The sequence below is a fragment of the Rissa tridactyla genome, chromosome 4 (genome assembly GCF_028500815.1).
Source record: "Rissa tridactyla isolate bRisTri1 chromosome 4, bRisTri1.patW.cur.20221130, whole genome shotgun sequence".
NCBI lineage: Eukaryota > Metazoa > Chordata > Aves > Charadriiformes > Laridae > Rissa > Rissa tridactyla.
Genome location: NC_071469.1, coordinates 52,531,585 through 52,645,340, shown reverse-complemented (window position 1 = coordinate 52,645,340; position 113,756 = coordinate 52,531,585). Strand labels below are relative to the sequence as shown.

The 113,756-nt window shown below is 41.0% G+C and overlaps 3 protein-coding genes across 5 annotated transcripts; 1 reads left to right on the top strand and 2 right to left on the bottom strand.

The window, feature by feature from the left end:
• Positions 1 to 6,603: 6,603 nt before the first annotated feature.
• SOCS4 (suppressor of cytokine signaling 4) lies at positions 6,604 to 21,174 on the bottom strand. 2 transcript variants are annotated; one of them, XM_054199913.1, is made up of 3 exons: positions 20,957 to 21,174; positions 13,569 to 14,763; positions 6,604 to 10,206 (listed from the first exon to the last, which is right to left on the bottom strand). In XM_054199913.1, the coding sequence occupies exons 2-3, from the start codon at positions 14,662 to 14,664 to the stop codon at positions 10,199 to 10,201; spliced, it is 1,104 nt and encodes a 367-aa protein (XP_054055888.1). In that variant the 5' UTR covers positions 14,665 to 14,763; positions 20,957 to 21,174; the 3' UTR covers positions 6,604 to 10,198. The 2 variants fall into 2 exon arrangements, with proteins under 2 accessions (XP_054055888.1, XP_054055887.1); XM_054199912.1 differs by having other exon boundaries at positions 6,611 to 14,763.
• A 25-nt stretch (positions 21,175 to 21,199) lies between these two features.
• Positions 21,200 to 55,523, top strand: WDHD1 (WD repeat and HMG-box DNA binding protein 1). Of its 2 annotated transcripts, XM_054199910.1 has the most exons (29): positions 21,200 to 21,316; positions 21,791 to 21,879; positions 23,907 to 24,018; positions 26,774 to 26,925; positions 29,102 to 29,213; positions 29,745 to 29,795; positions 30,739 to 30,834; positions 32,377 to 32,469; positions 32,821 to 32,927; positions 34,408 to 34,543; positions 34,719 to 34,914; positions 35,097 to 35,287; positions 35,901 to 36,085; positions 37,237 to 37,478; positions 37,956 to 38,093; positions 38,769 to 38,925; positions 40,863 to 40,977; positions 42,246 to 42,377; positions 42,739 to 42,956; positions 44,695 to 44,825; positions 45,788 to 45,844; positions 46,720 to 46,763; positions 46,922 to 47,077; positions 47,478 to 47,611; positions 48,791 to 48,926; positions 49,536 to 50,648; positions 51,354 to 51,525; positions 52,883 to 53,046; positions 53,139 to 55,523. In XM_054199910.1, exons 2-26 carry the CDS (start codon positions 21,803 to 21,805, stop codon positions 49,734 to 49,736), a joined length of 3,369 nt encoding a protein of 1,122 aa, XP_054055885.1. In that variant the 5' UTR covers positions 21,200 to 21,316; positions 21,791 to 21,802; the 3' UTR covers positions 49,737 to 50,648; positions 51,354 to 51,525; positions 52,883 to 53,046; positions 53,139 to 55,523. The 2 variants fall into 2 exon arrangements, with proteins under 2 accessions (XP_054055885.1, XP_054055886.1); XM_054199911.1 differs by lacking the exons at positions 46,720 to 46,763; positions 46,922 to 47,077; positions 47,478 to 47,611; ... (3 more) ...; positions 52,883 to 53,046; positions 53,139 to 55,523 and adding an exon at positions 46,174 to 46,713.
• A 3,235-nt stretch (positions 55,524 to 58,758) lies between these two features.
• ELF5 (E74 like ETS transcription factor 5) lies at positions 58,759 to 70,994 on the bottom strand. Its single transcript, XM_054198070.1, is given in 7 exon segments — positions 58,759 to 58,900; positions 59,531 to 59,726; positions 60,795 to 60,941; positions 62,732 to 62,782; positions 65,097 to 65,160; positions 65,162 to 65,331; positions 70,871 to 70,994. Coding segments are annotated over 7 exon segments (894 nt in total).
• Positions 70,995 to 113,756: the final 42,762 nt, after the last annotated feature.

The following is a 113,756-nucleotide window of genomic DNA, read 5'->3' as shown; positions in this document are numbered from 1 at the left end:
ATTAAAGACGCTTCGACAGTCACTTAGGTACTAACACATGGGATTGCTGTGATAAGGAATGAATTTTTTGGGTACGTTTTCTTTCCACGACGGTGGATATGTAGAGCCCTGCTCTTGTGTCAAGCTACTGTGCGAGTTTGTTTTCAGATTTTGGAGCTAGTGATTATGTCTGGCAGCAGAAGACAGAGCTCTGGCAGCAGAAGATGGAGCTCTCTTCACTTGTTCTTTAGTGAATAAGAAGTAGAAAATTCCTCTTTGTGTGACACCAGTGAAACCCACCTCATCATCTGTCCTTCTCCCCATCCCCAAAGGGAGAACCACGGTTCCCCTGAGGGATCTAAACCTTTATCATCTCCTTTCTGTCCTCTCCTTCCCCCTTCCTCTGCATGCCCAGTCCCAGACTGGTTCCCAGTGCAGTGTTGCAATCCTCACAGCCTCTCAATGAGTTTTGTGACATTTGCTGTTTGGCTTACAGCCACGGCTCCGACAGGCAGATGATAATATGAAATTATGGCCCTTCATTCTCTGAAGGATCATGTTTTCAAGTGCTCACTGCTGTGGAGACAAGCTGGAAAATTTCTTTATTTCAAAAGCTTGAAGAGCAAAAGGCAAATAAAAGGACCCCTTATTTATTTCACTCTTATTTTGCAATTGTAAATGAAGCTCTTTTTCTGGAGAGGGAGAAGGAGGTGAGGAGTAGCTGGCTTGTGGAGGCTTTGGCCTGGCAATGAGGGCAGAGTTGATTTTCATGTAGCCCAGATTCTCTAATGGATATAAACGTGCATAGGCACACACAGAGTCCTGGTGGAGAAACTTAAGAATAGTCACAGTGGGACAGACCAAAGGTCTGGCTGGCCTCCAGTCCCGTGTGACTGTGGGCAACACCAGATCCTTAGGAAAAGGAGAAAGACAAGAAATGTGGAATGATTCTCCCCTTGCAAAGCCTGCAAGCCCCTGACAATCCTCTGTGGTTACATCTGCATCCCCCGTAGCTGGAGACCCACTGCAGGCAAGGCCAGTGCTGTGTGAAGGTGCTGTCTGTGCCATGGGGTACTTGCTGGGTTATATTTGTGATCCCCTGAGCGGCTTCTAGCAGGAGGAATGTGCCTGGGTTGCTAAATCTCAGTCACTCAGTTCTTCATCACTTCCCTACAATGCCATTTGTGGCTGTGTCTTTCTGCCTCATTTTATCTTTTTGTGCAAAGCAGTTGGGATGCGTTTGTTCCTTGAGAGACACTTCTGTGCTCGGGCACTTCTCTCTGCAAACCCTCTGAGGGCCTTTGAGATCTCCAGTTTTGTACAGCCACTGACATATGCCTTTCTGTATGTGAAATTAATTGTTCACTACCAAGTTGCTCATGTCTCTGCTCCAGATGTATATTGATGGTGTAGCCATACTGCTAAGGTCAATGATCCACTGATTGGTGCCAAAGAACACATTTACAGTCAAATGGCTTGTAGTAATTCAGGGAATGGTGCGCGTAAGGCTCATTTGAGCTTGTGAAGGATCTGTAAGTCACTGATATGACAAAGGTGCTACTGGAGGGCATGTGATGAATTACTGACATCAGTGTTCAGTATAAAATACTGTGTGGAAAGTGTTACATCCAGCACTGATCCATCTGCACTGGCCATCTGACCCAAAATCCTCCAGATGAAGACCCAGGTCGATGCTCACCTGTTCATTTCAGTAGTTTTAGGAATCTTCCAGCATGGGGGTATTTTCCCTCAACATTTCTATTGGGGAGAACTGGGACAGACAATTACCAGGCACCTGGTGCAGCTGAGGGAGTTTAGTCCATTCCAGGACTAAAATTTTGTGTCTTACCTTTACCCTTCCCACTCCATGGCTGCAATTGCCTTGTCAGTTTTGGGCTACCCCATCAAAAGAGCCCGAATTTCATCCACTGCAACTTTAATACACTAAAATCTTGTCTTATCAGCCAGTAGTCATTTAATGCTCTGAGAAAATCTGCGGGAATAACACCCATGTCATTCCTCCTCCTTCTCTACAGCTTTCAGGCCCTGATTCAGCAAATAGCTGAAGTGCCCTGCTGAAGTGGTGCCTTTTAGTTGCTAATTCCATGCAAAAATGCCCTGAGAATAAAGCAGTTTTCATGACCACTGTTAAGAATCTGCTTCCTTCTTTGGGTCTTATTTTTCCATCAGCCTGCTGGAAGAGTACAATCGGAAAACAGATTAGCCCAGGAAAGACTTCTGAACTAATAAACATACCGCAAATACATTTCTTAGTCATGTTTTAGGTCAATTGGATTTGTCAAGTCGACCGCCAGCCAAGTATGAAGGATTCCTATAAATAAATGAGACTTAAATATTTTTAATATCTGTCTGACAGAGCTTTAAAGTGCAAACGTGTCTGGAATTAATTGAAGTTGGGATCATTTCAAGCAAGAGTCATTAAAAAAAAAGAAAAGAAAACAAACATTTGAACTTTTTAACCTTGGGGTTGTTTCCAGCCACATCCCTAGCAATGATAATAGATTCAGAAAATTCCATGAAAATCTCTATTCTTTGGACTCTTGAGGCATTTAGCATAATGTTCTCAGTTCCTCTTCTCTTTTATGAAAACAGGAAGAAATTATGCAGGGTAGTAGCTGTTTAAATACTAGAAAGTCTCCCTGGGGAGAATTACAGACATTTCAATGATAAATTGGAAGTGAGATAACGGAAGGTTTGGAATGAGCCTGATCCAAAGTTCATTTCGGAGCTTCCTCATTGATTTCGGGGCTTTTTGTATGAGGTTTGAGATGAAAAAGTCTCAGCCTGACTGAGTTTGGGTGAGAGGTTTGTCTTTGTGCAGGTTTACCCTGGGGAGTTCCCACTGAAGCAGGGCAAAAAAAATGTTAATCCAACACTGGACTTTTTTTTTTTTCATGGAAGTCCTACGTCCAAACTTTATCTTCCCAGCAGCCAGGGTGCTCTTCTCCCCACCAGACCAGAGTTTTGTAGCTCTGGGCTGTATGAGCAGGCATGGTACCTTATCGCAGTTGTCCCTGCCTGGGGGCAAGCGCTACTCCTGCCTGTAAATGTAATATTGTCTGAAGAAACAGATTTCAAATCCCCACTGTAAGCTCTCCCAACCCCCCAGGGGTGAATGCATCCTAATTAATTTGCAGAAATACGTCTCTATATAGCCATTTAGAAAGGAAAGGAACTGACTATTGTGATAAAGTACATTGTGAAACATGCTGGGCTCCACTTTAACAGTATCACGGGGATCTGAGGACATAATTGCCTTGTTAGTTCGTGCTCCCCAGGGCTGTGCTGGGGCAGTTTAGCAGAATGGGCACTTAAAAACTGCCTCCAGCAAACTCCGCTCCCTGCTGCCTGCTTTCCCAGGTTCCCTGTTGCCTTTGCTTGGCAGGAACTCGTTCTCCTCCTCCTCCTCCGGAAATTCCTGTCCTTTTGATTCCCCATCCCATGACTGCTGCCCCGGACTTGGTTAGTACCACCACCACCACAGAGCCTCCTCCCCTCCACCACCTCCCCTGGATTCATATATTGTTTCCCATTTTATGCTTGGACTTGAAATTCTTCGGGACATAGAGCATCTCCTTGTTTTAGTTTTGAGGTTAGCAGTGTCAAGCTACTATTGCAATACAAATAACGAACAGGAATAACACTTCCTCGCTAATATTTCAGCCCAACAGTATTTCACCAACCAGGCCGGTTGGTGACCTGAGAGAACCAGTCTCGTTCTGGGCTGTGTCACACTCCTTCCTCGGCACTACTTTAGCTAAACACGTTCTGGGAAAACAACAAGATGTGCTGCCAAAATAGCAGAAAGAACCAACTCCCCAAACAGGAGACCTTCCCCCAGCTCCACTATTTGAACTGCAGGTTTAATGAAGTAACAGGAGGTAAAAAAAACAAGCGCAATGTTATTTAAACTTATGAATAGCTCCTAATCGCACAAATTGTTTCTAAGGAACAAGTCGGTAGCAAGGATTGTGGGATCAGGCTCCAAAACGATTATGCTGAAGTGCAGTAAAAGATGAGTGGACTCTCCCTCTCAGAAAAGATTTAACAGCCAGCACTGTAGTGGGGTCTGATACTGCTAGAAATTACTTTTATTTTAGACAAAGTATGCATAACGTGCCTGCTAAAATGTATTTTCATAATTAAAAATGAACTGTGATTGGCAAGTGAATTAAGTATACTTTTGTAGAGATCTACTCTCATTCATTCACTGATTTGCAATCAGTTGTTTGCAATGAATCTCCCCACTGTTAGAAATTAAGACGTAGTCATATTTAGATGGTAAAAACACCAGCACACAGCCATTTAGCGCCTCATTAAAAATAACTTTATAATATTTTCACTACTAGTAATGCTTGTTTTTATTTTGAGACAAGTAAAGCACCTATTGCTGGGTTGGGCTGGCCACTGCCTGAGCTGCCCTTCCTTGAGCCATCATTGTGGCCACTGCTGGGGAAGGGGCAATTGCCAGGATGGGCTTTTGGGCCAGCCTGGCATGGCCATTCACATGTTCTGTATAAAACTAGAGAAATCAGTGTAGAAGTCTGGTGTTAGAGTACAAACGAAGCCGAAGCTGTTGGAGGCAGTCAAAAAAAGAATTGTGGATGCTGGTGACAGCGTGCGATGGAGGGAGGGGCACATCTCTCTGCTTTACTTGTGCATCTCAGGTTCAGGTGGTGGATAAGCTACACTTGTGATTTCAGCTGCTGCAATATTAAATTTCACTTGCTAATGCCATATGTTATTTGTGTGATAACAAATGTGCCATTTTTAGCTCATGAAGCATTGAACGAATTTATCTGGAATAATTTCTACCCTTATGTGGCCAAACATTTGACAAACAGGGTTCCAAAATGTGCGTTGGGGAGGGCTATTTGATTACAGTGTGTGGGTGTCAAAGCAGTTAAGAGGGGGAGGAAGGCCAGTAGATTAAAGAGCAGCGGCACAACGCCTGGCTTTGTAAGTCCTTGGAAAGCGGCAACTCCAGTTCCCCAGTTTCTCTGCCTCCCCCTTCCTTCCCTTTAGGTCTTCTCCAGTCGCCCTCTTCCTTTCCCCCTCAATAATCCTGTCTGCCTGGAATCACAATAAAGGAGCACATCAGATAAAGCAAGGGATTATTTACTTGCGCTTTTGCTATTAAATGGAGTACAATATCAAAGTATTCAGTGCATCCCCCTGGCTCATGTGAAAGAAAGGATCCTTTTATTCCTTGGCTGGTCTTTTGTGTACCAAGAATCTGCCGCCCACTCAGGTAATTTGTACCAACAGATCCTACCTGTGGTGGCAGATGATCCTGTCAGGAGGGAAATATCCAGCACAAACCAAGCGTTGCTCATGCGTGAGAAAGGCTGGCTGGCAAAGGGGTGAGAGCTGATTTTTCTTTGACTCACTTGGAGGAGAAAGAGGACTTGGGAAGAAGCATTTGCTTTTTTTTTTTGGCTTATCTTAATAAATACGTGTGTTCTTAGTGAATCAACATAAAAGAGTCAAAGGGCAAGTGCCTCAACTGGCTGGCATACTCAAACTCACACACTCCCACTCACTGCCACCTTAGAATATATCTTCCCCAAGAAAACGTGCCCCTATTTCCCCTTCGCGTTTGCCTTCTCTTTGGGCATGGGACCAAGATTCCTTGTGTACAAGGGCAGCAGAGCCAGCAGCATCACACCAAGATGTAATTTGGCTCGGAGAGTCTGAAAATGACAGGAGTATAGAAATGACAGGATGTCCCCCTCGCCAACCCTGCGTTACCTTGGCGGCAGCAAGAGCTCAGGCACCTTCTAGTCTAATGCCAGCATTTTTGCTCTAAAGAGGTTGGTAAGAAAAGCCTTCAGCTTGTCCTCAGCCTCCTGCTTGCCAGGTCAAAGGTGTCCTGAAAAATGAGGAATTTCTAGGGAGGCGGAAGATCACACAGGGATATACCTCGCCCAAAACACCAGGGTGGAGATTTCCCATTCCTCCTGATGAGAAGTCATAGCCAGATACACAGAGAAAAGTCTCTGTTGCACCCTGGCACTAGGTTCCTTCCCTGGTTTATCTGTTGCCCCATATTCCCCTTTCTTGCCTCAGTTTCCCACTCAGGTTATGCTTCATGCGCTTCTCCCGGGCAGATGGCACCCTTTGCCTGTTGGAAGCACTGGATGCCTCTGGAATAACACCAAGGTGCTGATAAAGAAATTAAGTTTGGGTGGCTGTTCATTTCTAATGTGCTAAAACCATCAGAAGAAAACATCCACAAACCTGAAATGATCTGATTTTGCAACTGTGGTGGTAGAGAAAACCACGATGGCAGATTTAGTAGAGCTATTCCCTGTCCCTGCCTTCTCTCCCCCAGTATTTTACAGAGATCTTTCCTCCTCCCCTAAGCCAGGGGACATGATGTTTCAGATGGCTCCGAACAAGTTGTACAGCAACACTGCCAGTGCTCAGATTGGTTTTTCTTGACTAAATTTGCTTGATCTTTTTTTTTCAGGCTTTGGGTATCAATTAAAAGAACACACTCTTTTGTCTTGTGTGTTGCTCCCCTACAAAATAATGAACTGTTTAATACACTAGAGGCAATTTCAAATTATCTACTTTAATGAGGAAGGTTGTGACAGAAGATTTATTACCCTTTCTGATCTGCTAATGTATTTTCCCGACCATCCCAGCAGAACCAATCACCGTATTTTCATTATACACTCTATTTTCAGGGGTTCATTAGTTGTAGACTAAAAATAACAGCGAAGGTCTCAGTCTGAGAGCTAATCCAATTTTTTTAATTAGAAACAAAATTTGATTAGACAACTTTCTAATCATAACAGCATCAAGCATCAAGACCCTTAACTGTGTGTTTTGTCCAAACTGAAATTTCATGTGACTATGCATAAAGACCTGACCTAGAAATGCAATCACGTAACTGCTACGAAGGACAGACCCAGCCTTTTCCTTAAACAAAAAAATCCCACTTTAACACAAGCCAGTGGGCTGTAGCCTATTCCAATTGCTATAGCCTATTCCAATTGACTCGTGTTAAAAAAATAAAGGTCTGGCAACGAACCTGTTCAACTGAGACCAACTCAGAGATGCTTAGCTGATGTCTGAACACGAAACTTAAGAAATAACTAATATTATTTTTTTTCCTCCCAAAGAATTAAAAAGAAAAATAAGGAAAATAAGATGGAAGAACTCCCAGACAGCCAACAGGGCCTCCTACCTCAGAGCTGGATTTAAATCTTCATTAAGCTGGCACTTTCCAGTGATGGCTTTCTGCTGGTGGGTTACACTAACACAAGCCTGGCATTTTTCCTGCTGCACCATTTTGATATGCAAGAGCCATGAGCATAACGAAGATGACAGGGACACAAAGATTTTTGGACTTTACCAGGCATGCTCTTCGCAAAAAGATTTCACCACCATGGTGGGAAGGTGGAGATGTGCTGTGTGCGTGGCAGCAGCCCCACAGGGCTTGTTGTCCTCATCTGTCCTCAGACAGTTGTCCTCATGTCTCTGCACTGGTGCCCAGACATCCTTAATGGGCTAATGAGCCTGCTAGGACTTTTAATTACATTGTGGCTATGTTGTGGCAACCACGGGAGCAACACTTCCTGACCCAGACATCCCTCTGACCGGTCCCAAACACACGCCATTCAAGGGATTCTCCCCCAGCAATAAAAAACCCGGAATCCCCCCGCAAGAACATTGTTGGGCACGTGGCAGTCTAACCCTGCAAGGATACCGCAGGAAGGTGTTCCAAGTGATCCGCCTGCGGGGAGCCTGGGCTGAGGACACGTTTCAGCCAGATAACGGATCACTCCGGCACCCAGGGGATTTTAAAAGTGGATGTAGGGAAGAGAGAAGTTATTGCAACTCACATCAGCCCCATGCTATAGATTTTAGATGCATAAATTATATATTTACGTCCAAAACTCTATTATTCATAGAGTTGAGTAAACAAGTATTGATTTTTACACTGTAGCACAGCTGGGTATTTCTAATGATGCAGACAGAGGCTCTTCCTCCATCCTGGGTAACTCTGACCTCATCGGTGCTTCCTGAGAGTAGTATTTAACAAGGACGATCAAGTTTAAACCCCGTTAGCTGTTGCTGTTTGGAATGGAAATCAATGTGCATTTCTTTCTGAATGGACAGCTTCTCCACCCACACTACGTCATGTGTGGCTCATCCCACCACTGGTTTAGATGCTGTAGCAGAGAGATGCAGAGGGAAAAAAGGATGCGCAAAACCATCTCAGCTCAGAGTAACCGCAGCTCTCCCACCTTACGGGAAGAGGCAAAGACATGCTGGCTGTGTGAATACAGCAGAAAAAGTAAGCTTCAACATATAAAAAGAAGTGATGCTGCTGCAGAGCTCATGTTAAACCTTTTGAGAACGGTCCTGCCATCAGTCAGTAAGCTCAAGTCCAGATTTCTCTCCATTAAACATGTGATACTACCACGCACATTTAGGGGTGGCAGAAAAAATCCTTTAACTGCATTTTCCAGTACTACGTTATTTCAGAGGTTAACCAAAATCACTTACTTCATAGCTACCTTGGCTATATTGAATCAATGTACAAGTTCCTCATTGGATTTTTATTGCAGGTAAAATTGACAGAGAAAATCACTAGGATATACTTAAAAATGGGAAGGAAATGTACGTTTACAATAAAAAGGTCTCTGAAGGTCTCTTGTTTCATAGGAAGGAAGCTGTCTTTATATTGCATGAACTATAAAAAATGATTAAAACTGAAGAGAGACAGGAAGCTGATAATTTGATTTATCATCTTAATGGCTATGATTCATGAATAAATAATATAATGGTTTATGTCTCTCTTGTAAAAGAAGTAGAGAAGAGCAATTTGTCTAATAAATGACTTCAAAAATTACAGCTGAGTCTTGTTTGCCACATTTGTTCTATTTAAAAAGAATGAGCGAGTATCTTATTTCTTATTACTTACTAGGACATTTGTTGTATTATTTATAAGAGTCAAAAACCTTAACTAAAAGCCACTCATCTCTGACCACAGTCTCCCATTAGCTTTAAATTCAGGAAAGAGAAAGGGATTGATCACTAGATCAATAAATCTAACCTTAGAGATGACTAAAAGCTTCCTTTAACCTCCTTCCTCTAGCATCCTTTTTCAAAATTAAAGTATCCCCCTTTTTAATTATTTAAGAGCATGTCAATTTTACAGTAAGGCCATGTATGACTGCATCATGCAAGGATTTCTTCTTTATATTGGAAACACACCAGCATCTTTAAAAGGAAAGCATTTAAATCGTGATCACTCATTTATTTTTTTTCAGGTTGGATATGCTACTATAGATACACGTACCCTGTTCCAAATGCACCCTGGATTTCATCAAGACAAGTGCTGAAAATAGGAAAATAGAGAAGAAACGTGGACTCCCAATTATTGGATACACCAACTGCCCCAAATTCATCAACGATTCTGACGGAGCTGAAGTTGCTCCGTATTGACTGTGCAGGGCCAGCAACTGGCATTACTATAGAGCTGCAAAAAGTCACTTCAGGCAAAAGCAAACTCCAGAGAACATCATTAATGGAAAGAGCGTTTAATTTTTTTTAAAACCATTCTGTAAAAATAGCTTGTATATGTAGTTTGCCCAGCGTGCATCAAGACCTTGACCTTCCCCCCCCTTTATATTAAAATAGTTTATCAAAATCAGATCTTTTTTCTTACCAGAAGCTGTTCACACCGATTCAATACGCTGTGTTTCTACTTTCCTCCTACAGAACCGCCTTCAAAACAATACAAACGGCGTCATGCAGACACAATTCCGGACGCAAAGCTGGCTGGGGACCCCAAAACTGGGGGGCTGTAGCCAGGGTCACCTCTGGATTATGTCCTCGCTCAGCCACCGACATGCTGTGTGGTCTTGAGCCCGTGTTTTTTCCACGCATCTCCACACCTTTCCTTGCTCCACGTTTAATCTTCACCCTGAAGAACCTGGGGTCTCTGTCTTGCAAGAGCTTGGGCTTAGACAATGGAAGTTCTTACCCTGTTTCGGACGTTAATTTTTTAGAGGGCTTCAACACTGAACTTCAAGACTTGGTTATCTTTGGCTCATACTTGAGATGCGAGGTGTTATAAAGTATTATTGGAGCGAGCAGCACCAGTAAGACTGTTAATGACAGCACTGGGAGGAAAACTTCAGGATGATCATTCTTGGCATATTGTAAAACCAGTTAATTTCTACAAGGCTTATTAAAAAAAAAAAACAGAGAAAAAAAGGGGACATGGATTTAAGCAAAATAGACCTTTTGAGTTCTCATATTTCATAAAAAAATGTCTACTTCATGAAATGGATCTCTCACAGACTGCACACGTACACACAACTCATGTCATTAACTACATATGTCACACAGGCATGATCCGGACAAATAAACCGAGAAAAAATAGGGTGAACTTTGACAAAACGCCATTCATCAATATTTTCTACGTATGATTTCTCTAAATAAATGCAACTAACTAGCCCACAGTCCAAAAGCACTATTTTTATGTGCCGCGCCTCCTTCCCTCAACTGCTGTATTATATAGGTGTCCTAAAACTGGAGCGCTCAAGACGTTTTTGGGGTGAGTGATGCACCAACAAATGTCAAAGCAATGTAGGTTGCACCCAGAACAGCGCAGAAAACACAGTGAGTTGGGGTACCATACCCCAAAAAAGGTTCTTTCATGGCCTTTCATTTTGAAGGGACAAAATCTTTGATGATTTTGAGAGGCGGTGGCCTTCGCTAACTTCCAAAGCAAGTAGGGCTTGTGGTCAAAATAATTTTTTGTGGTCTTGCGATAAAAATAATGAAAATGCTGATCTCTATATAAAATTGTGAGCTTTTGCCCTAATTAGGAGTTTCTGGAAGAGAATGTTAATCAAGCAGACTGCAAATATCTCTGATGTCACTCTGTGAAGTCGGATTTTGAACCAGATAGATACTATCACTTCCTACTGCAGCCAGGCAAATCACAGGCCACCATTCCACCATAGAATTGTCTAGGTCGGAAGGGACCTTTGACGGGCCCAGCGTAAAAGAGCAGAGCAAAGATGATCCCCGCTGCTCCCTCACTTTGTATTTGGGAAATGGAAGTGACAAATAGAGGGAAAAATAGATTTATTAGTCTGAAGCTGTCCTTGACAAAATACAGTTTATGCAAAAGGCAATGTCAGTTGAATGGAAGCAGCACAAGGAGAAGATTACCAAAATAAAAGGGTAATTCTTCTGGCATCAGTCATACAATTATCATTTGCATATGGAGGAGGCAGAATCTCAGCTGGTATAAGCTGTTATAAGCGTATCAATAAAGCCACACTGACTTATAGCAGCTGAGAGTTTGTCCTGGAGCGTATTCATCCCTGTGTGACGCGATAGATTGATGCGTTAGCATTTTCTCCCTGGAGACTTTAGTTCAAAACCTATTTCAAACACAGCGAAAAATAAACGGGCTGGTCTCTAAGCAGATGTCCCTGGAAATCTGTTTACATCATCACAGCGACAGCAGTTTAGTGGAAAGGGTGTTCTCTGCTCAGGGCGGGGGGGACACAAGGGCAGGGCGGCGGGTCCCTGGTGGAGTTGCATAGCAAAGCTTCCTTGCTAACTCCCCGGTACCCAGCTTGCAGGACAGATCTGATGTCCAGAAATCCGTAGGATTCCGTACAAGGTGAAATTAAAAGATTAAAATAGAAATATTGCTTAGTCTTAGGCTACAATCTGGGAGTGAGACTCTACGGCACTGCTGCTCCCAGCCTGCCCGCACACATAACCTCATCACAAACATGGGAAACTGCTGATTTTTTGATAAGATCTTTTGCACGCATGAAATTAAGCACATTTGTAACGTTCAGGCTTGGGGGTCTCAGTTTCAAAAGCATCTCAAGATACAAATGCTCCCTGTGATCATAGGAGAAGGAAACAGTGGGGTTGTTGTAATTACAATTACATCATCTCACGTACTTTTCATGTATTTTTGGCAGAGTGGTTCTGGGCCCAGTTTTGCAGGAGGAGATAAAGCACCCACAAGCGAAGACAAGAGGACTGCGGGTCACCCCTGCACCTCCCGCAGCTGTGCCCCGAGGCCAGCCTGGAAAGCAACAGCAACCCAGAGTCTCGCTGGGATTTCACCAATAATTCAGCAGCAGATCTGCCTATCCATGTAATGTAAGTAATGCTTTTAGGAGCATTATCCATGCATGGTTTTCCTGTACGTGGAATTTGGCAGGCGGCCATTCGACCAAATGCTTCACATTGCAAGAAAAATCTGCAGACTTGTTTTTTTTTTTTTTTTTCCAAACTAAACTTATTTAAAAAAGCAACCCTCCTGCTAACAAAGTAAGAAAGTTATTCATCATCACCTCAGGATCAACCATGCAAGATCAGGTAGTTTAATATGCAGATTTTTAAGGAAATATCTTCCTTCTCGCCCTCGCACTCCATGCATTGTCATTTCAGAAGCAGCAGCTCCTACAGTGAAAACTGGGTATTTCATATAATGAAATACTAACACAGAAATAGAGTTACCAAGTCCAAGTCCCATCTATCACAAGTAACTGCATCATTATCCCTTGACACTGATCAAATCCCAGTTTATGAGTAGTTTGCTTTTTACTGCTATTATACAAAATGAAAAGCTGTTCCAGAACCCCGTTGCTCTGACGATGATGAGCCTTCCTCCTTTCCAACCAAAAATCTTTTCTCAACCAGTTCATACACGTTTGTTCCCGTACCGAGTGTCGTCCTTAACTTGAATTGTTTTTTCCCCTCCCTGGTGTTTAGTCCCCTGATGTATTTATAGAAAGATCATCTCCTCTTTCAAACTTCATTTTGCTAGGAATAGTAATGTTAGAAATAGACTGATGAATTTACTCTATTATATACAGACGGACATACATACACACGCACAGAGGCTAGGGCACTCATTTTAAAAGAAATGCAGAAAATACAGATGAGTCAATCTTTAGTTAACAGTGCATTATTTCAAACATGTCAGCAACGTATGTAAATTCAATATAAAAGACAGATCAAGTTCAAAACTGATTTTTAGGCGTTTTAGATCTAAAGACTACCCATCTACAGAAATATCAGAAAGTCTACCTGAAATTTTGTAAAACTCTAGTTTGGGAACAGTACCAAAAGCCCACAATGAATATAATTTCTTAAAAAAGAGAGGTGGGAAGACTCAAAGTACATTTGGATAAAAAAGCCTTAGAGAGAGGCTAGTTTGGGTGTTAAATAATCTGCAGAAAAAGAAAAAAAAATCAAATTGCTATGAAAAAAGAACAACCAGAAGGAAGAAAGACTGAACATACTATTTGTCTGCTTAGAGACAATTTCATTCTTTCATAAAAATATTTTCTAGCTTTGCTGCTCTGGGACATCAATCCGGAGTACTCTAACTTTCGACTTATAATGATATTCCTTCAGATACAGCTTCACCGATGGAGGGATGGGAAGTGCATCAATACCATCGTAAGTTGTACAGTTGCAAATAACTGTTCTACATATATGTTGAAGAGAGAAAGGAAAAGTCCTGTTTAGTGGAGTGGATAAAAGCGGTTCAAAGAACATACAGGAACTTGGATCTTTGTAGTGCTCTAGGAGTCCCGTGATGTCAGGAGAATGGAAGACACAAGGATCGTGGGCATCAAAGCTGAAGTTGTGATTCCACTGCTCTATCCGCGCGTGGAGGGAACGACTGTAGCGCCTGAAGCTCACAGAGAACAAGTAGTCTTCTTGGGCAGAATCTCGTAACAAAAATGTTCCCTCTGGCTTTCCTTCTAGCAGGGCCTCAGCTGCATATTTATCCATGACTCCCCAGTAGCAGGGATTGTTATTGATCTGGAGGAGGTCTGGGACTAGGCAGTGGACATAATCAATCTGCGTATGGTATTTCGGAGGCGTTTCCATCCGGAGAAGCTCGTCATCCGTTTCCCATTTGGGCTTGTTTCTTTTTCTAGAACTTGTGCACAGTGTTATAACTTCGTCATCGGAGTCCATATCGCTCTCATCTTTACTGCTCCTTACCACCCTACCTGTCACCAACTCAGACCTCGAATCACCCCTAGAGGAACCGCTGTCAGTAAAGTCACAGGATGGGGAGGGAGAGTCCATTCCCCCGTTGGCAATCTCATCGTCTCGCAGCTGATCCTCCTTTTCCTCCTGCTGGGATAAATCAGCAATTATCCAGTCTTCTGTTTTTGGACTTACAGGAGCTGTATGTCTTTTGATCAAGTGCCACCGAAAAGCTAGCTCCGAGCGCGGAGGGAAAGGACACTTATCTAGCATTAACTCACTGATATGAATTTTTCTTTTCGATGGCAGTCCTGAGGCATGCCGACTGCTGCAATTCTTTATGGGAAAGCACTGCCCCACAGCATCTTGCAGCTTCTGTTTGAGAGATCGGCCTAAAAACCTGTGACCACACGAACGGTCCAGATCCAGCTCGATAGATGAGCAGCTGTATTTCCTCTCTTGGCTCCTTAAACTACTACCTGATCTTCCTGCGGCGCTTGCTGTTTCTGCATCAGAAGAGTGCTCACTCTTTTTAGACCAGGAGAGCTTCTTTCCACTCCAGACGTAACCATCCTTTCTATCTGCGCTTCTGCTCCGGCTGCTTTTGGGTCTCACATCTGCGTTTTTAATATTAGCGTCCTTATTTTCAGCCATTTTGACAGCTTTGCTTCACGAGTTGCCAGAAAGCGCACAGTGTTTCTTGTAAGGTTTTTCTACATAAGGAAGCTTCCTCAAGGCACTTTCTGGAAATACCTAAGCAAAAAGAAAAGACAGCTAAGTTAACAGTTATGCATGCACACAACGCAAGAGCAATGCAGGTGTAGACAGGACAACAGCGACAATTAATTGCTAACCATGTAAAAATAATATGATCCAGCTGCATTCACTAGTACACCCCACAAATACCGGCGTGATCCCAGACAAGGCTCTCTTAACCTTTCCTTGGGAAAAGCATCCTCCAGAATAAACCATTTTAGGTGGTTTCAGAGTATCTGTTCTGACTACGCAGCAGAGCAGACAGTTTGAGGTGTCGGCAATCCTATTGTGCTAGGGTCCATTTTAAAGGGAAGCACTTCCCGTGGCAGGTGATGCTGCTTTAGCTGTTTATTGAGCAAATTCTGCATCTCTTCCAAATAACTTTTCAAGAAGGAACAAGCCAGAACAGAAACAACTAGGTCAGAGTACAAAGAGCTACTGTACCTACATGATATGCCTGTTTGCTACTAATCCACAGGGTGGGATGCCAGAGATCTGTTTCTTAACTGACACTTTTGGGTCACTTTCTGGATAAAAAAAAATAATATTAAATTATATCAGTCACAGATTCTGTCAATTTCTGAAAGCTGTTTTCCTCTGCCTTTTCAAATGGAGCTAGAAAATACTGAGCCTCTAAGGGATTGAAATATCTAGGGCTTTACATACTGAAAAGGATTAAACCAAATCCAGTCCCTTACTAAAAGCAATTTTAAAAGGCCGTGAAAGATGGAACTGCTTATTCCTCATTAGAGAAGAAAGTTTACATTATTAAAATCAGTGTTGCTCTGAGACCTACGGTTGCTGATTTCATTCTCTTTTGTTTCCAAAAGCATACTGAATTCTCAAATAGATAAGAGGTTTCCTTTTGAATGTTGTGCTTTGAAAAAGAAAAAAAAAATCCTCCTTTGATTACTCAGTTGAAAGTAGAGCAGAATTTTTTCAAGGTACATGGATAGCAACACGTTACGTATGCTGTACTCTCCCAAGGCATGGCAGAATGTAGAAATACTTCCCATCACGTACCATGATGCCTTTGCACCAAAATGATGTACAGCTCCTCTATTCCACTGATTTTTTTGGCTGTCAATTTTTTGTTGCATGTTGTTTTTTTTTTTTTTTTTTAAAGTAATTGACGTGGTAAATACTAAACAGGAAAAGAAAAGGGCATCCACTTCCTCTCTCCATTCAATCCATTCTCATCATCAGGATTAGCCGGCATGACACAACCTCTCTGCTGTCCCCCGAGGCTGCGCAGGCTGAGTTCTAGCCTCTGCTTTCAGTACAAGAATGAGGCTGCCGTGCCAAAAGGCTTACATGCAATCTGTGGGCCAAACGCAGCCCAGATGGAACTTTCACCCAGGAATTTTTGACACTGCTTTCCTTATTTACAAGCCACAAACCTGAGAGCTGTGGGGAAAAGAAAAACACAGGGAAAGGGAGGAGACGCAGAAACGTGGAAGGAGGGCAAGATAGGTAAAATATTGCAAATATGTGGAGAAAAAATGGCATTAGAGTAACCTAGATGAATGGTACCTCACTGGTACCAAGTGGAATCAGAGAATGGGGTCCATATTCCAGCAATTACAAACCAAAGACAGAATTCTTTTTCTTCTCTCAGGATTTTGCAAACCACTTTTCAGTGAACACACTGCAGGATGCAATGCAGGTAGGAGAAAGGCAATATTTGTATATGAGACCCGAAACACCTTTGTTTAGACCAAGATTCATTGATTGCTTTTGCAACATTTATATTTTTCATCCAGAAACAAATTAGATTGGAGCATTGAATTTTCTCCACGACTGAAAAAAGAGAAAAAAAAATAAATTCATTTACCCTGGTGATAACCTGAAGCAACTGCTGAAGACAAAAATGTTATTCTAGATTCATCCTGTGGTAAAATACATTAACTCTCTATGGATGGGATTTTGAATTGGACAGAGAGATATCACTGAGGTTGCAAAGTCAAGTACATAAAAGTTAGGATACGAGTTTTGAAAACCTTTAATTATCTCATTCTGCATATCCAGCCAATATACGGACTAAGAATACACAGAATATGGGCTTCTAATTAAAAACTGCAAAACATACAAACTCCAGAAGTGCTGAAAAGGCCCGTTATATCCTAAATTCAGCCTTGCAACTGAAATAATTTCAGTGTTTTATGTCTATTTCTGGGTTGTTGTTGTATTTAACTGTAAAATCACCTTCTACTTTGTACCCTTCTTCTATCGCGAATCGCTAGCGGTACCTGAACCCTGAAACTTAAAGTGGAGAAATAGCACGTGATGCTGTAAGACACGCACCATTAGCCAGCAACACGGAAAGCTGTTTCCCTGGGGTTTGAAGGCTGCTGGAACTGAGGCGCCAGCTCTGCCACGTCAGAGCACTAATTGTTAATCAGACATAACGCTAGACCCGTGAAAAGAGCACAGAATAGATGAAGAAAAAGGGATGTCATCTTACTAAAGCCAGTTTTGAACTTGACCTTGTGAAGGAAGAGTAAAGGACGGTTTTTGGTGGTTCAGTTTGCGACTCAGGAGACAAAACCTTTGTTTCCAAATGCATTATAAATGTCCGTGTGCTCGCAGACAAGCTGCCTTCTGAAACATGGACTGGCCACTGTGTATTTAGGTGCTCAAATCCCACTGTTTGTCATTACCAACAAGGGGTCATGCCTTCATACCTTTCCGAATCCCCGATTCACAGCCCCGCGAATAAAACAGGGACCAAAAATAATTCGTGTGTCGGAAAGAAAAAGGCATAAAGGGCAGTGAGGCATTCAGTGCTGTATTACCACTGCAGGCTATCCACATAAACCAGCTATTCCTTTCACTGCAAACATCCAAGGGAAATGCCATGTACCATACATCCATTAACGGCTGGAGTGCAACTGAAAGAGCAGGAGAGAAGGGCAAGGATAAAAGAGAGGGAACACAGAGTGTACTTTTCCCTACAGGGCAAGGTTAAATGGAGGAGTCCAGCACCGTGCAGGTTACATGCATTGGTCCTGAGATCTTTTTGGTAGATATAATTAGTCTCCTGCCTACAAAAGCCACCTTCTACACGGGGGTACCTTGGGCATCTCAGAAACTGGCAGATTTGACAAAACCCTTACGCTTGAAAAGTCTTACTCCTAAACAAATGGCAAAAGTAAAGCAACATGCAGGGATAAGTGGAGTTCACTTTGGGCCACGGGATCCAGCTTGTAGTTCAAGGTTATCCAACACTGTCACAGCTTACAGTCCCCGAGGACAAGCAGAGTGCTGGGTGGCTTTTGTTGTTGTTTTTATAATGTGCACGTCTCCCTCCTTCAGAGGCATGTTGCTCACCAGGCTGCGGAAAGGGGGGGGCGCAGACAGCTGCACAAGATGCTTTTTCTTTCAAGCGCTGATGCCTCAACACTAGAACTTCAAGCCCAAACTAAAAGCTATGTCTAGTAGCTGTTTGGAGGCAATAACAATGTTACCTCCTAGCCAGAGGTAGGCTGCAATCAGCAACTGTGATAAGACAGTTACAGCCTCACCATATGTCTAATTAAATCAGCAGCAAGTACCCAATAACTTCAATAGGAGAATCAAAACTATAAGCGTAGACAGACCTTTTTTTAATTTATTCAATAAACACTGAATTGCTTTAACTAGATATCTATGTCCTGAGGCGCTGGACCCTTGCCTCTAGCCCAGTACTTCCAAGTCCTCTTCATCAAGCTGCTTCTGTTTCGGTATAACGAAGAAGCAGAATCCTGTATGTAAGACCAGCAAAGCACCATCTGAAGCAGACATGGGGGTGTCCAGCCCCTCCTCCCACTCGGAGCAGGACCGCTGCCAGCGCCAGCTCAGGGGAGGCACAGCACAGTCCGGCCACATCCCAAAAACCTCTGAGGATGGAGGTCCCACCACCTCTCCAGGGCTCCCAGGCTGCACGGCCCTTCCAGGAAATACTTTGAAAGTTTTTCTGTCCAAGTACACAAAAGCCAAAGCATCGCTGTGTTACACCTCTAAACAAGAAAAGGAGACTCCCACAAAGAACAATAAATCAATTTTGGAACTGTTACAGAAGTTGATATTCAGGATTTTATCAGCTCTAGAAGAGAGAGAAGAGGAAGCCATAATAAATTGGAGTACTTTTTCTTTTTTTCTTTCAACTTACATAAAAGTTATTTAAAAAAATTCTCACCGGTCACATGCTGTTTTCATTAATTTCGCCCAATTAGATTTTGGCCACAAGACTACATTTTAAAACCTGACCTTCCACTGAAGTTGAGCTGTTACTGATTTATTTTGGAAAAAAGCCCAACCTATTACAGATAACATTAAGTCTCAATTCCTCCGTCTTAACTCGTTTTTCTTCAGTTTTGACTATGTTTAGTTTGATTTATGATACCATCCAAAAATACCTACACTTGGCTCCAGAGGCCTTTCCAGCAAATTAAAGCAATAATCACAGGCACACAAAAGAAAGTGACTGTCTAAGGATATCAACGATATCCACACAGTGCTTCTTACTTGGAAATATCCTTGGTTTGTCCTAGGTCTGTATAATCCCAGAACTGTAGAAGGATAAATCCCCCCCAATGCTGGGGCTTATTTTATTCTCATCCAGGAGGTGGAAGCGATCTGGAAGCAGGTGCCAAAAGGTGAGGGCTGCTCATATCTACTGCTTTAATGAAACTCAGCTCATGTGCTCGAAGAAGAGAGGCAGGCAGCGCTTGGCAGACCGCAGCAGCACTAAATCAGTAAAAGCTTGATGGTCCATGACCAACACTTGGTGCTCCACCCAGAAACCGAAGAGGAGAGCAGCGCGATTCCCGGCTCCCGCCCTGCCGCTCTGCTCGCAGCTGCTTACACCTATTAATCAAGTCAGCAGCAGGTCGAGTTCCTGACCGGATTTAAAGAATAACCTTGCATTCGATGCCATGCCACTTTCGGAAGTGACAAAGCCACTAGGCCTGCAGTCCCTTGTCCAAGGGACCATTGGATCCCTCCATCCCCCAAAAATCCTACCCCCAGTTTTCCCATGCCGTTCAAACAGTTATCCCACCTCCAGGCAATGAATTTCGTTGTTACATAGAAATGAATTTAAAATGGTTTTTATATTGTAAAATATTTTAGATGCAGTTTATACAAGAGTTTCCGCAAATTAAACTAATAAAAATAAATACAGTTGACATGCATTGGTCTCCATCCCGGGCAGCGGCTTGCAATAAGGCTACTGTAAGAATAGCTCGCTCTTCCCACTCATCTGATAAGCAGTTCAGCTCGAAACATTTTGCTAGAACACGTTATCCTCACCAGAAATCACGATTTACTGAAATATGTCAGGATACACCCATGGAAAACATGTCCCTATACAGCTTCCACCAGGTTTAATAATGAAATCTAGGCTTTTGTTTGTTTGTTTGTTTTTAAAGAAGCATGCCTGCTCTGTTTTCTTGTCACTTACTCATTCATGAAAGTACCAACGTGACTGTTATAGAGAGCCCAACCACATTTCCAATATAAATAAATCACTCTGCTCACCCCAACCACCGAGAACTCCGCTGCAGAGCAAAACCGAAGATAAAAGGGGTTTGCCTGGAAGCAATTTTTCTTAGAAGCAGGAATAAATTGGACCAGATCATTAAAGCTATATAAAGGGAAGACAGAGAACTCCAAATTCTTCTCCATATTTCAAGCATGTCAAGATTTAACGTTTTTTTGTCCTTCAAGAAATAAGCCGTGATGCTTTCTTCCAATTTTTCCGGCACATGAGAGCTTAATGATTTTTGCAGCGCAATCACTACCTGCCCAACTACAACTGCATCTAGCACAGGCATCGGGATGCCTATAATTACAGAGTAATTCCATAATTACCATAACGATCTCCAAATGGGCTTGATCCTGCTTTACCCGGGCGCCTGCGAGGGCTCCCCAGCCCCCCCACACCCCTCTGCTGTAGGGGATTTCGGATAAACCCCTCGTCTGGGCTTTCCTCGCCATTCTTGCGGTACTGCCATTAAATACATGTACATAAGTATATACAATAAACATATATGCACTCTATAGATGGAGATATGTATACGGAGAATGCACCCACACGCGGTTTTCCACGGGAAGAGCGAGCCGTCACCCCCGGGGGACGGAGCCCACCCCGCTGACCGGGCCGCTGACACCGCCTCAGCCCTCCCGGCTCCCCCCGACCCCGACTTACGATCGGCCGATAGCGCTGCCCTCCCCCGGGGGACACCGCTCCCTCAGCGGCTGGGCAGGGCGGCCTGACCCTCCGTGCGGGAGGGGGAGGAGGAAGGCCGCCGGAGCGAGGCGGCGCGGAGCCCGGCTCTCCTCAGCCGCCGGAGCAGAGTCGCTGTGAGGCGGCCCCAGCCGCGCCTGCCGCCGCCGCCATCCTGGCTCTCCCGGCCGGCCAGGGCCGGCCCCGGCCCCGCCTGCGCGCAGCCCCGCCCCGGGCTCTGAGGGGGCCGGCCCCGGCCCTCGGGGCGGGCCAGGCCAGGCGGCGGCGGCGGCGGCGGGGCCGAGCGCGGGAAGGCTCGAAGCGGTCGGCGGGGCTGGCGCGGTGAGCGGGCAGGAGGGTGGTGTGGCCCCGGCCCTTCCCCTCACCTCGGCCCCTTTCCCGGCGCGGCGGGGAGCGGGGGTCGGTCCTTTCCAGGGGCGGGCAGCCTGGCTTGGCCTGCCCCGGACATCGAGCTGCCTGAGGGACAGGCCCCTCACCCCCTCCGCCCCCCTCCTTAACCCGTTTTTTTCCCATTTTAACCCTTTTTTTCCCCCCTTTTAACCCTTTTCCCCTCCTTTTAACACTTCTTTTCTTTCACGGTTCACCTCCACAGCCGGGCCCTGCAAGGCAGTGCAGGCACCGTGTCCCACATCGCTTAGGCCAGGCTGGCCTAAGCTGAGCCCCGGGTCCTCAGCCCCGTGGGTGGGTGGGTGTCCCAGCAGCTTCATCCCTGCCATCTGAGGCTCTTTCTGAAGCTTTTTTTCTTTTAAAAAAAATATTTTATTTCTCTCCCTTTTGTCCTCTGTAACTAAACAGGTGAGAGCAAAGATGCCTTCTGAGCAAAAGCCGATGCGGTACGGCCACACCGAGGGACACACGGATGTCTGCTTTGATGACACTGGAAGGTAACTGCCTCAGATTCCTAGAGACCGGGGTGGTCTGGGGGAGCGATGGTCTTGTTCCTCTTCATGGCTTCCTCAGGAGCTTCTGTACCAGCCACTGCATCCAGCTCTGGGGCCCCCAACATAGGAAGGACATGGACCTGTTGGAGCATGGCCAGAGGAGGCCACAAAATTGATCTGGAGCCCCTCTGCTGTGAGGACAGGCTGAAAGAGTTGGGGGTGTTCAGCCTGGAGATAAGAAGGCTCCAGGGAGACCTTAGAGCCCCTTCTAGTACTTAAAGGGGGCATACAGGAAAGATGGGGACAAATTTTTTAGCAGGGCCTGTTGGGATAGGACAAGGGATAATGGTTTTACACTAAAACAGGGGAGATTTAGACTAGATAGAAGGAAGAAATTTTTTACACTGAGGGTGGTGAGACACTGGCCCAGGTTGCCGAGAGAAGTTGTGGATGTCCCATCCCTGAAAGCTTTCCAGGCCAGGTTGGACGGGGCTCTGAGCAGCCTGGTCTAGTGGAAGATGCCCCTGCCCATGGCAGAGGAGTTGGACTAGATGGCCTTTAAAGGTCCCTTCTAACCCAAACTGTTCAGTGATTCTATGATTTATGGCCAGGGTTGATCTGACAAATCCTTTGTTTTTTTTCCTGTGTTGAGAACTGGCTATATGACGTATAGTTTGATGCCCTGAATTTTGAGATTATTGACATATAACTTCAATGTAAGCCAATATATATGCATATGTATATATAGTATATGTGTGTTTATATATATAAAATCTCTACATGTACTTTTTATAAGAGTGATTTCACAGCATCTAGCAGAAATTGGTGTAGCGTGGGAGAAAATATGTTCATATATACACTAAGAAATTAAAAATATAGTTGAAGAAATCCAGTATTGGGCTTGCTATCTTTTCTTGTTATTTTTGCAGTAGTTCTTGAATGTATAAATAAAAACATAACGGCAAATATTTACTTTATATTGATTAAAATTAAATGATAAACCAGAAAACAAGTCCTCTGAAAACGAACTCAAGGGGTAAGCCTGACTTAGCATACTGACTCTGGTTCTTATTCCTTTCTTTATTTCGTTAGCCTTGGTACAAAGGGGACTGTTAAGAATTAGTCTAATAACAATCCCCTGTGACTACAAAAAGGCTTGTTTTCCATTACAATGCAAATCCTTAAAAAAAGATGCAGATATTTCTGCTGAACACCACTGGTCCACTACTGCTGGACAGCATCAATATAGTCAATATCAACACAGTGTTGTGTTGCTGGCGAAGTACCGCCCTTACAGAACTAAGAAGAGCAACATCATAGCTTTGCAACTGGTTTTGTAACATTTTGCTGTTTCATTAGAATTGTTTTGGGACTGCAAACAACTTCAGAAAAAAAGAATGTAAGGCTTGATTATAGATTCACAATGTCTTTAATTAAAAATCGCATGCGAGCTTTTGTATGTTTGCTGTGTGACTTTAGGTTATCGTTTACTACATTCAAATTGTGAAAGTTAACTCCAGCAAACTTGAATTCCATATTAACTATTTTTAAGGGTTCTGTAGGCCTGGAACGCGTTAAGCTTGTTAAAATTCAGTCAAGTACGCATTAGCACTCTTAGTTTTGCCCTCAACTTTGCAATAAGCTGTAAGGTAAGTTTTTGAAGTCTTAAGAAGCAATTAAATGCCCAGTTCTTAGAGAAATCAGTACTAATTAAGTCCTTTGAAAAATTTGCTCTAGGTCGTGGAAAAAAAAATGGATTGGCCAGTAATATCTAAGGGTCAGTTCAGATGGGTGCAAGGCGTAGGCAGTTATCAGAGACTCAAGGTACTGTGTTATGCTACCAGAGGGATTTCCTCCCCTCCCCACGTTTAGTAAGTTACTTAGACATAATAAATTTAGGTATTCACTGTATCACATAGTATGTATTGTGTTTCCTAACACGTAAGTAACATTTTCATGTTGGGATTGAAAGTCACAGGTGGGCATCCTTTCCGTTCCTGCATGTTAACAAATCCTGTGTCTTTCCACAGCTGTATTGTAACTTGTGGCAGTGATGGAGATGTTAGGATTTGGGAAAACCTGGATGATGATGATCCAAAGTCCATTAATGTGGGAGAAAAGGCCTATTCCTGCGCTCTAAAGGTATTGCCGTTAACAGAACTTCTCTAAGTTGTGTCATGCTGGTGTTGATAAAGATGCTGGATTTTCAGGCTCAGGGTTACTGCTTGTGTGGGTAACATTAAACACATACTGGGATAATATACAGAAAAAGGCAAGAAAAATACTGTATGTAGTGCATTTCAGTCTGATATATGTTAATTATGTAGATTCTTTGTCTTCAGATTAATGTATGGAAAAAATAAATTGAATACTGTTTAATGAGTGGCAGGTATTTAAATTCGAGCATATGAACATATTCTACCTTTATGTCAAAGTGAAAATACTAAAGCAGTATTGCAAACATAATTTTCTGAAATACACAGAAATTTCATTGATTAACTGTGCCTATAGACTTTTTGAATATTTTAACAAAATTAAGTATTTTATGTATACCAAGAATACTTCTGACAATTAATTTTACCCCATACAGGATTGTAGAGGAATTATTTCTTATGCTAAACTTCTGTAATATTTTTTTCCTTCCTCTTCCTTCACATTCAGTTACACTCATTTCTGACTTTGATCTCCTTTCTGAGAAACAAACCCAGCAGATTGAGCTAATTATGCAGTGAACTTTTTGTGCCGTTTTAGTGTTTTCTCACAATGTGAGAGAAGTTGTAAAAAGTTTCCCAGCGTAAGATGTGATCATCGAGTATTAGGAAAAAAACCCCAAGATGTTGTTTTATGTGGGCTTGTTTTAAGGTCCAAGGAATTATAATCTATATTAATCAAAAAATTACTTTCACGAACTCAGTGTCTGGTAATGCTTTAGTAATACTTTTTAATAATTAGTTGATATTTTGCTCTCAAAATTGTCGTTTAGCTCAAAGATGCCTCTGAGCTGCCATCCCCAAAGTCAGAAGAGAACAGGATTCTTGTTTGCATAAATTGTACCAATTTGTGAGAATGGTGATTACAGGCAGTACTATAGTCTGACTGACTGGCATTTTAAACATAACTGGCTCTATTTGTTTTAATGATAAGGCAGTTCCATTTTCTATATCTTGCAGGAGCCATTATTTGTAAAAAATAAAGCAAGTAAGTTACCTATCTGAATTTGTATAATAGAAATTAATTCTTTTTACAATGCACGTTTATGTATTTAGCTTGAGAATTCACACAGTATTTCCTTTATGTGCAATTATTGTTATATTACATTAGGAATAGGTGGTCTAAAATGTTGTCTTTGTGGCAACTGCAGAAGAAAGGAATCCTAGAAGTCTACATCAGTTCTACAGATATTGTGTAGTTAACATTGCAGTGATAAAGGAAAATTTTAAAATTGTTTTTCAACTATTTGTGATTTTTGGAGAGGAGTATGAAAGAGGAAATAAATGAAAATTGACATATATGTATTGTATTTTTAAAATAATAATTTGAAACCTTATTCAGAACTACTGCCTTAAGTGAAACCCCTTTCTTATACCACTTTTAACATACCTCATGTATCCATTCCTCAATACCTGTGTAATCTGTTTTCATCGTTGATTTTTAGGGTATTTTGTTTTTTATTTTCTTCACGTTACTTTCCACAAACCAAGTGAGGTGACTTGAATGAGTTCTCTTAGCAAATCAGAGGCAGAGCCAGAAATTGCTAAAACTATTATTGGAGGAGGAAAAATCCTGGTTTTAATTTTTGACACCAGTAGGAATAATTCTCTGCTCTTAAGTTTATTGTAAAGTGCTTTTATTTTTGAGGGATTTTTTATTGTTAAACAATGAGATTAAGAATGCTTTGTGACACTTCAGGAAATCTTATTAAAAAAAATTATTCTTCATTAATGAAAATGTTATGAGGAATTGATCTGAGATTTTGATGTAATCTAGGTAATAAATCTCGTCTCTTACTAAGTAAGGTTATTCAGTACTGGCTGCTGCTTTGTTTATCTTCAGGATTTTTACTATAACTTTAGGCAACTTAAAAAAAAGGCGAGATGCCCCCAAAACCAAACAAAAATCTCCTAAAGGAAATAAGGCATTTCTTTATTTATGTATTTCAAAAACTTACTGCTATGTACAACTGAGGAATAGTATTGTCACTTGGAGAAGAGAGATTACTTTTCCTAGTACAGGATAATTATTCCTTTGTTTTGCACTTCTTTTTAATCTGGATTCATTTTTAGTCAACATCTGCCTTCTGTTTTCTGCAAAGAACTAAGTGATAGTTCATGAACTTCTCATCTTTCCTGGTGGCATTTAACTGAGACGTTTGGTCCAAGGGTGCCCTCTCCTGATACTGCAGCGTATTAATCTAAATAGGAGGCAAGATTCTTCTGGGTCTAAAAGCTTTCTCGCCTCTGTAAGAGGAGTCAATTTTCCATCCACTGGAAGAAGATCAGACAGTTCTCTTTGAAATTATTCATTATTTTAGTAAAGATACAGGTTGGGAAGGTCTTGATGCAGTAAATTACCATGTAGTTAGCGTAAGGAATTCTGTATATTTCAGTATTAAATGTGGCAGTGTGTTTCTACAGGACAGAGTAAGAGAATAATTTTTCTACTTTTTATTAGTTTGATTAAAGGGATAAAGTATTAAAGTTACTGTGCTTGTCTGTATTTTTTTTGGGAAGAAATAAAAGTTAAAGAATATTTTCCCTATTACTCTTATTGTCAGGCCTCTTTTGGAACTAGTAAAGTTAATCCACCCAAATATTGGGAACACCAGAGCAATTTTTTTGGCTTCATGGGCATAAATGTGTTTTAACTAACAAATTCTCATGATGGATTTTGTTTTTAGAATGGAAGACTGATCACAGCAGTATCAAACAATACTGTTCAGATACATACATTTCCTGAAGGAGCCCCAGATGGCATCCTTACTCGTTTCACCACGAATGCAAACCACGTCATCTTTAATTGTGATGGTACCAAAATTGCTGCTGGATCTAGGTAAACTACGTGTGATAAGGAGAAGCTTTGCTGTTGTTCAAAATCTGGCAATTTCCTCACAGGCTCATTTTTCCAAAGAGATCATTAACCCACATACCTCTGAGGGTTTTAAAGTATTGCAAAACGTCTTCTGCAGGGTGGAGGGGAAGAAAGGAATGGAAAGGACTTTAGAAAACAATGCTCTGAGAGACATTTGATCCACCAAATAATTTCAAATGGAATTGGGGTGTTGTGAAATAATTCCTTTTCTTTAGACTTGAGTGTTTTCAGCTTTCAGTCCCATAATGCATAAGCATACGTCTTTGCCCATATGGATCTCATTGCAGCACCAAGCGTTTTGTTACCGTGTGCTAAAGATGATGTCCTAACTGTTCAGGATCACGGGGATGCAGATGTATATACACATGCAAAAGTTAGAGGGGTTCTGATTTGTGTGAGAGCTTTGAGTCATTCTCTGGCATCAGTATCATCACCGTTCTGCCAAATGATAACAGATGACAGTTGCAAGACTTGCCTGAGGGAAATTAAATGCGTAGTTTAGTTAATTTCTTAGGGCAGCATGTTTGCTTTTACATAGTGTATGCCAGTCCTGTAACAGAAATGGCAAAATAGCAAGCAGGCAATATTTTTTTTTTTTAAATTTATTTAAGGTTTAGGTGATTCTTAATTGGATTTGGCGAACTCTTTGGGCAGCTCTAGCTAACCCAGGCTGTCTTCTTGCCTTTCTTCTGGAATTTGTCCTCCACAATAGAGATGGGAGAGCGTTGCATCTGCTCCCTGGCTCCTCTAAGTGTGAATTGAACTAGAAAGCAATTTGGATGAATATGCTGGACTGTGAACTCTGGCAGCTGCGGAGCAGACACACCAGTTCCACCAAAACCAGGAGGTTGGACAACTGGGGGCAGTAACCACTCTAATCTCTAAATCTGACAGGGATCATGAGTTTGGGCTCTTTGTCAGTGCTTGTTTCTGAGGGAATAGCTCTGCCCCAGGATGTGACTTTGATTAGAAAGATTAGGCAGGCCCCAAACTCTTTTCTGTTTCTAAAACTTTTACAAAAACCTGGTACTTCTGCAGCCTGGCCAGGGCTCTCGCATTAGGAAAAAGAGCTCCTAAGACTGTGAGGCCACCTCTCGATGAGATCTTCTGTAACATACTGAAGGAGAAGGTGACAGCCATGGAGTGAAGGAATGCAGCTAAGAATTGCGTTTAGTTGTCCATTTTGTCATGAAGTCTACAAACTTCAGTTTTATATAAGTTTCACATCCAACTGTCTGCCAAAGTTCCCATGAACTATTTGAAAAATAGTTGTGTGGCTTCTTAAATAAATAAAAAGTATCCTATTGCCTGATTGTTTTTTCTTTGAAATTGTCTTGTGTTGTTTAAGAGTGCTAGTGTAATTTTAGTTGTCTCACAATAGAGCTTATATTTTGTCTTCCTTTTATGACTGTTTGGTTAGCATTAGATGGTTGGCAGAACTGAGGTTTTGTTTCTGAATATGGTTAAAGTAATGGTTAACCCAATAGAATTAGGTCCTAAAATTAAATTTCTCTCTGAGGGTGTTGCAGTGAAGTAGGAGAGTGTGGTACTGAAAGATTGTCACAGGAGCTGTTGGGCTTAGAAATTGGCATTGATATTTTGAGTTAAACTGCAGTAATGTCTGTAATTTTGGAGGAGGGAATAAAGTTGTAAAAAAATCTGTTAATGTATCCGATACACTAGATGGTCTTAAAAATCTTGTTTAAAAACGTCACAAAATAAACTTTTTGCTCTGTCTTTTTTTAAAAAAAACACATAACTAAATAGTTTTAGTAACTAATATCGGTTCCATTGAACATATAGTTCTTGTTAAGTCAGCTCTCTGGTACCTAAGCAGAGGTTAGATAAACAGGTATATGGTCTGTATGTACATAATATCTTCGTCGAAGAGCAACCATATTTTATCAACTTTGACATGAACAAAAATTATTTTCTGATTAAAAAAAAAAAAAGTAGTCTGTCCTTGCTCCTGTTGTAGTAAGCCTCAAGATTCTCATTTTCCCTTAGATCGTACCCTTGAGAGCCTTAACTTCCCCCAAAGATAGTTAGTGCCCAGTTTTTATTGCCGTAAATGCATAGTTTGTCATTGTTAATACCAATGTTAATACTTTTATGTCTGTGCTGTTGTGATCTACAGTGACTTTATGGTCAAAGTGGTGGAGGTGACTGATAGCAGCAAGCAGAAAACATTCCGAGGACACGACGCTCCTGTTTTAAGCCTGTCTTTTGACCCCAGGGATGTTTATCTGGTAAAAACACTTTCTTCTTTACTTTATGCTTTTAATCTTCTTTTGTCTGGGAAAGAAAATAGATACTTTTTTAAAAAAAAAAAAAGGTGAATGGGCACATGAGACTACTTCATTTCATCTGACCTTACTGGTGATGGAATGTGTGACAACTTGTTGCCTCCCAGGAGAACTTTGCTTTACTATTCAATTACTGTCTGTGTTCTTCTGGAATCTGATGCTGATCTGATTTTAGAGAGAAAAAGATGGCTCACTAAAGAAATTTAATATTAATATTGAGCTTCTTTTGTGAATAAGCAGCTTACTTGAAGTGCAAGAGTTTGTAATTGCAGTAGTTTAGAGTCAAGTACAATTATCAAGATGACAGTATTAGAAAGTATTAAGTCTTAAAATGGTTTAAACAGGGAAGCTTTCTTTTTAAAACTGTATATATTATATGCCTGTAGCATTGGTAATAGGGATATTTGCAATTTTATATCATTAATTTCTCAATGTCTTTAATTATTAATTTGTTTACAAAAATCTCTTACATAGGCATCGGCGAGCTGTGATGGTTCTGTCAGAGTATGGAAAATAGCAGATCAGGTAAAAGGTCTATCTTTCAAGGTTAAGTGTTTCATAAGGAACCCAGGATTTCACAGACAGCGAGAAGAGCTGGACTGAAATAACCCTACTGGAATAGGGTTTTCTTTTTGCAGAGGAAATCTAACTACACTTTACAGAATACTTTTATCTACTTCTGGGAGAAATTCCAAAGCCTGATTATGAAATGTTGCCTGGGTAGCTGTGGATTCTTCTTCCTGTCTGTGGAATCCCTGATTTCCTCCGTTCATCTTTCTTCACTGGCCAACATTGTGTGTTTTGTCCTCAGCACATTCTGAAATAACACTTCTGTGTACAGATAGCAATTGACATCAGATGCCTTGTTTCAGAATTTCAGCTCATTGCTGAATGGGTAAGGATTAAGGAAGGATTTTTATTCTAATAAACAACTAGGTAGGTATATTTTTGTTTATTTATTTTTATCAAGCTTCCTATGAAATAATGAATAATTTTCAGGATTGTAGACTGACTGGTGAAGGTGGAGTAGTGTTTTAAGATGCTACACAGTATCTTATTTTATAAGTGATCTGGTTGGTTAGACTCATTAGGAACATGATTACTTTGACCCAAGATTGGGAAGAGGTACGGATTTCATATGGCAGGATCACTGAGATGATGGCCACGATGATAACATTTTTCTTCCATCTTGTTTCTGTTACAAGTAGTTGTATTGTGATTAAAATAGTTTCAGGTCTATATTGGCAAGGTATTTTTTCAGGGTTTTGTTCTTGGTTTTGTTTTGTTTGTTTTTTTTTTTTTAAGGCAGAATGTATCATTGTGTTTGGATGAGAGATTATTTCAGTTCCAAAAATAGTATTTTTTTTTCCTTTTAGTTTTTCTACATAGTTTTCCTTTAAGAATTTGTACTATACAGTAGATTTTCACACAGATAGAAAACTCACTTTTTTTAATATTTTGTTTTCAGACATGCACAACAAGCTGGCCACTGCTGCAGAAATGTAATGATGTGATAAATGCTAAATCAATTTGCAGGCTTGGCTGGCAACCTGGCAGTGGGAAGGTAAGTGACATCGTTTTAGCCACATTTTAATCCTCTTTTTTTCTTTGTGAGTCCAACAGTAGAATTCAATCTGGGCAAGCCCAAATTGCAGCTCTTGGGACTAAGGAAAATATTTGTGGTAAAGTTCACTTTTGGGAAAAATAGAAACCTGGAAATGATTACTTGTTTAAGCTCCAGACTGTGTTTGGCAGTAGGCCAGCTGTCAGCCCAAAACAGTGTTAAACACTCATGTTGCGCTGAATAGGAAGGAACATTGTACGTGAGGGAAATAATCAAATTGCTCACAACAGAGCATCAAAGGAGTTAAGTCTTTCTCTACCTTAAATTTTGCCCTATTGGTAATCTTGCTCTGTAAATATTTGCTTAGTAAGTTGTTCCCTTTCTTTTCACTGGAAAAAGGAAGTTGGATTCTGTTGTGAGTAAGGGTGGTGCTGCAATAGCACTATGTATGGCTCCCTAACCAAAATGGGCTGGGGGGTTCGTATAGCTGTGTAGGTGTCTCTGTAGCGTGTAACCTGGAACATCTCTGCAGCTGCTGATAATGCAGAGGGGAGAGGAGGAAGGAGCAGATAAATGCGAACCTGTATGAAATGAGGTGTGCCCTGCCATACTTAAAGTAAAGTACAGGGAATTGAGCGAAAGTTGGCCATTCAGAAGCCATAAAACAATTTTTCTATTCTTGCCTGTAGTAATAGTGTGGCAGAACCTAATAATCCTTTATTGGCATTCCAGTATACTGGATCTAAAAAGTATTTTCTGGTGTTTTCTCACAGTTCCTACCTGAATAATCTTGTTTCCCTGACTTAGCCTTTGTGTCTGTCTACCCATGTCCACTCTTGTAATTCCTGGCTGCTATGATAGCATTATGTATAACTTCCCTGTGGCAGAGAGGACGTCACCTGCAGTACAAATTGTTTCAATATCCATATTGCATAAAAACAAATACTTTTAAGTTTTAGGCTAATTCTTCACACGCACCCCCCCCCCCATATTTGAAATGTAAGTAGTTTTCTTGCTTCTCTTACAAAACAAATTGTTAGAAGTCTTTCAAAAACCCAATTCCTAAAAAAATAAACAGGCAGTAACATTTATGTAGTTTTGTGAGAGGTGAAAGGAGCTATTTCAGGTATCCGCTGTTCAAATAAGGTTTATTGAGAAATTCTGACCTGATCAGAAGAGGTTTGGGGGGGGAGGGAAAAGAACATAAGCCTTGTGCTCACAGCATTGAAAACTATTTATACGTGTATGTTAGCTGTTTCATAAATAAGAACTTCTAACCTTACGGTGCAGCTGTCATTATCATCAGTTTTCTGCCAGAAAGAAATGAAGATTAAAATAAAAATGGGCATACTTCGCTATGTTGCATGTGGAAAGCATTAAAGAACCTTGTAATTCAAGTTACTTCAGCTTTATTTACTTTCTCAGTTGGCATTGCTAGGATGCTAGAGAACCATTAAATATTGGGAATGAAGGAGCTCTTTGAATGTTCTGTTTGAAAGATAACTTGTTCTAAATTGCCTGATTCTTGTTTCCTTTGAACAGTTCCTGGCAATTCCTGTAGATAAAGTTGTTAAACTATACAAAAGAGAAACCTGGGATAGTCAGTTCAATCTATCGGATACATTCATCACACAGGTGGGTACATAAACCAGGTGCTTGTAAATCTTCCATAAATTAAATGTTATTCTGCTAGAAATTATCTTCTGGACCCCACCCTCTGGTTACAGTTGCTCATGTTTTCTAGTTTATTTCTGATCCTGTTATTTTATGTTGGAAAACAAGGCAAGAGATACTTGATGAATGTCAAACGTCTTTATGTGGCTCTGGTTCCCCTCTTTCATTTATGGTAACCCACTAGATCTCTAAGGTCTACCGGTGAATTACCAACTGTGTCTGAAGAACATCTGTTTGTTTTAAGCTTCAGAATATTAATGCTGTGTGCGCATCGGTAATATTTTTTTTTCCTATTTTTTATTTTTTCCTTAGCCCTTGAATGTTGTGGCCTGGTCTCCTTGTGGGCAGTATCTGGCAGCTGGAAGTGTGGATGGGAGTATAGTGGTGTGGAATGTGGAAACCCAGGAGTGCATAGAGAGGTATCCAGTGTTGTTCCATAAATCCCTAAGTACATGGTTTTTCTTGAAATAGAATTTTGTTATCTTTTCTGTAAAACTTATTTGTGCAAATGTAGAATTCTGCTTCTTGAGAAACCTTAATAAGATTTACAGGGCAAATCTGTAAGTTTTCTGCTCATGTCCCACTGAAAACAAGCAGCCCAGGAGACAGCGGATGAAGGCTCAGATTGAGGAATCCCATTTACCTCGGCTCGTGTATGGTCTCCTAGCTGGTGGTGGGGCAGGGAGTACATCCACAGAGAGGGACCCAAAGCATGCGGGTCAAAAGGTCTGTGTCAGATCTGGGTGATGCTGGGAGGCAGGGCCAGCACTTGGCCTAGACTTGAGCAAGAGGAGGGCTCTTCTCTTGTGCAACCCCAGTGAGGTGCACTAATACCGCAGTTCATGTGCTGAAGGGAATTCAAGGGCTGCCATATCATTTCCATGTTCTACAAGGAAGCAGCTTCCACAAGAGTGGAACTCTTGGTGGTAGGTAGAAATGTGGTGTTGTTTTGCCTTCCCCCACCATATCCAGTGTGCGTTCTCATTCATGGGATACACTGTTTTCCTTTCTGCGTAAGGAAACATTACATTCTTAGAAATAGAATAGGGAACGGATGTGAACATGGATTTTGTGCTAATTCCATAGTCTAGTTTTCTGTGTGCAAATATCTTTTATTACTTTTTAATCTAATAGTCAATTAAGGGATAGTTTTGATGGAAACAAATTTTCCTCACAGTCCAAACCCCAAGATCATTGGCACTAAGGTGTGTTTTCTAAAAGGAGAGGGAAACACAGATAGACCAGCCAGCTATCCTCATCTGTGCGAAAAAAAAGGTCAAATTGCACTTTATCTTGGTTAGTTAAAGCATCTCTCTCTCACAAAAAAAAAAAAAAAAAAAGGGAAGACAAAAAAGTATGATTAAGCGAAGCAGAGAAGAGGAGAAGGGATGATTTATCTGTCTGAATATTTTGGGTAAGAAACATGATTGTTACTGTAACACCTATGAGAAGAATTAAAGCCAGATTATGTAAATAATTAATGGGAGGATTTTTTGTGAGAATAAAGGGTGGAAAAGATAGAAGATTAACTCATCAGTTTGATGAGTTAAAGAGAAACAACTGAATATTCTTTTTATAACTGGATGGTTCTGGAATGTATGACTGCTGGGGAATTACTTCGTCTTTTCCACGTGTATCAGGAAGCTGTTGTTTTAAGAATATGATTGATTGATTTTTAAAGCTTAAGTCATTTCCTCTATAGAAACGGAAGACCTGCTCTATTTTTTTATACTAGCTGTTTATGCTAAAGGTAACCCATAAATTATTTTATTATGTGTAACATCACTGTAACATCACATTCTCATACTAGTAAATATTACCACTTTTTACAATAACTCTTGGGGAGGTTTCTGCCCTGAAAAGCTTACTAAGAATCCGTTATTTTTATATTCTTTTTAGGATGAAGCATGAGAAAAGTTACACAATCTGTGGACTGGCATGGCACCCCAAATATAGGCAAATCGCTTATACAGATACTGAGGGAAATCTGGGGCTGTTGGAAAATGTCGGTGATGGAAAGAAACCAAATGACAAGGTTTGGTTATTTCTTAAATTAACATGTTATTTCTTAAATCAACATGATAATTTAGGTTACCAAATTATATTGAATGTTCTGTATTGTGCGTTTGAAGTTCTGTCTTGTGTCTGAATTCATTCTTTGAATTCCATGTCCAAAAGAAGTTTTAAGATAATTGTTAACCTGGTTTTAGGTTGCCAGTACAGTGACAAAAGACTACAATGATCTCTTTGATGGAGAAGACGGTGACTATTTAAATGGAGATATGATTGAGCCACAGTCTTCCCCAAAGGCTGGAGCTAATGAAGATGACGGTGATGATGATGACCTTATGCGAACTTCAGGCCATCCGAGACGGGCAATAATTGATGATGATGATAACTCACTAGGTACAGAATGAACTCATTTTCCAGAGCTCTTTAGTGCTGTTACTGAGACAATCTCTTAGCATCCTACTCAGATATATTCTGACTTATTTTTCTGGAGAAATCTCGACTGTTTTAAATTTTTTACATATATTCTGTCATAATAATACGTGTAAGATGTATTTTTTTTTTTTTTTAATATCTAGATATTGGGATGATAAAAGCTAATGCCAATCTTCTTGAAAAGGAAGATGACGATGATGATCAGACTGATGGCTTTCCAGCTTTACCACCATCATCTACACAGCAGCCTTTCTATGATGGGCCAATGCCAACCCCCAAGCAAAAGCCGTTCCAGTCTGGCTCCACTCCTGCACATCTCATGCATCGTTTCATGGTAAATCTCGCTGCTGTGTGGTTATGTAGATCTAGTTGCTTTGTTAATGTTGTCCAGTTCTTGCTGTGTTGTAATCTAATCTTTTCCAAGATTTTTGATTTTTTTAATAATTCATGGTGTGAAGCTAAATGGTGGAAAGTAGTTTTGTGTTAATGCAAAGACTGCATAATGTTATGCTATGTATTTTGGTTGCTTTTGATGTAAAAATAAAACTTGGCTTTGAGACAAAAGCAAGCTATAAAGTTTGTACCTGTGCTATTGAATTCTAACAAGTCTTTTTTTTTAAATTATTTTTTAGACAGAACTTGTGGGTGGTTTTTGTGCTGTTAAGGCTCGTACATTAATCTCCCACTGTTTCTTTCTAACTGCGAGTTCTTCACACTTGATTTTGTAAGGAGAAAGATGGCTTAGCAATGAGAATGGAACTAGTTTCTGCCTAATTCAGCTGTTTTAGAAACTAGTAGTCCTGACTAAGGGACAAGTTTTGAAGACAAGTTTTCAGTCTTCCTCCAGCCTCCCACCTGCTGTTTTAGATGAGAAAGTCATAGCAGGCTGCTTTAGGGCAGTATGCTTGATTTATTGGGCTTTTTTTTGGGGGGGTTCTTTTTAATAGGTATGGAATTCTGTTGGTATTATTCGCTGTTACAATGATGAGCAAGACAATGCTATAGATATAGAATTTCATGATACTTCCATACATCATGCAACACACCTGCCGAACTCTCTGAATCACACGATGGCTGACCTCTCCACTGAAGCGATTTTACTGGCCTGTGAGAGTACAGAGGAACTTGCAAGGTAAGCCATGGCCTTGCTCTGCAAAACCCGTGGTGTGGGATTACACATACCTTGTTCCAAATATTTCGTCTTTGAATTTCAACTTTTCTCCCTTTTTGAGATTTTTTTGGCTTTTGATCGTGCTTTTTATTTATGGGGCCACTTTCGATGAGGATTGTCACACCCACCCGCTTGAAGACTTCAAGGATCTTGATAGATGTGTCTTGTTTACTGAGGATTTTTTTTTTAATCCCTTTTTCAAATATATATATATATATATACTGGAAACTTCATGTATTGCTAGCTCAAAGGAAATTGTAAACATGAACAATAGTTTTCCAGTCTGCTCAGATCAAAGATAAATCATAAGGGCTATGCTGTTTCTTTTTACACTGTTGCTAAGGAGACATGTTTGGAGATACCCAAAGAATTGTAAGTGTGAAGAACACAAGATTATGAGAACCATAAAAAGATTTAAGCAGCTTGGCCAGCTAGACTGTTCTTGCATTTAAGAACAATAACAACAATATTTTATTGTCAGTTTCTCTGGAAATATCTTGAAGAAAGAACTTTCTTCTTACTTTCACACATACAGCATTGTGATAAGCTGAAACGCACCCTTTACCTTGAAAGTATTATTTGTATGTAGTGGTTGTCTGACTCCGAAAATTTCAATTTTTTTTCTTAATGGAAGTGGGTAATCTATCAAAAGCCACAGTGTCTGTGAATTGGTCACGGGCAGTTTTCAATTATTAAGATGGCAAAACTGAAGTTCCTAATTTTTTTCCTTTTGAAAGATATCATAATATGACAGACTTGTAATGACGGCTGATATTCAGGGATACCGAGCACTTTCAGTTCTTATTAATGTTAATTAAGCAGGACGCTTACCTGTTTCCGTCTAAAAGTTCTCCCCTCCGACCTCTAAACTGTCTCTGTGTCAGGCTTTAGAGGCTCTAAATCTACAGTGCTGGAGGTTGAGCTGGCTCGTCAGCTCTTGAATAGTAAGAGTAAACACCTTTGCAAATGACCACTTGTAGTTACTAGTTCCTTTCTATGACCATCACAGATTCCAGGTCTCTGATAAACATGTAACATATTGGTCTATTTTCAGATGTTGTATTTTTCTTCATGTTGAGATATTTGACTATTGTTCTTCGTCTCCGCTTTAGCAAGCTCCACTGCATTCATTTTAGCTCCTGGGATGCAAACAAGGAGTGGACAGTAGATATGCCAAAGGACGAAGACATTGAGGCCATCTGTCTGGGTCAAGGCTGGGCTGCTTGTGCCACCAGTGCCTTGCTGGTTCGTGTGTTTACAGTTGGAGGAGTTCAGAAAGAGATCTTCAGTCTCCCAGGTCCCGTGGTCTCTATGGCAGGACATGGAGAGCAGTTGATGATTATTTATCACAGAGGTAGTTTTCTCCCTTTTGTCTTTTTTGAACTGGGGTTATGTTTTCAATCCTCGTCTGTTACTGGCTTCAAACACTGGTTAATTTGTATGTGATCACCAGAAATGTTGTTTTCTTCTTCTCTTCTTGATGATGCTTTTACTGTCACAACCCACGGATCTTTGACTTCTGACAGCAAAGCCTACATTTTGTATTGGGATGCCTAGATTAAGCTGTGGGGAAGGGGAGGATTTTATAACAGTGATAATAATAGATTAAACTTGGGTTTCAGATGTGCCAGAATGAATTACTGTAGGAAATTAAGGAAGTAGTTGTTATACATGCTTTGTATGTCCAAAATGACAAATAGTCACTGTCTGACAGTGGTATTCATGGATAACCCTGCATTAGAGTTGTCTTTTGATTCAAATCTTATATTTAGCTAAGAGACAAGACAATTCTTTTGCTTTCTAACATAGTCATTGAACGACTTCTTCCCAGGTACTGGGTTTGATGGGGACCAGTGCCTCGGAGTACAGCTGATGGAGCTAGGAAAAAAGAAAAAACAAATTTTGCATGGAGACCCTCTTTCTCTTACAAAGAAATCCTATTTGGTATGGGTTGGATTCTCCGCAGAAGGTATGAAATACCTGCATGAGTGACATTGACCAATCTCAATGCTATCAGGGGAATTTTGGAGGAGAGTTTGGCTAATTAATACCCTTTTAGCAATGGTGATCTTGGGATTTAGACTTTTTTTTTCAATCTCCTCAGTGCTGAACAAACTTCTGTTTTGATATTCTTTCAGTATATTTATCAGAAATGTTTAATATGTTTCCTGTGTGAATAGAATACACTCGAATGTTATCATAACTTGTTTTCCTGATTGGTTGCCCTGCTCAGCAAAAAGAAATAAACTGCATTAGTACGCCGTAATATGCACGTTCAACTATCTTGGCAAAGCACCCTCGAAAAAGTTGGTAGCTTGGGAGAACTTTTTATGATAGCTAGAAAAAATAATTGTAAAATAGCTAGTTTTCTTTGGGAATCTACCCAAGTAGAATTAATTTTATTTCTTCAGAAAATGTTTTAAATTTGAACTTGGGTCGGTTAACTAGCAGTAGTGTTGACTGTCAGAAGGTGGCGCATCTTTCTAAGGAAACTAGTTTTTCCCTGTAGGTTGTACTGTTTGGGTGGGATGTCCTATTTGAGATAACACAAACCGTTGTTTCCCAGCTGTATCCACCAGTTCAGACTTACTCACATTGTAATCAGTTGCCTGTCAGAATAATTGTTTTTGTTTGTAACAAACAGGTACCCCGTGTTACGTGGATTCTGAGGGAATTGTGCGGATGTTGAACCGAGGACTTGGGAATACTTGGATTCCAGTGTGTAACACGAGAGAGCATTGCAAAGGAAAATTTGATCATTATTGGGTAGTTGGCATCCACGAAAATCCCCAGCAGCTCAGGTCAGATATTTCACAAGGAAATGCTTTGTTTGTCTCGGTTTTAATTTATAGAGCACTTCTTACTGTGAGACACTGGAAACAACTTTTACTAAAACAGGTGGCTAGTAAATGTGCACAGTAAATGATCTAGTTAATAAATTGACTTCTGCATGGGTGTTTCATTACTAAATGGGTTTTGAACAAATTCATTAGAGTTTTATAATGTGTAGCTGACTAATTGACTTTTTGTCTTGGCTAGCAGTCCTGTGCACTTTGATATGAAATCACATCTCTGATGCTGACACATTCATAAGACTGAATTTTGCTAGAGAAACCTACGAAAAAGTTACCGTTGCTGTTAGGAATCTTCTGCTGCTGTTGATGGGTTTTGGGGGTTCGGGTTTGTTTGGGGTTTTTGGGTGTTGGGGTCATTTTTTGTTTGGGTGTTGGCTTTTTTTGTTTGGGGTTCTTTGGGTGTTTGTGTTTTTGCTTAGCTACCTTTTCCACTTCTGTCCCTTTGAGAAGAATCCAATCCTGTAACTAATCTACATCATTAGGCATAGATAAATCAAAGCTGTCTGTTATTATATTAATATTTAGACTGTGGCAACGAAGAATGATTTTGTATGTAAAATTGCTCAAATATTTAGCTGAGAGTTAGCCGTTACTTTATAAAATGTGCTAATGGTGATGTCTAAATAACTCTGTTTCTCTTTATTGTAACAAGCATCCTGGACCTTTAGTTACTAAGTTTTGTTTGTAGTCCTCTTTACTTGGTGATCTGTGTCCTTTTCCTACCAGGGCAGAATCCATCAGCTCACATATTTTACTGAAATTTAGCCTTTTTTACTTTGCTAGTCACGCACAATTATAGAGGTTGGTGGGAGACTTCTTTTTTTTTTTTTTTTTTTTTTTTTAATTTACGTGATGTTCTTTGTAGTCCTCTGTTTATTTTGTAATAAGGGAAATAATTTGCTATCACTGGTAAACATCAGTTCGCTGTCTGTTCCTTCCTCCAAATCATTACTTAACGTTAATTGATCAAAATTAATCAAAAATGTGCAGGACGCATCATGTTGATGGAATGGTCAACTGTGAGTCTGTCATCAGGAGTTTTTTCCTTTACTCCAAGAGAGAGAGTGTTGCTCTCTGAGTTGCAAAGAACATTTTATTAAAAAACCCTAGCATATTAAAGATAAGAAGGGGGGAGGGTTGTTGCAGAAACACCATATGCCTTAATTAACGGAGATACCCAGAACACTAATGCTTCCTGTTCTTTTATTTTTTTTCTCGTGCCGGAAACAGTAGCTTATAGAACCAGACACTTTTGTCAATGCTGCATTGGTGCTGCTGGAAATACAGCTCTTCCTCAATCAACGTTTTGCTTAAGTGATTGTTACCAGAAAGTACTAATTTAAATATAATAAAACAGTAAGCCTGTGCTTTTTAGTGCATACTTATCTGTTTCACCCCTCTTTTTTTTTTAATTTTTCCTTTTTTTTTTTCCTGTGTGTGTCTGAACACAGCACTCTCCTCATGACGTCCAAAACCCCTTATCAAAATAAATGGTAGACGTGCCTGCTCTTTTCCAGTGTTTTTGTTCAGTAGTTTCTGATTTTAATAAATTGCATTTACATTTTGTAGTAGCTGTTGAATCGTGTGTTGTGTGACATAGAGATCTGCATCTGTTATGTGCCATATTTGGAGTTTCTGGTGTGACCAAGAGCAGCATGTGCTTTGCTGGTTTTAAAATGTTTTATTGGTTGCAATGTAGAAATAACCCTTTATAATGCAATCTTACATGTTGCTATATTTAAGTCAGTAATTTAATTACTACTTTTTAAAGAACAAATCCTATTAAAGTATCTTGCTTCTTAGGAGACATGACTTAGATGTAGAACAACTGGTGACTGTAGGTGATGAGGATTGTCTGTGTTTTTGTTGTTTCCCTTGCACAGGTGTATTCCTTGTAAAGGATCCCGATTCCCTCCTACGCTACCACGACCTGCTGTGGCAATATTATCTTTTAAACTTCCTTACTGTCAAGTTACAACAGAAAAGGGACAGATGGAGGTATGGAATGGTGTTGAGTCCACAGCTGATAGTCTCAGATGTTCCTGTAGTAGGGATTATACGAGATTCCTATTAATCATCTCTACTATGAAAGAGAGGGTAGCAGAAACTCTGAGTAAGACATGTGGCTAAGGAGGTTATTTGGGTTCAGTGTTTTGTATAACTTTTCCGGTTTGCTTTGGTTCACAACTCTTTCTAGAAGAATACAAAATAAAGCTGTTAGAGCTGATGCAAGGTTGTATTTACACATGATCTATTTCTGACCAGTGAAAGCTTTATGTCCCTCTCTCTTTTAATTTTTTAGTGGGTCGTGATTAATGTTCTAGGAAGCACCACATTTTGGGATCCAAATCAAGACCCTTTTGAAAGTACCTGAGTTTTAATATTTTAGGAATAACTAAATTTCTGGAAGGTCTTTTTTTTGAAAGATGTACTAAATGCTCCAATTCATATAATCATTCTGGAAACATAGGCCTTCAGCCTTCACTTATTTTCTTAAGGTAGAGGGTAGTTGAAGCAAGATGTACCTGTGGAGAACTTCTAGAAGAATATCTGTATTTTTTTCTTCTATTTTTTATATGTTTAAATATTTCAATATTGTGGAGTTCAGCTGTAGTGCACAAAATAGAAATGAACATAAAATTCTAACCTCAACCTTAGAGACAGTTTAATGCTATTTGAAATTTATTCTCTTTAATAGAAGTGTGAAAAGTTTCAATAATAAACAGAAACAGATTATTCCAGTACATCCGATGAAAACATACTGGTTTTGAATAAGTTTTTGTAATTATTTTGTAACAGAGCTAGCTGGTATAATAGCCATACTAGTACTTCCCTGAACAACAAGAGTTATATTTTCTGTTTACCTGTCCCACAGATGATGATTACTGAGGTTTTCTGGAATACTTCCAATTTGCTATGGGACAGAAATTATATGATAAAATAATCAACAACTTCTAGAATTGTCTGTCCTGGTAGCACACTGATGAACATGTAGGTCTCATCCTGTTGAAAGCCTGCAATATAAATGGAATTTAATGTATATGGCGTCTGTTTGGATTAGTTCTTATATGGATGGTTGTTAGTGTGCTCTGTTTTTTTCCTCAGTAGGCACTGGCTTTTAAAGAGAATTGTCTGCCCCTCACCCATATTATAAGATGAACATTTAAGAATAAATTAATAAAATATGTTGTAAATTGGTAGGCAGTAAGTTGTGGGCTGTTTTTCTCCCTTCTAACCTCCAGCACACGTCTTTCTCTCTTTTTCAGGAGCAGTACTGGCGTTCTGTTGTATTTCACAACCATGTGGATTACTTATCAAAAAATGGCTACGAGCTTGATGAAAATGCTAAAAGTCAGTCAGTGAAAGAACAGCAAGAACTTTTAATGAAGCTGTTTGCCGTAAGTACAAATAAATAAAAATTAGAAAGGGTCCTGGAGACTTTGTTTTGAGTCGAAGGCTTTTGATGTAAATTTTGATGTGATTCCTTTTATTAGAAGTCTGGCTAGTGACTGGCAATCCAGCTAGTCCACAGGCTACGGTAAGAGTAGCCTCTTATCAGTATTTTGTTATTGCTTATCAGTATGAAGGGTGGGAGGAAGAAGAAAAAAAAAGAGCTTTTTCTTTGCTATACAGCTCATGATTGTTGGTGGTTTGTCTTTTTTCATTCATTCCACCAGGACCATAACATTCTGGTCCTAGAGTCTTGAGTGAGCTCTGCAACTGTGAAGCGTGTAACTCTCATGGCTTCTTTGCTTTCAGCTTTCTTGTAAACTGGAGCGCGAATTTCGTTGTGTGGAACTTGCTGACCTCATGACACAAAACGTTGTGAATTTAGCTATCAAGTATGCTTCTCGCTCTCGAAGACTAAATTTAGCTCAGCGACTTAGTGAAATGGCTGTAGAAAAAGCAAGTGAGTTGGCAACAGCACTGGAAGATGAAGAGGAGGAAGAGGATTTCCGAAAGCACTTGAACGCTGGGTAACACAAATTTCTGTGATTAAAAGCCTGGGAACATTTTTAATGATCTATTAACATTTTGGTCCAGTTGATGGACTTTTCTGGACCATAGTTTGCAATGTATTTTTTATGAAGTAACAGCTTGTGTTGCTCTACTTATAAATTGTACATACAAAATTACATTTTTGTTGCTATCTTGTGAGGACTCATTAGTACCAGGAGACTAACACGAAGGGATCTCCTCTCCTTGCTTACTGTATGTCTGTGTTCAACAGCTTCAGAGGCAAAGCAGACTCAATACCAAGTTGCTCTGATTAGAATTTTTTCTTTCTTTTTTTTTCTTAATTTTCCTTTCCATAGCTTGTGCGGGTTTGGTTTTTTGACTCCAACTTACTTTTTTTTCTCTTTGTCTCAGTCTCTCTATCTCATTTAATTCCACACCTATCTTAAAATCCTTCTATCTTTCTCCAGCCCTCCCCTCTTTCAGTGTCCCATCCCAGTTTATCCTTTTTAGTCTTATTCCCTCCCAATTAATCCTAGCTCTTCAAAACTATGGAAATACTACAGGTTTGCCATGCATTTCCCCACCTCTCCATACCTGTGCTGTCTACCTTTCCTCTCCCACCTGCACCCACTTTGTAAAGCGTGATGAGGCAAAAGATGTATGTGTTTTTTAAAAAAATAGACCATACAGAAGAGCTATGTTCTTGCTTGGCCTCTGGATGGTACAGCTGTTAAGAGTAGTTGCTAACCACCAATCTGATCCTGCAGAAAAAATGTCATAGCGTTTTGTCAGAAGCAATGTCTTCCTATAGCAATTTTATGTATGAAGTTGGGAATTTATTTAAGTAAGAGGAAGTGGTAAGTCCCTGAACTTATTTGTAGCCTTTCCCTTATTAGTCTGCACATCTAAAATTCCTTTCTTAAACGCTCTACCTTGTTCTTCTGGAACATTCATGGAAGCTGTAATCCCATGTCGGTGGCTTCATCCACTCTGAGGGTTAAAGTTCATCACAAACATTGTATTGTTCTTACTGCCAGATTGAACTAATACCGACATTCTGGTTGAAAGAAATGAACCTTGTGTTTATGTATACACAGATTTTAGTCATCAGCAAAGATTAGGAGGGAAATGCAAGGAATGTACATACTACTCTACTGGGAATTTAGAGAGTTCTCAGATTAAACATTAAAACTCGCTTCTTAAACTTCAGACTGAAAATATGCATCCATGTTACCACCTGTGTATTTATTCATTTATGCAGAAAAGCAATCTGGTATTATTTATGGTATTGGAGGTATGTGTGTTTAAATAAAGATTACAGAAGATGCTTTATGTTTGCATTTATATTTGCAGAGAAGTGTTCTGGCAACAATAGTGATGTGCTCTGAAGGTGGTCAAAGCTTCCTGTTTCTGTTCGGGTTCTCGCTCTGCTGTGTGGACCTGTTTGAAGCCAGTGCATGTACTTTCAGCTGAGTGTGCCTTTTGGGCAGTTTCGTAACCATGTGTGGTCTTAAAACTACCTGAGTACCACTTCAGGTGACTGCACTTCGTGTTTCAAGGTGAACTGAAGCGGTTAATGAATCTTGATTTTATTTTTAGTAACCATCACAGTTTAATCAGAGGTATAATGCAAATAAATGCCAAGTGTTATTTTTCTTATTTCCTAAATTAGCTAAGTTAGTTAGCCTTCCTTTGTTGATGTTTTCCTTCTGAATGTGGTGAGCACTTCCTTTCTGATCAATTCCTTCCATTTAGTTACAGAAACTCTGCTATGGAATGGGGTCAGCTGCCAGTCAGAAATGTTCAGTGGGACCAAGAAATGGAAGATGCAGAGGAAACTGATGCCTGTGAGGAAGCAGAAGAAACATCAGAAGTGCATAAACAGAGTAAGAAAAATATATTCTCTGAATAGCCTGGAAGTTATCTATACATGTCTTTCACAGATTTAAAAAGGAATTCTGGAAAACTCCCAGATAATTTTAGTTTGGATAACTCGGCAGTCTATGGGACTATGTAAACAACGGGGTTTTCTGTCTTTTGTTTTGTTCTTTTGACATACAATTTAGGAAAGACAGGCACACCACCTGTCAAGGGGCACTGCAAGTGAGCTACAAGAGGTTTTATTTAGAAGCCATTTATGTAAATAGAAAATAATCCCATTTGTTTCACTGAGTTTTGAAACTCTGCAACTGTATCAGGGACTGGGTTTTCTGCTACATAGTTAGAGCGTGTCTGGTAGTTTCTGATCTGTCTCATTGGGGTATTGACATGTGAAAGACTGTGCAGCGGGAATAATGGGGTGACATGCAGCAACTCCTGCCTCTGAGCTTTCCGTTACCTGGAATTCCATGTGGGAGATGAGTGGTAGTGCCCACCTGAGTGAGCAGGTGCAGATTCCAGCCTGTGCCTGCAGTCGCTGTGATGAAACAGGTTTAGTGTATGTCATCTGCTGTGCCACAGCTCGCTTCTGCCTTGTGCCTAGTAACCATCTGAGGGACTGTGCAGTTTTCTTGTTGCCTTAAACTATTTCTAATGGATCGGGTTGCCTTGTGAAACAGTTACTTTGGTTTCAGCTCAGATCTTGCATGAGTTGAACTAATAGACAAGTAGTTGGATGGGCACATTTTAGGAATAAATTTAAGGTTTAGGGAATACGTATACAACTCTTTAAGTTAAATCTAGGTAAAGATAATAGATGGTTTTGTAAAAGTGTATGTACAACTTGAAAATGAGAATCATGCTTTAAAATATAGATTGCTTTACTGGCTTGTATGTTTGGGGTTTTGTTTTTTAACAAGTTATTATGATTTATTGCACTTAAATATGTGCCCCTTTCTTTGTTTTGAAGGGCCAAATCCTTTCTCCAAAGGAGTCACTTCAGCGGAGGTGACTACTCCGAAGCCTGGTGAGTAGATCTCCATTTTATTCCAGGATGTCATGCTGCACGACACCCACTCCTGTTTTTATCCTCTGTTCTCCCATTACTACTAAAATTTAGAGCATAATGGTGTTGTCAAGTGGTAACTTGCACTGATTGTGGTTGTCACATTTTTAAGAGGTTCCCTGTGCCTGTTGATATCTTCATTACCTGGTGATGTTCCATAGCACCATGCTGATTGCCTCAGCTGTGCCAAATGCTGAATCAGTTGTGTGCCTCGCTATGCCATGAAGGCATTCTTTGGGACAGGGGGAAAATGAGAACAATGATCAATTGATTTGTTTTACTAATCACAGGCACATTTATTGGTTGCACTTACAAGGTGGAGTTAGTGACCCTGCTGTAGAACTGTGAGTTCGAGCAGGCAGGAGCAGAATGCGACCTCTTGCTGCTTCTTGCTTCTTCCCTGCTGCCAACCCTCCAGCAAGAATAATCAGAGTGGAAACGGATTTGGGAGTGGAGGAAGTACTGGGTCTTCCTGTGGATTTGTATTTAAAGCCGTTGGTCCTGTGTGGGATTTCTGATGACTAATAATAGCTGAGCATGTGTAGTATAATTTTCATGTGGCTATTAAAGTGTCTTTATCTAACCACTTTCAAGCCTGGTGGGAACTTCTTTTCTTTAGTGTGGAATAGTTGATGCCTTTGATTTTGTTCTCCAATTTTCAATGAACAGAGGCTGAAGCACAGAACATGAGCGTTAGCCTTGTTCTTTGGAAATGAGGCTAATGTTGTTTCATTTGCTCATCTAAAATGTGCGCATTGCTTCATAGATTTTGATATATGTGAGTGTGTACACACGCGCACACATTTTTACATTCTTTTTGCTTTCCTATTAAATAGCTGTAATTGCATCAAGCAGCCAAGGACGAGTGAATCCCTTTAAGGTAAGAATTTTGCAGCAGGTTTGATTGCAGTGTTCTGAAAATTACAAGAGATTATTATATCTAAAGTTTACAATGTAACTATGACAAGTATCTTGGAGGGACAGAGGAGGGGAATATGACTGAAAATAAATAAAATGTCTATTTATTTGTTTTGCTAGGTGTCATCTAACAAAAGGGACCCAGTGGTCCCCTCAGTGAATGTTCTAGACACTATGAGCAAATACTCAAAGAAAACTTTGTCTAGCAATCGAGCCGTAAACAAGCAGAACCCTCCAGTTATAAAGCCTCTGATTCCCAAACCCAAGTCCAAGCAGGTAATGTTTCTAGGCTTTTTATGTTGTTTCAGTGAGCAAAGAACAGTAAATTGAATTTTACCAGCTTTTATCAAAGTTGATTGAGTAAAGCACTTTAGATGGCAAAGTTCATTTAAGCATACTGCAGAAACTATAAAAGCACATAAAAGAGCACAATAAATTCTCAGTTGCAGAAATTACACTGTACTGAATCTTGTGCTTTTGTTTTGAGTAGTGTTTACTAAATGTCTACTGTGCTGAAATTGGATGGCTTAGATGCTATATTGATGGAAGTGATGATTATGCCTTTAGGAAAGGCTTGGTTTTTGTTAGGCTACATGTTAGGTACCATTTGTCTGAGAGTGATGTGTTCTTACCTTTTTTTTTTCTTTTTTTTTTTTTTTAAACTCAATTTCTGTAGGCTTCAGCAGCCTCCTTCTTCCAGCCTCGTACATCTAACTCTAGTGAAAAAACAGTGGAAGAAAGAGAAGAAAACGCGGGAAACGAGTCCCATGATGTCAAAGTCACTGCACAGGAGAACACTGAAAACAGAAGGTGAGTGGACACTTGCATGTCAATGCCATATTCTAATTTTTATAGAATAGCAAGTCCAAAAACTATTTTGTTTCTGAAGATGTTGGACTGGCTGAAGTAGCATAACATCAAGTTGTCGTGTTTGTGAACTTGCTTCAGAAATGTAGTAAACTGTTGCTTATACTGTGCATATTATCAAACAAACCTGCGTAAAACCATCGGTTAAATTGCCAGTGAAAGAACAGAGAAGAACACTCTGTTCATTAAATCTCTCCCAGTGTGCATGGCAGTGTTATTCAAAGTAAAAGTTTCACATTAGACTGAGACAAATACATGTGTGAATGAATAATAAATGAACAAAGGAAAATGTAATTTTGGGGCTCTAAGCAAAGATTTTTGCCTTGATACTGCTTATGCATCTGGTAATGACCTTTGAATGATAAATGAAACCATGCAGCTGTGCCAGTTCCAGGTATAGGAAATACTTAAAGTTTAAACGTCTCTAGCAGATCTCAAAGGAGGCCAAAAAGCTAAGGGTTTTATGTGAAAGTGTAAAAGCTTTTAGTGTTTTTTAAAAAGATCTTTTTTTTTAGTGTTTTTTTACAAGAGCAAACAAACAAAAAACTGACATCACCTAAGGAGTGTGTCTCTTCCTAGCTAAGACTCTAATCTGTCCTGTTCCTCTGGAGCAGATGTATTTTCTAACAATCCCAGTCCTCATGAAATTTGCATTATTATAATCATGTTTCATTTAGACTTCATTTAACTGAGGAAGATGAAGGTAATTATTATTCATTTGGACTAGCATTCTTTTCATTAACCTTTACAGATAATGTTCTAAAACAAGTGGCAAGGAGACTTGTGAAAAGGATTAGCTGAAAAATGCTAATATATATGCGCTATTTTTAGGTTGATGGGACCCTGTCAGAAAGGCAGAGAACCATTACGCTTTGTCATTCTAAAATTGAAATGTTAATCTCCATATATATCACAATTTTAATAAAAATGCTTGACTTAGTCTTGCCTTGTCAGCATGTTCTTTAAGCATACTGCAATAGGAGAAAGCAAACTGCTGACTACATGTATGTCTCTTCTTTCAAGAAGAAAAATCCGGTTAGGTGTTGTTTAGAAATGTTGGTTTGGGGAATATGGTTTTCCTATAACCTTCTTAAACAGACAGTTTTTGTGTGCTTGTTTTAGGCCAAAGACAGGATTCCAGATGTGGCTAGAAGAGAACAGAGCAAACATTTTGACAGATAATCCTGATCTGAATGAAGCAGAAGTAATAAAAGAAGGCATGAGTCGGTTTAGAATGCTGTCGTCCGAAGAAAGAATGGTAAGAAAGCATTCTTGAATTCTGGGGTTTTTTTGAGAATTTTTTCCCCCCATGGAATCCCTTGGTTGTTGTTGGCTAGGAATTTTTTCTTTAAATTCCACTGCTCTTCATCTTCATGGACTTCGGTTTTGAATTGGGCCATAATCTATGACTCATACTTTACAAAAATATAAACTATCTGTATAATAAGTAATAGCAGAAAGCAGCTTTTCCAAAGTTGGCCATATGAGAAGAAATAATCAATATTATTGATTATCAATCCATGAAGAAATAACAAAAGAGAAGGGAAAGACTTAAAAGTGACATAGCCAGACTTAATTCATTGGGGCTTAAATTTGTTCTAAAGTCTTTTGGGATTCTTATTTGTCCACAAAGACAATTAAGAGGTTCAATTTCATATACAGGCTCAAAAGAAGTATAGTTTTGAAGGAGAATGCTGTTACGTAAAAGGAAAGTGAGGAAATTGTTCCTAACTTGATCCTTATTAGTTCTTAACAGGAATTATTTCAGTGCTTCCTTATAATCAGAGAAAGAAGGTATATAAAATAAAGTGGTGAGTTTTGTGGCCTAATTTGTAGTTTCCTGTTTAATGATGTACTTTCTTCAAAGGTGTGGACTGAGAAAGCAAAAGGAGGAACAGTCAATGATTTAACAGAAGATAAAAAGCGAAAGCGTCCCGCAGCTGATGAAGATGAAGTGAAAAAGAATCAGGAGCAAAAATCGGAGGACTCAAATTTATCCAAAAAACCAAAACCTTTAGATCAATCTACAAATGTCAGATTGTCAGCTTTTGCATTCAAGCAAAGCTAAGTAATGTGGTACCTTCTCAGCGTATGTTTTCTGAAGACGTTAGGTGGCTCTGTATTGAGAAATTTGCTGCTGTCCTCAAAGAGCAGCAGCAAAAAGAGTGCCTTGCTCCAAATAGCCTTTTAGAAAGTATTTTATTATCAATTCTTTTTATTGAATTATCAATTCTTATCAATTGATAATTCAGAAATGCTGAATCTACTCTCCTGATCTTTTTCAAGTTACCGGTATAAAGCTCGATAGCAAAAATACTACTAATGGACGTGTTACCTAGAAGCAGAGTTCCACACAGTGTTGTGTAACTGTGTGCCTCGATACTTGTAATATTTGATGCTAAATACAGATTAGTCATTCTGGGGAGAATAAACTTTGTACAAAAACTGTCCTACGGTTTTAGAGAACCAAAGTAATGGCTCCTCTACCGCTCCTTCTGCCTACTGCAAATGCTGGTAAGAGAAAGATGGTCAAGGAAATGGGAATGAGGGGAAAATAGCTTAAGGTGGTGCTGATGTTCAGCTGCATTTCAACATCCGTGGCTGTGACAGTGGCAGAGAGCAGCCTTATACGGGCAGGGAGAGAAAACCAGGACAAGAAGCTGAATTAGGAACGTCAGGTGTGCAAAAATGAGCCATTCCAGACTGTGTGCAAGTGTACTTTCCCAGTCGGTGCCTCGTCAGGGTCCGGAACTTGAAAAATCTCTATACTCTTTTATGTAATGTTTGTTTTTAAAAATAAAATGTGAATGTTTCTTTGTTTTAAGGTGGTGGTCTCCTTTGCAATTTTTATAATTGAAGTAAACAGACTTCTACCTACGAGTCATAAGGCAGTTGGATTTACCTTCTCTGGAGAAAAGGCAGTATGGCTAATAAATGTATTTGAAGCAAAATCAAATTTTGAAACTTTTTTTAAGATAAGGTAAAATAATTTAACTCTTTAGCATGACAACTGAGACTGAAGAGTTCTAATTTAGGGCATTTTTCCTGGGTTTGCACATCCTTTCATCATTTTCTTTTTCAATTCTTCATTTCTCTTCACATTATTACTGCAAAAGCAAACGACTCTCTGTTTAGAATACATTTTTAACATTGTAATCTATAGATTGAAGATTCAGTGAGATTTCTGTAAAAGCCACTAAATCTTAGTGTAGGTGTTTTTGCTAGACTTTTTAAGAAATTGTTATATTCCATTTTGGAGGAAACCAGCTCCTCTTTTCACTGTATGTGGAGAATGGGGGTCACGATGTCAACCAGGGCTGGTAAATAGAGAAAGACCTGAACACCTGTCAATTTAAATTTTTTTAATCCACAGTTCTTACATATTGTTACAATTTTTATTTGTTTAATGCTGATAGTAGACAGCAAGTAATAATTAACATAAGTAATAATTCATTTGCTGTATTAACATAGTGCAATAAATTCAGGAGAGTAGTGGCATAGTGATTTTCTACATTCTTTGGGAAGAAATTATTGTATCAGAGAGTGGAATTTATTTTGGGGCAGTAAAGTGTATTTCCACATTTGTGCGTGTTGGAGAAAAATGGGATTGCACGGGTAAGAAAAACATCCAGATAGGAAAATCACTCTGGGCTTGGTGAGCTGTGTAATGTTTTCTTTCTGCTAGACTAGGCTGTTCTGATGACAAGTTGAGCATTTTGACTGTGGTGCGGGGAGATGGGCTGGTGCGAACGAATGGGCTTTCCTTTCATCTACGTACGTGTTATCCATAGTCGAGCTGAGCTGCTTGTCAGGCACCCTTTCTGCAGGCCAAATGTGAGAAGTCATCACCCTCTGCAGTAAGTAAACGCACTTTTTGAGTGACTCCTCGGGGCTCCTATGTAAAGGCTATAAAATTACATGAGCAAGATCATTATACCTCTGGTACAGTTTCTGTTCTACACCAGGTAGCCACTGCTGCAAACAGCTAGGTCCCACAAAGCATCCAAAGTCCTTTTGGCTCCTGTAGGAGGGAGGAAACATACAAAGTAAACTTCTACAAGAGTCTTCCAAGAGCTGGATGTTTGCAATCACACCTTTTCTGAGCAAACACGCCAAAGGTCTGTTGAAAGGGAGGCTCCTGGATTTAGTGGATGGTTTCGTGGAAGTCACTGGGGACGTCAGGCTCCATCCTGCAACTCCCCAGTTCCTGTTTGCTTTTCTCCTGGCTCAATTTCTGCTGTATAACGCTTTGGGTTTCATCAGACCCAATGTCTGCAGCCTTGGGGTCGCAGTCTGTGTCTCACTGCTACCCCCACGGCTGGTTAGAGGCAGCAAAAGTGTTTCCAAAATCAGATTTGAAATTTTGCATTGGAGCTGCATGGCTCTGATGGTGATTACAGCAGTGATTTTTTAATTATGAAACAGTTGCTGCTGTCCACAGCAATAAAATAAGCAGCCAACAGGGGCCATCAAGATCATGGAAGTTAGTACTTGGCTGCCTTTATGCTGGGGGGATCATCTCCCACTAGGCTGCTATTGCTTTTCTTTCATCAAAGATGGAGTTTGCTCTATTACCAAGCTCCGGGCAGAGCAACAAATACACCCTCCATCACCTGGAGCCTCCCAGGAAGCTGCGCTGAGCCAGCTGGGAACGGGGCATGCTCATCCAGCAAAAGCACCGGCAGGACAGCACTAAGTATAACTTCCAATTCGTGTGGAAATGAAATGCCAAAACAAAAATGAACAGAAAATGTGGAATGGATTTTCAAGTAAAAACAGTTAATTCTCTACTAGCTGTTTTTGGTTTATGTTTGGGTTGGTTTTTTTGTGTTTTTTGTTTGGTTTTTTTTTTTAAGATGCTCCCTAAATAATATAATAGAATTTCACTGAAGTGGCAATTTCAGATTTGGAGTTTTCTTTCACTGTGCTTTAAGTCCTGGTGACAAGCAGCCTCTGGTGAGGATGCCCAGTACATGTGGTACACAGCACAGATCAGTCGCTGTTTTCAAGGAAACTGTATAATGCTGATTGCTGTCTTTCGTACTGGGAGTTTTAACTGGTTTTGTTGTTGTTTTCAGTGTAGGTAGGGGTCAGATTAGAAGATTTATTTACAGCACAACGACCGACAACTTTATCACAAGCATTTAGTACTGGAGTGCGATGGCGAATATTTTGTGGCAATGCAACTCTAATTAAGATATTTGTTTCCATCAGGGAAGCAAGATGTCTCCTCTTGGCTTCTGGGGGTGTTCTGTGTCTCCAGTTTCCATGGCAAACCTGATCCATCCTCGGGATAGCTCCGCTGGTGTTGGTTAGGGACCCATCGGTTCTCCAGGGCTTCTGCTGTGTCCCTCACTGAGGATTTGCATCCACCTAAGGTGAGGTTCCCATGGCTGCTTTGGCATTGCATTCCCTGACTAGAAAACTAATAACTGTTGGTTATAACTTCTCCTTCTCTTTGTTGCTGCAGGAGTGAGCAATGCCATCAGACTCAAACAAAGATTTACTTTACAAACCTGGTGTAAGTCACTTTCCTGGACATAGTGCTGTGTCCCTGACCTCTGCGGTTGTCACCAGCTCCAACGTTGCGCACAGCTGGGGCAGCTTGGTTACTCCAGCTGGGAGAGTTTCTCACCTTGCAGGCAGCAAAAGAAAGTGGATGCTGTCAGGGAACAACTTTGGAGTGGAAAAGTCAAGAAGGCTCAACCAGCTTGGATGCTTGGGGTGGACAAAGGAGACCCTGTGTTTGGAGAAAACATATTCTGGCTGTGAAACGCACCTTGACTTCTTTCCAAAGAACTTAACTGTATTGGTCATGGAGTGACTCAACTTGGTGGTCCTGGCTGGCTAGTCCAAGGAGAACACAACAGCAGTGAGAACTGTCTATGAGAAGGTTGGGTGTCTCATGCAGTAGAGTTTTATGATGGAAAACAGCAGACCTGGCTTCTTTTCTCTTCTCCTGGCTGATGTGCTGCTGTATAAGAGCAATAGTAATTAATTTACTTAAAGGAAGGCAAAACACGAATACTGACCTAGGCTGTGAAAAGAGCCACTTGATGCTGGACTCAATTGGATGTGAATTGCAGAGGAAATTTGCGGGAATAGTTTCAAGCCACGTGTTGCCAGGGAACGATCCTGTCTACAAATCACATTATCGATCCTGGGGGTAATAATGGTGAGAAGCAACCAAGGGGAGCGATGTGGAGACACAGCTGGTATCCCTGTCTGCCCGGTGCAGGAATCCAAAGCTGCCCTTGGTTTAGGAATGGTCTGGAGGGACCTACAGGTCGCCCTAGCCAATGTCAGATAGCTCCCATCGGTAATGGGGCACAGGTCCATGGGAGCCTGGAGACTTGTGTTATACTGCTGTTTTCACATTCTTAAAAGCATAAATATGAATTTACCTCTTACAGCCTGGGCCCTCCTTCTGAAGTTTTCCAAATTTCAGGGAGCAAAAGTGTGAGGGGTCCATTGGTGTGAGATCCTGTGTCCTTGCCCTGTGAAGCCACAAAGGGAAAGCCGGGGCAGGGCAAAACTGCCTTTTTCATTCCCAGTGTCAGCTCTAAGATGTGAGACCTCACCAGGGAAGATAAAATGCAGATCGCATCTGCAGAAGCCCCCTCAGACCTTGGGGATCCTCTCTTTACAGAGCAACACATCCACCTGTAAGAGATTGGTATTTTAGGAGCCTGTAATCAATTTTGCTTGTTATTCCGGGTAATAGAATTAAATTGCTCGATTCACTCTTTAAACTGACGCACTGTGATTCCAGGGGCTGATAAATCCCAAGCTGTATTTCCAGGGCATGGAAAGGATGGCAGTAGGCTGCGATGTTGCTGTCCATCGCCGCCGTGGACACAGCTATTATTTGAGGATCATGTTCAGGTCACGTTCTGGCTTGATGTTAATAGCAGGATCGATCTGCATCTACCCCCGGTATCAATACAGGCTGGGGGATGAAGGGATTGAGAGCAGACCTGCTGAGAAGGACTTGGGGTTACTGATGGATGAAAAACTGGACATGAGGCAGCAATGTGTGCTTGCGGCCCAGAAGGCTGATCGAATCCTGGGCTCCATCAAAACAAGCACGGCCAGAAGGTCGATGGAGGTGATTCTGCCCCTCTACTCTGCTCTGGTGAGTCCCCACCTGGAGTACTGTGTCCAGCTCTGGAGCCCCCAGCACAGAAAAGATGTGAAAACACCTGTTGGAGTGGGTCCAGAGGAGGGCCACAAAAATGATCAGAGGGCTGGAGCACCTCTCCTGTGAGGACAGGCAGAGACAGTTGGGGTTGTTCGTCTTGGAGAAGAGAGGGTTCCAGGGAAATCTTATTGTGGCCTTTCAGTACTTAAAGGGGCTTATAAGAAAGATGGGGACAAACTTTTTAGCAGGGCCTGGTTTTGATAGCACAAGGGCTAATGGTTTTAAACTAAAAGAGGGTGGTTTTTAGACTAGATATAAGGAATACATTTTTTACGAGGATGTTGAAACACTGGAACAGGTAGCCCAGACAGGTGGTAGATGCCCATCCCTGGCAACAGGTTAGGTTGGACGGGGTTCTGAACCACCTGATCTAGTTGAAGGTGTCCCTTCATTGCGGGGGGGCAGTTGAACTAGATGATCTTTCCTGTCCCTTCCAACCCAAACTATTCTATGATTATCTGATTCTGTATTAAGTTGCTTGGTTTTGTGCACAACATTTGTGAGCATGGGGGAAACAGCCCAGTAACCTTCATTCCTGGCTGAAATGATATGCGTACCTGGTTGGAATAAATTATCTCAGCTCCATTAAAGTTGCAACACTATACCAATTTATACCAGTTGACACTTTTTAGGACTTCTTCGGATTTCTACCAGGTTCTTTCTAAACTGTGCTGAAATAGACCTCCCTCCAAAACTGTTTTATGCCGTGTGCTCAGTTTAGTAGTTAATAATACGTGGAATAACTCTGTGCTGAGTTAATCCCATGTGTTCCGCGGCTGAAGGCATTCAGGAGAGGAACACTGAGGCAGGGGTTTCTGTGTGGTGGCAGCTGCGATTGGGGGAACCTGGTCTGCACTAGCCCTGAGCTGCTGCTGCGGAGCTGGTCGGTGTGGGGAGAAGATTAAGGTGGGGCATTAGATTTTGTCCCATTGAAAACTGTTCTGCGTGGTGTTTTCTGTCACGGGGCTGTCTTCTGTATTTTTGTTCTTGGCACAAAGCGAGAGACAGTTATAATATGTTTTTTAAGAAAAACATATTAAGTTGTTTAGTGCTGGGGGCCTGAGAGCACCACCAGGCCTCACTGTCCCAGCCTACAGCCTCCCCTCACCCTGCCTATGGCCCAGGGCCCTTAGTGATCGCCCAGCCTGGCCTTGGCCTGTCCCTGTGCCCACAGCCCTGCCCAGCCACGGCACTGTGTCTGGCCCTGCTTCCCCTAACAAGGCCTGATCCTCAGCCCCACCTACAGTCCCTGGGGAGGTACACGGTGCCTGGGGCTGATGCTGCCCACCTGCTGCCCCATTGGTGCGGTGGGGCAGGCCATGGCTGCCAGGCCCTGGGGAGCTGCTGGAGCCCTTGGCCCAGCGGTGCCCAAGCAGCAACATTGGTGCACTCTTACGTCCTCATACATCTTAGAGTACTGCTAACCCAGAGGTACCTGCTAACCCAAGTGTGCTACCTGAGGAGGCTGTCGCATACACATGCTCTGGAGTCCACACGGCTTGTGAATAATGTGATCCATTAGTGTAGCTTTTCTATTTAAATCAAGTCATTATGTGCGAAAGAAAAACATCAAAAGATGGGATGTTGAAACATTTCTGTCTTTGGGTCATAGATACGTGTTTATAAAAGTGCAGAGGTGTCCAGGGTACCTCTGGTATAGGTTAGGAACATATGAATGGAAAAAAGCCACGTATCTTGCATATTTAATATTTCATTCACATTGTTACCAAATTGCAGTTAGCAGGAAACTATACAAATCCAGAAGTGGGTATTTTACCGTCATTCACATGTCAAAAACAAATTTACAGTAAATCTGAGTAACTGCATTAGAGCCTTGTGTTTGATGGATCTCTCTTAAACTTGGCAGAGGATGGGTCGAAAGGAGGGCCACCTGGGTGGGTTTTGTCCATGATTATGGCTGAGAATCATCAGACTACGACACACAGGCTAATTCCTGCAAATTTTCAAGGTTTTGAAGGTTTGATTTTAATTAACAGCCTGAATAGAATATATTTGCACCACATCTGTGCATTTTAGGTAGTAAAATATATTTTGAAAGGTCTTATCCCTCAGTTTTATGTCTTGCCACGGCCTGAGAAATATTTTTTATGTGGCGTTTAGTGCCCTTATTTTGGCTGTGGCTGATGATTCTTCTTTTAGGAAAGTCATTGTCCGATGTTAGGAAATAGGCAGCTGCAATAAAATTAGAGCATTTCTCACTGTATGCCCTTTATACCATATGCATATCCTCAAGGGGTTTATCTCTCAGTAATAATATGTGTAGCTGCTTTGCAGACGTTAAAAAAAAAAAAGGTGAAAAACAGTTTTAAGAGGCAGATATCCAAACAGATATGCAGAATTTTTGAAGAAACTTCAGTGATAGTCATCTGTAAGCTGAATTTTTCAGCCTTTGGTTGGTAGAGATGAAGCTGGCACATGATGTAGGTTGCAAAGTCAGTAACAGCCATCCTAAATCCCAGCCACTGCCCACTAACCCTGTGTAATATGGCACCGACATAAAATGGTATTGCAGCAGCACTTAATTTGATAATCTCAGTTCTTAAACCAAATGCTTTCTGTGAAACACAATTGCTATTGCAGACCCTGCTATAGTTTTCTGAGTTGCAAGAATGAGACTTGAGGTTACGCAGAATAACACACTGAAGAGCCATCCACTGGAAAGCAAGACCACAGGCCCATCAAAATGCCTTGAATGCCACTTACAGTAGGCCTGAAATGGTTGATGGATTTACAACTGTTGCTTAAATTCATTATGTGGAAAAAAACATCTCCGTAAAACTACTGAACAGGTATGATGCTTTCAAAAACTGCAGTTAAATTTCTATTTACTACCTTTCATTCTAACAAATTTACTTATTGTAAAGTTGATGTATGGAGCATCTGAGGGCACTTAGTGCACATTAATTTTGGTTGGTGTGTGTACTGCTGTATGTGATAGGCTGCTTTGAAGAATAAAACCTATGTTTGTACAGATGTGGTCAAAAGGTATAGAAACCTCTCCACAAATAGTCATTTGCATTTCAAAATTAATCTACTTCAGCAAATGCTTGTACTCTTTCCAGAACTGCTTCTTCAAATGCAAACTTGACTTGAATTCATCTTCATGAATGTTATTAAAAGGAAAATTCTAACTTCCATGTATGACAGTTTGTAGGAAGTGAACTTCGATTTCACAGAACTTAATATTTTCCCTCAAAATTGTCTTATTCCAAACAACACAAGAATTTTTATCTTGTGATCAATTGCAACTTACCAACATAGCACAAGGAACAGTGGTAAGTAATCGCAGTGAACCCTTTTTAGGTTCAAAATACCAAATTCACAAAAGAGTTTTATTTCATTGTTAACTAGGTTGACTGGACATATTAAATCCAGAGAAATAGAGAGGACTGTTCATTTTGGACAACATAGTGATTTCTAGCATATCTGAGAAATATAATGGTTTAGGGTAGAACGGATTAGAAAAGTGGTTTTCCTACAAAATGAAAGAAAATTTTCTGTGTTCTTCCGAAGTATACGAAGCAAACTGGGAAATGTCCCTAAACAATCTCTTCTAAACGGCAATGAAACGGGGAGGAATTTAGTGCTTCTCAGTGGACATACTGGCTGAGACAGAGAGAGACAGAGAGGTTTAAATACCAAAATTAATCTTGATATCTTGGGTAGCAGTGGGGATATTCCTGAAGGTGTACTAGGAGATAGTGCTTGACAGAAAGCACAGAGAGGAAGACAACTCCACGGTGCAAGTGCTGTTTTTGTTGCTCTGGTCTGTCTTTTGAAGCACACTACAATGAATTTGCCCAGACTAGCAGAGGGCAGAGAGGGAACAGAAGACCTCTCCGTCAACTGTCCATTGCAGCTGGGTTATTCAGGCAGTGGCAAGTTTCATTCTGAAGAAGGAGCATGGGGCCGTTCGTATCTTGTTCTCCTGCCCTCCGTGGGCATTCTTTCCAAACTTGTACATCAGCCTTCTGTCCTCTCGTTCCAAAATGCCAGTTTTGTAATAGTAACTGCAGGGGGGAAAAGAAAAGAAAACAAAGGAGAAAACAGTAGAAGAATGGAGTAGTAGTAGAAGTCACATTAGAGGAGTTCTTTACATGGACTTCATGGCAGGAGAACAGCACGAGTCATTGTGTTCTTTATAGCCAGAGAGCTCCTGTCTTTCTGTTAAATTGCTCTTGTGACTTTGAAGAGCATTAAACTTTCCCAGATGCCTTGGAGTATGCCTTCCACTGTTTGAAAGATACAAGAATTAAGAAGAAATGTGTTCTTTGGTTGTATTTTTTCCCTAAGCTTACCACAGTTCCGAAGAAATGACCAATGCTACTGCTACAGCAAAACCGGTCATTTTGTAGGGGTCACTTGGCAAACAATCTGAAATTCTTACATGAGGTAAAGTATTATAGCTTTGTCATCAGTAGAGTTACAACTCTGGTTCTAGACGATATAATAGGGCTAAATGTAAAGCAATACAAAGCAGAGCCAGTGCTATCTCATAACCTATAGAAAAAAATAAGAAAATAACCGGACATCCCACCACCCACTCACTCCTCCACCCTGAGTTTTCAGTATAGTTGTGAAAAATGGATGCTGAGGTAGAAGTCAACTGAAATGAGAGGTCCTGCTGCCTGGTAACTCACCGGAAAGCTCTGATCAATTTTTCAGATGTCATTCTCTCATTTTTCTTCCTTTGTCCCCACATCTTTGCCAGAGCTTCTGATTTAACAACCCGAAAAATGCCTTGCCCTCTGTCTTCCCGTTCCAGTATGCCACTGTTTTCATCAGGAGGAAGGAGCAAATCTCTTACAAATTCCCACAAATGAGAATTTTGCAGGTCTTGAACAGGAAGAAGACAGCTATTCAGCAGATGTTTTCTTACACATGCCAAAGTACTAAGGTAGAATTCTGTTTACAGAACATTTTGTTATCGAGTTGTCAACTTCACAAACCAATTGCACTTATCCCAGTTTAACTTTCAAAATTATAGTGCATTGCCTCTCTGTAACTGGCTTCAAATTACTTGCTCCAGAAAAATATAAATCACGGTCATGTAAACACCTATGATTCTAGAATACGTTTTTTACTGCAGAAAATAGTGAATTTTACTGTCTGGCATGTTATTGTCATTCATACCTTATCTTCCACTGATCCTCAGTGACTTTAACACAGTACTTTACTTAACTTGTTGTTTTAAAAGCAATTTTCAATTTCATTTGAAGTGTTTTAAGCGAAAGATTGTAACAAACATTGGCTTGCCTGAAAATGAGACAATAGAATGAGGAGTTGCAAAGTCTATTTCCCAGCATTGCTAGAATCTTCTGCTATTTCAATTCAGTTCTAAAGCTTTTTGAGCACCAGATGTGCTATAAAAAAATGGGACTCTACTATAAAAGCTGGTAGAGCTATTATATGCAGTCATTGCCTTAACTTCAGATTAGTTTCTAGCTAATCAAAGTGCTGTGGGTTAAATGAATGTTCAGTCCCAACACTGACTAAAAGCATTTAAAAATCATGAGTCAGACCCCCCCCCAACAGCCCAAGGTCCTGAGAGCGATATAAGAATAATGACAATTATAAAAATATCTGAGGTTTCTTAATTGGTTTTCTGCATTTAGAGCCTTTAGGTTATTTTCAGCTTATGTTTTTTCAGTATCTCTACCACTAAGATAACTACAAGCACTTTAAAAAGGTAAACAGAAAAGGAAGTATGGCTTTAAGAAAAATGCAAAATACCTCAAGTCTCATGATAAAACGGTGAGAGCTGGCAGTATTTAAAAGCTAAACCTCAGTGAAATTTTGTTTGTGGTGTCATTAAAGTTTCATTTGATAACCACACGGAGGTGGAGAATTAGAGCAACATAGCTTGTGTAATCTTAACTTCAGTTTTGAATTTCTGATATGTACTTATTCTACCATGACTGTGACGTTCTTGGACATTAATGCTACCTGCCCTCTTGCATGCCTTATCACGGGTTGGGACTGAACTGCAGAATAACGTGAGAAGTGAAGAAAGAACTCCTGAGTCTGGTGGCAACTTGGTCAAAAGGTCACCTATTCAAATGCCATGCAACATTAAGTCAAAGCAAGCTACTAACTTTACTAAAGCTCTAGCAGAAAGGTAAACCCATGTCAATAATTAACACGGAACTTCATGGATTGCAGCACAAAGAACCATGAAATTTTTGTCTATGCTCTGTTCAAAATACTTGGATTCTTTAGGCTCTTTAGACACATGGAATTTGGTGCATGGTGTGCATGGACAAAATGTAGTCCTCCATGATGTGCAGGCTGAAGACTTCTTGCTTACTGCTGTGCAGTGTTTCTAAAAAGTCAAAACTTCCTCAGCAGGCAATATGCTTGCACAAATGACCAACACTTCAACAGTGTCTGTCTCAATATTGCAGTGGTGTGGAGAGCAATCAGAACAGGAAAATGAATGACTGCAATGGGAAGAATTATTAAAGTCTGTTAACAATAGTTGCATGCAATCATAGAATCATAAAATAGTTTGGATTGGAGGGGACCTTTAAAGGTCATCTAGTCCAACTTCCCTTGCAATGAGCAGGGACATCTTCAACTAGATCAGGTTCCTCAGAGCCCAATCCAACCTGGCCTTGAATGTTTACAGGGATGGGACATCTACCACCTCTCTGGGGAAAGTTGTCCAGTGTTTCACCACTCTAGTGGCTACAAAAAATTACATCTGTTTGGTATACATTTAGTGAGAGGGGTGATCAGTGAAATCCTGTGAGACTGACTACAAAGTGAAGACCCATCAATCCATTTCACTGGATAGGTAGTAGTGGGCTAAAAATAACAAAATAGGGGAACTTTTGTGAAGATGGGCTGCAGTTTTAAATTCTTATATCCCATTCTGTTTATGTTTCTGAGAGCTAACCTCCAAGAGTTTGTTTTGCTGCATGTGAAACCATAATATTAAAAAAAAGATGGAAGCATGATGTTTATATACATGCAGGGCTATCTGAAGGGCTTATGCTTTCTGTTATGAAGGTTTCATAGCATACTCGGAGTCTGCTACTGGCCCAGAAGAGCATCAGCTAGAATTGTCAAGACAGTGTTCCAGAATATATTTTTTTTTTCTGACTGCTTCTTTTCACTGGAGTCTTTCATGTCAATGAGTTTGTTCAGTATTCTTTTATTGGCTGAAGGGTTTGACCAAGGCAGTATCCCACATTCCCCAAATCCTGAAGTGGAACGCAGGTAAATCCAGCCAGAAGCACTAATACCCCAGAGCTGACTGAGAGTTATTAGATTATTAGAGCTGGTTATGGTCAGAACTGAGTGATTACAGAATATTCTGATTATGCTTAGATGTAGTCAGACACCTGATATTTTTTAGCTTTACCCATTTCCCTCCTCAGCAGATAAATAGCAAACTTGGCTGTGTTTAGGATCAATAGGATTTGTATTTCTGACTGTATGTTAGTCCACCAGCTGTACTACCACTCGCAAAAATTAGGAGTATTCTCATGGAAATGAAGCCATGCTTCTGGCCTTTTGGAATCTATGCACAAAAGAACATCTTTGCTCTGCTCAGTGCCTGGCTTGCAGCCTCAGCGAATGTACAAAGGCTCCCCTTCTTTTGAAGGGTATTCTCCCTTCAAAATACTAATTCAGAATTGTTAAGATGTCTGCTAATTTTTACTTCTCTGCATACTGCAGGTATTTCAGGAAAAGCACTAGAGAAGAAGTAAATGGCCTGGATTTTTTTTTTTTTTTTTTTAATTTTAGAAGTCCCTTGAACTGTTAAATATTGCTAATCTTTGAATACAGTGCATTCCATTGAATGGAGCTTATTATGTACAAACAAGTTTACTTACAGCTCTTGTTGGATGGCTTTGTTTCTTTTGCATCAGTAAAAAAGGAAATGCCTAAAAGGGAAAAATATAACCCAGTGTTCATTTTTTTTCTTCACAAGAATAACTTCTGAACTGAAACTTAAAGCCAAGTCCCAGCCTTTTGCATCATTGCTTGTGAATATTTCTCAGAATATTTGTTGTAGAAAATGTAGACTATAAAACCGTGAAATAATTTTTCAACTTTGCTGCTGCTAAAATAATTTGTCCCCCCACTACTCCGATTATGTCTGTGGGGCTTTTTTTTAAAATCTTGGGGTTTCTTCTTACTCTTTGCATCATGTCTATGTGTCTCTATTCACATGATTCCCGTGTATTAAGTTTCCTTTCCCACTGGTCCCTTCACGTTTGATTTTTGCTGTCATCTATATCACATTTTCCTCTCCCTTTGTTTACACTTAGACTAGTCCTTTCCCATTCAGCCCCTTGTCCCTTCAAAACTACTCCTGCAGTCTTCCCTTCCTCCTTCCCCTAAGTCAAAATCACCTCTACTGCTGGAAATCAGATCTTCACATGGCTGGAACTTGTCTGCATTGGTAGTTCAGTATCACCTTTGTAAAGGAGTCGTTACATTCTCAAGACATAAATAAATGCATTGCACATACAAATGTGCATTCAAGGAACTTGATTCATGTTTTGAGTCTGGCATGCAAAATTGGGAAAAGCTAGAATTAAGCCTGCTTGTGCAGATGCAGACATAGTTTGATCCATTGTTTAAGTACGTTGTGACAAGGTCTTGCATTACTGGACCATACACTGCCTTTCCTCATAGGCCTTTATGCAATTCATAAAGGTGGATATGCATGATCTGTTGTATTTAATTTACTGCCAAGTGTTCAATGTCTGCACCGACTATAAAAAGTTATTTTTCTTAATGAGCTTTTCTTCCCAGCTCTCTATTCTTTAATTCCCTCAATAACGTCCTTATCACCTGCATTTAATAATCTCCTTCTAAATGGCCTGCCTAACATCATACATGAATATTGGGTGGAAGACAGGAATGGCTGCCAGTCCCAGAGGAGAGCAGTGCCAACCTAAAAGACAGGGTTGTTTTGTTCTTCTGGCAGCCTCTAGTCTTTCTCACCTCTCCCAGTCTTACCTATCCTAGTGACAACACTCTCAGTCACTGCACAACCCTACTTCGTTTTGATAATGCTTATCCACACGTTTTCTTATGCACTGCCTTGTCTCCTGTCTTCCCAGTCTCTCAAGGCTCCTGTTCCTTTCAGCTTCAGCCTGCCCTCCCCCCCACATCACCCTCCACTGCTGCCTTCTCCCTTTCTGGTCCCTATGACTCGCTGGCCGCTCTCCCCACTGCGCAGCTGAGAGGTGGGTAGGGGATCAGCGAAGGATGGCTAAGCTCCAGCACGTTGTGACCCAGCAGCTGCTCACCATTGGGAGCCGCTGGCAGTGTGAGCTCCCATGGGGATATCCAGGACCCTCATGCCTAAACCTTTAGTTCTTTCCCAGCAGCCCTATGGCTCCAGTTTGGTCAAATACTTCCCTAAACCAGAGAAGTCTTGGGCCATAAAGGGCTCCAAGCAGCTAAAACACTCCTCAGTTTCTCATTGCTATGGCATAGGGAAACGACATTCTGAATTACCCTGCTTAGCAGAAAGTCTTTTGCTCATATCATCACAATGGACCCTGGTAGAATTATCCTAACTGGACATACACGCTAATTAATCTTTGGGAAAGAATAAATATAGAGAAAGGATATCTGCAGCAGAGATTTCACTTCTCTTTCGCTTAGACAAAACTGTCAATAACTTAGTTTCTTAACCTAAGTTCATTGAAGCAGTAATAAATCTTCCAAGACAAGGTTAAAAATAGTAAATTAAAATTGTTTCCATTCAAGAACATCATTAAGCCTACTACTAATGAGGTGGATTAGCAGTGCATACTGCACTGATAATAACGCCATCAAACAAAACTTCTTGCTTTTTAAGAAGCAGAGCAACCTTCACTACTTTGAGTTACAGGAATAACAATGTTATGTCTTTCTATATTCAGTCAGGATGTAAACCTCCCTTGGATTATGCAGGTTGACTAGTTTCAGTTGAAAGGCCAACAAGAGAGCAGTACTGGGGTTTGTTTTGAGACCTGAATGGCTCACAGAGGTGAGCCTGGTCTGCGTGTGATTGTGAGGCATTGAGCTTGTCTTCTGCTTGCCATGTCTCTCTGTGTTCCTCAACGCAGTGTCTAAGTGGCCTCTGCATTTTGCCTTTCTTCAGTGCTCAAGGCTGTGGATGCCACATTTTCTGTTAGTGTGAAATTCACACAAAAATGCCATGCTTTTTGTTTTGTGGTTGGTGTCTGGAATACTGACCGTGCATCCTGATAATCTGTAAGATGAAGCACAAGTATTGGCCACAAATGCCTGCAGCATCTAGGGAACTCTTCTTGGGTCATGTTGCACAACTGTAAGCTGTTGATATTAAAGTGGGAAAAGGAAATGCAGTTGGCATCTAGTTTGTACTGGTCACAGCAAAACTGCAACCATTCACAGATATTGTGCTTATTCCAGTATTATGGGTGGATGGATATCCAGAAAGAATAAGAATCTGCAACATGCTTGACAAGAAAGACGAACTTTGCAACGCAAAACTCATGCTACGCTTCATTTTAATAAACATATTTCAAGCAAAAGTTATCCCTCTCCTTTCTTCTGTTATGACTGTAGTCTGCTTTCCTTATTCCTCTAGAACACACCAGGCCCTGCCGTTTGCATTTTCCTGTCTCCTATTGTCACAGCCTTTTGTATTTCAAATATTCACGTTAATTGTGTCAGACATTTCAACAGAAAGTGCTTACATGTGGAAAAAAAATGTGCCTCTTAAAACGGCAATTCAAAAACATTGAAAAAGGTCAGAGTGCAGAATTTGAGAGAACTTAACACTCTGCAGTGCAAAGGAGTGATGCGTTCCTAGAACTAAAATAACCTTGGACCTCACACGTGAAAGTACTGCTATTCAAAGACACCTAGCTACTTTCTGTGGCAGATGGGTAAATACCATTAATTTATTATAATTTTTCTTATAATTCCAGCAAGTTCTTTTACTTCTTTCATCTAAAATAACATTGTTGTTATCATAAAAGGGAATATTTTGTTGTTAGATTAGAAACTGAAAAATGTATTACTCAACACACTTATCACTGGATAAACATTTCTGATAGATAAATGAAAGAGTGAAAGAGCTTTTAAGTAAACCTGCCAGGAAATTGAAACCTAAAACTATTTTACCAATTAAATGCCCAATTTATAACAAGCTTCTCTCCCCAGCAATGCAGTTACCAGGAAAATGTATAAAAATATGTATATATTTGCAATAAGTCTTTTCTTTTTCACCTCAAAAAATGTATTTTAACTATTACTGATGTAAAATCTAGGTCTGGTATGATAAACCTACGTGCTGCAGCAAACAAGCATGACCTGTGACTCAAACACTTTTTCTCTAGAATCAAAACCCAGGCTCCTATTATTGGAGGTGGTTGGGCTTATAGTGATGGGCACACGCTTTAAAAAGCTCTGCTTTTTGTTTCACTGGTCTAGAGTGCTACACGTATGCAAAGGTCTAATCTTGCAGGCTTCTTCTGTTGGGTGTCTGTGCAGTTGCAGCTACCTTTTTTAGGTGATTGGAACAATTATAGGCAATGGCAAAAATATGTCCTTCCTGTACGCGCTCAGATAACGCTTAAGGAAAACAGAATTCAAGTCTGCATCTTGGAATCATTATTTTCATTCATTCATTACTCAATTTGTTTCTATTATTTTAAACTTTTTAAGGATGACTAGTAATTTGTCTCAGGTGAGATTCTTAAGCAGTTACAGGAATCCCAGCCTTGAGAGGTTATTGCTTTAGGAGCATTAAGGATTCTAAATTGATTTTTAATATATTATCTGTAATATTTATTATATCACTGGAGTGGCACAGTTACAGAACAGTAAATACCAATAGAAAGGCAATCAAACATGTGAATAAGAGTAGTGTAAAGAAATCAGAAAATGTTTAGTTTATTTTCACATCTCACAGCATCTTACACTTGACTTAAATTTATAGTTTCTCAGTCTGGTCATTCACTAATTATTATTTCATTTCCAAATGAATCCTGAATATTTCATTTTAGGCATTGCTTATATGAAGTTGTAATTCAAAATAGGTTATCATAACACTGCAAGCCAAGTGAATTGTATCTGTCTTTTGTCTAGATAGCCAATCCAGAGTGCAAAATGATGCAAATAGTCTGTATATGTTTCCAAAGTAAAATTAATTCAAAGGGTACAAAATTGTGACAGAAAAACTAAAATAGGGATCATGCAACTTAAATGGCTTCTGTGAAGTAATACTTCTAATTGTAAGTTGTAAAAATTTACATAAGAATTTGTGTTGGTTTAATGGATCATTCCCATTCTATAAATATCTTCATATGTATGCACATACAGAATTAATGTAATACTTAACACTGTTTTTTAAACCCTGAGATACTGTTGTGACATACTAGGAAAGCCACGAGGTGGGCAGAACCTCTGGGTCTGACTTTTTGGACCCATACCTTGAGGATATTTGAGTCTCAGATTTTATTCAGTTCCTCATTTAAAAGGAAAATCAGATAAGCTTGACATTGGATTGGCTTTATGAGCCCTGTCGACTGCGCACACCCGGCTACGTCACAGTCTGAAGGCTTCCTTGGGGGAGAATGGGAGTGCTGCGAGCACCAGGCTTACAAGGCTTCTGCCAGGAAAAAAAAACAAAAAAGCTTTAAAATTAGGCTTGAGCTCTGCGGGAATCCCAATTTCAGAGGTTGCTCAAGAAAAGCAGAAGGATGAATCGATCCCTTTCGGGACAAGGCAAACTTTTTTTTTTTAATCCTCTGCCAACAGCCTCCCGCCCCCCCTTAGGAAAACTGGAACGTCACCGTGGCCTCAGCTAGACATACTGCGCAGCAGAGGGGCCTCCCTGTGGGGCTGGGCGTGAATCCAGCCCTGTGTTTCACAGGCCGCTCCATGAGCTGCTGGACTAAGCCAGCCCACACCCCTTCACTGTATCTGTGTGCAATATGCAGCCAAGTGACAAGGCTTTGTTCTTCTATCTACCAGAGTGTTGGATTGCTTTTTTTTTTCTATATTAAGGCAACATGAAAGAAAAGCACCATTATTTATTTTGCCATTCCACAGGTACAGTGAATAACCTTGAGATACTTGGATGTTGGTCTTGAAACTTTGACTTGATTGTGATTAATATCAGCCTTTGCTGGGAATATTTATATTGCCGTATAAACGGTACAGCATGTTTCTTTCATGGAGCAGCACTCTTCTGGTCTAGTTTCCTTGTTTGTTTTGGCTTTGCAAAGGCTCAGATTTTATTTTTTTTTTTAATATCCCAGGGCCCCCTGAAGCACTGTTGTATATGACGAGCATTTAAAAGGCCCCGCTTTTGCTTATGCTCTCGCCTTTTGTTTCTCATACCAGAGTTAAGCATTCAGGGAGCTTTTCCATCTTCTAAATGATGGACGTGTCCAAGGTATTGTGCCACTGTAGAAGAAAATATCGTCCAAAGTCAAAGGCTCTATGAAAGGTTTTGGACCTAGACTTTCTGTATGTTTTCTGTATTATTTTCCCTTTTTCACCCAGTGCTGCAAAACAGAGAGAAGAAATGAAAATGACACAGTATTTTTAGTGTCACAGATTTTAACTTCCTCCACTTTCTATTAAAAAAAAAAGATGCCCCCCACCCCAATATAAATTGTGATATATTCTGATTGACACAAAATAAAAACAGCACAGGAGCTGAGCCCAGTGACAGCCTGTAAATCTTCATCTGTTTCTTTCTACGGTCTTGCCATCCCTTTTTCATCTGTTTAACCTTGAGCTTCCACTTTGTTTCTAGCACACACAAAACAGGTTTTCAAGAGATCATGATTCTTAAGCCTATTGCTGTCAACAGAAGAAAGTATAAGTTGAAAGTTATTACACTGACCTACATTCTTCTCTGGCTTCAGAGCAAAGTATTTCCTTTTCTGATCAAGGTCTTCTTGTGCAATAGCGGTGGCACTGTGATAGTGGTTTTATTTGTGTGAGCTAGACGTGTTAAATGTAATCCTTGGCTGCTGTGTAAGAAATGATAAAAGAACTCACAGGTTGGCTTAAATTTGTTTCAGGAAAGAAATGATTGTAACCACGAAGGACTCCTGGAAAGCCTAAATGCATCAAAAATTGAGCAATAGAAAACATGTGGAAAAAGAAACATAGCTCCTACCCTGGTCAGAAAAGGCTAATTATTTCCTCAGCTCAGCTTTGCTTAGCAAGAGGCAGTCTGAGATGATTGTTGCACAAAGCTGTGTGTCTTAAGACCTGAGGGAGCTTGGCACTTAGCTACAAGTGGAATTCAGTTCAACAGAACTGCTGCGGTATGGATGAGGCACCTTCACCTGGATGAATTCAGAACTGCGCAGCTGTAGAGTCACACGCCTTATACTGTTAAGGCAGTAACGGACAGCAGTAAAGCTAGAAATTGTCAAAATCACTCAGATGGGCTGCTTTCCTTTGGCAAATGCTGTTCTGCTGATATCAGAAGTTCCCTTGGGATTATTCAAATTTCAGTGTTGTGGTTTTTGGGTTTGGGTTTGGGTTTTTTTTGTTGTTTAAAAAAGTGGAAGAAGATCGAATAACAGGCAAATCTATACTAAAAATCCAGGCAAAGGAAGAAGAATTATTCTGACTGATCCAAAATTAACTTAAAATCGAATCACGTTAGATATTTAAAAATGCTTGTTTAAATTTTAAAACAGAATACTTTCTGTGATTTCAGATTAAATTTAGGATTGTGTTCTATGTTGGAATGAAAACTTATATTAAAACAATATGATTTTTTAAAAAATAAAAATTAACTTTCTGCAGGGCTTTAAATACAGCCATGTAGTTAAAGCAAGGAGATTTATATTCTACCTTGTATGTCAAATTTAGCAATGTAGAAACAAAACACTATGTCTTCAGTGGTCATGGATTAGCACCATCAGAAACCCAGTGGAAAGTTCTCCTCTTTATTACTCAAACTGTGCCTTGGCAAAACAAAGTCTTTGCTATAAGACGAGCAGTGTTCTCATGCAAAAGGAGAAAAATGGCTTTGGAAGAGAAAAATGTTGCATAAAAGCATAATTTTTTCTCAGTTTTTACCAAAATTTTGGCCTAGAAACATCAGTGGTTTGTGCTACCTTTCTTTTCAGAGCTTGTTGGAAGATTCAGCCTGAGTGCAGAGAAGACTATTAGGACTATTTAGGAATTTAAACTGTTTAGAAGGGAGAAGGTTTCTAATAAGTAACACTTACTTAAGCTTCTGAACTGGGACCTGTCCTGGCACTGGGACATTTGGAATTCCTTCAAACAGAGTTGGGATCCCCGCATGAGATGGATGGCCTGGTAAAGCATAGGGTTTCCACGTGCACAGTTAAAGGATTGCAGGCTTAACTTCAGCAAATTCTGCAGCGGGGAACTCTTGTGTTATTGTGGATGTATTTCCACAGCCATACAGTTCTCACCAGAACTTTCAGACTTTCAGAATCCTAATTTTTGCCAGTTTAGTGACCAGTATTTATCTGGTCACAGATATTAATTACGAAGTTGCAGAGCTTTTGAGGAACTGTAAATCTCCCGAATTAAACTACTCTTCCATTATATAGCTGAAGTTCTGTATTATGGGAATGTTTTTGGTGATACATGCTGGATTTCAAGCAGATGGGGTAAACAAAAGGAGTCAAGAATCTGAGGCCATAGTTGTCCGGCCCGTCTTAATAAACCATGTTGTCCTTTGCAAGTTTCTGCTTGCACTAGGTGAATCACCTTTTCAAATGAGGGCAAAGCATTAGTTCAACACAATGCATAACAAAACAAAAGCTGCTCCTTGTTACTACTCTTCCTGTGTACCTTTACCTTGCACGGCTGGTGGTACGCTTGAAAAGGTCAGTGAGACTAGAAAATAGATTGCATATAATAGAAGGCTTAGCGGCAGGTTCATGCTGCATGATTAGTCTTGAATGAATTAAATTCAAATCGCCCTTGACTTTTTGACATTGTTCATTTTTTTCTTTTGGAGTCTATTTACATACCCTTCTGATGATCACAGCTGGTATAGTCATCTTCGGTTGTCCCGGATAACTCTGTCCAAGACATCAGGGGATCACAAACCATTGCGTTTGACAGAAACGTGCTCTGAGTTACTGTCTCCAGCATCACCTTAAGATATTAACACATTAGTTGAAGACAAAAAGACAATATCAAGGACTGAAGTTAAAAGGCTACAGGTATTATTCTCTTGCTGTGTATGTATAGATCTGTGAGGTATCATTTCCCACCATCACCTAAACATCAGCTGAAGGTAATGATGATCTTCTGAAAACTGCAGTGAAGGAAGGAACTGAGAAATTCTGGAACAATGCAGCTGATGATGAAGAATTATTGTAATGACATGTTCCTAGGAACTTAATAATGCAATTTATTTATGTAAGAGTGAGGAATAAACCATAAAATAATTAGAAACATGTAGATAAGATTAATATTATAGTTTAACATCCTTGGTAAAATTTTTGAGCAAGTTTCCATACAAACATATGAGAAAATATTGTTCTGTCCATAAGGATACTCACTTTGTCCATAAAACACTGCCACAGATGTCAGCCAGTCCAGAGTGTGAGGAGATTAACTAAGTCTGAGAAAAAAAAATAGTGTTTTCAAAAGAGATTAGAAACTGAGAATTTATGCAGAAGACTGGTTGTAAACTTCAGGGAAGTACAGGAAGGTGTCTTGCACGAAAAGTGAGATGACTGAAGAATAAAGTAGTTGAGAACTAGTGATATTTCCATGAAATAAATGAGTGGCTGAGGCAAACATAATCTATGATATGAACTAAAGTAGGTACAGAAGAAGAGAATTTTTGCCCATCCCTTTCTCTTATATGTAGAATCATAGAATCACAAACTGGCTTGGGTTGGATGGGACATTGCAGGTCCTCTAGTTCCAACCACCCTACCATGGGCAGGGACACCTTCCACTAGACCAGGTTGCTCAAAGTCCCATCCAACCTGGTCTTGAACGCTTCCAGGGTTAGGGCATCCACAAACTCCCTGGGCAACCTGTTCCAGTGTCTCACCACCCTCACAGTAAAGAATTTCTTCCTAGTATCTAATAAAAATCTACCCTCTTCCAGTTTAAAATTGTTACCCCTCATCCTATCACTACACTGCCTGATAGAGTCCATCCCCATCTTTCCTGTAGGCCCCCTTTAGGCACTGGAAGGCCGCTATAAGGTCTCACCAGGGCCTTCTCCAGGATGAAGAACACCAACTCTCTCAGCCTGCCTTCATAGGAGAGGTGCTCCAGCCCTCGTATCAGTTTCTCTGATCATCTTTGTGGCCCTCCTCTGGACATGTTCCAACAGGTCCATGTCCTTCGTATGTTGGGGGCCCCAGAGCTGGATGCAGTACTCCAAGTGGGGTCTCACCAGGGCATAGTAGAGGGGCAGAATCACCTCTCTTGACCTGCTGGCCACACTTCTTTTGATGCAGCCAGGATACAGTTGGCTTTCTGGGCTGCAAGTGCACATTGCTGGGTCATGTTGGGGTTTTCATCCACCAACACCCCCAAGTCCATCTCCTCAGGGCTACTCTCAAGCCATTCTTCACCCAGCCTGTGTTTGTGCTTGGGATTGCCCAAACTCACATGCAGTACCTTGTACTTGGCCTTGTTGAACTTCATGAGGTTCATATGAGCTCACCTCTCAAGCCTGTCAAGGTCCCTCTGGATGGCATGTATCACACATGTATGGATTTTGCTCTTTGTGACTAAGACTCACAATGCCCGAGACCCTAGACCTCCCATATGAAATTTTGTAGAAATGGTGATTGTTTAGGAGACCTGAAAGAAAGAATTAAGTGGAAATTAAACCCATGGTTCTTTATGTTCTAATTCACATCTGCTTTTCTATTTGTGAGAGACTGGAAATGTTCCATGGACTAACTGCTGTGAATGCATAAATGGACCTGATTGTGGCTCTTATCTTTCATTCTTCACACAAAACTGCTCAAGCCAGTTTTGGCTCTTTTCTTCAGACCTAAGCTGCTTCTGCCTTTCATAACTAATTCAGCTTGGGTAATTGCTAGCAGAAAGACACCTGAGATGGTTAGCAGGGTAATACGATCGTAAAGATCAATGTGTAGTCCAAGATTATTACAAAGTCAAAAATTGTCCAAATAGCTGTGTATACTGAGGAAATGTGAAGGATTCAGAATTTTTCATGGATAGATGGCAGAATTGAAAGAAGACTCTGATCTTAGTCTAAATAAAGCAATGATGAGTTACAGAACATGGAAACATTTGGGAGGCTCCTGAAATCCTTTCATATACTGGATTCCAAGAACATCACATTTCCCCCTAATCATACCATTATGATAGGAACATATGAGAATATAAACTATTGATCATTTTAGTCAATATGGTCAAAAAGTCTTTTCTCTATGCATTTCTGCCAAAGGATTTAGTGTAGAACACTTCATACATGTATATCTGTGTAATTGTGCTTTTGGATGAACACCGTATATTCAGTGAGCAATACAGAATTGTACAGAATTCATACAATGTGATCCTTATGAATCTGCCATGTCTGGTCTCAGACACAACAGGATTACCAGAGTCTAAGTTTGTGATGGTTCCAATCTTATCTGACTGAGTGGACCACACAGAGAAATGTCATATCTATTTACAAACAATTTAGAAAGTCAAAATAGTGTCATTTTTATAATTTCCAAGTAGCTACAGAATGTATTCCAAATCTAAATTAGTACAAAATACTTAAATAGTTATCTTCTGCTGTTGCTTTAATGCTTAATTCCAGTACTTAATGAGATGATGCTGGCTTACTGTGCACAGAATTCTGAAGTTCACAGGGCCAGGTAGAAAGAGGTCAATGATTCTTTACTACAGTGCGAGTGTATCTCTGAGAAACAATGAATTAGAGACCTACTCGTGCTTACCATCTATGCAAAAGAAAACAATTGTTTACCACAAAGGCAAAACAATTTTGGCCCTCTTGAAATCGATCTTTCAACAGAAGAACTTCACCACTCATTAATCACCAAGGGGTGGCAGAACAGAGACGTGCAGAGGAGTTGAATGGAAAGTCAAGGAAGAACAGGGACAACTATGAGTCACTGACAACTCACTTCTATAACGACAGGACATTGCCAGAGATGTACCTACATCTGTGCAGTAGATGATCCCAGTTAGCACTTCTGAAAAAGGCTGAGACCTCCAGGATGTGTACGGTGACAATGATCTTCCCAGCCATACCCTCTGCAGCCAGTACGCTCCTGTTCCAGTAGCAGTCATCCCTCCAGCACAATGAGCAGCCAACTGTAAGTATACCCTGATACGAACTCAGTGGGCAGAAATAAACTGCGGAAAGCCAATTACCATTTTGGACAGAGTAGAATATCTCTGCAGATCACTGGAGACACATGTTTTAAGAATGATTGTGAAGGTAACCTGGCCAAAGGATCGCCTCCACTCTCTATAACTGCCTCCCCATATGTCAGATTTCACACAGATAAATGTCTGTAATGAAATCCCACTCCTAGTCAAGACAGAGACAATTTTCCCATCAGGTTCATCAAGGAGATAATTTGATAGCTTATTTCTACTGGCTGTCAGCAGAAAATAATTTCTATCTGACAGTTTCACAAGTTTAAGAGTTACTTCTTACTAGAAATGCAAATGAAAAAAGGTAAGAGGAAGGTGAGTTCACATTCTCTTTACAGTACAAAAAAAATTTCTCTGTTGACTTTTTTAGGCTAGTGCTTTTAGTGAAAAAATAATCATTTGGAAATACTCACGGCTTGTATAAAAGAAGATATTACCTTGCAAAATTATAATCCTTGCTTCATTGGTGTAAGATTTAGCTAGAAGTAAAAAGTTACTAGTATTTGCATCATTGCTATTGCAAATGCTATTGGATTTGCATCACTGGTAATGACAGATTAGTAAATTTAGTGTCTCGCTTGTGAATTTTCATGATGATTTTTCTAAGGTGGAAAGTAGATTTGCTCAAGGTCGAATGATACATGGGAAGACAGGTGAACTGTTACAAGCAAAGAGAGCGGTGTGAAATAAAGGAAAGCCATTGGACTTGGAAAAATTAAGAACTAGACAGATGCTAGATTTTGTAGTTTATTGTGAGGAATCCAAGCTGGAAAACTAATTTTGTGAAGTGGAATGGCAGCATCAGCCCCTGCTGAGGACTAGACGTGGACTCGCAGGTGTGGAACAAAGCTGCCGGATTCAAATCCTACCAACAGGCTTGACCATATGCTGTGACAGGCATCAAAAGCCATTTGGGAAGGAAAAATCCTGTTTTACCCGTATGCAGTTTATACTACGCCTCCCATATAGAGCTACGGATGTTCCAGAAAACAATGTTAATTATTAATATTATTAGCAAAGATAATATCCTGCAAACAGGATATTGTTTTGGGTCACATCAAACAGTATTTCACTATTATCTGGTGCTGCTTATGTGCATAGATTCATATCTGCTTAAATACACTTTGGGGATATAGACAGGGAGCTTTTTTAAAGAATGGGGAGCTTTAGAGCTCTTGGTTTTACTCCAGCTGGTGCTGCATTTGAAGAAGCTGTTACTTTGCTGTCACATTACACACAATCTCTTTTGATAGAGTGAGACAAGCTGAGATTGTTAATTTATTAAAAAATATTTGTGGAGGCTCATACTTGTCTCTGTTATTAAATCAGTAAACAAAAGTCAGTTGTTTATCATTGAGATGCACAAATGAGAATGGTAGGCAGCACCTCAGCTAGGTGCCTGATAAAATTGTCACAGCCAAACCACTTTGACAGCCTACAGCCCTTTTAAAAACAGTTACTTCAATAAAGAAATTGAACTTACTTGTAGGTAGTTGATTACTCCGGATGCAGCAGTCAAGTCCAGAAGCAGGTCCTGGCAAGCAAGGGGGAGCAGGAGGCTTTAACAGCAGCACAGCCTGGCACTTTGGAAAAAAAAAATCACCTGCAGGACTGTGATATGCAGAATGCCTTACAGGCTCGTTTGTTTTTTCAAGTTCTTATACACACCCCTTTTGATGACAGTGATAATATATAGAATAACACGGCCCACAGATTGGGGGAGAAACATTTCTCTAGTGCAGAAAGTTTACCTTTATCCCATGTTGCTTTTTTCTTTCTCTAAAAAGTACGACTCTTGGACCACATTAAGCAAACCTGGTATGTTTAAGCACTTGAACTAAGGAGATTCTCACTCTTTCTTTCATGAGCTTAGCATGCAAGAAGGGTTATCACATGTTGTTCAGAGCTCTCAAAGCCCAGGAACTGGCACTCTCACCATTTTCATCTGGCAGACTAGGATGCAGAAAAGTGACTGGCTTAAAGGCACTCAGCAAATCACTGCAAGTGTTAGAGAAAGGGCAGCGCTCACCTGATGTCAGGCGATATCTTTGGCTGGCCGAGCACGGTGCCTCTGAGATCCACAAAAGCCTGCTGGGTTCTAGCCCAGATGCAACTGCCTTTAGGTCTGAAATGAATGTAAAGTGATTTGAATATTCATGGGTAGGATGCTTTGCATTATTAGAAGCAATAGATCAGAGATACTGGCAGTAGAGAGAATGAATTGGAGAATGAAATGAGTCATCTAATAAAAAATTATACTTCTTTTTAATACAAATTAGGAAGAGCTTTGATCAGTCTAGATCAAAATATTTTTATGCCCCAGAGGTCCATGTTTATTAGTAGTCCCTTGAGGATTCCTGCATAAACAGCAAGACTTAAAAATTTAGGCATATATGACACCTCAATTCTCCTGAGAGACACTATTTCGAATACTGAAAATAGCTCGTTTTTAATGGGCTTCGTACTAAGATTTTCCTGTCTTCAAAAATTTCTCAACCAGAATTGTCATTCAGGATCAGGGGGGTGGGGGGAGGGAGGAGTGATTAAATGAGACAAATAACAGAGGCAGAAGCTTGCGGGATCCCTTTGGTTTAGTCTTCTGCTTTTCTTTTATGCTCTCATTTCAAGTGAAGTTCTTTTATGCTTCTCATTTCACCATGCTGCACTCGTGTGCGTCTCACGTGAGTGGCGTTGCACAGTGTGACTGTAGGGAGAAGCCAACTCTGATTGAAGGTAATGGTGTTGCATGGTGCGAATTCAAGGAGAAATGACTCAGAGGGAATGCCACATTTTATCTCCCCAGTGCACTATGGGCCATGCCAAGACATGCTGCTGGTAAAGGGCCACCCATGTGCAGTGTCCCAGCTGGCTATTTCAAAGCTATTCCTTCTCCCTACTATGCTCTCCTCGCTCTCCTTTAACTAAGTAAATTCTCTCTCTCTCCTCCTTGTTTGTCTTTTATTTCCTTCTCTGGTTACCTTACCTTCGTTCTATCTTTGCCTCTACACATTTCTTTCAGAATGGTAGAATGATGGAGTTTGCTTCTACCAATGGGGAAAATGTATATATGCTGTGGCAGATTTGTTGCAAGCAGACCTTTTCAGAAACACAGTCCATGGTGCGTAAGGCCAAACTAATGAGTTTGTGCAATAGTTTATCAGTTTGTCAAAAGCAACAGTCTGATTTCTTGCAATGTGGCTTTTGCATTGTTAAAGCAGCACACAGACCGTGAGATCATCCAGACAGGAAATCCTTAGTAACCTTGTAAATATCAATAACTGTTTAAATAAGGAGTAACAGGTACTGTACTGTACAGACGGGATCTCAAAGGCTGTGTAAACACAGTGTGATAGGTACAGCTCTAAGAAATGAGTCACAAACAATGATTTCCTCTCCTTTCTCTCCCACCCAGTGAAGACGTTTAAAGAAAATTCTCAGTTCTCAAGGATGTGGAAAAAGATTTCTCTCTGGATGCAGTCTTGTAGACATGCTTCTGCACTTGTGAATTCACAAGGCAGCACCGGTCCCTGCTGTGTACTTTGTCTTGCACAGAAGTGTTTGAGCTTTGGTGCTCAGCTCATGAACAGACTTGCGGGTTTAAGTAAGATTGACTGCGCTCTCGAGAGTAGCAGGAAGACATTATTATTGGATTACACCATGACACCTTCTTTCACAGTTTTTAATAAAAGTGCCAATCACAGAGTTTTGCAGACTGATTGGAGAAATATTGCTGATGAGTGCAAATGGACACTAGAGATTTCCACAGGGAGATGCTTCTGATTCAAATGCAGCTCAGATTCCTACTGGCTAAAATGAACTTTGTTTGCAGTCTATTAGACTGGGTTCATCTGATATTTCCTAGGTTTATGGCCCATTATTATTTTTTATCTCTCACAATCATCCGAGCAACTCCAAAGAGATTTTAACTTGTACGCCTGGAAACTCTGGTGGTGATAATACTGTATATACTAATCTAGTTTTTTCTTTCAACTACAGCAGCAGAAATTTGATTAACTCTGTTCCTTCCACTCTGAACTGACCAACACCAAAAAACACAGGGTCAACTGTCCTGTCATAATGGAGTATGCGATGAATATACTTCCGTGTAGCGTGATCAAACTGTGTGCATCTTGGGCAATACATCTCCCAGGCACTGCAGCCCATCCAAGTGAGCTCTGAATTGCCTGTAGCAAAAAGCTAGTGTTTTCCTTTCAAAGCACCAGTCAAAATGTCAATAAAAATGTCAAGCACCAGTGAACTACTGAATATCAGCGAAAAAGCTCTTTTCAGTGAGCTCTCCTCAACATACCTGAGATCATAATGACCTGATGTTTTCTTTCATCGTTAAACAAAACTAATCTGAGTGTCTATCAAAATGGAGAAAGTTCTAATAGCCTTTTCAAAGACAAACAGCATTAAGGTTATGTGACAATATAACTGACAGTGCACTAGAATAAAAAAAACACCACAACACATCCCTAAAATGAAAGATTAAGTCCATATCTATAGTTAACACACATAATGGATGAGATTTCTTGGAACAAGTTGCAGAACTCTTTTCAAAAAAAGAAAAAAACCCCACCACAACACATCCCTAAAATGAAAGATTAAGTCCATATTTATAGTTAATACACATAATGGATGAGATTTCTTGGAACAAGTTGCAGGACCCTTTTCAAGGGACAATACTTACCATACACGGAAATTTAGTTTTTACTTTTAGCCAGAGCAGGAGAAAAACTGATTAACTCTGTTTCCCCCATTCAGAACTGACCAGCTCCAAACAACTCAAGGTCAACTCCCCTATCAGCAGAGGATGGGATGAACACAGTATGTCAAATCTTTATCCCTGTACATGCAGATCCTCTAAACAAGAATCATGCCACTTTCCCACAGGATAGCAGAAGTTTCTGGGAGATCTATCTCGAAAAATATTTATTGGAAAAAGACATCCTACTTAAGCAAATAATGGACTGACTGAATTAATTAACCCTTTTTCTCTTTCACAGAAATGTCCCCTAAAAATCCTGACATGCTTCTGAAGAACTGTATGAGAAAAAAAAAATATGAAGGTTTAGTGACATGGTAGTAAAATTGATATTAACTAGAAAAATGAAATGTAACATGTAATTGAAGCAACCAAGGAACCTGCCGCTGATGCTAAAAGTCATCAATACAGCCCCAACCATATTTCATTAATTACAGAGAAATAGTAACTAGACACGATTACTTTAAGATTGAATTAAGGAAATAACTACTAGACAATGTAGCTTTGTTAACAAGCAGGATATTTCTGTCAAGAGAATGATGAAGTGTAGGCCTGGTCAGCAAACTGAGAAAACACCTGGAACTGACAAGATTAGAGGAGAAGAAGGTAAAAGGTAATTTTGGCAGGGGGAGATCCTGACCGCTGACTCATTGACCACCTACCCAAATGATACCACCTACTCAAAAGAGAATAACGGAAGAATAAAACAGAGTCTGCACACTAATTCACACAGGAAGCAAAGAAATCTTGACCAATCATTAAAGAGAATAACAATGAATATGTATCAATTGTTAGAATATGTAATAATCAGTGTATAAAAAGGGAAATTTTTGAAACTAAGGTGTACTCCCTTGGGATGAGCACCCTATTTCTGCATGGTAATGGAATAAACTTGGAAATACCTCTACTCACTTAACTTTTTCCTTGGCATCCAGTGGGGAGGACAATTCAGAGCAAGAACCAGGGCCTCTCCCAGGCTCTTTTTGAGCTAGTGGGATCTTGGGCCAGGATGGCATGAACCTTGAGGCCACTGATCTACAAAAGAGAGTAACTCGCACAGCTCCCTAAGGAGCTAAACCCATGGATCTGACCAATGGAGAATCCAGAATTTCAGGTATTTCTCACATTCTGCATGTGGGTAACCCTCTGTTAAGACACCTATCGGCTGGCCTGACAGGGAGTCTTGAGAGGTATGCTGCCTTCTGGGAGCTAAGGTCTGAGATGTTGCTGAGAGGGTGCCATGATTTGTCAAGAGCACAGACTACTATCCATTGCTACTCTTTCATATGGACATGAATGACAACACAAGCTGGAATCTGGGCAGAATCAAAGACAACTGCAAAGCCCTGATGGTGCAAGGGAAAAGTACTGGTGCCCTAGTTAACTTTTCTTCCATTTTCTTCCTTTAGTTAGGGAAAAGGGTGCAGCCAGAAATAGACACATAATCAATCATAGAATCATAGAGTCATCTAAGTTGGAAGGGACCTTCAAGATCATTGAGTCCAACCAATAACCTAACACTGCCAAAACCACCACTAAACCATTTCCCTAAGCACCACATCTACATACATCTTTTAAATCAGCCCCTGGCTTTGTGGCTGGTGCTTTCATGAAGGTTTTGGCTTTTATGACAATGGGACATTCTCTGATGACTATAGTTTGCTAGGGATGGATGGGATCCACCTGTCTAGAAAAGGCAAGGGAAACTTTGGCAGCAGGCGGGCCAACTTGGTGAGGTGGGCTTTAAACTGAAGGGGTGGGGCTGGAGCGGGGCACGGCGCGGTAGGGCAGGGTCCAAAGTGGCAACACTCATGCCACTGCAGCAGCTGGGGAATAAGCCAGGCCAACCAGAGCAGCGATAAATGTTCCTTAGCTGCCTCTCAAGATAAGAACCAGAAGACTAACCACTCAAATGTATGGTTAGCAATGCAAGCAGCCTGGGGAACAAACAGGAGGAAGTGGAGCTCCACACCCAGTCAGAAAGTTATGATATCATAGAAATAACTGAAACATGATGGGACAACTCGCTTGACTGGAGGGCCATGATGGGTGGCTGTAGGCTGTTTCATAAACACAGGCGGGGAAGAAGAGGAGGAGGATTTGTGCTCTATGTTAAGAAGTCAACTATGGTGATTGTGGAAGCCCTATTGAATTCCTCTGGGTCAAGATCAGAGGGGTCAACTCCAAGGGGGATCTTAGAGTAGGCATCTGCTATTGACCTCCAAACCAAGACGAAAAGGTCAATGAAGCAATATTTGGGTCACTTAAGCAAGCTTCAGGTCAACAGAACCTGATTCTTATGGGTGACTTCAATTACCCAGACATTTGTTGGAAGAACAACACAGCAGCACACACCAAGTTCCTGGAATGCAGAGGACTGCATCCTCATACAAATGTCAGCTGTACCAACCAGGAACGAGGCACTGCTGGACTTGATACTCACAAACCAAGAAAACCTGCTTTGTAATATCTTGGCTAGTGAACCTTGGCTGCAGTGATCACAACATTGTGGAGTCTGGGATCCTGCTGAGCATGCTGAAGGTTAGTGCAAAGACAAAGCTTTTAGATTTTAGAAGAGCAAAGGGCTCAGCTGGGAAGGATTCCATGGGAAGCTTCCATGGACAATAAAGGAGATAGTGAGTGCTGGGAGTTTTTCAAGAACACTCTCCTGAAAGCACAAAACCAGTTCATCCCCTTTAAAGGTAAGGGAAGTAGGTGGAGCAAGAGACCTCCTTGGCTTAACTGAGAACTTCTGAGTCACTCAAAACCGAAAAAGAAGCACACCAGAGATGGAAAAGTGGACGAATAACTGTTGGGAACTACAAGGGCATTGTCAGGGTGCGCAGAGATGCAGTTAGAAAAGCAAAAGCTCATCTTGAATTGAAATTGGACAGAGATGTCAAAACCAAGAAAGGGTTCTTCAGCTAGTATACAAGAAGTAGAAACAGAAAGAAAATATTGGCCTGCTATTAAACAGGAGAGGTGAATTAGTCACCAACAATGCTGAAAAGGCAGAGGTTCTCAACACTTTCTTCACCTCTGTCTTTCCCAGCATTGTTGGGCCCCAGGCCTTGGGAACAAAAATGTAGGTTGATGCAAACACAGACCAGTGAAGGAAAAGTGCGAACTATTGCAGGAACTTGACCCCTACAAATTGATGGGCCCTGACAATATGCATCTGAGGGTGTTAAGAGAATTGGCTGATGTCATTGTGAGGCTGCTCTCCATAATCTCTGAGAAGTCATGGAGATCAGAGAACATCCCAGAAGACTGGAAGAGGGTTAATGTCACCCCCATCTACAAGAAGGGATTAAAGGAGGATCCAGGAAATTATATGTCCAGCAGTCTTGCTTCAGTCCTTGGGAAAGTTATGGAATGAATCCTCCTGGGGGCTATCACCAGTCAAATTAAGCACGTGTCTGGGAAAAGCCAGAATGAATTCACCAAGAGCAAATCAAGCTTGACAAACCTGATTGCCTTCTACAACAAAGTAACTTGCTCGGTTGATGAGGGGTGGGTGCTGGACATTGTCCACCTGGGTTTCCCCACAGTTTTTGACAAGGTTTCCCACAGAGTCCTCCTAGAGAAACTGCTGCATTATGGTCTAGACAAGTGGTCTGTGTGGTGAGTGAGGACTGGCTGACAGGCCACACACAGAGGGTAAACACCTCCTTTTCAAACTGGCAACCTGTCACAAGTGGGGTCACCCAGGGATTGATACTGGGCCCAATGCTGTTTAGTATCTCCATAAGTGATCTGAATGATGGGATCAAGTGTACCATGACAAAGTTTGCTGGTGATACCAAACTGAGTGGGGAAGTGGGCACTTTGGAAGGGAGATAGGCTGGAAGAGTGGGCTAAAAATAACCTTATAAGTTTAAGAAGGACACCTGGGAAAACATTATCCAGGAGTGCAACACAGATTGGGATTTACCTTCCTAAGGAGCAGGTCTCTGGAAAGCGATCTGGGTGTCCTGTTCAACAACAAGCTCAATATAAGTGAACAGTTATCTGCTGTGGCCAAGAAAGCCTACAGGATGCTGGGCTGCATCAACAAGGGCATCATCATCAGAGATATGAAGAAGTCATTATCCCACTCCACTCAGCGCTTGTCAGGCCACACCAGGAAACACTGTGTTCAGTTTCAATCCCCGCTATACAAAAAAGATGTGGTCAGGCTGGAGAGGGACCAGAGAGGGCCCACAAAGATGATCAAAGGACTGGGAAGCCTGCCATGTAAGGAAAGGCTGAGAAAATTGGGTTTGTTCAGCCTTAAGAAAAGAAGGTTTAGGAGACACCTTATCTCCATGTTCCAGTATCGAAAGGGTGGCTACAAAGAATATGGAGACTCCCTTTTTACAAAGAGTCCCATGGAAAAGATGAGGGGTAATGGGTACAAGTTACTCCTGGGGAGATTCCAATTGGACACAAGAGGAAAATTTTTCACAATGAGAACAATTGGCCATTGGAATAATCTCTCCAGGGAAGTGGTGGATTCCCCAACATTGGCCGCTTTTAAAATTGAGCTGGACAGTGTGCCAGGCCATCTTGCCTAGACTGTGCTTTTGCCAAGACAGGTTGTACCAGATGGTCCTTGAGGTCCCTCTCGACCTGGTATTCTATGATTCTATGTCTAAAAAGCTGCAATGATTTGCTGATTAGTGATCCTGGCAGTAATTCAGTGTGCCTACCTTCTGCAGCACTGCAACCTAAGTGTGATCATACCAGACGTAGACATGCCTTGATTATCACACTTCTGATAACACCCTGGTGCTTAGCATTTACCACCAGCATGACTGATTAGTTATCTAGGTTTTTCCTGGGTTTTATAGCATCTACTTACACAAATTTTTTTAGTCTCCTGAAAAGGTACAGATTGTTCAGGGCTTTTTTCCCTGGATTCCCATATAGAGACAGTGCTACTGACTAGCGACAGAAGAATCCATCAGTGGTAACACAATTAGTAACATGTTTAAACAAGGCTGCAACACACCAGAAGTTCCCAGCATCTCTTCTGATGTATCATTCCCTTGTATCCTAGAGATCCTCTGCACCAGACAGGGTGGGGTTGGAGAATGATGGAAGCGTGGACAATCTCCTTGGCGTTATGTGGGATGATCATTCTATGTTAAAGATTCACATGCTGCACATTTTCTGCTGTAAAAAAATCTTGTGGAAAGCCATTGTTGAATGTTTTTAATATTAGAATTAAAACTGGCGGCAGAAAAAATATTGAGGAAAAACAAAGCCTGACTAGAGCCTTGGTGGTGAAGAGTTGCCAGGGCTTGAGCTTTTTGAGTTTGTCTGGCAACAGCTGTTTGCATTTGTAGCTGGAGATGGGCCAGAAAGCAAACATCAGTTCTCCAGCCATCCCGGTAGCATGGCTTTGACCTCTCTATAGAACAGGTTGCTTTGCTGGATTCATGTTTGTGCACTTTTAAACTCAAGCAATGGGATTTACCACATTACAGGAGAACTTGTTGCTGTCTTTCTTGCCGCCTTCTTGACAGAAGGGAAGCAGGGCCATAGACTTCCCGCAGGCGTTGGTCTCTTAGGCTGCTATCCAGTTAACCAGGATGGTGAAACAGTTCTAATTTGGCTCCTGCTCTTCTAACTACATTAGCCAGCTTCCAGTTTTAGATCCTATGAGTGGGTAGCTGCTCCAACAAACAACAGTATGTGGATGTATCCCTGCTAAGGAATGTCAATTGGAGTGAGAGCCATTTTTCTCATGTTGACAGAAATGAGCATCAAAATGCTTTACACGGCCCTCTTCAACTTTTTTTAAAGGGAAGAAAAAAAATCAAGGGTGTGGCTTTGACCTATATGGTATGATGGGAATTCCCCTACAGATTTAACTCAGAGGGGTTAGGGAAAAATAGAGTTGATTAATCTGAGTCAGTTTAGGGGTTAGAAAACAATAGGAGAGATCAATTTAGTGCTATAAAAATTACCACTCTTTAAAAATACCTTTCATTTGTGAATTAACAAGGCCCATAAAAAAGGCAAAATAAAAGTATCTATTTCTCTCAGAACTCTAGATGGCCAATATTCATGTAGGGATCTACACAGGAGATGTCTAAACTTACCTGAAAGTAAGGATCTCAGGTAAAATCAAGTAAAAGCAAGGATCTGAAGGTAAAAGATCTCAAATTTATTCTGACAAGGTAACCATCATCTGTATGCGTTTGGTACTATTTATCATTTGGTGCCTGCTGAAAATTTTTTTCACCTTTCTGTTTTAAAACTGTGGGACAATAAGAAAGGTTGATTTAAATACATACATACACACAGTAGGTCTCTTGGTTTAACAAATCTGGCTTGAGAGAATCCATTTAACCATTTTTAATTCGAGGCAAATTTTCCTTTCCTACTCACAGGAGCCTAGAAGGGCTTCCTTCATGAAAATGGTGCTTTAAGTAAGTCTGAATAAAGCTATACGTTTCTTCACACCTTGTAGATTCTGTAGCTTTGTAAGCTTTGTTTAAGGTCAGTGCCCTGACTGTAAGGCTGTAAAAGCAATCCTCCTCATGCTTTGTCTCAGAGAATGAGTGAATTCAGCTTAATGAATTAGTCCGTGCAGTGTGAAATCCCCTTGATTATACTAATTAGAAGAACATCACCCTACAGCACGGCTGTCTCATAAGCAATGAAGGACACGGGGTTCTTAGGCAGAGAGACAATTTGAACGGTCAAATCCTGCATCCAACTCCCTGGACTGAAAGACAGTTTGCCCTGTGGCAGACTTGGCTGAAGCCCTCTCTGCTAGGCAAGTTTTGGAGACATTGCTGAGTTCGGGTGCCTCTAGCATGGTGGGTGAGGAAGCGTGACTCTGTAGGTCCCAGTGAGGCTAGAGAGTCTGCTTGGAACCTGGCATTTTGGTGGCTGGAAAGTATAACCAGCAGAAATGAGGATTTTGGTTATCTTCCAAGTAAAATCCTTGAGTCTGATTCTTCTATTTGAGGCAGCATGACAACTATGTGATTTTATGGCAGTCAGTGAAATTTCTGAGAGGAAGGTGGTATACGATCAAATAACTATTAGTTTTTACAGGCAAGTACAGGGAAACCTGTTGTATATTATCTACCCTGGCTCAAAGCAGAGCCTGGTGCAGATCACATCTCTTATCCCAAATCTGACAAGCCAGAACTAAGCAGAGGGAAGGACATTAAATATATCCTGGGAAGGAAAAGCCTCACAGAAAGCATACAGACAATTCTGAAAGTTGGGAAAAAAGAATGCCCTCTTGATTGTCAAGTCAAGTTGATGCCATGAACCATGATGTTCAAAAACATTTATTGCTGTCTTTTTTTGCATAACTGCAGTGGATAATCATGCTGCTGCAGTTGTTGAAACTCAGCTGCTGCTTTTGCCTCAGTGATAACGACCTGCAGCAGCAAAATCCACAGGCAGCCCTGCTGGAGAACATGTTTCCTTTTAGGGATCACTGTTGATCAACCTCATTCTTAAGACACATCTTCAAGAACGCAAAACAACAGCAAGGAAATGGAACCTTCTTCTCTCCTGTATGTTTTCAGTCTAGTTTTGTATGACTCTTTGCTGAAGTCTACTCTAAGAGAGCTCGTGTGGGTCAAGGCCTAATTTGCCACTATCACCTCCAAGTATAGAAATTCAAACCAGAGCTGTACTCCTTCCTCTCCTTGCTGTTGAGAAAGACCTTCCTTTCCAAGCAAAAATAGCAAAGGAAGGGGAGGAAGCATGAAGGAAGGAAAAGCAGGACAAAAAGAAGTTAGAGCTTCTGGCTGCGGTATCAGAAACTGGGTGAAGAGAAGGAAATAGGACCTAGAACAAACATTTCTGCTGCTGTATTTGGAAGTCGGACAAAGCAGCATAAGCCCTTGCTCGGCAAGGTTTCCACAGCATGTTGCAGCATGTGGGGCATGGAGGGAACTAGTTTCATGTGTGTTACTGCTTCCTGGTGACCAGTTCAGAGCCAGGCGTGAGCACAGACCGACACAGCATTGCTGAGGGCACAGCGTGGCAGTGGGATCCCATCCCAGCCAGAGCCCTGCCACAGCATGTTGTGCTCCACACACAGACTCTGGGTGCAGGGCTGCAGTAGGGCCATCAGAGCCGCTGGCAGGATGGGTGTGGGTCTTTCTGTCGTCCCCAGCAAATACACAGTGGGACACATAAGCAGCTGTCAACTTCATTGTCCTATTTGGCAGGGGGGGCAGGCTGGTGGGAGGGCAGCTTTGCTGCTCCCCTAGAAGATGAGTAGAGCGAGGGCCCTGTAACCCACAGCTTGTCCTGGTGTGAGAGCACCATTTGCCTATTGCCTGTTTGTGTGTGATTATTGCAAGCTTTTTGTGAAATGGGGGAAACGTGAGATCTGGCCCTTTGTTAGCGCTGTGTAAATGCTTACTTATATTAACAGTTCTAATTAGTACCTATTTAAAACATAAGGGTCATCTAACCCACAGGGACTGATGACGCTTGCTCAGGCATTGATCCTTCAGCATCAGATCCTTTGCTTTCTGTAACTGCTTTGTCCTAACAGCATGAACATTCAGGCTTCATGTCCTCAGGAGCATTCAGACCCAGTGACAAAATCTGCAAAGTTAAATCAGCTACTGTGGATGTGATCAACCTCACGCAGTGCTCATGTGCATTCTCCCTGCCTCTCCCTCCACCCCCACAAATCGTGAGAAGCATCTGGGAAAGCTGTAACAAAACTCACAGCTTCACCATAATTTACAGCCTCAGGTTTAAACAAAAGGTCAATGTAGTTCTCAAGTGAGAAACTTTAGATTAAAATGTAAACAAATGAGTGAGAAATGGTGCCAAACTTGAAGGGATTAAGGGATTCAGTGAAAGATGAAACTTCAAAAAGTGTTTGAGCCTGTTTCTTAATCCTTGAAACTCAAATGCACTGAAAAGTAACCTCTTAATTGCTACACACCTGTGCATGCCTTTGCCTGCAAAGGCAACTCATGTATGTTTAGTGACCAGAAAGCTGGACATCTCTCAACCATAGAGCTGTACACAGTTCCGGTTAAATAAATTCTTCCCTCTGTGTCCATGTATGAGAAACACAAATTCTCTCTTAAAATAAAAAGGCCTCTCTTACGCTTTTCTCTTGATGCTAATCTAACCTCATGAGGAGATGTTTGTGACCTGAGGCACAAGAATCAGTGTGGAATACTCATGAGAGCCTTAGTTGGAAAACTTATCAGAATCATTAAGCCTGCAAGACCCCATGCTCTCCTGATGACTTGCAAATGAATGGGACTAACCAAGTAACTAGTTGGACTTCTACAAAATTTTTGTCACGTTCAGTGGTAGAACATAGAAGGGCAAAATGTTCAGTAATCCTGATTGAAATTGAGCTGGAGGATACAGACAGGAAAAGAGCAATGATTCTTCTGACCAAATGATGCATTTGAGATGGTGGCTCAAATAGGTAGGCCTCTTTCCATTGGAAGACTTTCTTCTTTCTAAACTAGTATACTGTTAATACTGGATACTAGTTTCTTGGCAGAAAGTGTTGCTTCAAGTATTGCTTGTTTAGGGCTTTAAACTAGATTTGAAGGGGGTTGGGGATGGTACTGGGCTTGCTGGTGAAGTGCCAGGGCATAGTTGCTCAGCACTTGTGGGGGAGTGTGCCAGTATTTCTGAGAGCCAGAAGGCACACCGCGTTTCTAGGGTCAAAACTACACACAAGACTCTCTCTCTGAAATATATATATACACCATTATACATTATACACAATACATATACATTATATACATTATACATTACACACCATTGCACGCAGCATGGGGAATAGGCAGGAAGAGCTGGAGATTTGTGTGTGGTTGCAGGGCCACAATCTCATTGCAATTACTGAGACGTGGTGGGACAGCTCGCATGACTGGAATGCTGTCATGGATGGCTATGTCCTTCTCAGGAAAGACAGGCCAGCGAGGCGTGGTGGTGGATTTACACTCTATGTGAGAGAGCAACTGGAATGCATCGAGCTCCCACTAGGGGAGGATGAAGAGAAGGTTGAGTAAGGATGGGTAAGGATTAAGGGGCAGGCAAATATGAGGGACACTGTTGTGGGTGTTTATTACAGGCCACCTGATCAGGATGGGGAAGCTGATGAGGCTTTCTACAGACAGCTGAAGGTAGCCTCGCAATCGCAGGCCTTGGTTCTCATGGGGGACTTCAATCACGCTGATATCTGCTGGGAAGACCACACAGCCAGGCACGCACAGTCCAGGAGGCTCCTCCAGTGTATTGATGATAACTTTTTGACACAGGCGGTGCAGGAGCCAACAAGGCGAGGAGCACTCCTGGACCTGGTACTGACAAACACAGAGGGACTGGTGGAGATCATTAAGGTAGGGGGCACCCTAAGTTGTAGTGATCATGAAATGATAGAGTTCAGGATCATGGGTACTACACACAAAACAACAAGAAGTAAAATTACAACCTTGGATTTCAGGAGGGCTAACTTTGATGTATTAGGGGATAGAGTGTACCCTCAGCAAGTTTGCCGATGACACAAAGCTGGGGGGGGTGTCTGACACACCTGAAGGCTGTGCCGCCATACAGAGAGACTTGGACAGGTTGGAGATTTGGGCAGAGAAGAACCTTATGAAATTCAACAAGGGCAAGTGTAGGGTGCTGCACCTGGGGAGGAATAACCCCATGCACCAGTACAGGTTGGGGGCTGACCTGCTGGAGAGCAGCTCTGTGGAAAGAGACCTGAGAGTCCTGGTGGACAACAGGATGACCATGAGCCAGCAATGTGCCCTCGTGGCCAAGAAGGCCAATGGCATCCTGGGGTGCATCAAGAAGAGTGTGGCCAGCAGGTGGAGGGAGGTCATCCTCCCCCCCTCTACTCTGCCTTGGTGAGGCCTCATCTGGAGTACTGTGTCCAGTTCTGGGCTCCCTGGTTCAAGAGGGACAGGGAACTGCTGGAGAGGGTGTAGCAAAGGGCTACCAAGATGATGAGGGGACTGGAACACCTCTCTTATGAAGAAAGGCTGAGGGACTTGGGTCTCTTCAGTCTGGAAAAAAGACAACTGAGGGGGTCCTTATCAACACTTACAAATACTTAAAGGATGGGTGTCAGGAGGATGGGGCCAGGCTTTTTTCAGTGGTGCCCGGCAACAGGACAGGAGATAACAGGCACAAACTTGAATATAGGAAGTTCCACCTAAATATGAGGAGGAACTTCTTTACTTTGAGGGCGGCAGAGCATTGGAACAGGCTGCCCAGAGAGGTGGTGGAGTCTCTGATTCTGGAGACATTCAAAACCCACCTGGACGCGTTCCTGTGCAACCTGCTCTGGGTGACCGTGTTCTGGCAGGGGGGTTGAACTAGATGATCTCCAGAGGTCCCTTCCAACCCTATGATTATACGATTCTATGAAAAGTCCTTTCATACCATGGTCTGGAAGCTCAGTGGGCTATGTAGGTCCTTCGAGACACAGTGAAGTGCAGCTCAAAGTACATCCCAGGGACCACAGAAAGCAGCTAACAGCAAGGACTCCAGTGCTTGACTTCTTGTCTTGCTATGCATTTCTTTGGAGAAATGCACACATTTGATGTTTTGCTTCAGTTTAATCCTGAAAATAAGGGTAGCGGTAATTTGTGCTGTACAGAAGCACAGTGGGTGTCCATCGTTCTTTGGAAAGGTCACTTAATCCTGTTTTAGTGCTCCATTATGTTGAATTTCTCCTTCAAATGACCTTGTAAGCTATTGGTGCAGCAGCCAGATGAAACTAACCCTTCACTAGATGTCTTTCAGAAAGAAATGAAAATTTCTGTGTCTACTGTTTCTCAGGAACACTGGGCAGAACAGAAAGCTTAATGCTGCCAGTGCTGTTAGCTTAAACAATGCTTTTGACATTTCAGGAATTAAGCATAAAGGATTAGCAGATAAATGGCACATTGTTGTGCATGAAGAGCAATTCTTAACCCTTTACACACCCCAAAAGAATATGTGCATGATCTGTACGGACAGTGAAGAGGTACTGGGGAGAGTGTATTTGTCTTCCCTTTCGTCGTTACAAAGGATTCACATTTGAACTAAGAATCCTAGGGAATTTAGTGGAAAACCTGTAAACGGTAGAGCAGATGAGTGATTTAGGAAGGACTGCAGGAGTGGGCATGCTGCTAAGTTTTGTGTGCATGACAGGAAATGGATCAGAGGTGTTAATATGCGCTGAGTTTACATGCTCCAATTTACAATGGGGAGGTGGGAGAGTGACTTTCAGACCACAACTGCAAACAAGGAAACGTCCTGGAATGATTGTCACTGTGGTGCTGCTCAGGATTTTGCAAAAGCAGTAATGGAGCCAGTCCTTACCTTAGCTCAGGAGTTCCTCATTAATTCCTCATTAATAAGGCACATCAACATTGTAAGTGGAGCCTGGGCACCATGTTTGTGGTCAAAGTGGAGAGTAAGAGGACAAGCAAAGGAGAAGGGTCTGTGGAGGATAGTTATAGGAGCATATGAGTGTAGAAATGAGGAAAAAGAGGAAAAAGTGACAGCACACATAGCAAGACTTACTTAGAAATCCTAGGAATTGCTGACCCAGTCTGTTCTTCTATTTTGAGGCAGAATCAGTATCTAGGTAACACCTGAGAATTTTTTGTCCAACCCCTTCTTAAAAAACATCAGTGGAGAAGGTCCCCCAGCTTCCCTAAATAGTCCATTCCCTTACTGCTTCAGACAGCACGGATCCAGGCTGGAAGGTGGCCAGAATACCAGGATCAGCTTCGCTCCTGTAAAAAGTGTTGTTCAAACTTCAAATATTGCAAACAATACAAGTTCTTAATTCACATGAAAAATGAGAGCAATGCAGCATCCTCAGTTATCATGCTCTGTTACTGGGACAATCACACTTTCGCCCATGTCATGTCCAATTAGTCATCATATTTGACCTGGCCTTGTGTAAGAGCTCTGAAAGGACAGAATGCAAAACGGTACGACTACAGCTCTGCCAAAATCTGATGAAAGCTAGATTGAAAGCTAGGCTGGGATAAACTATCCTTGCTAAAAGGGAAGTCAAATATCGTCATTTTACTCTCACGGATTAAGGCTACATCAAAGCACTGAATTGACGGTGTAACATATTTCAGCATATACATGTCAACTTCACACATTTAACTAATTCATGTCCGCTTTCCAGAACAGATAAATGACAGTCAAAGGTCAGAGAGGAAGCCAGGGAGCTGAACTGTGAGCTAATAAGTATAATGTTAGTTTCTGCAGCCATTGCTATGTTTTTCTTTTTATATGGACCTCAGCTAGAATTATGACATGCTATACACCTCCTATTATTAATTTTCCATTATTCTGGCTCACAGATATCTGCAAAATCAACTTTTTGTGAAGAAGTTTAGAAGGTGCTGTGGCGGTGCGCTCTCCCTACCCCTCGCCCCCCCTCCCCTGACCTTCCCTGGCTCCTGCTCAAGCTGTAACTGCCAGTAGGGGTTGTGATGGGTTGCACTTGGACTTTGGGGGATGTCTGGAATAGGGACCTAGACATCTCACTGGTATGCAAATATGACTATGGGTCAATCATCTCACTGTATAAATAGTGGACAGCCCAGGCCCTGTTGAGCTGTGCTGCATGGCAGCAGGCTGCATGCTAGGATCTCCCCTTGAGTAAGGATGACACTCAAGGTTACGCCTCAAGGTTAAGAGATTCCTTGCCACAACAGATCCTTGGTAAGTGGTTAATAGCATGCTAAACTTTGAAATCTTAGCCAAGTTATATAAAAGGATTGATTGTGCATATATAATCCTTTAGACATAAACCGTTGACAAAGTCTGGGACTAGGATTGGATCCAGCCACACCTGTGCTCCCCTCCAAGAAGGAGTTTAGAAAGCAAGGGGGTCCTTTCTGAATGCCATGGCTCAATGGAAGGGTCTGCCCGACAGTTCTGTCTGACCCTGTCCTCTATGCAATAAATAACCAAGTGTACCTTGCCTTGTTAAAACGCTGGCACGCCTACTATCAAACTTTGTTAAATCACTGGTTTATATCAATAAATATTTCCCTGCTTCTTTCTTATGAGTGAAGTGCATCACTCCGGCTGTGACAGGTGCATCCTTACTGCGTGTTCAAGTCCTTTTACAACATCAAAATACTGTCAGGTCTTAACATGCTCAGACTGTACCAAGGCCAAGTCGGGTACTAATCAGTTGTCAGGCTTTGAGAACATTTTGCTTGTAATATGTCTCTGTACATTTCTGTGAGGGAAGAGCTGCAAGTGAGTAGCCCTGGGAGGGCACAAGCAGGGAGAAATGGGGAACGGCATATGTGCTAAACACCTACAAAATGAGGAAAGTGTCTTTGTTCACTTTTGGGGTTTGCAATAGTGTTTTCAAATCTTGAATTTTTCCTTTGGAATATCTCGAAGTGTGCGTTAGAACAGCACTGGCTGTCTGATAGATTAGACAGAGTTTATGGGAGTGGGTTACAATTGTTATCATCAGATGGTGCTTTTGCAATGACTAACAATGTAAGCTCTACAGCCACAAGGACCACTCCACTCACCCTTAGTCATTTTTTAGGCAGTAGTTTTCGTGGTTTAACCCCGGCCAGCAACTAGGATCCCACAGCTGCTCGCTCACTCCCCTTCGCAGTAAGGGAGGGAGAAGAGGGAGAAAAGGAGAGGAAATTAAAAATCCTCAGGGGCTGAAATAAAGACAGTTTAATAGAAAAGTAACAGAAGAGGAAAATAACAACAACAACAATAATTAAGAGAAAGTACAAAATAAAGTGACACACTACAAGTCACTCTCACCACCCAATGATCGGTTGCCTAGCCCGTCCTGAGCAGAGATCGCGGATCCCTGCCCCATGGCCAACCCCCATTTGTATACTGAGCATGATATCTATGGTATGGAATACCCTCTTGTCAGCTTGTCCTGTCTATGCTTCCTCTCAGCATAATAAATCTATAATTTTTAAAGAGAATATGTTGAAAAACCTCAGCAGAAAACAGGTTTGGATAGTACAATTTGCTCACAAGTCCTGTTTAGAATCACCCATAGAAGAAGGATAAAATACGGAGGAGAATTATCAGTGGAAAAGGCTGCTTTCTGCTCATTCAGGATGTTTTTAGTGTTCTGGAACTCCAGGAGTTTGAATATGCTTCTATTAAAATTCTGCACACAATTTATATGTATGCCAATGCTTTTAAGTACTTCACAAAATGGAACTCTGATCCAAAACTTGTTATACATCTTAATCGATCAGCTACAAACGGCATCAATTGACTGTCTGCATTAGCCTTACATGAGATACATAGACTAATTTTGCAACCATCCCTCCCCAGCCATTGCTCATTTGGGGGCGGGGGACAGGACAAAAACCAACAAACAAACAGAATAACAGCATGATCAGGGAAGGATTTACATGTCTTGTGGCACCGAGAAGCCTCAAACTCCCTTTAAGCAGAGAATTTTCAATAAAGCAAATCATTAGAAAGTAGTCTGTATTCATCTAGACCATAACATTGTTAGATACAAATCTCATGGTCCTTGTAGTTTTAAACCAAAATGTAGCTATCTTTAATTTACCAAGTCTTTTTGTTTGACAGCAAGGTGGAAAAAGCTGGTCGCTTGTTTAAAGCCTACTTTCATTAAAAAAAATAAAATACGGGAAAAACCCAGAAAAACTCTGGAAGGACATATGCATGTCTGGACTCCACAATGATATATAAAGGAGGAAGATTACTACATTAAATGTACTCAGGCAGGCATGGATCCCAGGATGAATAAAAGGAGCAGGCTGGACTGATAAGGTAGATTCAGCCAGTGAGTCAAATTCTTACTTCTCTTAGCACTGGCTCCACATCTGAGTTCACTGCTCCTCCTGGAAATTTCTCCTTGGAACGTAACAGTTCTGCTTGGCACTGGAGTGCCAAGTGGAGGCTACATGGGCAAGTGCAGCGGTCATGGATACTGCCTTCCCAGGCAGGTTGGAGCTGTCAGTGAGGAATGTAGCTAATGGGCTAAACCTCCTTTGTGGCTCCTTGTTGAGAAGCAAGATCCAAGTCCCTAGGCAGCGGTTAGGAGATCTTTTTTTTTAGATACTAGTTATTGCATTTTCTGATGAGTACTTGCATGCAATGCTGTCAAGAAATCTGCCAAGGCAGCATTTTTCCACCAGAAAATTCCCTTTCATCAAAAATTGAAATACTTTGTGAGAATATATAAACTTCAAGAGAATATTATTTGAAATGGCGTTCTTGGTCAAATCAGACAGTGAGGAACTCTACTTGGTTCAAGTAGGTGAAGCTATGTGGCAAGAGCAGGATGGCTACACAGTTTCTTCTGGCAAAAGATTAGACTCGAGTTAAGAGAATACTCCATCCATTGAAATTGGATTTGCCAGTTAAAAAAAAAAAAGCAGAGGTCTTGATTTGTTAGTGAAGATTCCTTCACACGAGTGCAAAAGAAACATCCCTACAATGAATTAGAGGGTAGATTTTAAAAGAATGCAGATGTCTGTTAGAAATGTGAAAACACACAGATGCCTGTTTCCTTGTGCAACTGCTACTATTGTGTAACGTGGTTCCCAGCATGGTAAACAGTGAAGGTGAGACAGTGAGGTAGATTGTTTGGACAAACATGTATTTATTTGTCAATGCTATTTTGGTAACTACAAATAGAATTGATATTGTATATCCAGTGTTGGATATCATTAACATTTTTCACCAAATTCAATAGAGTAGCAGTAGCCTTTTTATCAAAGGCAAGCACCATAAACTCTGTATTTGACTATGTAATGAGTATTTGACATTCAATTATTCCTGAGAGAGCATTATGCTGGATTTGGCTGGAATAGAGTTAATTTTCTTCATCGTAGCTAATATGGGGCTATGATCTGGATTTGTGTTGGAAACAGTGTTGGTAACACGGGAATGTTTTAGTTATGCTGAGCAGCGCTTACACGGAGCCAAGGCCTTTTCTGCTTCTCAAACCACCCCTCCAATGAGCAGGCTGGGGGCGCACAAGAAGTTGGGAGGGTGCATAGACAGGAGAGCTGACCCTAACTGACCAAAGGGATATTCCATACCTCATGATGTCATGCTCAGTTTATAGAGCTGGGGGAAGAAGAAGGAAGGAGGGGACGTTTGGAGTGATGGCATTTCTCTTCCCAAGTAACCATTACTCGTGATGGAGCCCTGCTTTCCTGGAGGTGGCTGAACACCCGCCTGCTGATGAGAAGTAGTAAATGAATTCCTTATTTGGCTTTGCTTGCATGCACAGCTTTACCTATCAAACCGTGTTTATCTCAACTCATAGTCTTCTCACTTTTACCCTTCTTATTCTCCCCCCCGTCCCACTGGGGGGAGTAAGTGAGCTGCCGTGTGGTGCTTAGTTGCCGGCTGGGGTTAAACCAACCCAAGTGTGAAACCTCCCGGTGCAACTGCTGTGCAAGGGTTATAGTATACATCGCTGTCGTCTGTTGTCTCCCTAATACCTTTTATGTTATTCCTTTAGCAAAGCGAACAAAACCAAAATAACTTGGAATAAAACACTTTACAGAAACCTGACAGTCATCTCCCAGTAAATTACACAAGGCTATACTTGGCTTTTTAGATGCTCCTTTCGTACAAGACAGTTAAATGCTGTTCAAACCAAAGGGAGTAAAAGAAACTGTGACCCCATTTGAGGAAACAAATTAAAGACTCAGCACAGTCTGCCGCTACTGTAGTTCTCAAAGTTGCTGATTTTGGAGTTTCTTTTAAGGTGTCCCTTGGATCTTCCCTACTGCAGAAACATTAAACGATATTTACTGACTCAGTATTAAACTCTGAAACTATTGCTAGATGTTTTCTTTTTTCCATATTACAGAATCATTGGAATTGACCTGAATTGTAACTCATCAGCTCAATTCTGCCGAATGTTGCACTTAACTTTTCTGAGTTCTAATGAATTACATGTGTACCAAATAGGCTCAGATGCTTGGCGTGTTTCTGTTGCTGTGTTGTTGCAGAAATATTCTGCAATCGCTAGGCTGAGATCCATCCATTGCAAAACAATTAGATGAGCTAATGGCTCACATTTGGCTTCTTGTCTTTGCAGTCTTGTTTCCTAAGAAAGCCTATGCGTGTGTAAGTTCATGTGCATCTTTCCTGTCTGTCTCCTTGTGTCTTTTGAAGCTATGGCCAGTTTTAACTATATTTGACACATGTGTAGGAGTCCCAGGGGCACCACAGGTTCAATGGAAATGGTCAGGTGAGGAAAGAGGGGAAACCCTTCAGGTCCCTCAGTAGAAGACACTTGTAGGTGTCTAGCAACACCTGCTAGACCTGAGAGAATCCAGACAGGACACATCTACAGTTAACAGTCCTTCTGCGGGAATCTCTCAGACACAAACCACACAGGTTTTGAGAACTGGCAGAAGACCCAAATCCACAGGCAACCAGGATTTTCTTGGTCTCTCTGCCTATAGTGCTGCTCCTCCTGACTTCCCCCTTTTTAAGAAATTCAGTGCTTTAACAGTTGAAGATGGGGTACTCCTTTGACTGGAGACAGGAGGAATGCTTAAACACATATGAAGACAGAATCTCAAGGATGCGTTTTTCACAGAAGACACTGAATGTGTATGGGCTGGTATAGAATTGCAACAGGTTGAATCCAGATAATTTGGAGTTTTAGAATTAAAGTAAACCTCTGATACATTTTTTAAGGCATGTCATACCCAAATCTGACTCTGCTTGGGAATTTAAATCAAAACCGTCCTTAAACTCCAAGTTTCCCCAGATTCACAGATCCATTTTTATCTAATGTGATGAGTTGCACGGATTACATGCATCGAGACAGATCTGGTCTTCTGTGAAGAGTAAGTTAGGCATTCCCAGAGTTGTGCAGAGTGAGTTAGAGGCAAAAGTAACTTCATTCTTTGCAAGGTGATGATAAAAAAAAAAAACGACCAGGAGAATGACTGCTTTTAATTTTGGCTTGTTTTCCACCAGATGGTGCTCTTTCATTTGTCCTGAGGTGGATGTTGTTCGAATCATTTAATGCCTAGCCATGTCAGGCCCTCTGCATCTCTTTATCTGTTTTTACCCACATTGTGCATCCTGGATGCATTGCACCGCATGACCGCCTTTGGCCAGCCCCGCTTTCGCAGGTCTGTGCTGCAGCTGTGCATGACTGCTTTACAGGATGTTTGGAGTCTGTTTGGTTCTTCAAAACCTTATTCTTCATTGCGAAACTGTGATATTGCAACCGAGTCCAATCGCATTGCGTCAATACATCCCAAAGCTTTGTTACCACTATATGTATTCACCTTTATAGCACTGAGACAAGCAAACCAAGAAACGAGGTGTCCTCTGTGCAATTCCACACACCAGCGTGACTGTTAGAGGTCACGATGTTTTAATCAAGCATGGGATTATGACCTGCGATGGAATGCGTTAGCTCTTTGGAAATCATGTATTGGTTTCTCCAGACTAGGTCTGTATCACTGTAAACAAGTGGATGACATGCCAAAGTAAAAACAAAAGATGAGTCAAGCAGGAAACAAATCTGATTTTACAGCTTCTACATCCTGGGATTTCCAGAGCACTTGCTGCACTTGCCTTGACACCAGGCTGTCTGCTCCCTGCTGAGGGCAAGATCTGATCTTGCATCGGCCAGAGCCAAGGCACTTTTGCTCAGCCAGAGCAGCTCACCCCAAAGAGCTTTGTAACTTCCACTTTTACCTAGTACCAGGAGACAGTCATCAAAGGATGTTGTAAGGGCTTCATTACCTTTACTAAAAGCTCTGAAAAGTACAAGAAGTTAACACAGTGTCCCATGATATGTTCCCTGTCATTTCAGATGCATGGCATGACACTGACCAGTAAAGGCAAGGATCTACAAATAATGTTCCTGGGATCTAACAAGCCTCCAGCCGCTGGCTGCTTAGTGGGGACTACAGAACCATCTGCAGCCCTGCCCTTCAGCTGTCAGCATCCTCAACCTGCTCACAGCTCTCCATAGCCCTCACCTCTACCTTTTCCATGGATCTGCTTTTAAGAAACCCCCTGAAATAACTAAGCGTATATTTCGCTGTAAGATTTTTCCTTTGTTTCTTGCTCCCTCTTCATATATTTAGCCTGCTGTCAGTTCCTCGCTACCTCCCATGTGCCCCATGATAGTGGTGATTGAGGAGATACACCTGCCAGATAGCTCAAGGAATTGCTCAGTGCCAGGAAGGGATGGGTGGGGCTTCCAACATCTGGTTTAAATAGATGGTGGGCAGGAATAGTTGCTTCTCTGTCGGGCTTTTGTGCTTTGCTCTGATGATGTTACTGGGCTAGGAAGGAGACAGGTAAGAGATTGTAGTTACAGAGCTAGGCCTTTTCATAGGAAGCTCTTAACATATTTTGAGACTGAGAATTAACGCGCCCCCTTTCACCTCTTAATGAAATTAAACAGATAATTGCCCAAGGCGCACAATGAATCAGTGCTGAGTAGATATGGCTGGGCTTTAGCTTGCGACATTATAATGCATTTTGGGGGCTCTGTAACAATAGCAGATTTAAAAGGGAAAAAATGATTAAAGAAAAATTTGGTGAGACCAGATGACTGTAACGAGCCTAAGACTTGTAACTGTTGAGTCCTATCCTCTGCTGTCAGAGACTGCTAATTCACATAGGTACTTTCACTCATAGATCAAGCACCATCTTAAAAACAGCTAGGACTTTTGCTAGAAAGCTGAACTAAAATTCCATTCTACTTTAGTAGAAAAAAAAGTTTTTAACTGTGAATAACTGTAATTTCAGTTGTGTGGTTTTTCAGATTACATGTTTGTTCATGACCTATTTGTCTTATTTATATGCCATTGTGGATATTTAATTTAGTTAAATGGCAAAAAGCATTGTATTTTCCTCAGTGACAAGCAGTTGAGTCCTACAAATTGCTTCTTCACAGACTGTCCATATGCATGAATGACCAGTTGCACAGACCCTGAGGGCTGACCTGAGCTTAGTTTTCCTTCATGTTTTAGTGATGCAACAGATCATGATATCTTTTGTGAGGTCCAGGTACTCTGCTTATTCAAATGCCTAGATGCCATAAACGCGATGGGCAGATCCACTCTTAAACAAAAAGGGGCAAAAATATACTCCCACAACTGCGATTACCATGGTAGAGCGATTGCATGTGTTTGTGCCAAATACTTCAAGGATTAACAACAGAAAATCCTGTGGCTCAAGATCTGCCTGTTAGTATGGATTGGAAAGGCAGTTTGGTCTCTTCCTATGTAGAAGTTTGCCCTTGTTTTCGAACCAAACCATAGGAGTGGGCTTCTCATTTTCCTTCTCCAGCTACTTTAATAGTAGGATGTGTTTATAGAAGAAGAAAAATATTGGAAGAGTGGGAATGATTTTTGCCAGATGCTCAAATGCTACACTGAAGCATGAAAATTAATTTGGAAACAGTCACAATTCTGATGAGAATGGGGCAATAGGGCTGCAGGAAATTCTTGCTCATGATGCAGAAATGCAAATTGTACAGTATGCATGCACAGGAGTTAATCCAACAAAAAGCATTTTTTTCTCAACACAGACACATGGTTTGAAACTCTGCTCTTCCTTAGACATTTTAATTACAAGTGGGTAGAGATAAGCTAGCACTCACAATGATAGCAAGCTGATATACTTTGTATTGAGAACAAAAGAATTAATAGCTTTCTTGTTACTAATCTCAGATATGGGAAGGCAAAAGAAAAGGTAATGTTAAGATTTGGTAAGGGTCTAGAGGTCGTGCTTCCTCCCTACACCAGCCAACCGAGGGCATTGGAAGGGTAGCTCCGTTGCTGGGCCTGGTGCAGTCTATTTGGACTCTTGATGTTTAGCAGGAGCACTAATGATAGTTAAAGGCCCAAAAGTTATCAGGAGAAACTGCTTTTGCCGAGTCATGGACTCACGTTATATAATGAAGGAGATAGTCTTGCACTGACAAAAAGAGTACTAGTTTGATCTGAAGTCTTAGTTCTATCTCAACTCTGAAATTAATAGGCTACGAAAGCTAGTGCTTGGGTGAGGTGAAGCAGGGCTCTCTGAAGAAGGAGCAGACTCTGCCTCCCAAAGGTTACCAAGGAAACTGCTATGATTCACAGCTGAAGTGACAAAACAATAATATGCCTTTGAGAAAGACTCCCGCTATGCAGCTCATATGGGCACTGCTGCTGGCATGAAGCTGTGCTATCGATTGCCAGGTTAGCACTATCTGGTGTACTGGAAGTCAATGGCACATGTCTTCTGACTTAGCCCTATGCATTTAGATTTGGGTTCTAAATGAGATAGAGGGCTAGTCCCCACCCCCCCCAACACTATGGTAAACACTCTAATTACCAAAATGAACTTAACGGCTATGCCAAGTTCTCATCCACCACTAAAGTCCTCAGGAAAGATTTTCAAGGGCAGAGTGAGGAGCACGAGGCACTCTGCAGCACTGGCAATGACTGTGCTCCTTGGCACTCACTGAGATGCCATAGTCACCCTGTGGCTGATGCACCCTTTTCTGAGGCTGTGTTTCCTGGGGAAATGCATCTGGTTGAAGGTCTCTCAGCCACATCCTTTTTTTTCTCTAGGGCATAAGAAGAGACAAAACTGTACTGTATAGATCCTGCATATTAGCGAAGCAATGATGAATCTGTCTCTGTCTTTCTCAAGGGAACCTGAAAGAGTGATTCAAGGAGCTTTGTTTTAATAACAACCCTGGACTGTACTTGCTGGTCCTTGCATTTGGCTTGACATTTTGTTTACTGTAGTGTTTGTGAAATAGGGACAAGCCATAAACATCCATCTAGCTGCACCTCTGCAGTGGCATGCTCTGACACGCACAAGTATTTTCAGTGGAAGTGTTCCTGCAGCCATCTTAGATCTTTGTGGGTTCTCAAGTCTCATCCAGTTACAGAGAAAAACAACCATAACATGTTACTGAGGTCACAGGATGAATAAGACATTATGAATAGTCATGCTGGAAACAAAAGCTTTGGTGAATACTCAGTGAGAACTGTGGGGGTTGACAACATTTTTCAGAGCAGTTCGAAATAATGAAGCACGTGGAAAAAAGTTAGCTTGTGGATAATTTCCAGGTAAAAAGAGCTCCTGAATAAACTGTTCAATGTGGGGATTTCACTCACCCTTACTTTCATCTGAGCTCTGAATCAACGGGTCGTCATCTTGAAGGTAAATTGTTAAGTAAAAAATTTAGGGAAGGGGGAAATCAAAGTGTCAGGTTTACCCTGTGTCCCGGAGCAGTGAATAATTGCTTTGCGTTGCTGTAGCAACTAATGGCTTAATCCCCTAAATTTAAGCTTCTCACTAGCAGTGTTAGATCTGAGTGGGTCATAAATAAACGTGAAGATACCTTCTTTGCATCAGACATTTTGCCAACAGATAAAATACCTTTCTTTCATAAACCCTTTAAAAGAGGGCATACACTAACATGCCCACATAATAACTTGTCCGTTTGTGACAAAGCTTTTTTCCATATCGCATCTTACTGTTGATTCACAACTTCCTTCATGAACTGCTGGGATTTTATCTGGAAGTTTCAATTAGATGTGTAAGCTTTTCTGAAGTATAGATGGTGAACATTTATACATTTATTCTCCCAGCAGCTGTATAAAATGATGTATTTTACAGGTCCGGGCCTGAAAGATGGGCGCCTTATGAAATTCAACAAGGGCAAGTGTAGGGTGCTGCACCTGGGGAGGAATAACCCCATGCACCAGTACAGGTTGGGGGCTGACCTGCTGGAGAGCAGCTCTGTGGAAAGAGACCTGGGAGTCCTGGTGGACAACAGGATGACCATGAGTCAGCAATGTGCCCTCGTGGCCAAGAAGGCCAATGGCATCCTGGGGTGCGTCAAGAAGAGTGTGGCCAGCAGGTGGAGGGAGGTCATCCTCCCCCTCTACTCTGCCTTGGTGAGGCTGCACCTGGAGTACTGTGTCCAGTTCTGGGCTCCCCGGTTCAAGAGGGACAGGGAACTGCTGGAGAGGGTGCAGCAGAGAGCTACCAAGATGATGAGGGGACTGGAACACCTCTCTTAGGAAGAAAGGCTGAGGGATTTGGGTCTCTTCAGTCTGGAAAAAAGACAACTGAGGGGGTCCTTATCAACACTTACAAATACTTAAAGGGTGGGTGTCAGGAGGATGGGGCCAGGCTCTTTTCAGTGGTGCCTGGCAACAGGACAGGAGATAACAGGCACAAACTTGAATATAGGAAGTTCCACCTAAATATGAGGAGGAACTTCTTTACTCTGAGGGCGGCAGAGCACTGGAACAGGCTGCCCAGAGAGGTGGTGGAGTCTCTGATTCTGGAGGCATTCAAAACCCACCTGGACGCGTTCCTGTGCAACCTGCTCTGGGTGACCGTGTTCTGGCAGGGGGGTTGGACTAGATGATCTCCAGAGGTCCCTTCCAACCCCTACCGTTCTGTGGTTGATTCTGTGATTCTGTATTGTATAACCTGCCTATAGCCTTGTAGAAACAGAAATACACTCTGGATTTCCTAAGATGAGAGCCTTAAATACACAATCATACAAGCTAAACAATTCTGTGAACATAGGTCCAAGCATATCTGTCCCTAACATGAAAATTGGCAGAAATATACTGGCACAAAATGATGCTGTCAGGTTGAGTGTTAGAATATTTACTTTTCTCAGTCTTATGAAATCCTAGCATGTTGATTTTTTTTTTTCTCCCTCTGAGGCAGATTTTCAGATTTTTCTTAAGTGATGTATCTCACTTCAAGTTCACTTTGCTCTTTCAGTCACTTATGTCCCCTTTCTTCTGCAAAATATGAAGAGGTTTGCCATCTGTGAGGAAATTTCCAAGGGAAGAACAGAGTTGGTAGCAGCAATCAGCTGAAAGGATGAACGTGCTTATTACACAGAAGTGCATGCTTAGCAATTACAATATTCTAAAATAACATTGTAGTTGTTTTTGTGCTTTATGTACAGTATTAAAAATAAAATAGTCTACCACAGGTAATTTATGAAAGCAGCTAATAATGAGTTCATTATTGCATAGCAAACCTATGTTACAGTCGTGGTTATAGGCCTAGCCAAGTTCTTTGATCTTCTGGTTCATTAATGTATAAATGAAAAGACTTTAGCTTTCATCTCACATACATCGGCTATTTATCTCAGTAACTGGTCTCACTCAGGTCTCAGTCAGTTCTTATTCAAGGATTTACCCTTTCATTTTCCATCTTCTATACAGGCAGTGAGTCACCAGAGCCATGATTTATTGTCCTTTTGTATAAGAGATTTGTTATTTTCACAGCTCTGTCCAAGGGACTCATCTCTCTCTAAAATTTGCAGTTGAAACAATTTGAAAAATACCAGGTGATGTAGCTATTTGCAGTGACACCATTGGATATTAGTTAGCAGCTGATATTAAACAGGAAAATGCAGCACTTACTTAAGAGTTCAGCCAACTGCAGGACAGAACTTAGTATCATAAGAGCATTACTGTACTCCTCGGACTTCTTCCTCTACTCCCAGTCAATCAGGACACAAACCCCATGACGGTAAATGAGGTTTGATGTTAGGAGGGCATTTAAAAACACAACGAAGTTGTGTAGCGAAGAATTCTAGCCTGGGTACCTGAGTGCGCTCTGTCAGAAGTGAACAGCAAATAATTTCCTCTTCTAAACCTTTGTATCAGTTTAAAGCTTCCTATCAGCTCTAGAACAGCTCACACAAGAACGCGGTGTAGTTTAAAGCTTTCATTCACTTCTGAATATTGCAAATGGCCACTTCTATTCAGACCAATTTCAGTCAAAATTATATATATATATAAAAATAATATTCATATATATATTAATATCCATTCTCAATTCTAAATAAATGAAACCTGTCTGGATGGTGATTTTAAAACGTGGTCTTTGTTTTATACACACATTGTGGTTTTACACCTTGCATCTCAAATAGTTACCTAATGGTGCTTAATAAATGATTGCCACTTTCTCTCTTCCTCCCACTTTTTCATTATTTTAAAAATAATAATAATAATAATTCAATGTCAACAAATAGGAAGATTAAGTTCCTGACTTAGGACTTGCATACCAAATATTTTATGCTAGGGTACTAAGACATACATCCTGTGTTTCTTATTACTGTAAATAAAAAACATTTCTTGAAGAATTATGTAATTAGAAACACACTAAATTCGTATGTTATGCTGTTAAGATGATGAATGCTTGGAATGGTAAGACTGCTGATACGGCTGCAAGTTCTAGTATCATGTCCTTTTCTGAATCCGTGTATGAATGTACCATGGCTTATCTGCCTTCACTGCCATCGATTTTTCCAGGGATGTGAGCCGGTGCTGGGAAGGGAGCTTGTTCTATACAGCTATGCTATATGCAGAAAAAAGCTGAAGGTGATATTTAGCAATGGTTCCAGGGGAATTTGCTTCTGTAATTTTTTACTATACACAATTGCACACAGACAGGTGGCCGCTTTCTTTTAACTTGTACCCTTACGGACACTGAATTTCACAATCTCTCAGTGCCTCTACGTATAGAATTACTAGAGATATGAAAAGGAATATGATGTACAGTTTAGAAGACGAAGTGACATGGCAAGAGGAATATGACAGTGGATTATAACTGGAGCATATGGCTGAACATAAGCAGGACAAAACTGAGCCAGATTACTAGGATAAGCTTCTTGCCAGAATGTGATAAATCATTGAATAATCTTGTAAAGGAGGAGGTACAAGTACCATCCTTAGGAACACTTAAAACTAGTCTAGATGACAGACTACTTACAGTGGTAGTTATAGTAGTGGTTTCAATTCATGGAATATACCTAATTGATCAGGCAACTGATTTAGTTCCTTTTTATTTTTTTATTTAGTTTATTTGGAACTAAAGGAACTCCTTGTTCCTTTAGTTCCAAATAAAGTCCTAAAGCCTCCAGTAACCTGTCTGATCACTTATATGACTGTAGTTTGAGCAGGAGGTTAAATTGGAGACCTCCTGAGGTCCTTTCAACCTGAATTATCCTATGAAATAAATACATCCAAACATATGTGAAGAAAAGAAATATAGAAAGTAACTGTACCATTTCCTATACAGTCTGTAGGTTGAAACTCCCGCTATTCCACCCCGCTTTTTTTTCTCTCTTTCTTATCCTCTTCTTTTCTTCTTTTGTAAGTCCTGGGCTTATTAACGTGCTTTCCTTTGTAGCTGTATTGTGACCCAAGAACATGGTTTTTGTGCACTTTCTGTCCATACCCAAGAATGCTCAGATGTTGTTGTGCAAGTCACCATTTAGATTAGATCATCAAGACCAATAACTAAACGTGTAGTTGGCAGTAATAACAAAATAGCCAATTCATTTTAGTAGCCATGGTGCAATCTCCTAGTACAGAAATTGACTTAAACTGGGTCCATTCTTTCCTTCAGATGTGGCTGCTCCATGGGTGCTGCTTTTCAAACGTCTTGAGAGGCGTTTCTGCAATGTGTCTATGTGTGTGAAGGCACGTGGTAAAGCCACCTGTCTGCTTAATCAGCAGCTCATTTCACTCTTTTGGGGGCATTGACTCCCACTACTAGGGTGATTGTAGCAGGCATTAGTTAGTATGTCCTGACACTTAAATAGAATTACTTTCACACAGAATAAGCTTGTAGAGTTCTCCTGTGGAAACTGCATATAAGTAGGATTACCTGCAGGCCATGAGACCAGTGATGGAGTTTCCTGAAGATCACAGCTCCAGCTCCAAGGCTTTCACTGGTTTACTAGAAGAATAGGGAGCAGCTCAAGGAAAGACTCACTCCTTTGAAATTCAGGGCTGTGTTGCTGTGGGTCACTGACTCTAGTTTGCAAGCCACAGAATAAGTCCTAGTAAAGTCACTACAATTTTTCTCATTCCTTCCTCCCACAGATGCATGCAACATGCCAGCTGCTATTAGCCATTTCAGAAAAGGCATGGGAGAAACCTGGGAGAAGGCTTTTCTTTCTAAATAAATCAAGTAATTAATTCTGAGTAAGACAGTGTTGTATAGGAACCCTGTGCAGGGGTGACGAAGTGCCAGCTTCACGTCAGTGTGCCCCACTGCAGTATCTGCGATACTATTCAGGTGGTTACGCTTCACAATTTATCAGCGTGATTGGTAAAAGGCAAATGCAACTCTTCGGTGTTCATTGAACAAATGGCCACGTAGCTGAATAAAATTTGCCCCTTCTCCTGGCAAATCGGATGTATATGTACTTTCAGCTGGGAACAATGTGCCAAATGTAAGGATTAGAAAAATGAAACCTTTGCAGAGTAGAAGGAGTCAGGATGATATTATAGGTATTGGACACGAGCAGCACATCTCAAAGACTAATGTAGCAGAACTCTAAGGACAAAAGCTGAACTTCTGTGCCCCTCAAGTTTAATTAGCATGATGTGTGCTAGTACAATACTCTGTCTAGTACAGTAGACCTTCATTTATGGGGTCCCTACTTAAACCTGTAGAGTCTTCATATCTAGACATATCACTGAAGCTTGGAATGCCTCACAAACAGGAATGCATTCATCTTTATAGTGTTACATCCTTTCAAGAGTTACCTCGTTAGCAGCATAGACTAGACAGACCCAGACAAATTTTTGAAAGACTGTGTCAGAACCCAGAGGAATAACCAGGCCTCTGAAGTCCTGTCTATGTCCTGCTTAGCAAAAGTATCTGCTCCATGGTGCAAGTTTTGTAGTGAGAACCATCTGACTTTCTCTGAGGTCAGTGTAAGATATTTGCTTAATCTATCCTCCGTCTCCAGTAGAACAATATTTGCCCTGGTCACACATGCATTGAACATGCATATTCCCTGGCAGATAGTGTACTGGTATGTCCAACTAAGGGATGTGAAGGAAACTCTTGGGACATATAAGCATATGGCACATATATCTACTGAAAGATTTCCTTTTAACTGCTAGCAAAGTGAAAGTACAGTAAGGAAAGGGTGCATTGTTTCAATTTCATTATACAAGCAAATAAAAGTACTTGCAGTTCCACGGAATTTTAACACTGTTAATCATAAACCTGATATTTGCATCTCACAGGCACTGAGCATTGTGTAGATATTGGAGTTGGGATAAACTGGTTTGGAAAGGTTTACCTGCTATAGCTAGGTTCAAGGGTTAACCCTCACTCCCCCACTCAGATACTGGCTAAGGAAATCCTTTCATAACCCCAAAGATTGGAAGTTAGCCTATGAAATGTTCACACGTTATGCTATCTTGCACGTAGCTGTTTGCTTTGAGATGTCCCCAAAAGACCTGTTCTGGTATGATTCCCAAGGCTCTTGAACTATGAAGGGTTTGGTTTTTAATGTCCTTTGTATCTATGCAGTTCTTAGGCCCCTTCATTCATTTCTGTGAAGCTACTCCAACTTTGCCTTATGGCAGATACATCCACTTCCTGACTAAATGCTGAAATCGTGGAGGCTTCTTTGATGGCCTTTCCCAAATACGTGAATGTACCCACTTGAATGCACTCAGGTCACATTTATGCACCAAGACAGACATATGCATAATGAGTATCTTACTTTATCCCCTCCTTAGTCATTTAGTCATGCAATGCTCACCCACATGCATGCAGACATGCATGAAAATGCATTCATACAGAATCTTATTACTCTTCAATGTCATGAAAAGTGAGAAGCTCACATTGAAGAACTTGGTCACCCACATATTCATGCTGCCATGAGTCTCCGTTGGGCATATTCCTACTTGAGCAATCCAGGGGAGCAGCGCTGGTGCCACAGATTCCTCATAACTAATAATCTCCCAGTCAGACGCTCTACACCCCAACCTCTTTGTCTCTGTATTCCCAGTTAGGACCTGTGTTGTTCTATACGTCCTTGAACTGCTTTTGATCTAAATCTGGATGTAGGTATTTGTGTCCAGGAATTTGCCATGGATTATAAGGGTATGGATTATAAGGGTAACTGCCTTGAAAAGTAGCTGATTACAGTGTGAACAACTTCCATTTTCACATAACTGGCCCTGCCGTCCCTTTTCATTCCCTTTTTATTGGCTCCTTGATCTGTCCTTACGACATATAACTGGTCTTTTGGCAGCCTGTAGTCCTTATTTTTTAATTTTCTGCTTTCCCAGCACATAACAGAAACCATGCATGCTCCTTGTAGGTCTCTGCTGGAGATTATCTCAAATCAAATCCTCTCCTCTGAACAGCTTTTAATTTTGTGAATGTTCAACCATTTAGATTTACAAGGACCCCAGCGGGCTCTTAGGGAATCCAACACCCTTAAAATGGGAAAAGTTTAATTTGATAAGAAACACAGTTAGAATTGGCATTCTGCAGCTGGAAGCCACTTACCCATTTGTAGGTTTCCTAAAAGGTTTGGTATTATATGCTGTATATAAAATGCCATGGCACAATACAGATAGTGATGAGGACCTAACTGCAGGAATGAACTTGAACTCTTGTCCAGACAACCTACAGTGCTTATCCCCACTTTTTCTTATATTTGTAGCTCAATAACAAGATATCCACATGACACAAGACAACTTCTAAACTCTATTACTGTGCTCCAGTTCCTGTCTCTGTGAATCAGTGGCACTTAGGGTTTGTAGTTATAAATGGCCCTAGCACAAATGTACTTCTATATTCACCAAATTTTGGGAGCGAGAGGTGCAACACTTATAGGAATGGTTGTGCCTCTCCTGGACCCTGTGGTGTTATGATGTCCTGGTTTACGAATGTAACAGGAAAAGTATTTGAGACCTGCTAAATTTTTATCTTACCATATTTGTGCTCCTTTGTTAATCTTTGTGCACTACTTTTTGTTTGCATTCAGTGAAAGATAGTTTTACGTTCTCAAAAATCAAAGGCTTTGTTTTGCTTTGCTCTGGGCAGCATCACAGTATTTGCTAAGAGATTCAAACCACAAAAGACCCATTAGGCCATTTTGCCCTGCCTGTTGTTTAACACCTACTATTGCATACTTACGAAGCTTTTTCTCTGACAGATCATTGCACAGTCTGTGTTGCCTCATAATAATTTTTTTTTACTCATGAAAAGGCAGTATACACAACTATATTAAAAAAATGCTTGGATATACATTGCCAAAACCTCACAGAAATCCATGGAACTGCATCAGTTCATATGGGCAGAAAATAATTTTGTAAATAGTTTCTTACCAATTAGTCCTGTTGACTCCTTATAAATTCTTCACATTTTTCTTTCAAATTAGAAGCAAAACTTAGCTGATGCTGCGCTGGATTTAATGGTCTCCTCAGTGCTCCATATATTTTTAATTGCCACATACATTATTTATTAATATTAATCTCTCTCTCCCCATTTCTCATATGAGCTTACTCCCAGCAGTTTGAGCAACAATGGAAGCTCTTGCACAAAGGAGTGGCTGGATGCCACTGCACTGTTGCATTGAGCAGGCTTTGTTAATTACTTCCAGTTCACTGGTTCCAGTTTACAGCAGGTTAGGGTCTGTCTGATGACTGGGATGTGTGTGAAGAAGCTGAAGAAATATTAACATACATAGCCCCATGGGCTTAGAAACTGAATCTTTATAGAACTGTATGCAAAGCTGATTGATAGTCTCTTGTGACTGCTGCGTAGCTCCTCATTGTTACTACCTTTACTTATAATTTATCCAAATGGTGACCAGCAGAGCTATAATGGGCTTTTGCTTGAGGTTGAGTATGTTTGGAAAAATCCAGACAAAATGCTTAAGCTATTTTCTAGAACTGATGTGACCATTTGTTCATGTTTTTTTAAAGAAATAATTTTTTTTTCTTTTTTGGGGAGAAAAGGAGTCTGATTTATAGAACTACCAAGTGCTAAGATCTGAAATGGAAGTGAATGGGAGCTGTGCTTTCAGTACTTTACCGTAACCATAGAATACTAAGTGCTCTAGATACATGGTGCTTAGGCGTCTCAGAATGGATACCTTGAATTATTAAACACCTCTATCTTGATCTTTTTAGGATTCCCCATTAAAATAGGGATAATAAATTATTACCTTCTCGCCTCGCTAGAGAAGCATAAAAATAAATGCTTTGCTGCTAATACTGTAATATTAGTGCTAACGCATTAATAGAATGTAATACCCTGATGTACATATATTAAATGTTTATTTATATTATAAATAAATGTGTTAGTACAATACCTCAAATACCATGAGGATGAACACTGTAAGAAAACTCATGAGGAAATGAACAGAAGTTTTCAGAACAAGTTTGATTCATGTGCAGCTCAGGGCCACTCCCTGAATGCATAGTATTGGCTAGCTGCTCTTGGGGTGAGTACCAGCTTGCCTCTGCCTGAAGTACCTTACTTGTCACAACGTTAATAATGTCCTTCTAGTTCTGTTTCATGTGTACCCTTTCCAGGTTTTGAATAAGAGATATGCAAAGACAGATGCCTCGGCATTGAGATTCCTGTGGGTTAAGCCCGCAAACGAATCCTAGACCCCGTGTACAGACCCGTGCCAGTTGTACTGAAAGTAGCTGCTGGGCCAAATGGGGGACTCACTGGAAAACGCGCCTTTTCAGGAGGGTAGATTCACAGGAATAGCTTTGGTTAGTTGCTGGGAAAGCCCTGTGAAGCCAGGAAGCGGAGAACGCTCGGTGTGGAAGGAAGCTGCAGGGAATGCAGCTCTTCATCCTGGAATCCGTTATGATTTGTCAATATGAGCTTTAAACTGGCTAATTTTGGTTGGATTTTATTGGGAATGGTAAATAACACACCCTTAACTTGGCAGCCTGTTGTAATCAATCCTTGCTTCAAACATAAGTGTGACTGAGCTTTCCAAAAAAAGGCAAGAATATTTTTTACTATGAATACAAAGAACAGCTTTTTTTCCCATTTTTTTTAAAAATTTTTCGGAGAAACGCACACTAGTATGGATGCCAGTTATTCAAAATTTTGTTGCAGAGCAAATGCCCATGATGGAAGATTTCAATTTAGCCAAACAGCTAAGGTCTAGAATTTGTCAAATTGTAAAGAAAAACTTAAGAGGTCTTGCAAGCCTAAGTAATGGGCAACCTTAGTAATGGGTGGTGCTTGCCTATATCATCAACCACAATTTGGAAATAGGATCTGTCCTGCTCCTTCTAGCTTCTCTAGTGATGTTTTGACAGAAAGTGTATTATTTTATAGCATACTTTATGATGTTGTGTCTGATCAGAAGTGTCTGATTTTGCTGCAACAGAACGAAGGCAGGAACATCATGCCCCAAATTCCCTGATTGCTTGGCATGTCTAACCTACATATCAGCTTCTTATACTCTCCTTTTGATATTCCACTGGAATTTAACAAATGAAGCAGAGATTAATGTCAATGGAAAAGTAAAAATTAACATGTATTTGTTCTCTGTTTTCATCAGGTGTATTCCACTGGAATTTAACAAATGAAGCAGAGATTAATATCAATGGAAAACTTAAAATTAACATATATTTGTTCTCCGTTTTCATCAGGTGTCAGACACTACAGTAACAGACGCCAATTTAAGAATCTAGACAGATTTAGATAATTTCCTCGATGCTTGATGGCTATAATTAAATTAATTCTGGGAATCTGCACTGACACTTCTGCCATACTGTGAATGCGGCCTCCTAGCTCCTAATTACAGAGGTTTTCATGTTTTGTCTGCCACCTAGAGTTGTGTGGGGACCAAAATTATGTTAATTTTGTGGCTGCAGTGCTGGACAAGGATTTGCAGAGGGAAAGGCCTGCGTGTCTCCAAAAGCCACCCGTAATCCTCTCTGTGCTGAACCACATGTAAGTGTCAATAAGCATACTTGGGAGCATGGGGGCAGCATAGCTGGCCAGGCAGGGCAGCAAATTTAAGGAGCCACCACCCTGTGTGGCACTCTGCCTTTGAAAATAGCACACTACTAAATAATGCATGCTGGTGTGCTGGCCAAGTTAGCCTCACCTTGCCCAGACCTGTTGGTACAATGTGCTTTTTTGTCTGTCTGAAAGTATTCTGGGTCTTAGCAACTAGAGCCGTCTCTGCCCTTGGGAGCTGAGACAGAAAAGCCACACAAACAGAAAGTGACACACCAGTCTAAGTACCATATTTGAATCGAATTTCTGATGCTTTTGCTGGTGTCCTTTCCAGCACTAGGAAAAGTCTGTTTTCCCTAGCTATGTTGAGATCCAGAGATCACATCCTCCTGTGGTGCTTCTGCAGCGTACAAATGAGATGTATTTCAGTGTGACTCTTTATTCTCCCATGTTCAGCTCAGTGGGACGATGTAAGAGGTGGGCTCCTTGTTCACAATGTCCTTCCTGGGAAGGGAAATGCTCTTTATTGCTTTCTTATTGTTGCGGTCTTTGCTTACTTCTTAATTTTTTCCTGTTCTCCTGCTCTGGATTGACCATTCTTGCTGATATGATGACAAGACATTATTTTGATGAAAGCTTTGGTGTAAATACTCACCAAAACATGAACTTGTATGGAAATACTTAGACTCGGTGACACGAATGTTTAGAGAAGTCTTAGAGTTACTAGACCTACTTATAAAAACTCCAAACAGTTGCCTAGTTGTTTTCAGTGACATCCTTAACCCTTGGTGTTGTAACTACAAGACAATACCGCTCTACAAGACAGACATTACAGCCTTTCTTCTTCCTCAAGGACAACTTTCTTTGATAGGTGAGAATCAAGGTGAGCAGCCATGAAACTTGACTATAACCTGGGTGAAAAATGATGGGATCTTCCCAGGCAATGCTTGTCCACAGGTGTACCTTATCTGTGTGAACAAAAGCAACTAAGGTTTTAATGTAAT

Excerpts from the sequence above, each read along its gene's own strand:
- SOCS4 (XM_054199912.1), bottom strand. The coding sequence starts at position 14,664 with ATGGCTGAAAATAAGGACGCTAATATTAAAAACGCAGATGTGAGACCC.
- WDHD1 (XM_054199910.1), top strand. The coding sequence starts at position 21,803 with ATGCCTTCTGAGCAAAAGCCGATGCGGTACGGCCACACCGAGGGACAC. Across the intron at positions 32,928-34,407 it reads ACCCAGGAGTGCATAGAGAG|GATGAAGCATGAGAAAAGTT; the intron begins GTATCCAGTGTT and ends TATTCTTTTTAG. Across the intron at positions 35,288-35,900 it reads ATCTCATGCATCGTTTCATG|GTATGGAATTCTGTTGGTAT; the intron begins GTAAATCTCGCT and ends TCTTTTTAATAG.